At 38.9% G+C, this 143,577-nt stretch overlaps 9 protein-coding genes across 13 annotated transcripts; 5 read left to right on the plus strand and 4 right to left on the minus strand.

Annotated features, from left to right (window-relative positions):
• The first annotated feature begins 25,184 nt into the window (after positions 1–25,184).
• On the plus strand, positions 25,185–40,279 carry mapk13 (mitogen-activated protein kinase 13). Its single transcript, XM_033969527.2, has 12 exons — positions 25,185–25,397; positions 30,800–30,929; positions 31,053–31,111; positions 33,491–33,596; positions 34,114–34,143; positions 35,434–35,481; positions 36,645–36,759; positions 37,716–37,787; positions 38,118–38,197; positions 38,390–38,468; positions 38,805–38,978; positions 39,272–40,279. Exons 1-12 carry the CDS (start codon positions 25,288–25,290, stop codon positions 39,355–39,357), a joined length of 1,089 nt encoding a protein of 362 aa, XP_033825418.1. The 5' UTR covers positions 25,185–25,287; the 3' UTR covers positions 39,358–40,279.
• Positions 40,280–40,922: 643 nt separating this feature from the next.
• On the plus strand, positions 40,923–51,120 carry brpf3b (bromodomain and PHD finger containing, 3b). The gene is made up of 13 exons (XM_033970348.2): positions 40,923–41,263; positions 43,069–44,618; positions 44,855–45,011; positions 45,096–45,227; positions 45,401–45,529; positions 45,719–46,031; positions 46,296–46,568; positions 47,863–48,471; positions 48,996–49,077; positions 49,157–49,245; positions 49,668–49,762; positions 49,947–50,101; positions 50,361–51,120. Exons 2-13 carry the CDS (start codon positions 43,093–43,095, stop codon positions 50,542–50,544), a joined length of 3,744 nt encoding a protein of 1,247 aa, XP_033826239.1. The 5' UTR covers positions 40,923–41,263; positions 43,069–43,092; the 3' UTR covers positions 50,545–51,120.
• A 301-nt stretch (positions 51,121–51,421) lies between these two features.
• nr1h5 (nuclear receptor subfamily 1, group H, member 5) lies at positions 51,422–58,759 on the minus strand. Its single transcript, XM_055223209.1, has 11 exons — positions 58,698–58,759; positions 56,910–57,267; positions 54,629–55,015; positions 53,465–53,605; positions 53,262–53,386; positions 53,089–53,187; positions 52,935–53,022; positions 52,730–52,846; positions 52,447–52,530; positions 52,216–52,329; positions 51,422–52,048 (listed from the first exon to the last, which is right to left on the minus strand). Exons 2-11 carry the CDS (start codon positions 57,001–57,003, stop codon positions 51,825–51,827), a joined length of 1,473 nt encoding a protein of 490 aa, XP_055079184.1. The 5' UTR covers positions 57,004–57,267; positions 58,698–58,759; the 3' UTR covers positions 51,422–51,824.
• Positions 58,760–64,693: 5,934 nt separating this feature from the next.
• slc66a1 (solute carrier family 66 member 1) lies at positions 64,694–67,721 on the minus strand. Its single transcript, XM_033969539.2, has 7 exons — positions 67,528–67,721; positions 66,938–67,067; positions 66,776–66,863; positions 66,450–66,604; positions 65,687–65,779; positions 65,405–65,590; positions 64,694–65,295 (listed from the first exon to the last, which is right to left on the minus strand). The coding sequence occupies exons 1-7, from the start codon at positions 67,716–67,718 to the stop codon at positions 65,209–65,211; spliced, it is 930 nt and encodes a 309-aa protein (XP_033825430.1). The 5' UTR covers positions 67,719–67,721; the 3' UTR covers positions 64,694–65,208.
• Positions 67,722–69,583: 1,862 nt separating this feature from the next.
• trim33 (tripartite motif containing 33) lies at positions 69,584–90,132 on the minus strand. 5 transcript variants are annotated; one of them, XM_055223203.1, is made up of 21 exons: positions 89,499–90,127; positions 83,620–83,738; positions 82,105–82,252; positions 80,861–80,993; positions 80,113–80,229; positions 79,883–79,997; positions 79,560–79,706; positions 79,342–79,459; positions 78,987–79,252; positions 78,032–78,229; positions 76,992–77,048; positions 76,602–76,802; positions 74,480–74,606; positions 73,820–73,883; positions 73,602–73,743; positions 73,161–73,528; positions 72,697–72,808; positions 72,546–72,620; positions 72,264–72,416; positions 70,928–70,978; positions 69,584–70,229 (listed from the first exon to the last, which is right to left on the minus strand). In XM_055223203.1, the coding sequence occupies exons 1-21, from the start codon at positions 90,091–90,093 to the stop codon at positions 70,011–70,013; spliced, it is 3,525 nt and encodes a 1,174-aa protein (XP_055079178.1). In that variant the 5' UTR covers positions 90,094–90,127; the 3' UTR covers positions 69,584–70,010. The 5 variants fall into 5 exon arrangements, with proteins under 5 accessions (XP_055079178.1, XP_033826263.2, XP_033826265.2 ...); XM_033970372.2 differs by having other exon boundaries at positions 78,978–79,252; XM_033970374.2 differs by lacking the exon at positions 76,992–77,048 and having other exon boundaries at positions 78,978–79,252.
• Positions 90,133–91,822: 1,690 nt separating this feature from the next.
• bcas2 (BCAS2 pre-mRNA processing factor) lies at positions 91,823–94,226 on the plus strand. The gene is made up of 7 exons (XM_033970376.2): positions 91,823–91,994; positions 92,441–92,533; positions 92,894–92,964; positions 93,095–93,256; positions 93,616–93,666; positions 93,752–93,832; positions 93,912–94,226. Exons 1-7 carry the CDS (start codon positions 91,902–91,904, stop codon positions 94,036–94,038), a joined length of 678 nt encoding a protein of 225 aa, XP_033826267.1. The 5' UTR covers positions 91,823–91,901; the 3' UTR covers positions 94,039–94,226.
• Positions 94,227–94,501: 275 nt separating this feature from the next.
• On the minus strand, positions 94,502–99,967 carry otud3 (OTU deubiquitinase 3). The gene is made up of 8 exons (XM_033970375.2): positions 99,852–99,967; positions 98,623–98,904; positions 98,067–98,215; positions 97,269–97,381; positions 97,059–97,181; positions 96,708–96,828; positions 96,458–96,630; positions 94,502–95,793 (listed from the first exon to the last, which is right to left on the minus strand). The coding sequence occupies exons 2-8, from the start codon at positions 98,826–98,828 to the stop codon at positions 95,629–95,631; spliced, it is 1,050 nt and encodes a 349-aa protein (XP_033826266.1). The 5' UTR covers positions 98,829–98,904; positions 99,852–99,967; the 3' UTR covers positions 94,502–95,628.
• A 2,555-nt stretch (positions 99,968–102,522) lies between these two features.
• Positions 102,523–119,640, plus strand: tmem240a (transmembrane protein 240a). Its single transcript, XM_033970377.2, has 4 exons — positions 102,523–103,165; positions 103,249–103,355; positions 108,571–108,779; positions 118,600–119,640. The coding sequence occupies exons 1-4, from the start codon at positions 103,109–103,111 to the stop codon at positions 118,752–118,754; spliced, it is 528 nt and encodes a 175-aa protein (XP_033826268.1). The 5' UTR covers positions 102,523–103,108; the 3' UTR covers positions 118,755–119,640.
• Positions 119,641–130,727: 11,087 nt separating this feature from the next.
• On the plus strand, positions 130,728–133,569 carry LOC117374037 (succinate dehydrogenase [ubiquinone] iron-sulfur subunit, mitochondrial-like). The gene is made up of 8 exons (XM_033970174.2): positions 130,728–130,897; positions 131,578–131,711; positions 131,782–131,867; positions 131,953–132,089; positions 132,176–132,292; positions 132,418–132,519; positions 133,023–133,145; positions 133,227–133,569. The coding sequence occupies exons 1-8, from the start codon at positions 130,832–130,834 to the stop codon at positions 133,305–133,307; spliced, it is 846 nt and encodes a 281-aa protein (XP_033826065.1). The 5' UTR covers positions 130,728–130,831; the 3' UTR covers positions 133,308–133,569.
• The last annotated feature ends 10,008 nt before the right edge of the window (positions 133,570–143,577 follow it).

Here is a 143,577-nt window from a genome sequence, read left to right on the forward strand (position 1 = left end):
CATGTCTGTGGGGTCAGAGCGATCCTGCTATGGGGATGCAGCTCCAGAACCTCAGATCCAACATGTTGTATGTATGTTTATGACAGTTGCTCTGCTTTACAACAGCCAATCAGAACAGCCAGACTGCACCAAGCGTCCATTGCTTTATATAATATAATGAAGCATTTATAACCAAGACTTTATCCGCAAGTTATTCTTCTTTTTCCCTTTTGCAAAGGCTGTAGAGAATTGTTTAAAGCAGGACTAAGTGACTTTAACTCTCTCTAACTAACTCTTCAGCTCCCTTGTGAGAATATATTGTCAAATTTTTCCCCTTATTTGTTTTTTTTTTTTTTTTTTATTGACATAGGGCAGTATAATCACACACATAAAACATTTCCAAATAATGAAAAAAGAGCCAAGGTTTCCCAGGAGCATTCTCTCTTTGTCGGAGAGCAGAGGGAGACAACAGATGCTTCAAACACCCCATAAATACATATATAACCATCAGTGGGACTTACAAAGACATTTAATGGTAAGGTTAAGGTAAAAATGGCCTTTAGTTCTGCTTTATGGGAAAGAAGACCTACTCAAAATGCAGTCAAAACCATTCCCACCTTCATAACAATGCCCCCCACGAGCATATTTACGGATGATAAAATATTTGTGGGTTCAGATAAAAGATAAACTATAAATAGGGTTCAGGTAGATTCCATTTCAATTCATTCAGATGACTATCGCCGGTAGGTACCATTAACCTGGCCTGGCTAACAGTGCTGGGTATCAAGTGTCATAATAAAATGGCACGCCATCATCTGCAAGAATTATTCAAATGAAGCAGCCCGTCAACACTTTACGACAATGCAATTTTCAGATGACACATTATGGCTAATTGCATATTGATATAGCCTGCTTTGGTGGTCAGTGTGCAGTGTTAGCTAAGGCCACAGTGTGATTGATTCACACCATGAAAGCTCTTGACAGACTTAGCAGCAGTTGGTGCACCACAGCAGTTAGCGATAAAGCATTAGCGTGACAAGCCGTATACATCTATGCCGGAATTCTTAGCATAATGAGAGAAGCTAAAAGGCAAGGGATAGAAGTCTTATCTCAACTAACGCAGGCAAAGGGAGACTTAAATAGCATAATATATCAGTATGCACAGTGGGAGGGCCAGCAGATAAACACAGATGGAAGGAGAAGAGAAATGATTATTCACATGTTAACTCTTTTTAACCCCATGCTTTGAATGAGCCAATTACAGCAACAGGCTATGCAAAGAATCTAAAATGCATTACACTTCTTATTCAAAGTTTGCAATGTGTTTGAAAACTTGGAGCGGGTGAGCTGGGGTAGAGGGCTCACAGGGCAAACAAATAGCAAAATTAACAACTTGCTTTGGTATTAGTGCTTGGGATAAGCTAATTACTGGTAAATACTATTGTCTAGCATACTTTTGTGTCTGAATACTTTTGAATGAATGCTAAGACGATATTATGCAAAATTGATTTTCTGAGCTCCCTCATCAAAAACATGACTGAAGAGGATTTAGATGTCATCCATGCATGTTTCAGTAATTTAGCGATCTCTCCCAGGCCCTATTCGAACCTTCCTTACGGTTAGCTGTAAGATTCTGTCCAATACTCAGCCCACAAGCCTACGTCATCCATGCTCCCACACGACCATTCTTCATAAAGACACAAAAGCACAACACAAAACTGTATATAGCAACATGATAAACCTGATGCGATGTGCTGTCGTTTCATTAGCAGGATGCGTGCTGATTGTGTTGCAATAGCGCTCTGAAGGGGAAGTGACTGTGCAGGCAGCAAACGGAGGGTGAGCGTGAAGTGAAACGTATAAAACATGTCGATACATTTTTTTTGGCGAATATAGCATTTTCAAAACAATAAAAGGTAACATGATGATCTAAATATGTCATGTGTTAGCAGCTAATACCCCATAGCAGCAAACACCTCCTCTTTTCTCTTGAGACAAGACAACACATTCCCAGGCTCTATGGTGATAGAAAATACTGGAATTGCATCTAAAAGAATATCCATGGTGTTTCTTAGTGTTTGGCAGAACCAGAACAATTGCTATGATGAGAAATTTGACGCCCAGCAGGAGGGAGCCGAGCCAGAGAATTAGTGCCGAGGATCTCACCAAGCACATGATGTACTCAGTATGCTGCGACTAGAGGCAGCAGAAGTGGGCTTTACAAGATTTTATTTGTTTTGTTTCATTCAACAACTTATTTTTATATCAGATTCTCTCTGTTTTGCTGTCTAAGTTTCCAAAGTGTCCTTGTTAAGTAGCTGATTTTGTTATTATGATGGTTTACCCTTGTGGCACACGCATTTTTCTAAATTAACATATTTTTATGTCGAGATCACAGCAGTGTTTTTAAATGTAGAGGTAGTTACAGCTTGAAAATGGAATTTCTAACACTAAGTCTGCAATTATTTCAAAAGTACAACATTCTTTAAAGTGACTATACCCAATTTATAAAATGTGTCTTTCCCCAGTACAGATATAATGTATATGCAGCTCTTGAGGTCGAAATAAGTCTACTGTGTACTGTTTGCATCTAATTATGAAGTGCTTTATTGTCTGATAATCAGACTCTTTGAGAGTTGTGAAAAGCAGTTATCGACTCATTGTGGTGAATAATTGGGATGCTCAGAATGCGTAAGGCGAGGAGGAACTTTCGACCACTGCAAACCATTTAAATTGAAGTAGTATTCCATGTTGCATCACCACACTGACACGAGTATGAATATCCAATGGCTATAAATGTCCAATAGGCTTGTGGCGGTGTGGTGCAGCATAATAAACACACAATTAAACATATTCTGTTATATTTCACACAGATACCACTGACGGTTTCTGTGGTTTTGCCTGAAAAATTCCCAGCAGCAAATCCACCTTTTCATTAACAGTTCGTATATTACCCCGCACAATGTATGAAATATGTAACCTATTGAGCCTGTGGTGATTGGATTTCTGCGGAGCCTTTGAGAGCCTGCATAGGTTCAGCATAATTAATTCTTGATAAATATGTAATCGCTGAATCATATCTGGCTACTGTAAAGTCCTTGATTCCATCTGGGAGACGAGGTTTCATCTGTAACTTTTTACCAAATCCGTATCCCTGTTGAATCAAATGAATGGGTATCTTTGAAGGCCTTAATGAAAAAAGATGAAAGGCAGTGCAGCCGGTGAGTCTGTGTGCAGGGTAATATGGAGCCAGGATAACTGTATTGTCCCCTGTCATGGTGGAGGAGAATGAGAACAGAGCAAAACAGAAAAGTCATTTTTCATGTCACGCTGCTCTGTCTCTTTTTTTGCTCTGACTTTGCCTCCTCATCTTTGCATGTTCTATTCTCGACAACAACTCAAGTCTGATGTCTCAGGTTTTTGTGAATGGCTTGTCATTGATGCTGTAGAGGTTGTTCAGGGTCTAAATATTCTGCAAGGTATGTGGAAGTATATATGCATTATATATCTTTTGTTGAGGGAAGATCTCTGCTAAGAAATAGGTCATATCTACATACTTTATACAGACTTGATTTCACTGGTGGACAATGCATTTGTAACTGCAGAGGCTCAACCACTGCACTGGTGCAGGCTGACAGAAGCGGGTGGACAGGAGGGAACAAGTAAAGGAAAAATAAAACAAGTATGATGAATATTTTAACTGACTAAGATATCGCAGTTTATCCAAACACAGGGCACAGCTCGAATTTCTGAGTTAGAATTCTGAAATCACTGCATATCCCAGTGTAAATTTACAAGTCACTCATGAAATCCGACTTCTGAAGACAATTGGAATGCAACAAAAGGGCACAGAATTTAAAGCACAGACATTATTATTTACAAAATTATTCAATTAATTATTTATCATTATGAACTTCCCTGGACAAAGAGTAAAGTACAGGAAGTGGTGAAATAAAACCAAGTTCAGTTACAGTAGAATCATAGACTGTATAAAGAAGTGGACTAAGTGAGTGTGACATCACCCCTTGCATTCGGCTCAGCGAGGCTAGTGGTTACGCGGTGAATTTGGAGCCAGGCTCCATATTTGGATTTCCGACCGCTAGTATCATAGCAACAAAAGATAGCTGGCAGGTTAGCTATGTCCATTTACATATACAGTCTATGGATAGAACATAAGCTGATTACCTTTTGAATTCTGAATTTATAAATTGCTTAAGAAAATACTGAAAACTGAAATATTGTAAACAATAATATTGAAACCATAAAGCAAAATTATCCTCCAAAAGGCATCTTAAATATATAAAATTGTAAAAAAAAAAAAAAAAGAGTCATAAAAGTTCATAATTCAACCTTCTACACAGGAGCTAGGAACACAGGAGATAAAGGTATGTAAACTGGTTGGACAAAGGTAAGTATAAAAATCAGAGCCCACTGAAAAGTCTCCATCTAGTTGATTTAACGATCTGGCAGGGTCTGTCTGGAGAGCTGGGTCTTTGTAGTCAGCTTGATTGCAGACTGAGTGCAGGTGAGTGGTTGCAGCAGACGCCCACGTTCACACTCACAGGTAAGAAGGAGGGGAGTGCAAGACGGGGAAGACTGGAGTCACAGCCAGGGCCAGGACAAAAAGTACCCATGATAAATATTAACTCCCAAAAATTATTGTTCCATCTGTTACGTATTGAAGTCGATATAGTATTCATCGTGACAGGCCTATTATTTACTAGTACAAGTAAAACTGCTATACAATTTCATAACTCACGAGCATTAAGCCTTTTCTGCATTTGACCAATCCTTAATGCAACCGGGACAACTCAATATGCTATGAATACATATAACACAATGATACTGCACATTTTCCTTCAGCCCATTCTCTTGCATCTTAATCTTTGTATCTGTGCTGTTTTCTTCCTTCCCGGCGGTGTGAAATGCGTAGCTCATTAGTTTGCCTGCCGCACCGTCTCGCATCAGTCTGTCCTTCACATCTCACTGCGCCAGTAAGAAGTCATTTACGCACATACCATTCCCCAGCTCCCTATTTACCCCTTTTCTTCACTACAAACTTCGCCACCCCCAGCCTCCATATGGGTTTAGCTACATCTTAGCCGTAGCAGAAGTCTTTAGCTATACACCCACTGTGTGTTCTATCCCAACTTACATGGTTCAAGGACAGGAGCTGAAGGAGAAGACAAGCATGTGGGAAACAAAGCCATATGAGAGATTTGCCTTACACAACAGACAATAACTTTCTGCTATACTTTACCACAAGAGCTGCAAGATTAGCAAAGTATTAGACTGCAGTTGTTGTGATTTGCTAATTGTGACTTTTCAAACGTAATTATACCTGCTGTAGTTTAAAGGTCATATATTACAAAAAAATCTCTTGTGACTCTTGTGAGCTTTAAGCCATGTTATAATGATGCTGCCTCCTCAAAAACATACCTGGAGTTGTGTTTTGTTTCATTCACACATTCATTTATTCTGTCTGCATCTCCAAATGTTCTGTTCTACCCTGTGATATCATTATGTTTTCCAGTTAAAAGCAACCTTTTACCTTTTGTTCAGTAGAGATTGGCGATTCCAGGGCTGAAATGATCCAAATGATTCTATTGAAGGTGTATGGAGTTTAAAAACATAGTGGAGCACAAACAAAACACAACTTCAGGTATGTTTTTAAAAGGAAACAACATTATAACATAGATCAGAAATTCCGTCTTTATCATCTTGGCCTACGTCATTAGAGGTATAATACTCCCTACAACTGAGGCATAGCCAGATTGGACTTGACCTGAGTAGAATGAACAACAGTATCAGAATGTTTTAGGGTTTGATGGGGCTGATGGTAAATAAACTTCTGCATTAGAACTCTAGTCTCATGTCTGTTCTTCCAATTCTCGGACTACTATATGTCAATTTATCCTACAACGCTTTCCAAACTTGATGCAATATGCACTTACATAATCGCAATTACATATTTTTTACAAAACCTATGCATTAGTATAGGCATTTAATGAAACAGAAAGGCAGTACAATGTTCACCATGATGATTCTGATTGGCTTCCCCTTCTGTCCAAATGCCGTGTCTGACTACATAACAGCTTTAGGTAAATACATAAATCAATGCCATATTGAAAACCCCTGAAGGTCAGCCGACAACATGCACAGTAATGCTTGTTTGTGTATTATTTTGTTTTACTGAAATGGAATTAATCTGTTACTGTATGTGCCTTTATGCCTAGACGGCCAACTTTCATTTTCCTATTTCAATACTGTGTGATAATGGGCTTTACATAACCACATTTCTATTTAAAATATGCAGTATATACAGACTAGAAAATGTACTGATGACCTCTTTAAATAGTTGAAAATGAAAAGGTAAGTGTCACTATAGAAATAGTGAAGTAAATCTGAATAGTATAGTCTGTCTTCAGTGCTCCATGTGATGAGAGACAGCAGATGGTTACAGTGGCACCGATCACACAAATCAGTTCATTATAGAATATGCCACAACATATGGAGCAGTGACTGTGTTATTTAGTGTGCAGCCTGTGGCATTGCTTCATTCTGTATCAGTATCATATACAGTTATTCAGTGGGATTGTAGAGACATATTCATACAGCTTATTTAAACATTTAACAATAAAACTAAGCCTATTTCTGAATTCAAAACAATCACATCTCCATGGAGGCAACCTTTCCACCACTAGAAATCTTACATAGTGCACTTGTAAATCGAGGTAAGGAAAAGTTACTTCCTTCCCATCCGTCCTTCAACTAGTGATGTTGTTGGATTGCCTTTTGTGCATGTTTTAGGTTGATGGGGAAAACCAAAGTGCCTGGAGGACACCCACCCAGACAGGGGCAAAACACCCAAACTCCACACAGAAATGCCCATGGCCTTCTTGTTTTGTTAGCCACTCAGCCATCGTGCTGCCACATTCAACACAATGGTGCACTCAACAACGAATGGTGCGCTCTCTCAGCAGCCGGCATGAAATCACTTGATGAGTTACATTACACCACTTGATTTCTGCATGTTCTCTTAAACAGAACAACAGGTTAAAAGTGACTGTTTGAGTGGCAGTGAAGGGCATAGCAAAGATAAACAACTAGATTCATGCTAAATGCAAGGTGGAGCGCGCACTTTAAATGGGTTACTTGCAAATTGCCTGTTACACCAACTACAGCGGATTCTTTCTACAGACCTGCGGCTCACCCGGATTCGCACTCTGCCGAGGTCAGTGTGGCGGTGCGCCTTGATTTGAATGATTTTCTAAGTCTTGCAGGACAGGCATGAGTCCTGAACCATACCACACTTGCAGTCAGTGTACACCCAGCATAAGACGATTGGATATATTGTTGCCTGTATTTTGAAAAGTACACACAGAACATGTAGCCCTTTAAGGTGGTAAGCTCTGTAGATACTTGGCAGAGAAATGTTTGCTATTGTGCACCAGCGGAGTCTCTAGCACCAAGAATCTCAGACAGACAAAAAAGCCCCAAAATTGCAACGGGTACATTATTGTGCAGTTTCAAACCACAAACCTTCCCGTCAGTGGGTGAATGTCTCCTCAAACTGTGCAGTCGACTCAAGTTAGAACTGCCGTTTTGTAAAATGGTGGTAATTCATCTTATAGTCTTGTAAAATACAGCATAGTAATAGTTCTTTCTGAAAGTATGGCTGTCTGAACGATGAGATACGGCCATTAAAGTCACTACCTCACGCTTTGCGAAATGTCAAGGGCAAGTTGGCCTTAATGTGAGAATAAAACAGCCCGCACGGACCTACTGACATTTCCAGGGCACGAGGTTTTCACCAACACAACCTTTTATCCAAACAACCATGGCTTTGTATGCCCTCTCTTTTACATTCCGCTTATCTCAAACACATTTGTCATACATTAAGTACAAAACATAAACGCTACGACATGGAATAGCTTGTTTTCCGCCATGTACTACAGCGAAAATGAACATGTGAACTGTCCTATCCATCGCTGTCTCCGAGCAGCGCCTAGCTCCCCGCGCATTGACAGGTATAATTTAATGACAACGCAGTTTGCACAATAAAACAATAAGCCGTATAGATATCACATGATGCATTCTGCTGAAAAGCCTGTTACCTTGACTGTGATGGATGGATGCTTGTCTGATGGCCCCACGCTCAACAAAGAGAAATGCTTATGGCTTTTGGTACATGTGCGCGATCATGCATGTGGAGGTATTTGCATATGCTTTCCGAAGGAGTCAACAAAAGGCGAAGTGTGCATTAGGGAAAACAAATAGTACAGGGGTGCAGAAAGAAATGGCATTATTTTTCCTTCCTGTGTGGTGTTTGCTTAAAGGATGCAGGACTCAAAATGAAAAGTTCTGGTGTTGAAAGGCAAGGTCAAAAGGTTTTAGATATGATTTTTCTGGACCCGTATTTACCACATTGTAGGGACTAAAATCTGTAAACACTCAATTCATCAGAACAGCTTCACTTAAAGAGACAAAAATCAGGTTATCGTGATAGTTTGAAGTTCTGATATGAGTTCAAATAGGTTTAGGTTAGGGTTAAGTTAAATTGTGATTGCAGTTAAGGTTAGGATTAGTCTTCAGGAAATGATGCGATGTCCCCAAGAAGCATAGAACCCAGCATGTGGGTATGTGTGTGCGAATGAGTTTGTAGAAAAAGGTGAGATAATTGAATTGGGATTGCGCACTTAAGAGGCGGGACTTTTAGTTCTAGTTCTCAGAAGCAATTACGAAAAGCCATCCCGAAAACAGCAATTTCTTTGAATTAGAAAAACAGTAATCACAGTTTTGATTTTATGAAATTAAATCATTTAGTTTGTGTTATTTCCCAATAACAATTAAATACTAGTTTTCTCAAAGCCATAAGAAGCAGTTTGAGCTGTTTCTGGTTTTAGTCATGTGAAATACTGCATCATATTTGCTTCTCAAATAGTCTAGACCCTCCCCTGAGAAACACAACTTTGTTTAAATTGGTTCTGTGTAGCTGTGGATATGACTGAAAGGGTTTTATTCTGCACTCTTCTCTTTTAATGTTAATTTTATGATGATTATTTATGTTTTGATTTGCTGTATTGTGATTTTAATGCCTTTCTCATTGTGTAAAGTACTTTGAATGAGTTTGTGTACGAATTATACTATACAAATAAACTCGCCTTGCCTTGCCCGTACTGGTTGTTGACGAGAATAGAATGAACCGTGATATGGCAAACGTGTGCTGTGCTGCCTGTGTAAGCAGATTGCTGTATTCTATGTAAATTTTAACCTTTCGCTGTGATGCTGGCTATCAGGCTTGTAGACGGTCCCGATGACAAGACAAGTGGAACCAGAGACACAGAGACAGAAGGACAGACAGGCATGGCGAGGTTTGTCAGCTCTGACTAATTACGCAGTGGAGTGGTGTGTTTACATTGACAGAGCAGAAAGAGGCAGGGCTGGGAACCATTAATCAGATTCTTACACACATGACGCACACTTTGAAGACTACAAATAGCCATCAGTCATCTTTGTGATCTGACATGAAGGACAGGCTCTGTAATTGCCACTATCTCTGATGAATCCCGAAACACGCAGGAGCAGATGTGCTTAGGCTGGGCGGGAGGAAATACAGAGCCACTCAAAGTCAATGAGGACATGGGCGAGTTCTCCAAGCTCTATTAGCAACAAAATGTGTCCCATACAAAGGTGCAATACAGAGGGATTTTACATTAGATCAAGTTCAGTCTGTACTTTAGATTATGTGGTTTGATTGGACTGTTCCAAGTGGTTGTACTTATTGACTATTATGTATAAGATCAACAAGGAAAGAAGAAGAATTTATATTGATAACAGATTATAATTACGGCACAGTTAAGGTGGATTGCAAGCTCAGCTAATCCAAAGCTAATGATTGCAGTGATCCGCGTAGCATCAGCATTTTCAGACTGCACGCTTCTTAATACATTGACCATAATGTCTGTCCAAAATGTAGAGTCTTCATCAAACATCTATAGCAGCAATTGTCATTAGGTCCTAAATTAAGCTGAATAAGAGCATTGAAGAGGGTTTTTTCCAGTGGAGGGTCCCTCACCTGCTTGTTTCTATGGAGATCTTATGAAGCTCACCACTGACAGCCTGGTCAAGTTTCAGAAGTCAATTTTCCGTTTATTTTTCCTATAGACATTTAGAAAAATTCAAATATTAAAAGTTCAAAGGCATCGAGAAGGCTAAACAGCTATGTGGTAACTAATGTCCAAAAAGATTCTGCGAAAGATTCTGTGGTCATTAGTTACCATGTAGCTTAAGTTTTTTTCAGAAAGTTTATGAGAAAAATTAATGGTAAATTTATTTCTGGAACAGCGAGACAGGCGGTCACTGTTGAGTTCCAGGGCACGGCTGATACAACCATGCAAAGCTACAAGTCAGATCTGTGGAGAGGTGAGAAAATGCATAGTTTTTAGTCATATTTTTGAATCATAAAACACGCTTAATGGTTTACTGTGGGACATAACAAAACAAAATCATATTCATAGAAACAAGCAGATATCACCAGAAATGTTGCTCCTTCACATTTTTGGATGTCATTTGAACATTTTCATTAAAGCCAAACTCGTGCCAGTAATTCAGCTCTTTCTTTAGACGATGTGGAGATCATATAGAGTCACCCGAGCCCTATATAGAACATGAATAATGGTTATGGCTGTGCATACTGCTGTCATCAGATTACAGTGGGTCATGTAGACACGGCTGAGAGGACAATACTGTAGAGCCCTGTGGTAAAAGGTGAGCAGTGTCTTATCGTTTTAGCCCGGACCACCGCTCCTTTGTGCTCAGGTCAGGGGCCACTAACACTACGTCTTATGGGAGGAGGCAGGCGCTTAAAAAGGGGCCAATGAGCAGAGGGGAGGACCGGAGGGAAGTGAAGTGAAGAAGACAAAGACCAAAAAGAGGACAAAGTAAGAGATGGTGAGGATGTAGAAGATGAGGAAAGAAGCAAAGGAGAAGGTGGAAAAAAAGAAGACGATGTAGAAATGAAGAAGATGAAGAAGGAAGTAAAAGATGAAGAGGAAAAAGAAGACAAAAAAGAAGGAAAAGACAAAGAGGAAACAGAAGATGAAGAGGAAATAAGATGAAGGAAATCGAAGACGAAAGGTATAGAAGATGAAGAGGAAATAGAAGATGAAGAAAATATAAGATGAAGAGGAAATAAAAGAGGGAATAGAAGAAGAAATAAAGTAGAAAATGAAGAAGAAGGCAAAGTAGAAGATGAAGCGGAAGTGTACTGTAAGTAGAAAACAAAGAAACCAAACAATAAGACAAAGAAGTAGATAGAAGATGAAGAGGAAGTAGAACACAAAATAAAAAGAATGAGCATCTTCAACACTAACATGTGATTAAGTAAAAATTATTATTATTATTATTATTAGTATTAGTATCATTATTATATTTTACTATTTTATGTTTTGCTTGAACAGATTTTTTATTTCTGTCAAATCAAACTGAGCATTTGTACCTTTTGTTGTTTTTAAAAATTGTTTTCTTCTGTGCATCACTCCTGTGTTATGATTCAATACGAATTACACATCATTGTAGGTTTTTTGAAGCAGAGATTGTCGCCTCCACACCTCTGCCCTTTTGTCACTCAGCATTGTCTTCCAGGCACATGTTTAAGCCCCACCCCCTTTACCTACAACATGTGCACCATTATGGGACAGGCACATGTGACAGGTGACACGTCTTTACGCCATGAGCAGACAGACAATCCTACTTCTATCTGTCACCTCTCCGCTGGAATGACGGGCAGGCGGACGGGCCGGTCATGACAGGCGGAAGCAACATGTTTTCGCTTCATCGCTAACGTTCTGTGACATATGCTCTCCAACATACCCTGCCCAGTCTCCACTTCCAGCTCCACGCTAATTATAGCCGCCACACCACGGTTTGGGCTAAATGTCACTGATTTTGAAGATTGTTGATGTTTTTGCCTGGATCTGTTATTTGGTAATGATTCATGTAATATTTTTGTAACGCTTGGTGTGATATTGGTTTTGATTAATTAATTAATTAAGAGCAGAGAGCTGTCATGTGTTATTGTGGGTAGACTCCATCAGAGAGTGTAATGTGGAGTAATGAGGGATATTGTTGTGGAAATGCACAAAAGAGCCTTAACAGTTTGGTTATGTAGAGACAGGATCACACTGACAGCATATATCATCTGGAGTGATCAGGGCGAGCACAGTGGCAGTGCATCTGAATGGAGCGAGGATGGAACGAGAGCCGAGGAGTCAGACATGATGGGTGTCCTTCTCTGTCAAAGTTTCTTCACATTGATTTATTGAAAAGAAAGTTATATTAAAAGCAAGATCCAAGCATATAGGCTGTAAATGTTTCCCTTTACAGAGGAGAATGTAGGAGGAACTGGTTTATCAGGCAGACATACCATATTAATCCCTATGGCAAATGGATGCAAAAGGACTGTGTTTTTGCACATGTTAAATTCTTTTAATGTGAATACGATATTTTACAGAGCTTTATGTTTTTGTTTAGTACCTTTTTCTGGAAACATCTCTGTCCAAAACAAAAATTAGACCCGCAAAATTGTGTTGTCACAAGTCTACAGCTGTTTCTTTCCAATATATTCAGGATAGAGAAGTCTTGAATAGGACTCACTCTGCCCTGTCCATCTCTGATCATCCCCTGTGGATTGAGTTTGACCTTCTTCCCTCTAGGAAAATATGAAAGGAAAATATCATGGCTCCAGGGCCATCTTGATTGTTGTTGGGACTTTGGTTGCCTGGTGAGGTAGTCCCTCATTCTGTTTGAATGCAGAAGGGTCTAGGACAAGACCATGTAGTGCTTCAGGCAACAATGCCATTTTGGGACATCTCTCGAATATCCTTGTAACATTTACAAAAAAATGTGTTAATTTGAACTCAGATTCATAGTTGAGTTATTTGCTTGTTGATTCAAAAGAAATATTAACTGTTTCTCTGTCCTATGAAAACATGTGTTGTTTTGACACATGTGGACCATGTGTTTCTTGGTTAATACATCTGTCAGTCGCTCATTAGCAGTCATGGAAACAGGATGTGGTACTAGACCATACATCTTTGTAAAACAGAATAAAAACATGAAGTGTTGATTGGCCCAGGCACAGACTTTGACTTTTACCTTTCCCTTTTTCATAATAGCATAATTTCATAATTTCACATGGTAATGTGAAATACTGATACTAAGGTGCTCCCAAAGGCACATTTGTCACCTACAAAACCCACATCCTTCAGTGTCAGTCTAATAAATATTCTTATTCATCCATTCTTCTGTCTGTGTGACCTCTGACCCTGTTTAGACTGTTACTTTCACATTCACCGGTTTGCTCATTATCTCCACATTTTCCAGCCTTGAGTTAAGTTGTTTTTATTGAAAACAGGACAACTGTGACAATAGTGGTGCAAGAGAATGCAACTGAGACACAGTGTGTAAAACAAACAAACAGAGGACAAAACCCAGTACAAATAAACACCAACAGTTTAGATCACTGCAGCATTCAGGCTCATTCAGGCTCTGATATTTAAGTGGTGAGAAAGTAATATTAGTACTTGTTGACGCACTTAGACAGCTCCATAAATAAAGAAACAGGCCTAGCAAGGGAATGCAATTAGGAGATGAAAAAGAATTGATAGTTGTAATCAATGTAATATTAACAACAGTAAGGGTCAGTTGGTTAATGGTTTATTGGTTTTATTTGTGCAGCAAACACCCCTAGTCAATCATAGACAGTTGCACTAGCAGAGGCGCAGAGAGCCTATACGATATATATGTGTAATAATACATGTGCAATACGGACCATTATGCAAAGGGTCATACTCTAACATCCTGCTCCTATCTGTTATGGTCTGCTCTCTCAAAATGATGTAATATCAAGCTGCATGCATGTACAATGAGATCTGGCAGAGGCTTGCTTTTCACACAGCCAGTGGACAAATAAATTCATACATTTTTGTCCAGTGTCCACTACACATCATTAGCGCTTGGTTCCAATAAAGCCGGTATGGTACAATAACTGTCCAAAAAGAATCCAGAGGGACTTCTCGCTGTGAGTGAAGAGCTGTCAGTGTCTGGGCAGTGCACCAGTATTAACACACGAGAAACTAATAGCTGTTCACATTAGAGCCTTTTGTGCAAGCTGGCATTGGCACTGTTATGGGAAACTGTAGTGAGCAGTGTGTAGCTCTGAAACACAGACACATGGCTCTTTACAAAAATGGGCACTGCATTATCAATGAAATGCTGATCTCTGTTATATTTTGTTATAGGCCTCCCTACAATTTAAGACTTAATTCATAATGAACCCTATGACTTCTACAACCCCCTTAATGAAGCAGTGACTAAGTCGGTCATTTTTTTTTTTTTTTTTTTGAAGTGATGAATTAATTCTTTCTTCATGTTTTATTAAGGTCATTAAAATTTAGTTGTTATTATAAAGTGGTATTATGATCTCTAAGGAAGTGGTCTTTCACTTACACAACAACTGAACTGCTTTCAACTAACTCTAAAGGTCGTAGATTACGCAACGCTGACTCAAGTGAGCTTTTAGCCATGTTATAATGCTGTTACCTCCTCAAAAACATACCTGGTTTTAAGGTTAATTGTTATTTTTTTTAGCCCCAATTGAACCGTTTACTCTTCAATACTTCCTAACAACCTTAAAGAAGACCTATTGTGCTTGTGTGTGCTATATAGCCTGTGGATCATTTTGTTATAATTTGCACATTTTAAATCACAATATTCAGTTAAAATGACTTAAAAGAAACAAATCCGCCCAGTAGGAGATGACGTCAATGTAAACCTCATCACAACAAAGAGTCGACACCTCCAATGATTGATCCAATGATCCAATGAACAGATATTTTTTCATTTGCACTAAAATGAAAATGGGGATTGATCAGCTATATGGCGGCTTAAAAATAAGCAATTAAATATTGCTCAAATATGCATGAATCATTCCAAATACAACTTTGTTTTATAATATTTTCATTTTACCTTTTGTTTAGTTGAGATTGTTGATAGAAAGTCTCAAACATCTGCTGGTGCACTGAGGAGTAAAGCCGCTTCAGAGGGGCTAAAACAATAGCTGCAGCTTCAAAGTTTGGCAAATCCAGGGCTGAAATAATCAATGGAGCGTTTTCAGTTTGAGAAAAGAACTCAGCATAAATATGCAGGGTTTGTGTGTTAAATTAATCAATGTATGAATGAAACAAAACACACTCTAGGTATGTTTTTCATGAGGAAAACATGAAAATACATAGACATTTAACATAGAGCGAAAATAGTGCAATGTAGGCCCTTTAATATGATCTTGATCCCTAGGCTACAGCAACCATTTATTTCAATCTACAAATGTCAGAATTTATGTGAGCACTTTCACTGTGATTAAAATGAATGGGATAATAATCTATTTTATAAATGGGCTCAGACTACTTTTGTGTTAATGCATTAACGAGAAAGATTTTAAAAGCCTGAAAATCTGAACATGCTTTGTCAACATCCAGAGGTTTTGTTTTATTCAAAACGCATTATTCATCATTTTCTTTGTTTTTTAATTACTGCAGAAGTACTAGATGTTCCTTTGTTAAAACTTATTCATACAGTTTGTACTCGGTCTGGATTTGGTGACGCCTTCATGTGGAACACTGTGGTATCCTGAATGGATGTAGCCCTACATGCTTGGTTTGGCGTGGCCTGGTGGGAATGGGACCAATATAAAAATGTTAATGCTGTGCTCCACCAGTTCAGCTGTGGGACCAGATATGCAAATACCCTTTAGGAAAATGTGGGCAGCCATTAATATCATTATGTGGCACCACCATATAAGCACGGTGTAAAGGCTGAATAACATCACTCAAGTATATTCATGCTTCACTGACATCTGAAAAGAGAAAGTGAAGCACATTCTGCACAGTAGTAACCACTTTTATGACAGCAACATTCCCAAGACACTCCACTCTGGTCCCTGAGAGTTGGGAAGAGTGCTTATAAACTCATCACAGTGAATAATTAGGATGCTCAGAATGCGTAAGGTAAGTGAGGAATAATTTTGGACCATTTCAAATGAACTAGTTCTGTTTTTCACGTGTTTAACACAGGTACGGTGCCTTTAAAGGAACTGTAAATAGCCTGCACTCTACGGGAAAAAAGGTACTACAATCAAAACTGGGCCTGGGTTGCCAGTGCCTTAATCTCCAGATAGAGGACACATGTTTTTGTCATTCTCAGTATATGGACAGGCCTCATGTGAAAGCTCAGAATCTCCAGAATTCACTCACTGAGCTGCAGAGGCTGCACTAGCACTGATGATTGGCTGCAAGTGCTGGGGTTTAGGTGGTGAGGATTCAGATCAGAGAGAGTCTTTTAAGGTTTAAATCAACTGGATTTCAGCATTGAAACTGGCAACCCAAATGAGAGACCCATGTGAGGCTCATTCTGCTTTCTGATTGGATAATCATCTTGAGAACCAAAATAACACTTACCTCAAATCTGGGGATATAGTCCAGTCATGTTTAGTATATTTAAAGCGCAGATATTATGCATTTTTTTCTGTTTTACACCATGTTATGACATTGTTCCCTCATTAAAAACATGCCTGAAGAGGTTTTAAATGTCATCCATGCAAATTTGAGGATTTTAGGATTTTTCTCACCCAGACCCTGGTTGAACCCTCCTTATGGTCAGCTGTAAGATTCTGTGCAATGCTCAACCCACAAATCTACATCATCCATGCTCCTACATGACAATTTTCCATAAATATAGAAAAACCATGATACAAAACTGTACACAGCAACATGACAAACCTGATGCAATGTGCAGTAGTTTAATCAGTGGGATGCACACTGATTGTGTTGTGATGTCGCACAAAGAGCAAAGGGAGGAGACATGTTAATACGTTATTTTTGGCAAATATAGTGTTTTCCAAAAAGTTGAAGATGTAAGATGGTGATCTAAATATGTTATTTGTTAGCAGTTAATACCCCATGAAAGTAAAACACCCCTTCTTTAAAATCTAAATCTTACATACGGTTCCTTTATAAATACCCTCTTAATTTTATGACATGCATTTCTTTTTCTTTTCTTCTTTTTTCTACAGAAAATGTGGATAGTGTGGATGTTCTTTTGTGGCACATGTTGCGGGATACATTTATAGAGTTGGAAATGTAAGCGCTGAAGTGATCAAAAGAAGTACAAAACATTCAGTAGTACATTACAGAGGGCTGTGAGTGAGTCTAACATGGAGCTGTGAAGGGGAAAGGTTTTATCTGCTAAAGAAGAAGATGGCTGAAACATGAATCACTCAACCATGCATCAATGAAACAAAATACTTAAGGGTTAGGTTGAAAACTCAAAAAATATATTTAGTCATTTATTAGACCTTCAAAGATGCTCTTAGTAACGTTTTTGGTGGGGGATTGCTACCTGTTTCTACCTGACTTTTCTACCTTGTCAATTACACATTTTTTTAATACTTTGAAAACACGAGTGGAATCTCTTCTTCACAGATCTAACCTGTAACTCGGCCTAGTTGCATTATCTTTTGTCTCGATGGAACATAGACTGTATACAGTATATAAATGGACATAGCTAACCTGCTAGCCGCCACTTTCCAAATAGGAAGTGATCATGGGCACCGCTTCCGGCTCCATCGACTCTGGCTCCAATTCACTTTACATTAGAAAACTGTGGCCGCTCTCCCTGTAACCGCTGCTGTCAGACTCGTCATTTTGGCCTTAAAATGTTCACTCTATGTATTCTGATCCTGGTATTTTAATTTCGCTATTGTGTCCGTAACTCAAGATATGAACATTAATAAGAGACAAATCAGCTGCCTTCTTTCCCAGAGGTTGTTCCCGCTCACGTTAGCAACGGGTTTGACTGACAGCATTGCTAAGCACCCGCTCCCTACAAAACCAGCCTTAAGAGCGAGAGGGGCATTACCTTCAACAGCTTCGCTCCAGATTGGCTCTTTAGTTGCTTCATCTGACTGGAGCCGAACATTATGAATGACATCATATTCACTTAGTCCACTTCTTTACAGAGTCTATGCAATGGAGATAGATACATTTAACGCCATACTGTGGAACATTCCAGGCAAAGCAGTACCATCTCTATGTAGACAAGCAGGTGGTGTCCATCAGGAAAGTTACAAAGTGCACCTTTTAAGTATTTTGAAACTTTTCCCCTGACCTCTCACGACCTAAGTACATTGTTGGTCGACCTCATGCATTTGGATGTGTGTGTGTGTATGGGGGCTCCAAACAGCTATTCCCTGCCGGAGGTCACTTTGAAATGGAATAGATTTTTCTAGATCTCAGCCGAAGCCTTGGGGAAGGTTGCTTCATTAATCACAGCTAAATGCCAGTGTCTGCCTGTCTCCTCCTTTACCCAACCAGCAGCCACAGATAGCATCTCTGATTGATACTGATAATTAATTGTCCTTGGGTGTGGAGCAGCACGTGGTATTATCCAACCTTTAATTAGTATGTAAAGACTCATTAGGTTAATTCTATGGAGCGGCCCGATGGCGCAGGGGCCAAATGGATGTCTTCCTTCTCCCGTGGCCTTTTCGGAGACACGTTTTCGCCGCTCTGTCTTAGCCCATTCCACATTGACGTGAGCAGCTCGCGTGCTGATTCAGAGCCGGGAAATGTCAAATCATAGAACAGCTGAGGTTTTAGGCAAATGGAGGGAAGCTAAAATAAACGCTATATTTGAGAGGAAGCGTTGATATTTAAAATGCCAGTGGAAGGCTTTCTTAATAATGCTGTAGTCATTTTGGAGAATGTCAGCCAGTGTAAGTATGGCTAGTGTGATTGTTTTGAGGTTGTTTAAATATTTGGGGTCAGTCTTGTGTTACAAACTAGGGCTGTAGTCGACCAAAGAAATTCTTGGTTCTGCAGATCGATCACTCAATTAAAAAGGGGGCATGGCAAAACTATCACATGTCACTCAAACTGCACTCAGAAAACTACACCTGCACAAAAAAACAGCTATTTGTGCTGAAAAAATACTAGGAATTGAAGGCTATTTGTGTTCACATATTTATAGAGGTTAGCACTTACAGCAATTTTCCATCTTCTAGGCATTAAAGCGATTTACATCAAGGAAGCACTCACCCATTCACACACACACGTATAAATATACCAGTGTACGCAGAGCCCAAGGACTCTGGAATCACAACTTTACCAATGATGTTTATGTCAAGAGTGGGATTTGAACCAACAATTTTTGGATCAATGGGCAAACACTGTACCAACTGAGCTAATGTTGCCATGCTATTTATATATGAAACTTGCAAATCATGAGTTTAATCCTTTAACACATAAATACCAAAAAATACCAAATCTTCAGCTAACTTCTTCTTTCTGCTGTGGTCCCATATAAATCATTATAATCTAATACAAATTTTGGTCAACTAAGACAGTGGTCACACCATTTTTTATCTTGCAAAGTGTTGTGTCACACTCTTGAGTACAGCCTTTATCATGTCAATTATAACTATTAGATCTTCTTATTTTAACAGTAATTATGTCTAAAGTACTTTACATAAACATTATTAAAGATATGCATTGTATTACCAAGACCTTTTTAGATTAAAATACTGTTCATTTCACCAAAACTACAGTCCTCTCAATTCTCAATTACAGAGACTTGGTCTATAGATCAGCATCAAAGACAGTACTGCACAAACTCCATGTGATGTATCATGCAGTTTTCCTCTTTGTCACAGCTGCCCCATTTACCACCCATCACTGCACTTTTTACTCCACACCCGCAAACAAATGCACTAGTTATTGTTCATTTACAAGTCTTTAACTAGTAAAACCCCATCCTACCTCAGCTCACTACTAAACATTCACAGCCCCAGCCTCATACTCTACTCCAATATGTACATTAACCTGGTCTTTGCTAAAACCAGCACAGCTTTTGGCCGCTCCTCATTTCAGTTCTCTGCATCAAGTGACTGAAACAACCTACAGCAGACTCAAACTCAGTCAACTCAAGTATTACACAGACTCAGTGCACATGCTTTTAACACTTTTATACCTTTAATCTGCAAATGTTTCAGTGGCTCATGTTACGATTCACTGTTTCACATTATGACTCATGTGTGAGTGTTTGTGAGTGTATTCTGTGTTGTGTTACGGTGCTTCTTGGCCAGGTTGCCATTGCAAATGAAAAGGTGCTCTCAGTTGTCTTACATGGTAAATTATTGAATAAATATGTTTATTTATTTATTCAGTAGCTCAGTTGGAGTGTTTTTTCACTGATGCAAAGGTTGGCGGTTCAATTTCCTCTCTTGACATAAACATCATTGGTAGAGGAGTGAGATTTGCTTACTCATAAATTGGCGGTGCAATTCCAGCTCCCACAGATGAATGCTATTGTTGTGTCTTTGGGAAAGGCGCTTAACTCTCCTTGCTTCTAGTGTCTGCGTACACAGGTGTATGGATATGTGTGAGAATGGGTGAGTGGTTCCTAGATGTAAAGCATTTTGAGTGCCTTGAAGGTGGAAAAGTGTACAAATATATAAAAATGTAACCCTTTAGCATTTACCAAATTCCATCTTTCTTTTCAATCTGAAACCATTTTAAATACTCCCAGCAAGTACTTGAGTACCCCCTGGTTGGGACACACTGGGGAGACACCATCAACTGATTAATCACCTACTTTTTTTTGAATCTGCGAAATAGGAACATACATGCTATAGGCAATTGTAATGCTCCTTTAGCTTATGTCATAATGTAAACGATGAAAATCCCTCATTAATATCCTGATATCCTCTGACATGTACAGATACATAATGTTATCTGCTATCACACACAGCCTCTGCTCTTAATGCCAGTTTTAAAGAGCCGGAATGATTCAGACTATTAAAGATTTTTCCGTCTCGCCGGATGTTTCTGAGGAATAGGGGAGGTCATGCATTTTACATCTGTTAAGAACAAACCAGAGAACAGCAGTCAGGGGAATGCTGAGAAAATGTCTACTCATTCCTTTAGCACAAGGCTGTTCAAATGGAGAACTTGGGAGACATGAATGTGAGGATACTTCATTAAGAACATATGACTTTACAGGATGCTGTAATATTGATAGTATTGATTTAAGCAGTGCAGACAGCATCTTGTCTCAAATATGAATAAACCATTACACCGATGCTGAGGAAGGACACATTTCTGTGTGAGGCACTTGCTCCATCTAGTGGCTACTTTGAGAACAAAAACATAAAAACAACATAAAAACATGGTCACTTGAATATAAAAATAATCAACATGACACAGTGCAGGTACCTTTCCCGCAGTGTCCCCACCTCCATGGAGATGTTATTGCTTTATCTTGAATGTCTGGTTTTAATCATTTAACACCTGTACTGAATAATTAATAATAAAATCCTACTTCATTCTCCCTCCATCATGTCCTCCCCATATCACTACAACAGTAGAGCTGTCACCCCCCTCAACCTCTCCATCTCCCTCTCCCTCTCAATCTAGACTTTCTCAAAGCAAAAACTCTTCCGTTTATCATAGTCTTCCCTCTGTTAACATACTATATGAATTCATTAGTAAAAAAGACTTTGTAATCTGATTTATGTTTCTTATAATGGCATAACATTTGTCTTGAACATTCAGAGCTGCGTGCTGTCCCCGGCTGGCAGTACTTGAAGAATGTTGTGTCTGAGTGATTGCTTGTGGGTCTTGGATATTGCCTTCAGCAAAATGACAGTGGCCTTACTGAGGAACTGACAAATGAATAGAACTTGATTTATGAAGAGTATGATGCTGTCACATTACATTTACTATTGTAAAAATATTAATGTACGTTTGCATCTATTTATTTACTGAAGAGCACAAGTCTGTGTGTAGTCTGTGTGCTCTTACAAGGATATTGCAGGTTTGAGTTTCACACTAGACCTTGAGACTATTGGTCCAGGTATACACCATTTGGACACAATAAAAGATGTTTTCAGAATAAAAAAGTTTAGTTTTGGAATAGAAAATTTTGCTGTCAGTATGTTGTGCATGGAATGTTTCCTTTTCACCCAGGTATATATTAAAATGAAGGCAAATGACAAAATATTTTGCTCATGTGTATTCATAGGGTTGCAGCTAATAGTAGCCCACTGTGTTTTGGACAGGGCAAATTGCAAATGCATTTGTGCCACTACAAATTATAAACACACCATCAATTATGCAAATGTTCCTTTTGCATATCGCTATCATATTTTAATATATTTTTCTTCATTTATGACAACAGTACCTGTGGCCATTACGCACCTGCTGTGGACTCTGTAGCAGATGGTCTACAGAGGCTGGTTTTATGCTGAATCACCTTTTGGTCAATGTCATGGACAAGATGAAGGAAAATTCATCTTATCTACTTCATTTTAGAATAGTCACTTCAATTAGGCCTGTGTCAGCCTCTAAATGGCTCTTGGAAGATGGCTGGCTCCCTGCATTGGCTTATTTTAATGTGAGAAATTGGAGTGGTCCTACATATAGGACTGAAACTGCTATAATGTGTTTTATGGACTGCAGTGGGTTTAAGCATTATTGATTTAGTCTATAAGTGCAGATGGTGTTGTGCAGAAGTAGTAATGGAGGTCTAATAGTTAAAACTGCAGTGTGACATTTACCCACAGGTGTCATTGAAGTTATAATGTGTCCCCCTCAAATTATAATTTGAATGCCACTTGTGGGTAAATGTGAAAGTGTTGAATTGTTTGTCAAAGTGAAAATGAGAATATGACAAAAGACACATTAGCATCCTCTGACATGTGCATATACATAATGTTATCTGCTATCACACACAGTCTCTGTTCTTAATGCCAATTTTAAAGAGCCAGAATGATTCAGACTATTAAAGATTCTCCAGTCTCGCCGGATGTTTCTGAGGAATAGAGGAGGTCATGCATTTTACATCTGTTAAGAACAAACTGGCAGACAGGGGAATGCTGAGAAAATGTCTACTCATTCCTTAAGCACAAGGCTGTTCAAGTGGAGAACTTGAGAGACATGAATTTAAGGACATTTTATTCAAACGTGCAGAATGCTGTAATATTGCCCAGATGAAATAGGAATCTCACAGCAAACGCCACTTCCTCCAGCTCCTGCCAATCCTTTATATGTGGGAGCTTGTGACACATTTAAGGTTAGTCATGTGTTATTATCACTCCTTGTGTAAAAATATGTACAAATACATTACAAATACAGTGAGAATAAAGACTGAGAAATATAGATTGAGGTATTTTGCCATCGGATTATCTAACCTTGGATCAGCCATAAACACTGACAGTTTTTTGTGCAAATTCAAATACACATGCACTCTGATATTGCTATTATACGTATGTTAGAATACCTACGTTTAGACTTCAGCTGTATTGTATCAGAAATAGGATGATGCTATAGAGTCCTGTAAATGATTGTGTAGCTTTGGATATTGCTGCTGTTTCCAGGGTTACATCTTGCATTGGAAAAAGAGGAAAACTACCAACTCACAGCATCTGTAATAAAGTTTCAGAAGTTTAAATAGATGCCTTGTACCCAGCACACAATACGGTATTTGGACAGGTCTGGTCCAATCCCAAAAACTGCACGAAAACACCTCAAAATAGCCCCAAAGCTCCCCACGGTCTCAAAATGGTTGAATCACATAATCCTCCCACATCATCCTGTTTTATTTGCCACACTTCACTGAAAACAAAAATAGCACAGCATTGAACATTTTCACCACCAACAAAAAAATCATTACACAATATGTTTTTTTTTTTTTTCTCTAAGAATAAAAACTGCTTTTACACTCCCAGAAAAAACAGAGGTGTGCAACCTCCAAATGAGCATTCACCAAAGCACTCCAGGATTCAGGACCTCCTCAGACTACACTATGTGTCTGTCTATCTAGTTCAGTGCAGCTGAAGTGATGTTTCATTTTCCAGGACCCTTGGAGTGCAGCTGGAGAGATGGAGAAATAGCAGCTGACTCACTCTCTCTTGGCTTATTGATCTGTTGGCCCTTAGCCCTCCCTCAGTCCTGCACAGACACTGAATGCCAATATTGTGCTGCTCATGTGCGCAAACTGCTGTCAAATTATATTACAGTCTTATGAATTTAGTAAGACAGTTGTCCAGTATATTTCTTAAAACAGTTGACCAAAACAAACTCATTTTCTTTTCTATTTATTTCTATTTTCTGCTGGCAGTGAATGAGACAAACCTGCTGTGATGCACAAACTGAAGCTATTGATTAGATTCATATCAGCCGACAGGGGTGGACAATGTCTGTGTCTCACCAAAATTCAGCTCTGTCTCTCTCTCAGTCTCTATCCCTCTTTCAAAAATCTCTTTCTTTTAGACCTGCGTTAGGCTACTAAAACTGACTATTTATCCAAGATCAGTTGTCAAAAATGCACAATGTAACTTTTCTGATTCAGGCTTCATATAGGCAAAATCTAAATCTATACATCTTGTAATTATTCTTTTACAAAAATATTATTCCTATTGCAATAATAATAATAATAATAATAATAATAATAATAATAATAATAATAATAATAATAGATAAATTAATTAATTATTTTGAGCAGGCTTGCCTCTCCACAGATCTGATCTGCAACTTGGCCCGGTGGTGTCGTTTGCTTGGTAGGCCTACTGCATGAAAGTCTAATGCCGCACTGTGAAACATTCTATGTAAAGCAAAGGTATCTCCATGGAGACAAGTAGACAGCGCACCCTCCACTAAAACATTTACGCAGTGCATTTACGCAGTGCGTCTTTACGCATCCAACCACATCAAATTAGGCCAAACAAAGCGCTTTAATTCACTTTAGCCTCGACAGTAATGAGCCTACTGAAGTCTTGGATGATTTTCAAGAGGCCTTGTCCTATTCAGAGAAAATCTATTAAAGAAATATAACCGTGAAGTTCACCAGAGTCCAACGGGAAACGCAGCGGACGTTGGTTAATGTTTTCACAATAAAACGATGTCGGTAACGCGTAACAATTACCGATTACACACACCGACGCCACACTTCGATACAAGCAAACACCAGTGATTCAGTATTTACCAGCCTTTCTAATAGAATTTTTTAAAGCTCGTTTACAAGGTAGATTCTGAAAACACAAAGCGGATGTGTAGGACGCGCGGTGGGTGTGCGCGGAGTCGCTTTCTGTTTTTGGTCTACCTTGTTAACGTGACACAGACGCACTGAGAAGAAGCTGGTTGGAGCAAGTTTGTCTACCCTACCTTGGCTCCTCACTTCACCCTTCTCTTTGCCATGGAGGCTCGGACTTTCTACCGCGAAGAGATCAACAACACGACGTGGGAAGTGGTCGAGAAGTACAGTCGCCTCAAGCAGATCGGCACCGGGGCGTACGGTTCGGTCTGGTAAGTGTTGGAGAGGGGCAATGTGTGAGTCTACACGGGGAGTCCGGACAACTGTAGTGGATTGAACACGATTAGATTATTTAAAGAGCGCGTAATTACATAATATAGTCATAACACAGCCATAAACACGTTGTCACCACTTTTACTAAGATATCTCGCTCCGCGTTAAGTTGCACCTGACACCATTACATCATAGGTTTGGTACAGTCAAGATCGGAAATCAAACCGTGCCTTTCTTATATCCGCTGGTACTTGTTTATGGAACATGGCCACTGTGCGCTCTCTGATTATAAGCACTCTGTACGCACACTTGCACAGGGAAACCCCCAGGACTTGCGTTGTGCATGTGACCTGACAAACAGAAAGGATAATTACTTTGTCTTCAAGGAAAAAAAAAATTAAGAATAGATGTCTGGTTGTATCCAAAAACACACACTGGCAAGGAAAGGGGCCATTATTGCGAAATACAGCCCAGCAAAGATTTGGAAAGAGGAGTATGGCACAATAGGCTTTTATGTATGTATGTATGTAGGTGTGTGTGTGTGTGTGTGTGGGGGGGTGTGTGTGTGTATGTAGGGGTGCATGTGTGTGTGTATGTATGTGTGTATTTATGTATGTATGTGTGTGTATGTATGTATGTCTATGAATGTATGTACGTGTGTATGTATGTATGTATGTATGTGTGTATGTATGTATGTGCGTGTGTGTATGTATGTATGTGTGTATTTTTGTATGTATGTCCATGTATGTATGTATGTGTGTATGTATGTATGTGCGTGTGTGTATGTGTGTATTTTTGTATGTATGTATGTCTATGAATGTATGTCTACGAATGTATGTATGTATGTATGTATGTCTATGAATGTATGTATGTATGTGTATGTATGTGTGTATGTATGTGTGCGTATGTATGCGTGTGTGTATGTATGTGTGTATTTATGTGTGTATTTTTGTATGTATGTATGTATGCATGTATGTGTGTGTATGTATGTATTTATGTATATATATATATATATATATATATATATATATATATGCAGATATGTATATGTCATGTATGTATGTATGTATGTATGTGTGTGTGTGTATGTATGTGCGTGTATGTATGTATATATGTATGTATGTATATGTATTTTACTGTCTAGTTAACCTTCATTCAGTGTTTTTTTCAGTTGACAGTTGCTGAGCAATGTAATTATTGTTTTCTGCTTGTCTGCTGATGTAAAAATAACGTACTTGACACGTGACCAGTCTGTATAAAGACAATGTAAAATGGTAACCTTAGTCTATCATTGTAACACATATGTAAGTGTTACCTTCAGCTAGATAAAAAGCTGATGTCCATACTGTGATATTGAAGTAGTAAGCCTGACTCCTTGCAATCCACTATAAATTAATGTTCAAGAGCTGATTGTCAAATGCCTTAAGATCTTTTTCAATCTTTTTTTTTTTTGAGTCCGACCCTATCTGAGGTTATCCACACCTCCGCATGTCCAACAGAACTGTCAGTTAATCATAGGGCAAGAAGTAACATGTGGGAAAAGGCAACAGATGGATTTCAAATTTGGAAATGAAAACTAGATTACTAAATGAGTGAGTCCTACCTAGTGTTGTACTTATGAGCAAAATGTAGGCCTGTCACGATATATAATACTATATCAACTCATTGTTCAATATATGTGAGATGGTCGATCATTTTTGAGGGACATTATTTATCGTGGGTACTTTTTCTTAGTACTAGTTGGGAATGTTTTGTTATTTTTACTGTTCTACAATTAGATTTGAGCTGTGAGGGATTAAATAAATATCTTCTATGGCTCATTATAGATGTAAACTAACTATCAAAGTGTTTCATTCTGATATCTTTTAATTTTTTTTAACCATATTGCACACATAGTTTTTGGGGGATAATTCTACTTTAGGGTAATTGTGTCAGTGGCATAAATTTGTTTCAATATTGTTTATCATTTAGATTTTCTTTGGCAATATATCGAACTTCAAAATTTGTTATTGTGACAGGCCTAGCAAAATGTCATATGAAGTTTCTAATCATCATTTAGACAGTTATACATTTTGAGCTGTTTGGCATTGGCCCGGGTTACTGCCTTTATCATTACAGTCATCTTATATAAATATTATGGCAGGGAAGCATTGTTTCTCTTTTACTTCACTCAGTAGGACCATTCTAAACCAGTTCTATATTTAGCACCACTGAAGCACTGTTAGAAACAAAAAGATACACTTTAAATGCTCGTTATAAAATATATTGTTAACATTGCCCTTCTACTTGTTTAGGTTTGAGTCGTATTGTGCAGAATAATGACCTATAGAGGTGGAAATGTGCGTTAAGGACTTCAGCCTGTTGCCTCAATCATGCAACTGTAGCTGTCATTTATTCATGATTTTCTATTTGTTTATTTTGTCTTATTACAAACAAATATAAATACTGTTCAATATGAATTTCCAGAACAGAAACAAAATAGACTTAGTAATTGGCATAAAAAACTAAAAAGTAAAATTTCTTCCTCCAAAGTTAAACCATGCACTTTTACTTACAGAGGATTGGTTGTAGACCTCTTGATTAAAAAGAGACAAGTTTAATGTTGGCAGTTGGAGGTGACTGAATTGGGGCTGAAAATCTTTGATAAAAATATGTAAAAAGTTTCTAACAAGCATGTTTAATAATAGGTTCACATTTTAAAGGAAAATGAATTGACAGAAAGGTTGAAATATGAAGCTCATACAAGAATCACATCCATTTCAGAACATATTTATCGAGGTCTAAACAGGGTTAGCAGTTTTTATACAGCTTAAGATAGGGTCTTTTGTTTGATGGTACTTGATAAATATCAGCTTTTGTGATTTGCTAAATGTGCTCATTCAAATTGCAATTTCGATTCTGTTGCTTTTAATCTCGCAGCCTTACACTGAATCTAGATTTTGATTCAAATTGTATTAATTGCACAGCTCCAAGCCAAACAAACCCAAACATGGGCCAAACAAACCTTCTGTATTGCTTGGGAGTTCAATGCTGAGAAAATCGTCAGTAGTAATTTGGTAATCACTGCAAGAGGATTAAAGGGCCGAATATTCAGAGCTGCAGGGCAACACCGCTGCTCATAGCACTGCTGCGCTCAAGTGTTGATGTAGGTGTTTGTGGATGTGGCTCCAAATAGCAGGCCTTTCCTCCCACAGTGAAGCCCAAGACAGCAGTGGTGCATAGGGCAACTTAGCAGAGACCGATAACAGCCTTCAAAGATTGCATAAAACAATAATTTATTCATATTTTAAAGCAACATATAATACACTTTGATCATTTAATGTGTGAATCGGTACAAGTCAGACCTAATTACTTTATCAGCGATACGGCTGATTAGGTTCGGAACAGCAGAAACGTTGATTTTTCTTGCATCATTTCAGGGGTCTAGTGAATAGGTTATGACTCATCTCCATTTTAAAGCTCATTGACTTTGTTAAAGCCAGGACCTGTACCAACTGGATAAGAAAGTATTCCGGGAAATAGCTCTGAAATTTAAACTTCCGCATGCAGAAACATCGAAAACTTTGTTAAGATTTGAATTAGAGCCTGACGTATGTCAGCGTAATCCCTCAATCGTCAGGTATGAGTCATAGCAAAAGAAAAATTTTATTCTGTCAACTTTCACTCTAAAACTTTTGTCCAGTTGACAGATTTGAATTGACCTTTTGCTTTGGACAATATGACAAAAAATGGCAATAATTTTTCCTCATATAGATCAATGTTAATTTTTGTATTTTCAAAAACACAATCAAAATTACTTTCATTATTGATTTATTGAGCATAAAAAGTCAGACTTTTTTACTCAGTTTAACTCAAAATAGCCATTTTCCCTGAACTTTGCTCCAAAGCACATGCTTTTACTGACAGAGGATTAGCTGTAGAGCTCTTTATGAAAGAGTCCCAAGATGATCATTGACCATTAGACATGGCTGAATCTTGAACTCCATTAAAATGTGAGCGCTACTTTAAATGTACTTGGTAAAATATCTATTCAAGGATACAATAATTAAGAATTATCATGTCTATTTTTATTAGACTCTAGACAACAAGGCCAATAGTGCCATGAAGTACCACAAACAACCATAACATGTTGAACAAGGTCAAGAAAAGTAAATATCCTGAACACAAATAGGCCACTGCTCAGGTACTATATGCACATCTTTATATGGTTTGGGCTTTAGTTGTGATTTAGAAGTTTTTCTTATTAAAATAGTTTTTTATTATTTGAAGAAGATAACTCTTTTCCCAGTGGCCAAGCAGAACTCACGGGGCCGGTTGCATTTGTAAACAGCATAACTTGTGCGCCTCAGTAACAATTAAATAACATTAGAAAATATATTCTACTGCCATTAGCAACTAGGTCACAAATCTGAATCGAAACTGCTTTTGTTTTGTTTGTGTAAATGGGCACAGAGCAGAATGGATGGTCGACTGTGAGATACCACTCCGTGACTGTTCAACATAATACTTTTACAAAGGAACAGAGACACACTTTGCAGACTCAGTGGTTTCTTGTTCTGTCTAACTGTGGTAAACAAACAGCAGCACGCATTCTTATAATTGATCTGTTGACACTCCCTGCAAATTAATTTACCTTTGATGTAATAATAAAGTTGAAAGTTAAAGTGGATTGACTCTATAGGGACACAAGACATTTCTGCTTTGTTAAAATTACTTTTGTAGCTAAGGTCATTTTCACACATGTTAGAGTGCTCTGTAGATCCACCCTAATATGCACTAGCTTTAGTTCTGTTTACCTTGTCCACATACACGGCACATCACACATCCCAAACACAACCATGAGCCATGTGAGAGTCCATCAGCTGATCGTTAAATGAACTTATTTCCATGACACTGGATTTAAAGCAGACAGGGCCCCGTGAATATGCACACACGCAAATTTTTGCCAAATCCAAACACTTTTACTGTCAACGTGGACTGCGCAGGTTGGTCCGAGGTTGGCCGTGTTCACACTGCACTTGCCCCACACCAGAATGCAAGTGGAGACCACCTGTTTAATGCGGCCTTTTAATGCAGGGTTCACACCTGCCCAAGCGCGGCTCTTACGTCGACCTAATATGTCCTATCCAACACTTTTTTGTCCCATGGCTTCATTGGACAGGACTTAAGTGTGAAATGGGAGAGAAGAGAAGAGATTAAGTAAACTACTGTGACCAATAGGGCTGTGCGTTTAATCAAATTTTGATTGACTTAATCATGTCTAATTGTCAATGATATATTAGATCTTGTTAATCAAAGCCATTCCTTTGTTAGTAAAGACTGTGGTTTTGAGCAGAACACATTTATTTTGTGTTAAATGGCAAGGAACCAAAAGTGTCTTCTTCCCTATTCCTGTTCACAGCTCAGCTATTAACGAGAAGACAAACGAGAAAGTGGCCATCAAGAAGCTGCACCGGCCATTCCAGTCAGAGATCTTTGCAAAGAGGGCCTACCGCGAGCTGCGACTGCTCAAACACATGAAGCACGAGAATGTGAGTCATACTGACACTAGAACAGGAGGTCTTCCACCATATACCACACAAGCACTGTACATTCACCCACACAAGTCTGCAGCATGCATAGTAGTCACTCTACTCTCTCTTCATTCTTACCAGGTGATAGGACTTCTAGATGTGTTCACATCTGCCACAAGCCTTGACGACTTCCAGGACTTGTAAGTAGTTATCACAGTTACAAAGACAGGGAGGAGTAAAGTGTATTAATTGTGTGTAGTACTTTGGGGCATAGGTAACAGTGCTGTTGTGTAAAGCCATAGTAAAAGTCTATACTAGTGTGAACTCTGTCACACAATTGCTTTATGTGATGTTAAGGCAATGGACAATGGTTGTAACTGGGTTGAATAAAATTGTAGTATTGCTAATATTACCAATGTGTGTAGTATTCTCAATAATAGGAGATGCACCGGAACAGTTTTTCCCGTCCTGATACAGAAACAACATTGACTGTTGCAGTCCTTCTATAAGATACTTAACATCTACTATAAAAGCACTATGTTTCATTTAAGTTATGACATAGCCTTTTAAAATAGGTTGTAGGTTGCCTTGTTACATCTGGCCTGGGGACAACCGATGAAAATTAGCTCTAGTCAGCTAACTCGGGCACATTTACATTTTTTTGTAATGTTGATTAATGTGCATTGTCCCTTTTTTAAATAAATAAATAAATAAAATAAAATAAATAAAATATTATTGACTCCTCTGAAGCAGTTTGAGGAAGCTGCTGTGACCACAAACTGATAATGAAGCACCTGCTCTCTGATAAAGGAAGTTCTGCAGTTTTACCCAAATGCCAGGTTTCTGTAATCAAATGTTCAGTATCATTATACTGCATTACTGATTAGGATGATAGGATAATTTTAGTTTATTTTTCTTTTCTTTTTTTTCTTTTTTTTTACATTTGTCCTCTGAATCGTGATTTCATTTTAACATGTCCTTTTTTTCTACTTTTAAAGATTTTCTGGTCAGGGCCCCTTTGCATAAGCTGCTATTATTAATTGACATGGCAAATGTACTGTCATAAATTGTTCTTGTTCTTGTTCATTTTGTTCCTCTTGTTGTTGTTCTTATTGGTTGAATTGGCTCCTTGTGATCTTTAAACCATGTTATAATGTTATTACTTCATCAGAAACATAGCCGGAGTTGTGTTTTGTTTCATGCACACACGTTTGAGTAAAGCTGGTTTATTAGTCTGACACATCTCCAAAGCTCAAAATGCTCTGTTCCTCCTTGTGATGACCTGTAGTTTTAGTTTTCAAGTTAACAGCTACCTTTTATCTTTATTTCAGTAGCAATGTGCAGGGCAATTCCACGGCTGAAATGATCCATTCTAGTGAAGGTGTATGGAGTTTAAATACATCATGAAGCATCTTCTGCATTACCACATGACATCACGAGGTGGAATAGGGTGTTTTCAGTTTGAGAGAACTCAGCTTAAATATTGAACTCCATGTATAGTTCTGATGAGGAAACAACATTATAACATAGATCATAAAATAGCATAATAAAAGGCCTTTAATCATGAAGTATAGAACAAATGCTATTGCTGAATATGTATTTTCATGTCCTCTTAGGTTGAACCATAATGCTCCCAATTTAAATAAATATGTCCTATCCCATTTTCTCCTTCAAGATAAAAATTCTGTGGCCCATCAGCTATAAAATCTACTTTGCAGATATGTTGTACGTTTTACTACTAACACCTCTTTAAGTCGTAGTTAAACCATTTCCTGAAAATTGCAGGCTGGTGCTTGTGCTCTGCCTCCGGAGGAACAGCAGATAGGACCTCTCAGCAGATCAGTGTCTCCCATAGGAAATAAATGGAGGGCATGCTTCTATGTTTTGTGCATATTCCCATTCTTCAACTAATCCTCTTATTCTATGGCATGTGGGTATATCTGATGACTGTTCTATATTTTTAGTTAAACTTTCAACTTTTTTCAAACTTTCAAATTTTGCAGCTCAATATTTATCGTGTGTATATTTTTGTTGCGCTAGTGGAGAGGTGTCTGTTATTTTTACTGTAATATGATAAGATTGAAGTTATAGAGACATGAAAAAGTAACCCCCAGGACTCATTATTGGTAAATTCTGTTATTTTTTTCAGCTCAGACCTTTTAAAATTGTTTACAGTACTTGGATAATGCTACATTACTTTTATTGTATCATTGGCATAAAGTTGTTTCAATATTATCCTTTATTGTAGTTTATCTCTGTAGTGATGTATCGTGTTTTAAACAATGTTATCATGACAAACCTATAGTGGAATATAAAGGAAGAGATTATTGATAGATGTAAGGTCAGGGCAACAGAAGAAGCACCGATCAGATTTCACTGTTGTCAGATAAGGTGAAAGTATAACAAGGCTGGGAAAAGCTTCAACTGGGAAGAGTAAAGAGAGAATAATACTATAAAAACAGCGGCTTTGTGATATGTTGTTTGAACACAAGGTTTACGTCAGGCTTTAAGGCTACAAAATCAAAGTAAATACCAAACAGTTGCTGTATTGTTGTTTAGTTAATCATCTGTTTTTGCAGCTACCTGGTGATGCCTTACATGTTCACAGACCTATCAAAAGTACGAGGCCATCTTTCTGAAGACAAGGTCCAGTTTCTGGTTTACCAGATGCTCTGTGGACTAAGGGTAATCTGTGTTATACATACTTCATACACCAATTAATAAGTAATAATAATGAATAATCTGCTCATTGTGGTCTAACATGAATTCATCAAAATGATAATGGGTTTACTATTTAATATTATAAGGCTCTGCCACATTTAAGATACCTGACTGGTTAAATGTTAATATGGATTTCAGTTTGTTGATGAATGATGTAGTCTGGTGTTGTTAAATGTTTTTACAGGTTGGGGTTATGAGATTAGGGTTTTGGGTTATTCTTATTAAACTTTACAGTAGACCAGTATTTTTCCAGTTCCATGCACAGCTCACCCAGAGTTATTATGCGTTTACACTGTAGCAGAGCCAACAGACACACTGATTCAATTGATTTGTTCTCACATCAATTCACTATTTATAGTGACTCATTCACAGACTGATTTTTGTTTTCTTCAATTAATTCCATGTTCATGTTTGGAATGAATGGCTTTTATTGGGAAATTTTACTGATGATTTGTTATTCTATCTTTGCTTTTATTTTCAGTATATTCACAAGGCTGGGATTATCCACAGGGTGAGTATAATTCTATCTCGCAAAGTTGTACAATGCTAAGTTAGTGTAGCTTTCACAATTTGTACAAGAGGTAAAAGAATCTTGACCCAATTTGTCCTGATTTCTGAGCCAAAGAGGCCCTGCCCTGACAGGTAGGATGAGTTCACTTTCTCTGAATTGGGAATGCGTGTTGAGAAATGTTAGGCCACACCTCAAATCCAGCACATTTATAAGCAAATAGCCTTCTCTGTTACACTGCACATAGATAAGCTATACTGATTCTTTACAGAGTTTTATTGTTCACTGTCTACAACTGTTGTGTTCATTCTTAGCTTGTCTATTCCAAGCTATATGCAGGCAAATAAAAAGAGCTGAAAGAGAATGACACCAGAGGCCAAGTATAGCCCAGGCCCTGACCACAGCAGGGTCAGCTGAACTTGGCTGTAATTCATTTCTCAAGTCACACAAAGAAGATTCTACCATGAATAAAACTAAAACATAAACTACTTTACATGGTAAAAGAAGAAAAAAATAAAAGAAATGGCTGAGTAATTTTCAGCAATGAACTGCTGTATTTTCCAACCTTTCATACAACTCTTGGTTTAGGCTGGGGTCATTAAACCAATTAATTAGAAATTGGTCAATGAAAATGCTGGCTAATTAGACTAAAAAGACTAATTAGACTAAAAGGCCATATAACATGTTTATTCAAAAAATAATAATAATAAATTTAAAAAATAAATAAATAAATATATAAATATAAATATATATATATATAACATTTAGAAATTACTCATTTGAAATAACTACATCTCCCTCCTAATTGGCAATTTACTCGTAGAGGTCCTTATACCCCTAGTTGAGAAACTCTTTCATAGAGTACAGAAGTATTGGATGCTGTTGTGGTAAACTACAGTTTTAGTCTTTATAATATGCTGTTGATAAAAATATAAACATTTGCATGGTCCCTTGTCTATATAGTATTCCATAACTGCTCTTTTCCAAGCATCCCACTGGCCTCGTACCGGTTGCTTCTTGTTCTTTTTTGTTGTGTGCAGCCTGGAGAGAACATGTATCTGCCACTATGAGTCAACCTTCTGCTTAAGTGTTACTTTATTGCACTACACTAGTCATTTGTGAGCCTTATTATCACTCTCTCACCAGGCACACACTATGTCATACTTTTTATGAATGGCTCTGAAAAACAAACTTGCTTCTAATTAATACCATGAAAGTGTTTTTATGACTTTACTACATGTAATCTAATGAACTTATCTCACGACTAACTATAATATATATACTCTCTTGAAGGATTTGAAACCTGGTAACCTGGCAGTAAATCAAGACTGTGAACTCAAGGTTTGTACCTGACCATGTGATTGACAATATGTAAATGTAAAAGTGGTGAAGCAGGAAACATGATTACATTGGATTGCTTTGTAAATTATAAATGATGTATGTAATGGACTTGTGGGGGTTGTGAGTGGTTTGGCTCCAAGTCTCTATAGTGTGTTTTCTGCTATTGTGGCCCCTTGCTTCAATGTGCAATGTAAAAGTCTAAAATACATCAACCATTTTACAAGCCCTACAAGACACAGCCCACAAAAAACATACACTGCAGCATCACAAACCTGATGCAATGCTCTGTGTTTTCATTAGTGAAATGCATGCTGATTGTGTTGTGTGATAGCACTCTGAAGGGAGGGTGAGGGTGGAGTTAGAGCATCAAAAACAAAACTGAAACAAATTAATCATTTAAGGTGTTTTTTTAAAAATATAAGATTAATATAGCATTTTCAAAGATATAAAAGGTAACACAGTGATATAAATACGCTATGTGTTAACAAGTAATATCCCACAGAAGTGTAATGCCCCCTCTTTAAATATTATATATTTGATTACAGTGATTACAGTGACAGTTATATGCCATTACTATCAAATGAATTGAAGGGCAGAATTTAGAGTAATCTTCTAATATGCACATATCAGGGATTCTAATTATACTAAAGCTTAGTAACATTTAAGCCAGGTTCCCCAGACTTTTGTCACTTCTGTTATCTTCCCATAGCCCTTACCTCTTTATCCTGTACCTGTTCTTGTATCCCTGTGTTGTTGTTGTCCTATATGTTGTTATTATAGATTTCTAGAAAATGTTTGATTCTCAAATTCCCAAATTCTCTGCTTATCTAAAAAAGCTAAAATTACAAAAAAAACCCAAAACCTTCAAAACTGTTTCTGTGAACTTTTATATATATATATATACACACACACACACACACACACACACACACACCCCCACACACACACACACACACACACACACACACACACACACACACACGCACACTATATGTGCCTACAAACGGGATTAGTCACTAGATATGGCAAACTATGTTACTATAGTGTGTTGACTATACATTGAAATTAGGTGTAACAATAAGCATAATTTTGAATGAACAAAAAATACAGAATAGAAAAGATCTAATAATGTAGTTTTAAGTGTGTTTGTGCTTTTTGTTCAGATCCTGGACTTTGGCCTGGCTCGCAGCGCTGATGCTGAGATGACTGGTTATGTGGTGACCCGGTGGTACCGAGCACCTGAGGTCATTCTGAACTGGATGCACTACACGCAGACTGGCAAGACAATCACAACTACATGTTCCTACCTTTGCCTCACTGTCATGTCTGCTTTTCAGAAACAGGGTTTTCATAGTTTTGGAATGGGAATTTTGTTACTTTGCTTTTAAATATTTTGCTCTGTGCTGGCTTAAATCAGATTTTGATAGTAGAAAATTGTACTGATATTATTTAAGTCATCATTATCTACTGGAATCTGTATTAAAACTGCTCTATTTGAGTAGCAATTATTTTCATTTCAGAATTATGATTATAGTTTGAAATAGATTCCAAAGCAACTTATTTAAGCAACAGTTGCTTTGTTGATAATTCTTTAAAAGTTTGTTCTAAAACATCCAAGAAAATTCCAGTGTATAGCATCCTCTGTGTCTTGTTGTGCACTTCGCTGTTGGGTGGGTTGTAGAATGACTGTGTCACTGTGTTAAATGCCTTCAGTTTGGTGGCTGTCACTTTGACAATGAATGTATTTCCCTTTATCTGTGAGCAGCTGTCAGGCTTGGAAGCTGACTGAGCCCTGACAATCAGAGCTGGAGCTGTCATTGAACACACACCATTATGTGTTTGTTCGAAGCCCTCTTTCCTTTATTGTGGAAAACAGGCAGCACAAAGTTTACAGCAGTACAAAAACTAGGCCAATGGAAACATTCTATCAAATCTGGAAGCTATTAACCCACATGTAGTATTTGTTTGTTTTTCATCTAAATGTGTGTCTCATTTGTTACCTCTGTGCCACCATATGACTTATTTCACTTTGTATTTGCAAAATGGTCTTTAGGCAATACATTACGCCAAATTATTACTTTTTTCTCTTTTTTCACCTCAAGTGCAGTTTTAATTAGATCAGAAAAAAACTTTTCACTCAGAATATGTGGTGGCTTGGTCCGTCCTCATTTGTAAAACACTGTGATATTTCCTCTAGGTTCCACTCATGTTCTCTCTCTCTCTGTTTATTCTAGTGGACATCTGGTCAGTGGGCTGCATCATGGCTGAGATGATCAACGGGAAAACACTATTTAAAGGCAAAGATTGTATCCTTCTCGCAAACATTACAGTTATTTACAAAGAAATTAATATCATTGTCCAATGTTGCCATGTTCCATTTCTTTCTTTTTGTTTGATCTAAATGTATCCCACTTCACTATTATTTGTAATTGTATTGAATTAACCCATTGTTTTCTTGCTGCAGTTAACACTAATAACATGCCTTTAGCTGTCTTGTTTGTTGCTATGGTTTCACATGAGCAGTTCCCTACAGTAGTGTCACTATGGCAAATGTAATGAAAAGATTGTTGAACCACTTTATTGTATTGTAATATCAACGTTGTTTTTGAAGTCCTTAATAATAAACCAATAATTAGACATGGACCAGCTGACCCAAATCATGAAAGTAACTGGAGTCCCAGGACCAGAATTTATACAGAAGCTGGACACTCCCGAGGTAACCACAGTAGGCTGTATGTGTTTCATGCATGAAAAATGCACTGCATTGCTATTAATAATTCATACAAATACCTTTAAATTGTGAAAAAAGCAAAGCCATTATTGTGCACACAGTACAGTTAAAATATATGTATTTTTTTAGTCTATAAAGTTGAATTATTCTGTTTTGATGTTTGTTTTCTGATTACAGGCCAGGAGTTATATGAAAAACCTTACACCTTATCCTCGTAAAGACTTCTCTGTTTTATTCCCCAGAGTCAGTGATAAGTGTAAGTTACATTTAGGTCACATTTATTTGCAGGTTACTGTTAACCGTGATTGTTTCTGAATTTCCAGTGGAACCAAAAATAATGTAGTAAACTAATCTAATTGTTTATTGTACTGATGGATGTGCTGGCTTGGATTTTGCCTTTGGCCAGAGGGCATGTCATCTGTTGATATGTATCCATACTGATTTGAATAAACATTTGCCATAACCTCACACATGGTAACAGTGTCTGCCATTGTGGAGCAATAACAGGTCTTGGTCTATAATAATTTTATAATTATAACTTTAACATTTTCAAACTCAGAAAGACAAATTGATTTTGTATACCCATGTGCAGGCGTAGACCTCCTTGAGAAGATGCTGGTCCTTGATGGAGATGAACGGCCCACAGCAGAACTGGCTTTGGAGCACCCATACTTTGACAGCCTACGGGACCCAGACGACCTCCCTGAGCCTAAGCCATATGATGACACCCACGACAACGCTACGATGTCCCTCGAGGAGTGGAAGAGTAAGTGTTAAGGCATTTTCCTTTAGTCACTATAATGAGAAAGTGTTTGCAGTAGTTACCTTATCATAATACTTTCCATTAACCCAACTAACCAATATCAGTGTGACGTAGGAATTAGCGAATAGTCGCTTTAAACCAAAATTTTGAGGGTAGGATGTTATGTCAATCTTTTGGAATAATTTGTCCATAAAAGAGAAGCATTCTGTCTTAAAAGTATGCTTAAAATGGCTTTAATGGGTTCCTTTTGTTGAAATTATGAAACATTATCATATTCATTGTCATTCTGTCCACAGGGTTATGTTTTAAAGAGATGAAGAGCTTTGTGCCTTTCCCACGGAGAGACTCCAAAAGGAAAAACACTCTCACTATGTCTCCATAACCTCTTGATGTCAGATTACTACTGATGCCCAACCGATACAGACAACAGCCAATAGTGCCCTTGGAGTTCTTAACAAACACATTAGTCTTGAGTTTTTATTTTTTGTGCTGAAACATGTCGTCCATGTTTTAACTACTACCCACTTCCATTATTTATTTCTCTCTCAGAGTTGTCTCAGGATCCATTATTAACATAGTTTTAAAAGCTATGGGCTACCTGTCCACCATGCACTGTATGGTAATAGACAAAACAGTTATTGGGAGTATTTTGAAGATGTTTTTTTCTGCCTGGTCATATAAATATTTACTTCTAACTAAATTTTGCTTTTACTGGTTCTTCTGAGTGACATCTGACAAGCCTCAATGCAGTAGTAAATTTGAGCTGAACACATTTCATTTGTAAATACTTGAAATACTGTAGAAATACACTGTGACTCTATTACATGAATGTTGCAGTTATGTGCCGTTTTACTACCATCACCACTATCACTATTCTGACACAAACTGTAATATAGGCTATTGAGAAATAATCTATTATTTTATGCGTTAAGCGCTAATGTATTTCTGTGGGCACTATGGGCCTATTGCCTGTGGCCAGGGGAGTCGACAGGATGGGACAAAGCTGTCTGTTGTCCCGGGCCCTAAACTTGGACCTTCTTCCTCTTCATTTATATTAGAGGGGGGCCCATGTGAGGCTTCTTGCCCCGGGCCTCCGAATTTCTGTTGACGGGCTTGCTAGTGGCTAAACGTGAACATGAATTTTATCATGTGTTATTAGTGATATTGGTATTTTTAAGGTTGTTGTATCCCTGTCTTTTATTTTGTTTACCTGTGCAATTTGTTTACTATAATGATCTGTACCAAATATTTTATGTGTGGATCAGCCTGATAAATCCCATCGGATATTTTTATTGTTGAAACTTATTTAGTAAGGTTTTTTGTTTTGTTAGGCTACAATTTTTATTTTGCAAGTGTCTGTTCATTGACTGCATGTGAGAGAGAGCCATAATAAATAAAAAAGGCAAAATAGTGCAGTGCCCTTTTTTTGTTTGTTTTTTAGTGCAGTGGCCTGCGCGCGAAAATCGTGAGCTCGTGACGTCAAGGAGGCGGGTATCACTTTAGTTTGGCCTGTGGTTTGTTCACACCGTAAAGTCAACGCACAGCAACACGCCCCAGAGCGGAGACGCCATAAAATAAAGTCAACAATGCAACAAGGAATAAGCGTCGGTCGAACACATGCTGTATTCAGAAAATATTTACACATGCAAGCATTTGTGTGATTATAAAACAAAACACATCCTAGGCTCTTTGTCGACAGAGATTTCGTGCTTGTCTACCATCTCCAGACTAGTAAAAACGGGGATGGGGCTTGTCAGAATCAGAATGCCTCAATCATTTTATTTTATATTATTATCATCATTTCGAAATTACGATTCTATTTAATGTTATTTTTCCCTCAATACTTCAGAGAAATATATTAGATCATATAAAATCAGACGAATGTATAATACATAATTTTATTTTGAAAGAACTGTACGGAAATCTTTTGTTTTTAGCGGTGCATGACGAATTAGCACCACCGCTAGCCAGCTAGCCTAAGGAGGCTAACATTTCTCCTACTTGCAAAATTTAACCGACAACAAGCGATTTTATCTCCCGATTCTACTGCACCATTTTTGCTTTTATTTTTTTTTTTCAAACGCACCATTATCAGACAAAATGTTCCGAAGGGGAGACAGGGGTTCGTAAAAAAAATGCGATATTTACCGGCTATTCCAACAAACTGTGGTCGCTAACGGTGGCTGATAGCTCTGGCAGTGTAGCAAGTGTGAGGCGACTGGCTAAAGGAACTGTTACTGTTAAGGCTGCTTCTCTGGTGATCGACAAGTCTGCATCAGCTTTAACAGGTAAGACTGGCCTTATAAGCATGTAACACATTAGGCATAAAGTTTTTCTTCTGTAGTGATTCGGTTTATTTGCCTGTCAACGCTTCTAAACAACCACTGAAATGACAGAACCTCCCGTTTCCCTAACTTAGCTGAGTGGCTAAGTAGCTCGATTCACCAGCAGCATAGTTCAGTAAATAACGGCTATGATTGTCCACCGTTCCTTTTCTGGTCGTATTTGGTAAGTGATAGGTCTGGTTGTGGGTTGTTATGGTTGTTTTGTACATGAAAAAGTGGCTTTGGACCATGTTTAAAAACTGTAAATATGGCTGACATTTTACTCTCGAAATAAGGACACGGATCTGTAAGGCTTTGCTATTCTTGAAGCTCATTGGTTGGAGCTTCACTCAGTCAACATTTGGCGATTACTGATTGGATGCGGCTTGTATGTTGTGGCCAGCCCTTGTTATAGTTGCCAACTGAATGAGATAAAGTCGAGAGTTATCTACAGAATGCTTTTCTTTTGAGGTTTAATGTTTTTAAATAGGAAAGTTTCAGTCCAATATTGATTTCTGACCAAATTCCTGTATCATAATAATTTGTGTTGGTTCTGTGCAGAGTGAGTGTGACTACAATCAAGTGTGAAGGAATGTTTACACCACAGCACGAGCTCTATAATCATAGGCTTGCCAGTTCCACTGTTGGAAACTTTGAACGAATTACTGAAAGATTTACCTGACACTAGTAAAATTACTCCCAAAATGAACAGTGGTATTCTTTATTAATTTATATAATAATGGTGGTTATTTTACTAATAAGGGTTAGATTTTGTCTTAAAATTGAAATATAGCTTTAATCATGTCCTTTGTATTTCCAGGCCAATCGTATTGGTTGTTCTCACACAAAAAAAAAAAGATAATAATAATAATAAGTTTAGAAAACAGGTTTGGAGTAGAGTTAGACCACTCACAGTTTGTTCATTTTGAGTGTAGCTCAAAAAGCCATGATCAGTGGATCCCAGAAAAGAGAATTCACTGTGGCAACGGTAAACCAGAGGAGGCCTCCATCTTAGAGGGACAGTAAGTCATGTGAGTGCAGACAGGTTAAATTCAAGTTTGATATTAAAAGAGGATGTTAAGTAATACTTTAATAAATGATTAGTATGATGCATTAAAACACTTTTTTTTGTTTGTTAAACTTGCACTGTAGCTCTATTTTTAAACTTTAAATAATTTTGCATACTGTCACTTGGCACATGTTACATGTTTAAACGGTACTTTTATATGTGACATTAAATACATGTATTAAGTTAAGGCAATTAACTAAATTAATTTATCCATTTGCTTGATATCAAGCTGATAAACGTGACCAAACTAATTTAAGAAGATATCATAAGCAGTGAGTTTTGCTATATTATACGTTTACAAATTGAACCAAAATACATGAAATTGGAAATCCTCATCATTAAACCTTGTTTTAAATATTCCTACTACTTCTGTGAATGAAGAAGTGAACTGTCCAATCTCCTTCAGGAGCATTCTCTGGTTAAACTCAACGTTAGTGGAATAAAACCTGCTCTGGACCAGGTTAGGTTCACGGAGTGAGTTACCATGGTGAGTGACTCAAGGTTTAGATGAAACCGAAAACTCTGGGTTGACCGCTTTTCATTCTTAAAGTGAGTTGAGTGGGACTAGACCTGTTTCTGGAAGCAGGACCAGTGCCTTCAACTGAAAACTTTAAAAACATACCAAAGGTTCTGTAAAGTAGCGTTATTATAATAACCATTTTTTTTTTAAATCATAATTACTTTGTTTTCTAACCAACAGAGAGCCATTTCTGACTGGGGTCCTATGAGGAAGCCACGCCGTAAAGGCCAAGCGGCCAGAGGGGGAGGCCATCCACATGGCAGGACATCTAGTGGAGGGGCTGGCGGACGTGGGGGAGCTGGCGGGCGTGGGGGTGCTCGCCACCGATCCCCGTCCCCTTACAGCCTCAAAGCCTCCCCAAACCGAGAGACTCTCACCTACGCACAAGCACAAAAAGTGGTGGAGGTGGAACTGGAGGGAAGACTTCACCGCATCTCTATTTTAGAGCCATTAGAGGTCATCACCGAGGACGAGATGATGGCCCAGGACATAAGTGAGTGCAACAGCAACAAAGAGAACAATGAACAGCCAGTGACCCAAGCAAGTGCAGCTCAAAATGCTCGCAAATCTTTAACGAGGAAGAGAAAGGACTCTAAAAGCACCCCTGTTAAATCCCAGCCATCAAAGAACCACTGTCCACAGACACCTGAAAAACCTCACCATCATCACATGGCCCTCCCTGAGCCTAGATTTCGTGTCCGGCACACTTTCACTCCTGCAGCAGCGCCGCCTCTTCCCACTGGGTACTACCGTTATATTGAGCGTTCAGCTGAGGAGCGAGAAACTGAAGCAGAGTATGACATGGACGAGGAAGATGCGGCCTGGCTGGAAATGGTCAATTCAGATCGGACTTCAGAAGGCTACTCGTCTGTATCTCCGGACTCCTTTGAGCTGCTGATAGATAGACTTGAGGAAGAGGCGTACAGGGAAGCCCGTACCAGAGCCCCCTCTCAGAGTGCAATAGACGATGATGCCTTTTGCTGTGTGTGCCTGGATGACGAATGCCTAAATAGTAACGTCATCCTGTTCTGTGATTCATGTAACTTAGCTGTGCATCAGGAATGTTATGGAGTGCCCTATATCCCTGAGGGGCAGTGGCTGTGCCGGTGCTGCCTCCAGTCACCTCAAAAACCAGTAGACTGTGTGCTTTGTCCAAACAGGGGCGGAGCGTTCAAACAAACTAGTGATGGGAGATGGGCACATGTAGTCTGTGCCATTTGGATTCCTGAAGTCTGTTTTGCTAATACGGTGTTTTTGGAGCCAGTAGAAGGTGTAGCTAACATTCCCCCTGCACGGTGGAAACTCACCTGCTACTTGTGCAAGCAAAAAGGCAGGGGGGCATCCATTCAGTGCAATAAAGCCAACTGCTACACTGCGTTTCATGTCACATGTGCACAGAGGGCAGGGCTCTTCATGAAGATCGACCCTGTGAGTGTGACCAATGTGAACGGGACAACATACTCTGTGAAGAAGACTGCCTTCTGCGAAGTTCACTCTCCTCAGGGTGATGTCACCTCCGATGATGAGACTGAAGGGAGAGTGGTGGGCAGTAGGGGCAGGGCCAGTAGGGGGCGCAGTGCATACAAAGAGATGCCAGTGACGCCAAAAAAAGGCCGCAAGTCAGAAGTCATAGGCAAGAGTAACAAGAAGAAAGGGAAGAAGAGGACAGAGTCAAAGGCACAGCAGCCATCATCACCTGAAGTGACTGTTCCACACATACCCACACAGAGGTAAGTTCAGGCCAGGAAATGTGATGTCTTATCCATGTATGAATCTAATTGAAACAAACCTTACTGTGCCACAGAGACAATTCATTCAATTCATTCATCAACTGTAGCTAAATAAGTGTCAAGACTTGAGCACAAAACATAAAGATTTTATATAGAATGGTGCAGCTTTTTATGCGTTTGAAAAGCACGTCTAATGATTTTTACATCCTGTGCATTTGATTCCATTTACACAACAGACTTAATGGCCTTTGTAAAGGAGTGATCTTCCAGAGGAAAAGTCAATTCATGCAAAGCCTCCACAGTTACTGGTTATTGAAGCGACAGTCGAGGAACGGCGTGCCATTGGTCCGGCGTGTGCACTCAAGTCAGCAGTCCCAGAAGAACACTGAACAGGTCTGTCACAAACACTGCCTATAACAAACTTTAAGAAGTCTAGAAAGCCCTTCTCTCAAACTTCCGCTGTGTGTTATGTTGTAGCCTGAGGTGGATGAGAAGGTGTCAGCTGCCAGAGAAGCTCTGAGGTACTGGCAGAAGCTCCGACACGACCTGGAAAAGGCCCGTCTGCTGGTGGAGCTCATCCGCAAGAGGGAGAAACTCAAGAGAGAACAGGTAGAACACTACTTTTTTTTTAAAGCCAAACCGGTAATGGCTGATTTTTGAATGACAAATTTACAGTGCATTTTTGGGTGTTGCCAAAATACATAAAAAAATACATTTTCTAAATGTTATTGTGAACTGTTGATTTTTGTGATTAATTAACAAAATTGTAATTTTTCCTGCAGGTCAAGGTTCATCAGGCAACTTTGGAAATGCAGCTGACGCCAATGCTAATGCTGCTTCGCTCCACACTGGACCAACTTCAGGAAAAGGACACTGCACAGATCTTTGCTCAGCCCGTCAATATTAAAGAGGTAACAAATTATATTGCTGGCACACATTTGTGGACATGCTACATGTTTGCAAATTGGAATTAGAAGTGGTTGTGTGACAAATGTGCAAAAATATACAAAATCGCATGTGTGCAATCTTTTTCACATAGCCATAAAATTATGGATCCTCTGATGTAGTCAAGTATAATAAATGCATCCTATTGTCTGCAGGTGCCTGATTACCTGGAGTTCATCAGCCAGCCCATGGACTTCTCCACAATGCACTCAAAGTTACATAACCACTTGTACTGTTCTGTGTCGGACCTGGAGGCGGACTTTAACCTAATGGTGTCCAACTGCCTTTTGTACAACTCCAAGGATACTGTGTTCCACCGGGCAGCGCTGCGCCTCAGGGATCTGGGCGGAGCCATTCTTCGGCACGCCCAGAGACAGGCAGCCAGCACCGGTCTGGACCTAGACACGGGCATGCACCTCCCCGAGTCTCCGCAGAAACGAGACTTCTACAACTGCTCATGGGATGATGGTGAGTCAGTATGAACTTAGGAGATACCCAGATGTCTAAATGTTTACTTCATGTTACTGATGTAAAGTAGTAGCTCTCAGAGAATTAATGATTCAATGCAACATATATTTGAATGGTCAAAAGTACTCAAGCTTGTAGGAAACTATACCAAGTGAATTGTGGGAAGAGTAATAATGCCACAACACTAAAAAAGAAATTGCAAACTATCTAGTTGTAAACATTTCACAAATTCCATATGTTACTTTTCGTTACTTGTGTCTGCAGTTGACAGTCTTTTGGACCCAGAGAACAGGCTTCACATGAGTGTGGAGGAACAACTAAAGGAGCTGCTGGACAAGCTGGACTTTGTCACCTCCATGCGCGGCAGCGGCGCACGGACTCGCCGCATCCGATTACTGCGAAGAGAGATCAATCTCATCCGTCATCGTCAGGGCCAACACCGCAACAGCCTCCACAACGGACACCTCAAAGATGAGTCTGACGACGAGGAAGAGGACGGGGAATCTCAGGGCGAGAACGGCCTCTCCTCAGACAAAGGTGGGTCATAAGAATGAATATGCAGGCACTTTTCTAAAAGCCAGTGTTTTGAATGAGACTAGCTGTGAATATAAGCTAACAGAACATTGTTCTCAGGTAAATGAGCCAGGGTCTCCCTCACGCACCAACCCCACCACCCCACTGTCTACAGTCTAGTAAGTAGGGGCCCACAGAGTCTGGTTAGCCATGGCTGCCTCACAACTCTTTCCAAGTGCACTCTGTGTCCACACCTTCTGTACATCACCTCATGGACTCACCGCCACCCATCCAACACGTGCTCATGTCATACCATCAGACATCTGACAGCAGAGCAGAGCCAATCAGTCCCACCCCACAAATGACAAATGTAAACACTTTCCACACAAGCATATCAGAACTGAGAGGCATGCCATCGTACTGTAGTCTATCAGCTTTGATCACATACATGTTTCTACAATAAAGACACAAAATGAACCAGCAACACAAGCCAGCCATGAGCTGGCTTGTGTGTAGAAAAAAAGAAAGAAACCTAATCTTTACAGTGGCGTCTAGACGGACATTTGATTACGTGACATGGAGCACCAAAAAGCCACTATATTATATAGCAGTTTTTTTTCTCAGGAAGGGCTACTCTTTTTGCTTATGCAACTTTGAAGGAGCTGAGTGGTTCTGTGAGCTATTGCTAACTTGTTATATGGAATAAATAATATGTATGTTTTTTGCTTTGCATAAATAAATGAAGTAAGTACAGAGGTAAGAGTGAAGTCATGCAAGTGCAGTAAAGGGCCAAAGGTGTGTGGTTTGTGTTTGCCATGAGTTGTTGGATAACATCATGTTAGCATTAGCATTGTTAGCATGTTCCACTTGCTAGAGCAATTTCAGAATCCACTCGTCTTCAGGTGTTTCATATGTACAGGGATAACCACAAATGTGTGGGCTGTGGATAAGACTCTGGCTGCATGTATACATTTTGTGAGAAAAGCTCAGGAAAGTTGCCCAAAGGAAAATACTACGTTGAAGTGCACAGTAATCAAGTATTCTGTAAAGCTGTACCCAGCACACGACCCAGGACCTTTCCCCATTCTGCCCAGCTGTACTCTGCTGAATCCAAGTTCCTTATTTTCCATCCTCAGAAGAACATACTTTACTATTAAGTGTATTCTTGTTTTTCAGAGTGTGTACATGCAACCAGGGCCTAAATGGTCAACTCATTCACCAGTTTGAAAATAACACCACATCACACATACTCTTTCATATCAAGGACAGTGAGCACTAGACTGAATTTCAATTGAATGCATCTTCCCTGTTTTTTCAGAAGACCTTAAATTCACATCCCCTCCGACACTCGAACCTACAGGACCGGCCCCTCCTCCGCGGCTGGGTGACGACTCTCTGGAGCCTCCCACCCTGAAGCCAATTACACGAGAGCCCCCGCAGTCCCCGAGCTGGGCCTGTAAGCGCCTCAGGATGGACAGTGACCCTCCAAGTGACCCTATGAACTCCTCACAGGACAATGTTTGCACTAAAGCACAAGAGCGCCCCCAAACCCCTCCCCCCACGTTACATAATGAGACAGTGACCAACGGGCTGCCACCCCTCACCACCTCTCCTCGGCCCACCACAGGGGGAGTGGGCAGGCGCACCTCTGTTTTGTTCAAAAAGGCCAAGAATGGAGCCAAGCTGTTCAGAGAGAGAGACAATCCTTTGCTGAACGGTAAAGGGCCTCAGGAAGAGAACTCCACGCCCAGTTCAGCAGCCAGCACTCCGTCTGCCACGCCCCTGACCACGCCCCTAACCACTCCCCTGTCCACGCCTCAGAAGAGCCCAGGACCCCCCAGCCTCAACACTCCTGACCTGAAGAGCCATAATGACCAGAGCAGTAACAAGGAGCAAGAGAAGACCCTCAACCACACTCAAGACACTGGTAATTATCAAGGTGTTATACAACTAGACTTAAAAGAGATGAAGGGAAAACACAGTATTTTTTTGCATCCTTCCCCATGAGACAATATGTAGGTTCATCTAGAATGTGAAATTCTTTCAATGGTAATTTGAATAGCTATTTTGAGCCCCCAACAGTGAGGTTAAATAATTTCTTTTTTATGTATAGGTGAATCAGCATTTGCGTCTGATATGAAAGTGGTGTGCTCCAGTCTCTGAAATCTGTCTGTGACCTCTCTTTTGAGCATTACTGTTGTTCTAATTTGTCAATAGAGTCATTTCTTCCTCTCCACAGAGCTTACGCAGTAGCGGCTACACCATTTTTGCATTAGGCAAATGTAGATTTTCCATGAGTTGATAGTTCAGGTAGTGTGACCATTGTTTTTGTTCAAATATTGGAAACCAGTAAGATTTTACATTGATTGGAGGTTGCATTGGCATTTCTTTACTTTTTAACATTACACTATACAATATTATTAAGTTCTGACATGTTTGTCTTTTTTCAAGACCTGACCAATGGCTTCAGCAAACTAAAAGAAGACAAGTCTGACTCTGAAGACTGCCCTTGTCCTATCCTTCAAAAAGAAACGTAAGTGCCTCTGCCTGTAATGGTTAATATGGGCCGCTTATTGGATGGTTTGTTATACATGTTTGTTTCTGACATGCAGTGCGTCTCCACCAAAGCGGAGTCTGGGAAAACCTGCTCTCTCCAAAGTCCCCTTACTGGAGATTGTCAATGGAGATTCAGACTACACCGGTGGGTGTTTTTATTCTCACAGATTTCATCATGTATTATTTTGCTCTCTTTTGGTTTTCAAACATGCTTCTGGTCACCTTGGCACTGAATAAAGTTAATATATTTCATGTGCTAAGAACTTAAAAGGATGCAGATATGTTTAAAAAACACTGAAAGTAAGGTCCCATTTCCAATTGAAAAGACTTGCACTAGAGCTCCATATGGTGACAGTAATAAGCATGAACCATTTTAAAAAGCCGTTTAGCCCCTGTTTATCAACAGGCTTTCATTTGTAGTGAGTGAAAGCAATTTGAGTGCAGAGTATGGTGATGCTTTATGTGCAGGGCATTTCCTGATCTATTTACTATATAATAATCAAAAGTTTAAAGTTAATTTGATATGTCTTCTTTAAATATACACTGAATCATTATTTTCTCTCTCAGGTAATGGCAGTCAGATGTCGGACGATGAGACCGAGCTGGAGCCCTTGGACCTGGTGTGGGCCAAGTCTCGAGGATACCCCTCCTACCCCGCTCTGGTAATAAGGACTCTAAAGGCGCTGCTAATTTAGCTCTGTATTTAGGACAGTTTTGGCAAATGGACTGATTGATATACCATCCTCACTAGATATAATATCTTCAACCTCAAATTCACTATTTAGCAGTAGTGTGTACAGACATGTTAAACGGTATCCCTCCTCTGATTAGTTGTGCCTGTTGCAGATCATTGACCCAGAGATTCCAGAGGAGGGCCTGCTGCACAACGGGGTGCCCATCCCTGTTCCACCCAAAGAGGTGCTGAAGCTGGGCGAGCAGAGGCAGGAGGAGACCGACCAACGACTTTACCTGGTGCTTTTCTTTGACAATAAAAGGACATGGTTAGTGTCAACACCAACTCTATTATGTCATCTGTCATTGGGTTGGGTACTATACTTGTAGTACCTCATGCTCTGGTGTTAAGCCACATCTAGACTGATGTGACTGCCCGTTTGTGCCTATGTGGTGTAGTTGTTGCTATAGGCTCATATATATATCACTAACAACACGGTAACAACACAGTGCATTTATGCTTATGCTCAATACATGTGTTACAATAATATGGACTGCCTGACATTTCTTATTCCTGTGTATCCCCAGGCAGTGGCTCCCTCGGGACAAGGTGACACCTTTGGGCATAGATGACACCGCCGACAAGCTGCGCATGATGGAGGCGCGGAAATCCAGTATTCGCAAGTCTGTTCAAGTGGCCTATGACCGGGCCATGATCCACCAGAGCAGAGTCAGCCACAGCCAGGGCTTTGTGGCCCCCAGCTACCTGTAGGGGGCGCCACTCTCACACTATGCATTTCCACTGAACTCCTCGGGGTGGACTGGCTTGTTTTTTTTTTTGTTTTTTTTTAAACAAACCACTAGTGTCTGGCACAGGACTGACGCAGCCTTCACACTCAGAAGGACAAGCTCTCAATGAAATCAAGTTCCCTTTATTTCCTGCAGTCAATAAAAGTAATGAGTTTAATTTTATACAAAGCGACTGCTATGAAATTAAGTGTCACAAAAGAGATTTATATGAGACTATTGAATGGATCACTGCCATCTTTTATACAATAGCTTTTTACTTTTTAAACTTTTACAGAAACCCTTGTATATTCTAGCTGCGTGTACATATGTAAGTGTATTGTCATAGCAAATTTTAAATTAATGTTGTTTTTAAAATTGCGTATTTCAATCAAGCCACCAGGCAAAGGAGATGTGTATATTTGTGGAGGTAAAATAATTCCTGACTTGCTGCATTGATGTATTTTAGCTGGTATTTCATGTACTAACATTGTGCTGAGTGTAAAATATAGCACACAATGTTCTTTATATTTGAATTCTCTTTTGATACAGAGAGAAATAATTTATTTATGGAGAGACAGAATTATAGAAATAAAGCTATATTGGTTTAAATGGAGAATGAAATCTTATTTAAGAAGCAAAAGCCAACACACAAGTCTTCTTGTGTCTTCACTGTCAATGCCCAAAGAGTTTATTTATTGTCCTAACTGCAGAAGACTGTTTTATCTGATGGACGCATTCATAAGCTTGTACCTGCGTATTCTACGTTCTCACCAAATGCCCAATTTCAACAAATATTTCCTCATTTCAGGAAATCAATAAACTCAATGCAATTATAACAATATTTAGCATTGTTTCATTTCTTTTTTTTTTTTTTTATCATGCCCAGTAACCTGGCCAGAATGATAACTGTATTTTTTATATAGAGGAAAGTGTGTATTCTGGATCCCAGGCAAATACTAATTGCTCTAGCCCAGGAGTCACCTTCAGGGTGCCTGCAGGCGTGTGGTAGTCTTGGGAGACCTAATGGCAAAGCACATGGGTCAACATGTTGAAAACTTGTCATTTATTGTATTGCATATAAATATTGATATCTTGTGGCTAGTGTTGAGGTAGCAGATGTTTCCCATGTCTTTTGTGAATACTATATTGGGAAATGGTGTAGATTAGCATCTGTAATGTTAAAGGCTCTAACACAGGATTTCCACATCATACAAAAATACATTAGGATAAAATATAACAAAAAGTTCATGAACATTGTAAATGCTATAAGTGACAATGTGGTGTGTCGGCCAGTCCACACTGTTGTCTCAAAATGAGGTAGTTGTGTTGAAGTGTCCGCAGCTCCGTCAGTCTGCCCAACAACCGCCCAAAACGCTGTGGTCCTCCTCGTGCAGCTCCGCCATGGGACCCACACACTGTGGACAGCAGATCTAGCACAAGCTCCTGCATGCTCTCTACACAGTCTGCAGCTTGTGGGGATGCCCGGTCTGTAACATCACGACACAGTCAACAGCATGAACTCATGTTTTAATGGGACCTACTTTCTTTATGGTCTGTATCTATTCATTCAGAAGGTTTATATGGCTACCTCTACTTCTCCCACACAGCGTGACAGTGTAGGAGTATGCTAAAATGTAAGATCATGTTAAAAGACCTGAGCAGAGTAGTGCTGTAGCAGTAAGTAGGGCATATTCAGAATCTGAGAGCTGCAACGCCACCATGCTGTGAAAGAATGTCAATACAGGCTCCAGCAGCTCATCACAGGCTTCTGAAATACATAGAGACACCAATAATATATTCTAATAGTGAATCATTATATTCTAAAAATGAATAACAAAGCTCAGTATATCAGAATATCAGGTTAGATGGGGGCAGGGAGTCTTACCTGAGCTGGTGAATGTCCTGTTATGAAGGCTCTGCTTTGAATTTCTGTACCACTTGTGGGACCACATGTTGAACAAGTGCAGACCTGAAGACAACACAGAAGGATTGTGTTTTTTCATCTTTAAACTTAATTCAAAATATTGCAGTTTAAACATTTTAATATAAATGATGTGTGGTAATGAATTTGAGTGTACTGTTGTACTGTTGTATAGTGTTTTGCATGTTGTGCAGTTATATAAGCTCTATGTATTCATAACAGATGTTTTTGACTATAGAACATTTACCTGAGGGGGAGATGTTGGGGCAGTGGGAGAATTGTTGTGCTGAAAGCAGGAACAACACTTCTACAGAGGAGGCTGACAACAAGGAAGTCTGCTCTGAGGGGTCCAGAAGGTCAAAGCCTGGAGCACACAGGGACAGTGAGAAGAGCTGGTAGAACATTACATTAACCTCCTTATGGGATCCACATCAGGGTGGATCTGACGGTACCTGGTATTGTCCTGGCGTACTGTAACAGTCTGTGAAGATGAGGCGCGTCAGACACACCTTCCTCCTCTGTGTATGACCACTCGTACATCTGAACACAAATATATTACTGAACTGTTTTAAAGATTATTGATACAAAGAGTTGAGAGTAGAGTACTCTGTCAAAGCTGCAGTCTTGCGTTCTGAACAGTCTGTGGGCCTCCTCCATCCTGTCCACTATGTACTTTTGCTCTACAGTTAGACCAGGAGACAATGCCTGAAAATCAATACCAGTTTTAATGGAGTCCTATATAAAACATATAGTTCTGAGTTTGCTTATCTGCTCCATACATTTAGATGCTGTCTGCTGGTGGAGCTGACCCTCTGTTTACCATCAGGACTGTCCTCCTCCTGGGACCTGCCTCGGCCGCCTTTCCTCAGGCGTTTGGACTGGCACTGCACCTCTGTCAGCAGACCTAGAACACGCACCTCACAGTGAGCTCACCTGATCTCATGTCCTGGTGTTGGTGTTAGCATAAACAGTGTGTGCTTACATTCGGCGAGCATGCCCACAGCCCTGCACTTGCGTAGCCGACAGTCCTGGCACTTCCTCCTCATGTACATGTCCATCTCACAGCTGCCCCCGCTCTTGCACTGGTACACCGCCTTCTTAGTCACACTGCGGCGGAAGAAACCTGGACAAAAATCCAATAAAAATAAAATTATTAATATATATTAAAGTCAGGTTGTGATTTGTTATGTGTTGTGATCATTTATCTGATAAGCTGGTTTTAACCTGGATAGTCAAATCTGAAATCCCGCCCTCCACTGCACCTTTTGATTGGGGACATCAGTGTCATGTTTATGTGATGCCTGATAGTGGAGTTGTAGATGCAACACATATGCCAGGCTTTATGCAGGCCTCGGTAATGTAAGATCATTTACAGGTGTGTGACCAGTGCAAATAGAAGTTCTTGGAAATGGTGGACAAGGAGGAATGCACAGATAAAAACTGCAATATCATTGATTGACCATTGACTTTAGTTTTCATTAATTGCAACACACAGAAAGATTGGAATAGTAAAAGCTGATAACATATTTCAGTGAACTCCAGAACACTTAAAATGTCTTGACTTCTTACAATAATATAAAGCCTTTAAGGCTTTAAGCACTTTACAGGCTCTCGAAGTGCTACACGGTGCTCATTCATTTACTCCAGACTTGACGGTGGTAAGCTACTTTTCTAGCCACAGCTGCCCTGAGGCAGACTGACGGAAGCAAGGCTGCCAATTTATGGCATCAGTGCCCCCTGAGCACCAGTCACTTACACAACCACCTCATTCATACGAGACAAAGTAGCTGAAGTGTCTTGCCTAAGCAAAATACGACAGAACTTAGTCCTAGCAGGAATCAATCATCCGACCTTTGGGTTGCGACTGCCCTAATAATAAAAAACGTCTGACATTTCTCTAAATTGTGAGTGAGACAAGGAACAAGGGCCCAAATGGCTGTGCAGGACAACAAAATATGTCACTATAAATCACATAGTTTCAAAGTATTAATTTATAAGCACTGATGAGTGCAGGTTTGTGCAGCCTTTTAATTTCCCCAGCTTTGTTTTATATCCTGGCAAAAGCCATATGTGTTGTCTTTGTGTTTAACTGCACTAGAAGCGTTCAAAGTGATACAGTCCCAGCACAGGGGATTATAGTTTGTACCTTTGCATCCTTCACAGGTGAGAGCGTTGTAGTGATAGCCCGACGCCTTGTCTCCACACACCACACACAGCTCGTCTTGATCCCTCCTCCTCCCTCCAGTACCCATCCTCATCCTGCGTCCATGAAGAAGCCCCGGGGCCCCCAACTCCTGTGTGGCCCCCCTGCAGTGAAGCCCTGGGCTGGGGTCATAGGTCGCCTCTGCATAGGGGGGGCTGTAGTGGTGCAGAGGAGGGCAGAGCAGAGAGGAGGGTGATGTGGGGGAGGGAGAAGAGGAGGAGGGAGGGGAGTACACGCAGTAGCCAGAACTGTACTGCTGCTGCGGGCTGTATGGGAGCAGCTGGACGTCAAGGTCCTGGAGAGGGTGGTACACAGGGTCAGCCAGCATGTCTGAAACAAAGAGTCAAAAGACAAAAGCTGTGAAATGAAAGCATAAATTATAGAGGGGTTGAGACAAAATGTTTCTTTGCTTCTACTCCACTCAAAATGCACTTGTGTTGCATACACCTCAGGAAATGCAGTAGTAGAGAACCACTGGGAACCGACTGTGGTTTGTATTTTAGGGCAAGCAGCCATCATCTTGTATGAGGTAGGCCAATAGTCAAAAAAACATGTTTGGAAATAAGTCAAGTGGATAAATATAAAAATGTTTCTTCATTTCTTTGTTCGTACGCACTTTTATTTGGACAATCAGTACTTAAAATGTGAATAAACATTTGTAGAGTGTGGAATGTGATATTACGTGACTTGTATGACACAACACGGCTCCGTGGGGACAAGTTTTATTTGGAAGATTTTATGTTTTTAGATACAGAAGACAGGATGCAGCTGACACAAAACACTCATGGTAAACGTTTTTTGATTTTTTTTAAAGCATGTTCAAATGTATTAAAAATTTGTAAAAATGGTTGTATTTTAGTTGATTATTAAAGTGAATCAATAACAGCCATGATTGTACCACAGTGGCACAGTCCAAAAACACCATTATGTAGTTGATTTCATTACTACTATCAATAGAATGTGTGTATTTAGGACTCCTTGTTTGTAAATCTCTACAACACAGTCTAAATATTCTGCAGAGCATCCTACGCACATGCCCCGACCCCCAGTGGCTGTCCCCATGAGCCTGTCCCCTGGCTGAGCTCTGAGGGACCAAGGGGACGTGACCATGTACATGTCATATATAGCTGTTGATAGACACTAGTGTTTTTGTGTCACCATGGAAACCAGAGGTACTCACTGATACATCGTGATTGGTTATGTGTGTTTGAAAGATTATGTAGTAAAATATGTAAATATGTTCTAACAAAAATGGTTTTACTCGTCATTACTCAACAACGCACTCTGAAAGGCAGTGTTTTACAGAAATAGAGCAATAGATTTTGCTCGTCATCAAAGTGGAAGTGGGTGTGCAGGATGAGAGGGGGCAACCGGTAAACATAAAATAAAGCCTGCAGGCCGTCCAACCTTGACTACTCGGTATTTTGTGTATTTCAAGCAATGTGTGAATAGAACCAAGAAGTGCCTATAGCTTCAAAAAGTAAGTCAAAATGCATTTTTACTATAACAAATAAATACAAAAACAAGATGTGAAAATGTATGTAACGTTCCACTCTACTTCAGGACTGAATGTGGATACAAAGGTACTGGTACAATAAAGGCAGTGGTGGAAGAAGTAATACATTTTGTTACGTAAAAGTACAGATACTTGAGTGAAAAAAATACCACATGAAAAAGTTGACTTGAGTAAAAGTATTAAATAATTAAATAAAAGTTTAAAAATGTACTTAAAGAGTAAAAAGTAAAAGTATTTTGCACAGATTTAGAAATGAAGCTTCAGATATAGTAATTTGTTCAATAGAAACAACTGAATAGGTACTTGTTAGCTCAAATTATGAACTTGATAAAAAAAAAAAAACAACATTCGGCCTTTTGAACAGATTTGAAATATACCTGTTCTCAAATGTAGTGAAGTAAAAGTGAAAAGTATCAACTGTGCAAGTAAAACTATAGGCCTATAAAACTGTATTACGATTTATGCAATATAAAGCAACAAAATATTGCCAAAACTACAGGAGGCAGTAACTACAAAGACCATGATCCACTGCTGTAAATCACTTTTATTTTAAAATGTGACAATATATATTTTTTAAAAGAGACAAATTATAGGTTACCACTATAATAATAATAACAACCCAACTGTCACACTCAGGCTTTGCTATTTGCTACATCCCATAGGAGTGGCAGTTATGGCTGAAGTTGGATCAAACATGTCAGTACTCACCGTAGTAGTGCAGTGGTTCAGTGGAGTATCCATCGGGACAGGACACAAACCCCCCAGCAGAAAAACTCATGTCCACTTCAGCCCACTCTCGCATCGGGACACTGATTCTACTGCTCCTGTCCTGTTACACACAAACAGTTATTCTGCACAACACTGTTTAAATCACCAGCAGGAGAGAGGAGGGCCCAAAGCAGGCGAGGGGGGACTGGTCCAAGCAGGAGGACATGGACAATCAGTGTAAGTTTAGAATAATATTAAAGTTGAAATAAGTTTTAAAGTGAGCCAAAATATAAAAACACACACCTGTTCAAACGCCCAAGTCTCCATTATTATAGAACGTGCATGTACATTTTGGCATCTAAAACGCATTTACAAAAAAAATAATTATTCCTTTGGGTTATTTACGGCTAACACTAGTAGTAAAATACATAATGAGCTGGTAAGTAAGCATTCTTTTAATTTATAACGTACCGTATTTTCCGGACTATAAGTCGCTCTGGAATATAAGTCGCACCAGCCAAAAAATGTATAATAATGAAGAAAAAAACATATGTAAGTCTTTTTTTGGGGGGGAATTTAATTTACAAACTCCGACACCAAGAACAGACATTTTATCTTTAAAGGTAAGTTACAATAATAACAATAGTATAGAGAACAACAGGCTAAATAGCAGTACAGCACGCTAATGTAACACATTTATGTTTATTCAGCTACATGAAGCATAGACAGAATAACATAGATAACTAAAGCATAAAAAACAAGCTAACAACTTTACTCTCGATCTAACTTCAAATCTCTAAACCCATTGAATTCTTTGTTCCACGATGTCGCTTCTGAAAAACTCCATCAACTCTGGAGATAGATGAAGCGCCGCGTCCTCTTCTGTGTGGCTGTCATGTTTAGTCTTTCTCAGATGTCTTTTAAATTACCTTAATGTTGAAATTTTAAATTTTCATATTTTAATAATTTCACATATAAGTCGCATCTGAGTATAAGTCCCACCCCCGGCCAAACCATGATAAAAACATATACTTTTTTCATGGTCATAGTCCAGAAAATACGATTCTTATAATGTTTATTCTGAATTGCCACATTGTACAAATGTTTATGTTAGAGAAAGTCAGTCCCTGTTATCTTGACCTATGTCATCAGAGGTATAATATTCCCTACAACAGAAGCATAGCCAAACTGGACCATACAAGACTGGAATGGACAACACAATAGACCCACAATGTCTTGACGGTTCATGTTTCTGGGTGCTGGGTCCCATAATGATATTAAATAAACTTCTCCTGCGTTAGAACTCCAGCCTCTTCTCTTCAACTCATGGGCTACTACAATTTATCCTGTAACAGCTTAGCCATCAACACATTTACGATACCATAAGAGAGCCTAAGAGAGTCTTTAGTTGTCCCACAAGGGGGAAATTCCAGTTACGATGCTATGTTCAAGAACTGTAGGTAAGTAGAACTTTGCAGTCAAAAATGAAGATACATAACTAATGAATAAACTTAAAAATCTAACAAATTTGGACAATCAAAAATACTTAGATAATTTAAAGGTAATAGATATGGTTTATAAATACTAACTGGATAAATTACTTACCAGGATAGCAAAAGGGATTAATGTATAGTCCCCAATCGAAAGTGTAAGGAACATTTAAAATACAATGGAATATAGCTTTATTTACACATGAGCAGTTAAATCAAATCTATATTCTCAGAGTACAAGGGTCAAATAAGGTCTTATATGACATGAGTAATTATGTTTTCTCTATTGTTTTCTTACTTTGACAGTGGCTTGATCCAGATGGTGCTTGTCGCTGTGTGTCCCTTTGGATGTTTGTGTAATCCTGAGTGCGCAGGGAGGCACTTCACTTTTGCCCTCTGTTTACTACGTGCTTATTTGTATTTCAGTTAATAATAGACTAATTGTGGACCCAGATTCCCCCCCAAAACAGACTACTCAGGAGCAGGCTAAAGGCAAGGCAGGACCTCTTTGCCCATGATTTTTTAAGTCTTTTTGAATTTAAATATGCTCCACACTTAGAGTGACCAGATTTTCAAAACCCAAAACTGTGACACATCCAGATTGGGATGGTTGGTATAAATAAAATTGTGAAAAGAGCGTGTAATACTGTCCATTGTTGGCAGGTATCAAATTGGTAAAAAAAATAGGGACACCTGGGAGAAATCTTGAATAAAACTGGGGTAAATGAATGTTTTTGGATAAATCTGCTGGGACAGGGGACACAGGGCTCAAAACTGGGACTGTCCTGGGTAAATAGGGATGTCTAGTCACCCTATCCATGCTACTTTTCAGTTGAGGGTTCTAGGACTTGCTTGACTCCGTGTAGATGTTATTGCTTTGTCTTGAATGCTCCACAATATGGCATTAAACTCATTGCTATCATGCATTTATTCAGTTATAGCCTAAGTGTTAAAACGTACCTTGAAAAACATGCATTCTTACTGCGAATGGGCTTGCCTCTCCACAGATCTGACCTGGCCACCTCATTACCTGGCCCATGAATTTAGTAAGTTAAATGCCGTACTGTGGAACATTCCAGGCGAAGCAATAACATCTCCATGAAGACAAGCGGGTGTGGGGACTATGGGGGCCACTGTAACTCCTCAGATGTGTTCATGGGATTCAGCCTCCTGTTCCAGATGATAATTTAAGGACTTTTCACCATCCAAAAATCTAATATTGTTTTAAATTATCAATTACTATGACAATGACCCATATTTTCATCATGCTGAAACCAATAGACAACAATAACGGCCATGAATCTGCAAACATCCAACCTTTTACTCCATGTAGCCTATATTCTGTTTACGCACCGACAGCACCCATGTATCTCAAATCTTTCAAAGTCATACTACGGAACATTCCAGGCGAAGCAATAACATCTCCAGGTGTGGGGACCTTCGACAGAAAAGTTACACAATGCACAGGAGGTTAGCAACACTGATAATATGAATAATACATTGGAATTTCTTTAGCTAGTTTTGAGATATAAGGAGAAAATTAGACCATTGGGGCCATCATAGTGTCTCTATATGAAAACTTCCAGGTAAAATCAGCATTTGCCTGAGTGGAGCAGTATTGAATCAAATAGCTGTGTTAAGATGTGAAGGTGAAGGTTATGGGTGACCAGTTGGATGTTGGATGCGTCCAGGCTGGAGGTGGAATGAAGCCACACATCTATCTGTTTGTGTTTGACCCGTAGATAAGTGCAGGGCAGAGACTGACGCTAAAGAATGGGACATGAGTGAGAGTGGACAATGTGTCTTAAGGGGGTGTCACAGAACTGGATACAGGCCCAACATCCCGCGCTCGTCCCCCCGGGAGCTGAGTGTCAGGAAAAGTGGGAGTAAACGCTGTAATTTTTGTGTTTTTACTGTGAGTGGTGTTAAGACAGTATGAAAAGCTACCTATTGGTTCTGAGTGTATTTGTGGGTTTCAGCGTCTTGTTACTGGCAATAATCTAAGGAGTTTTCACTATTTGTAATTTGTTGTTTTAAAGTGTTAACAGCACCCAGTATTTTTCATCATTATGAAACCCATGGTGCTTGGCCAACTCTTCTGTATGTGGGTTTGGCTATTAGAGTTCATTTTATCCACTTTTAGCCCTAGATTAGACCTGGAATAGTCATGTTTTGTACTTTTTAGAACTAGATTTAATTCTGGTACTTGGAAAACTTCCCTTTGGTGGTACTTGTTGTGAAAGCATATGTGATGATTTAATATTAAAAGATGGTGCAAGAGCCAGTTTTCCCTACTGATTACACTGTGCTTTGCCATAAAATATTTAAAATGTAACTTCTACTCATTCAATTCTATTACTGATTACAAGAACTGGCTATATTACAACAAAAATCTGCATTTTAATAACAACGTTCATAACTGGCCCAGCATCTGTATTAAATATTATTGGTGTATAGCAGGGGTGTCCAAACCTTTCTCATTAAAGGCCACATATAAAAACACAGACAAAGCTGAGAGTCAATTGAGGGCCATAGACTGGTCACCAATACAGTGAATACTTTAAATCTGCGTTATTATTGCAAGTTAAACTGAACCAGTAGACCTTTATTCATGCTCACATCCTCAGTGGGACACATATAATTTTTGATATGGCCTTGTTAAAGTAGATTTTCAGAAATGTACAGGAAAAAGTACTGTTTAAGGTAATATGGGCCAATTCACCTGGAAGCATAAGGGCCGAGGGCTGCATTTGGCCCCTGGGACACAGTTTGGGCACACCTGGCCTATAGAATGTGGTGATGTCATTTGAAACCCTTTAGTTTATTGAGGGGACATGAAATTACAGACTGGGTTTCAGATGACAGTATAACATTCTATAGGTCAATAATAATTAATACAGATGGGCAGCTAAAGTGAATATTGTTTTAATCAAGTTTTTAGTTGTTAAATAGTGAGTTCTTGGGTCTAATCACTTATAGAAACCATCAGGTTCAAAACGTGTGAATTTATCTTTTGGATATTTCATGGCAAAGTGCAATGTACCAATAGGAAAACTGTCTCTTTCCCCGCCATGTGAGAGTATGACATCATCAATTAATAATGGTCATAGAGTTTATAGACCATTTAGCTACTGAAGTAAGCGACTGCAGAACATTAGCTACTGGTTGTCATGTTTATTCTGGACTGTTAGGATATAGAGTCATTAGCGCAGACTCACTCATATTCATGTGAGCTGCAGATAAGGTTAGCACTTCATAAATCTATATGGGACGAGGTTTATCGGCAGACCCCTGACTCTGCTCCTGCTCGCTGGTAATTGGCTGTATGCTTCACTGATTCTCAGAAAAAACAAATAGTGGGTTTTGAGTAAAGCCCAATCCTTGATATAAATGAGTGAAGAAGTGTTTAGACTTTAATGGAATGAATCTTTATCTCATCAAATTCCAGCCATGCTAAAACAACACATGAACGTTGTTTCTGTGCTCTTCCATAATTCATGTTAAAGGCTATCATTTATAAACATAATAAGCCAAACCAGGGTTATTCATGCGCTACGACTTTAAACACAAACTGGGGTCTCACAAAATATCCCCCAACATTAGATCTGTTTCGATAAAAATAAAATAACAACTGCTATTTGATTTTTGTGAAAAATACTATACAAAAAGCTTTACTAACATCGTTAAACCAGTATTAAACTTGAACTAGACTATTACTAACTGGGTCTAAACCAGGACAAACCCAGAATTAAGCTAGGACTAAAGCAAAATTGAACAAAATTATTTATAAACCCTGCATATTTAGGCTGAGTTCTTCTCTCAGACAGAAACCACTCAGTTCCACCTTGTGCTCCATTATGTTTTTAAACTCCTCACACCTTCACTAGAATCATTTGGATAATTTCAGCCCTGGAATTGCCAAACTCTTCTAAATAAAAGGTGAAATACAGCTGTTACCTGGAAAACTACAAGTTCATGACATCACAAGGTGGAACAAAGCATTTTGAGCTTTGGAGATGTAGACAGACTAATAATAAAGGTTTACTCAAATGTGTGTGAATGAAACAAAACACAAGTCCAGGTATGTTTTTTGGGAGGTAACAACATTCTAAAATGGCTTAAAGCTCCCAAGAGTCATTTTTTGCGTAACATAAGACCTTTAAAGTAAACAAATGATAGTGTGTAAGAACAGTTTATTTTGAAGTTGGTTAAACTTGAATTGTGGCATACAAGAAAACACCACTTTCAGTTCTTTTACATTTGGTTTAATGCATCTGTTTCATACACACACACACTGGATGAGATTCATCTTGTTAAGGAGCATTTTGTATTTTCTAATCTTAAAATCTGTACCTTTTTAGTGTAAATTTCTAGATAATCACAGTTCCATCTTATTAGTATTCCCTCTGAATATTTAGACATTCATAAAACAGGTTCAAGGCCCATAATGTTTGACGATAAAATTTCATTGGACAGCTGTAAAAAAAAATCTTTATCAACTCTTTACAGGGACCTTCATTTCATGCATACTATTAAAAATGACTTGTCCTCTAAGCTGTAGCTGTCATTTTAATACACCACGTAAATCTATAGTTTCTTTATATTGTATCGGCTTTTATTACAGTTTTGGAATAAATAAAAATAAATTTAAAATGGTATTATATCGTCTAGTTTTATAAATTGTGATGTTTAGTGTAGGCCATCTGAGAATTTGAATTAGTCCTGAAACATTTTACCTGGTTAAATAAAGACAACCTAATGGGTCCTCTTGTTTGCTATTAAGTATATAATTCAAATATTAACTATGAACAAAAATTATGTATTCTCAGTTTTCACAATTCCCCTGAAATAGCAGGGAATTGTTGAGATGAAATGAGAGATTTCCCTGAGTATTGTTGAAGTTCTTTGGTGGTGTCTCATTGCTGTCTCTCATTAGTACATTCCCGTATGGAGTGTTTATAAACAGTGTGTAAGTGATGGTCAGTGATGGATGTGTGCCTCCTATCACCAGCTCTTCCTCTCAACTCCCCAGTCTCCAACAGTTTCACAACCACACGCATGTCCTCGTCTCTGTGGGTGGGCCCGCAGTGTCCGGAGCGTGCACTATTATGAGAAAGTGTGTCCGGTAGTCATTATTTACATTTGGGAGGACATTTGGTAACATGTTAAAGAGAAGCTAAGTCATTTTTAGCATCAGTGTTTAAAAATAGTAGCCTGCTTAATTAAGATGCATTTCATTCTAATGTGAGTACATTTAAGATAATAATAAAATAAGCGCTACTGATTAAAACATGACACAACAAACACAACTGAACCTGTGATGCAATATTAGCTGTCATAAGGACAGACCACATCATGGAGAGCTCTTTTGAGGTTTTTGAAAACTATTTACTGAACAACATGAGCTCAAAAGGACCCAGCTGAGTGTAAAATGTCTATATCTTCACAATGATTTTTGTTAGCCTGTCTAGACCATTAGGTTTTACTTTGAGCCCGGACTATTCTTTTCCATTTATGAAATATGTTATATATAAGCGTTAATGATATATTGTTAATTAATTAATCAGTTAACATACAAGTCTATGGGCTATGCTTGTCTCAGACATTTACAGCTCATCACAGCTATGATTGTGCATTCAATACATTGTTTAGGTTATTTGCCTATTAGTGTAACTACAGAGAAATGACAGAAACCAAAAATAGAACAAAATCATCCTTTAAAAGTTTCATTAGTAATTTGGGCTCTTTTGGACCTATATTGTGAATTAGAGGAGAGATCAATGTGTGGATCAACTAGTTTATTATCTAACCATTATTACAATCCTCTCATCAGTGTTTTGCTTTCCAGATTTTGTCTAAATAGCAGGAAAAGCAGAAAACTAATGGGTAGTGTTAAAAACATGCACACTGGTATGATATAATAAACATTGTATTAAAAAGGTACCACCAAATTTTACATCCTATTTAGCCAATATGAATACCTATTTTTCAAGCACTCACTTTGTATACTTTTTGCATGCACAGGGAGGGAGTGGGTAAGTCAGGAGCATGGATCTGCTAATGAAGAAAAACTAAAGAGCTGCCATGGCCTCCAGGAGCAGTAGGTCAAAGCGTGTCTCTGGGGGGCGGGGTCAGAGGAGGCCAAAGTTCAAGGGTCAGAGTTAAGGCCAAGAGCAGGATGAGGGAGTGAACAGTAGTTTTTCACTGTAGACATTATTATTGCAATAAATGACACCATTTGAAAGAGCAGGTCATACAATACGGCAGCGAAAGAGAGAGAAAGACTATATAATTTCAATCATTTAATTTCAACAATTCCACTGACCATAAAAAGTACAATTATCTTTTTTTGTATAAAAGCACCACTTATTTCAAAATGTGATTAAAAAAAAACAAAAAACTTGGCCATCATAGCCAACACAGGAAATGCATTATGCTTAACGATACATGCAGATAAACAGTGTAGCATTTCTCTATAGAACATGTCCTATTTTAAAGTAAGATATTGCACACTGTAACCATTGCCATAACCAAGCCTGGCAAATGGATTAGAGGAATAGTATAGCAACAAAAGCACTGCCAACTCATCTGCACAAGATGAAATCTGGGAATGCAACATTTACAGTGTGTGTTGAGAGTGCTACTGATTCAATCATCCCTTCTTTAACTGTGCGTCAATAAGCAATGGGGCAATGGCACATTTCTATAACTGTAGAATTTAGGAGGTAGAACAATATCCATTTTACACATTACAAAAAATAAATAAAATACATGGTAAATCCTAAAATAAAGTGACACTGAACTTAGCCTTAGCTTCTCAATAATGGTGACGTCTCTTCCAAGTTGTTCAACTGCTGCGGTGAATTTTTTCGGTAAATAAAGAACTGGATGGAGATCTGAAAGTAAGGGTTAAGGATGTAGTCTGGCAAACAGTCACCCAAATATAAAACTTTTTAAATAGACATGCAGAGAGAAATGGCATTTTTGTGCAGTTAAAAAGGATACAATGATGTCCAAAGAGAGAGTGCCGAGACTGCCGATGAGCCAGGGCAGATGGTGGATCATGTAGCTGCTCTCGCCCTGACCTCCATCCGGGTTTTTCAGCAGGACACTCAGCCCATACATAGTGTTCCCGAGGATGACCAGTGCAAACAGGAAGTAAGAAACTCCCTCGGTTGACTTTCTCTTAAACTAAAAGAACATATGTTTGGAGAAAAGGGAATGAGAATAATGACAAAATTGCATTGTAATTGCATTAAAAATATGTTAATGCATTTTAATACTTACATTAGTGTACATTTGGGGAAGTCTGGAGCATAGGTAAAGCACTGATGACACAGACCCAATAGTGAAACCAATTATTTCTTTGGTTGTAAAAGCCTTAAAAACAGGAAGACATAACATAAAAAAATAAGCTGATGTGTTAAAATGGACAAGGAAATTACGAATTAAGAAGGTTTTGCATATGAACGGAATGGCATGTGACAATGAGCATAGCCGAATATCAAACAGATAAAGACAGTGTAATTTGTGCATAAAAAATAATGCACACTTCACAACACAGTTACAGTAGTGAGTGTTTGAGTTGGGGCACTGGTGAGTAATGAATCTGCTCCTGCAAGCAAATTTTAAATGCAAAACAGCTGCTAGTCTAATAAGAAATATAAACTACTACAAATCTGCATAATATTTAGCTGGCGGAAAAACTAGAAAAGCATCTTATGATAGTAGAAAACAGACTACCCTTTTAAATGATCAGTTTTTAAGTCGCTGAAATGACAGAAAGTGCACTTTAAAAACTTAAATGGAAAAATGGAAACTAAAATAAATTTGTGCAAGGTGAGAGTCAACAAAAGTTGTGTTTACAATGGGTCCACACAGAAAAAGGAGGATGTTTGGGATCATGTTATGATTGAAAATGCTGTGAAAGCAAAACTTCTATAGGTTTATGAAGCACATAAAGTCTTCCTGGCGGCAGAGGACACTGGGTACAGAGATATGTGAGCCTTGTCAGCTGACCCTTCTTTGGGGTTTGTGTCAAATCACTCACCCGCACAAGACCACTTTCAGAGACTGTGAGCAAAGTACGGCTTCTGACCACAGACACGTCCACTCCCTGTTTGGTGTCCAGAGATGGGACATGAAAGAAATTGCCAGACAAGCCTATGACACAGGCCACACCCACAACATGGACAATGGTCCGATCTGCAAAAATAAATAAAGTATTCAACACCGAGACAGCCCATTACACATAGCTGTATATTCCGTACTGAGGGACTGGTCTCTAATCACACAGAGATAAAGGGAGATCATCATGGCGGATGAAAGATATGAAAGGTTAAACAAACTGGACAATGATAAGTATGTAATACTTACGGTCATGTGTTTTATTCCTTAACTTATAGTAGGTGTACATGCCCAACATGATCAGGTCTGCTGTAACGTAATAAACTGCAGTATACGTCTGCAAGACAGAAATACATTAATATTTGAGTTTTCATAGAATATCTATACAATAAGTGTAAAAACTGAACTAACCTGAAGAGGCAGTTGATCTGCTAAGTAGGAGCCGACCAAGTTACAGGTGTCCCCTCCCAGCCACAAAAGCAGGAACCAGATGGAGAGCGCACTGTCCATATTCCCAGTTTTACAGGATTGGTAGTATTGTCTGAAATATTAGAGATGTAGACAGTGACTATATGAAAATATTGAATATTACATAGCAAGCAGTCTGTATATGTATATATTGTATGTAAGGTGACCTTGAGTGCCCAGAAAGGCGCCCTATAAATAAAATGTATTATTATTATTAAAATATTCAACAGTTTGTGGAATGCGTATTTCATCTTCCATGCTTGAATTAGGGGTAGGCAAAAATCAATATACAGTGATAGTTTATTAAAACAATAATTAAGTATTTATTAGTTTAGAGTCATATATTATAGAATGCCATGTTTTCACCATATTGTGATATTATCGTGGTATTATTGCATTGTGAGCCATGTATTGTATCAAAAGGTGAGGGAACCTGTGATTCCCAGCCCTAGTTTGAATGCATCACTCTAAGACTTTCATCAACTTTCTAAATCTTATTAGAGTATGCTGAAAGCATTAAACAAGCTACTTACGGGAAAGATGACACCATGAAGCACAGAATAGACAGCAGGCCAAGGTAGATGCTGGCCATGTCCCTTTCATCGTCAGCACACTCCCCAATGATATCCCAAACCCATTTTGTCCCATTAGGACATAATGTGGTGAAATTCCCTGAACTGGTCCAAGCAGGGGCTACATGTGTTAGGACGGTTTCTGTAGACATTGCCTGCAATAGAGGAGAGTTTCGGTCAATGCAGTAATTACAATATCCATAATACAGTACTACCCTTATTCTGGTCCAAAATTCACAATGGGCTGTTTCACTTAATATTGCTGAGTTAAACAATATGTGGAGTAACATAAAAGTTATTTAAAAAAAATCTAAACGTCCAAGTGTAAGATCACCCCTGCACAGCTTTTAACCCTTTCCATGACTAAACAACATACAATAGTTTGGACTTAAAATCAAATCCAAATGGCCACTAGATTACTTAACTAGAAAAAGGGATAGAGACAGACCATTAGATTTTGCTGTAACGTTACAAGAATAGGAAAAGTAGGAAACAAAAGCGAGCTCACAGAATATAGCAAAGCAGCTGTACGAGAACACAAACGGTACACAACATACAATAAGGTCCGCTCAAGTCTTAAATCACGGAACAGTTTCTAATGAAATCTAGAGAATATAACAACGGCATATAATACGTTTCTTGCCTGTATCGACGCTGGCGCACTAATAAAATCCTCGTGAGTGCAGAACAATGCACTCAGCTGAATTGATGAAAAACACGGAAGACACCAATAAACAACAACCGAAACGTGAGTAGTTTCTGATCTCTGATTGGCTGTTGGCAAGAGTGCGTGCTTTCGTCATGCAAGCACGTGAGCTAATGCGAAGCTCGCTCCGTTGTCTCGAGCTACACGTCGACAGTTTCACCTTAATGAAAAAAAAGTATTCCTATCTTCAAACGTGACATAATACAACTATATAGAATGCACACAAGTCATTATAGTCTATTGCAATGCATTCTTTCATATTAGTGTTACTTTTCCCTTGAATTCTCCCGGATGTCCTAGACTTTTACATTTCACATCACCTCAGCACATATGAACAAACCCTGCTAAAGGCGATTAGTTTACGCCTTGTAGTAATTACTCATTAGTCCAGAGATGCCATTAGTTCTGAGGCCCCGTATCCCTGCACATTTTAGAAAGCAGTTGTGAAAAGGATGCATTATAGCAGTGGCTTCAGGTTCATAGGCACAAAGATAATCAAGGAATGACTATCGTGAGTAGTTTCAGTGTTTCTCACTTTTAATCAGCCTTGTTTTACTCTTAATTAGGCAACCTGTTTGAATCATTGTAAACGCCTTGATTATTTGAATGGCCTATAGTTAAGCCACTGATAGGCTACATCTACATTATCATGAGACACATTTAAAAATCATATACAGGCAGAGGCTAAAGCCTAAAACTAGTAAGTAATCCTGCCCTTTAATGGGAAGGTACAATTTTGAAAACCCCTTTAAATAAATCTCCAAAATAGTAATCATCTTACCTGTAAAGAAGGGATTAGCTTTGAAAAAAGAAAGGATGCACCAGATAGTGATGATGTAGATGTTGTCAGCTGACTTTGAGTCATGACAGAACTGCTACTCAGCAGTACGCCTACAGTATAGCTGAGTCTATAGAATAACTTCCCAATTACACCAAACTTGTTACGGGAAATGGCTACCATAGTTGGGTGAAAAAATAATTGTGCATTGCATCTTTAAAACGGCAGTCTACCACACATCTTGTTCATCCAGTCAGAAAACCTAGTATAAATATAGAACTGTAACTTTACTCAACTTCTTTGCTTTTTATTATATGGTAATGTGTGCACTACAGTGTAATTTTCCCAATTTGTCAAAAATGAAATTTTTTGAATGTGATACAGGTGAATGAAACATTTTAAAGATCTATCTCCATGGAAATTTGCAAGTGACATAACTCTATAGAAATATTATTGGGTGCCATTTTAATAAAAAAAATAAAGTATAGTAAATAATATTTTTGACAACACTACCAATCCAATATGCCAATACCTGTATTTCAACAAGTTTTATTGTTGCATTCAAACATCTATTGAGATACCTTCAGGATCTAGATTCTCTTATTTACATAATGCTTCCACATAGTCATACAAATACTTCTGGTAATTTGTGGTACACATATGATTCTGGAAACAAAGCATTTAAGATCTTTTTGATAAGGCAAATGTCACAAGTAATATACAAATGAAAATGAATAGAAAATAATACAGAATTCTTTTATAACTTAATGTTTCAAAGAGTAGTCCTTTCAGATCTTCTGTACAGTGACTTGAAGAATGACTGTAGCTCTTGTTTGCATGTCCTCAAAAGTTCACGTTAAAGCAGAGTTGACGTTTGGAGGAAATATGGACTGAAACTGTAGAACACACTGTATTTGTTAATCTCCAACATGGGGAGGAAGACAGTCATTGGTGTACTCCTCACTTTATGTGGAGCACCTTCTCATCCGTTTTTAATCGTTTCCTTCTGGGTTGTACAAAGTCGTCGTCAGAGTCCTCCGAATCTTCTTGGTTTTGTGATTCCTCCAGAGTTTCCGGTTCAGGATTATCAGGGAAAGTCTGACCTGGGAATAACTCCAGTAACTTCTCCTCAAAATACAGGCTCACTGCTTTGCCGGAGATGGCCATCTCTGATCCCACCTGAGGGAGAGAGGTAGTATAAGAGCAGATGGAGGGGGCAGGAAGAGGAGGTGGGGATGAAAGAAGAGGAGAATGAGGAGACAAATTAGAGCCGGTTAAGAGAAATCTGAAGCAGGAAATCCTCCGTCTAACCTTTACTCCTGTACAGAGAAATCTGCTGCCCATCCCACTGAGGCTTCATGAAGAAACTCTAACCACTTCACATGTAGTGTAAAGGCTCTTACTAAGGTCACAACAGATGACTTTCATTGTTTAAAATCAAAAGTATTTGTGTGCTAAATGTTTCATGCAAATCAAATAAAAGCAAGGCTAAAAAACAATGGTGAAACAATTATGTGAATTATTTGCCATCTTTTCTTCGATATGAACCAAGAAAAATGTCTCTGGAATAAATAATTCAACATGTCATTTATATAATTGAAAACACTCAAATCTAACACCCAGTTAGCCAACATTGTTTGATGCAAGGAGTCCGTATTGATGAAGTTGGACTGTAACAGGGCACAAATCAATGTCTATATCTATAAGATAAGATTAGTAGGACCTAAACAATGTGAGCCGCCTATTACTATCTCACACGATGAATACTTAACACAAAAAGCCCAACTCATTAGCTTACATTATCATTGAACTATGACTTCATAGAACCTTGGTGGGAGTGGACAGGGCACCTGTGCTCCAGACGCTGAAGCTCTTACCTGGTTATTAATCTGTTTCTTCTCATCATAAACCTGGATTATTCGAGACATCTGAAGAGGGGCAATAACATTACAAGTGAAGCAGAGGGGGCAAGAGAAAATGTCAATACAGGTCACATAAGAACAAAGGAGGAATCTGCTGACAGCTGGAGAGCAGTGCTGAGTGGTTACTTCTGAAACCAACAGCAAGACTGCCGGGCTGCTTAACATATATTGTATTTGGTGCCACAACTACGCTCTACACATTGTTAGCCATAAAAAATATTCCAAATATATATTATAAAATCTACTGTCTAAAGTGCCACCCTTATCGTTTCTGAAAATAAAAATTGTGATGTGAATTGTGAACTGGGAAAAGTGAAAACACAATAGAAGACAAAGAAAACAGAATAGAATATATGCATGGTTAAGTAATATGAAACTACACTGGTAAACACAACACAGGTCACATCCTAAGGCAAACTGATCATAAATATTGGCAGCTTTACACATATTGACTGGTTCTTCTGTAATCCTCATCTACACACCAAAGACTTTCTAAAGCATAGTGATAACCATGCCATTTTTTTTCCTTCAGGGACTATGACAGTCATAACTACTGAATTAGTGGTCACTGATAGTGTTATAGTGTTAAACAGCCACACCTTGCTGTTAATTGCATCATTTCACCTGAGGGTGATGATGACATGTGATCAAGACCCACAAACTCTTTTCACCAACTTTGTACATGTGACGTCTCACACACACTCACACACTCACACACAAAATACTGCCCCAAACACAGTTCTGAGATGCTGTGATAAAATGGTTAAAGAAAGTAGCTAACCATGAAAACTATACTGAGATGTGAAATGTGAAAAGGGTTCACACAGAGTGCAAGCAGTGTCTACAGGAGACAGACCAAAGACTGAGAAGCTGGTGTTAGTAAAAAGCAACTCCCTTGAGCAGAGCAGGTCAAATCAATATGACACCTTTTACAGACATCAGACTCTACCCATGCATTCTACTGTATACTGCATATTTGTCAAGAGTGACAGTCCTAATGTCATTTGGAATATATCAGTCTCTAAAAATAGTTGAAAAAACAAAACAGATTACATTTAGAACTTGTTTTTGACACTGAGGAAGCTGTACTACTATGTAAATGTTCCATAGGATACTGATAATGTGACGTTCCATGATTACACTTCGGTTTAGGTAAAATGTATTTGGGAAAATAGCATTTTACAATCATCGATTGTAGTTCATTAGAACAGGATGCAGTATGGACCCTACTGGCATGCACACACACAATGGTGCCATTCCCCAGAGCCAGTGGCGAAGTCATGCTGCTCACCTCATTGTACTGTGCGCAGTTCTTAAAGATGAGCCTCATGTCTGACACAAAGTCCTGTGTGGTCTGGTAAAACTGGGAGCTCCGCCCCTGCAGCCTCTTCTTCACCTTCTTCAGGTCCATGGGCTGTTTTATGATCTTGTAGTAATTGGGTACCTGCAACAAGCATTCAAACATTTTCTATAAAACACTATACAAATAGCATAGTTTTCGTGACAACCCCCAACATTACAAACGTACACATATGCAGGCAGCCCTAGACGGTGAAAGCCCTTTGATACTTACTGAAGAAGAGACTGGCTCCCTGAAGCCTACACTGAGCTCATGACAGAAGATGTAGAGCAGAAGGCGTTCACATCTCTGCAGAAAGGAGAGAGAGTTAGTGGTCTATAGTGTATAGTGTATAGTCTATAAAGTTGAAGCTGGAGACACTGACCCTTTGGTCCTCAGGACTGAGAGCTGGCTCCCCCTTCTGTTTGCGATTCTCATCACAGTACTGGATCTCTGGGTTTGATAGACTCCGGCAGAACGTACACAGGAAGTCCCCTCTAAAAGAGAAAAATGTTTTAAGCCCAGCCTATCAAATGATCAGTTAAATAATACAAGGCAAAAGGAATTTCTCTCTCCATCATTTTGTAATATTAAAATGAATATATGGAGTACTGATTTCAACCACAAAACATATTTCTCCATCTATATTTGACCACTCAACAGTCTTCAATAAATATCCAAGTTCCAAGGATTATTAACAACTAGTAGTTTTGGATTATGGTATAAAAGCAAATGCACATTTACTTATTTTTAAAATGTAATTTAATGTATAAAATATTAAGCGCCTAAAACTGTAAGGAACACATCATTTGCCTTTTAAGAATTAGTCACAATTTAAGCCTGTCTTACTTGGGGAAGATTTTAATGGTGGGTACATGGCATCTCATATGGAATACTTTGGGACAGCGGTCGCAGCAGATTAGGTCTCCTCCGTTGATGCACACGGCACACCAGTCTTCATTGGGGTCATCCTCCTTTGAATTGGTAGCTGAAGCCCCGCCCTCTGGCTTTTTGTCAGTGCTGCCATTGGTGAGGGGTGTGCTGCTGGACGATGAGGTAGTGGTCATAGTGGAGGAGAGAGAGGTGGAACCATTAAGGCCAGCACACATTTGAGACTGTGACTCTTGCTTTATCAACTCATCCAGAGTCCTGAGAGCATCCTGGCCCGCGGACACTGATGATAACACAGGGTGAGAGCTGTCTTCAGTGCTGCTCATCTGAAAAAAAAAAAAAAATACATTGTGTGTAACAATATTCACAGAATAGTCCACAATGAAGAAAGGGTCATACCATGCACGCACTCCTCCCATCTTTGCCCCTTTCTGTCTTAAGAGAAGTTGTACACGAGTAGCCTTCTTCAGTGCCAGGCTCCTGTTTTACACGGACCTGTTCCACCACTGTGCCGCCTGCCGCTCTCCCAGATGAGCTACAGCTAATCATACCATCAAATTATTCAACAGATTCTGCTATCAATTGGCCAAAGTCACTTTACTTTTTCAATAACAAACCTGCCCCTGCTGCCCGTGCTGGATGTGCTGGAAGGCCGTGCTGGTGTGTGGGCATTGGAAACCCCTGATAACATATAAAAAAAAACAACAAGGGTTACAAAGCATTTCTTAAAAAAAAAAAGTGCAATTGGAATTCCAGAAAATATTACACATTAAAGAGGGTCCTACGTCATTCATGCTACCACACGACAATTCTCCATAAATATACAAAAGTTTGATACAAAACTGTACAGAACAACTTGACAAATGTGGTTTGATGTGCAGTACTTTTATTAGCGAGATGTACATTGACTGAGTCGACAACATACGTGAAATGCATAAAACATGTTAATACGTTTTTAACACGGTGATCTAAATATGTTATGTGTTAGCAGTTAATACCCCATAGAAGTAAACTATTCCCTCTTTAAAGGGAATTAATTCAAGCACTACTAATTCAAGCACTACTTGCATTGGTAGGATTACATTATGGAGCCCTTTTAGAATTTGGTTTATTATTCATTCACTCCTCAGGCACATACTTCTCTAGCCACTGATGAACTGGGACAAACTGGCCCCACCAGACAACCACCAAACCTAGTAAAGTGGGTCAAGTGTCTTGCCCTAGGTGACAATAAGTGTTCAGGCAAGGTTTGCCAAATGTAAATTGTAAAATTTTACCTGATGATCCCGGGGAATGTGTGGATAACCCTGGTGATGTGTTCATGTCCAATGGGCCTTGGTGAGTGCTGATTTGGATATACCGAGAGAGGAGGTGCCCCAGGCTACTGGAGCCTGCATCCTCAAGCTGAACAGAAAACACAGTGAATGTAAGAAGTACCGTAAATTTCGGACTATAGAGCGCACCTCAATATAAGCCGCATCAGCTAAATTTGAAAAGAAAATCAATTTTGTACATATATAAACCGCACCTGAATATAAGCCGCAGGTTTTCATATTGTAACATGAGATATTTACACAGAAAGACGGTGCACCGACACGCTTTTTTTAAAACTGTGCCTGAAAATTGGCACCAACACGACATCAACACGGGATGAACACATCTGCAGGTTTAGAAAATAAAGCTGCACCAACACGGAAAATCTGCTTTTATTTCCTCTGAAAACTTTTATTGTCTTTTTACATTGACCAAGTTGGATTCATTGATGCCGAGCTTACGTGCAGTGGCTCTATTTCAGGGGTCGGCAACCCGCGGCACCAGAGCCGCATGCGCCTCTTTCAGCCTTATACTGCGGCTCTGCGTGGCTTGGGAAAATAAATTTAAAGTATTTAATTGAAGTGTATTTTATTTGTGTTAGCTCTTTTTTGTTGTAGTTTAAATTGGAAGATTATTATGATCTTAAAATAAAATTATACTTTCTTATTTTTCGTTGCTCAAAATAAGCGTCACACTCGCGGAACAATGCTCAAAACAAACACTGTTCACGTCTCACAGACACAGACACAGCTCATAGTCCTGCGTAAAGAGCCCTGATTTTCAGACGCTGTGCGCACAGGGGTCAGGAGCAACTTTCGCCCGTCCCTAATGACACACTAATAAGCTCGTCCGTAGATGCCACAGAAATCTATTAGATGTAGTAGCAAGTATATTATCTGCTCTTGTCTCCGCGATGACGTATCACGTATAACACATCAGACATGTCGCCCAAAAGTAGAGCCACAAGCGAGTGAAAATGAGCCAAAACAAACGTCTTTGGAGAGCTTTTGACAAAGGGGAAAAGGACAACTGAGGAGCCAGAAGAGGAGACTACGACCTCCAAGAAAAAGAAAGATCAATTTAACAGACAATGCCTACTTCAAATCTGGGTTTGTCGCTGCAGGTGACTCACGCGCAGAGTCCGCTCTGCGTAATATGCGGGAAAAGCAAATGAGGCAATGAAACCTTCAAAACTGCTTTGGCACATGGAGAATTTTTTTATGCACTTAAGTTATTTTGGCCATATTTATCTGCCACGTGTAGAAGGCTTGTCCGTGAAAATAAAACCTACATTATTCCGTTACATTATTATTATTATTATTATACACAGTGTTATCTTCATTTTAGATGTCAAAAAAAGTATTTGCGGCTCCCAGTGTTTTATTTTACGTGGAAAGTGGGTCCAAATGGCTCTTTGCGTGTTAAAGGTTGCCGACCCCTGCTCTATTTCCTTCTTTATCTTAAAAACTGCATCATATCCATTTCATGATGCACAAAATGATCGTTCAAAATCAAAACTAGTGAATTCTTCAGAGCAAAATCTTTCCCCACGTCTTTGACTTTTACGTTTACAGCTAGAGAGCGCCCCCCAGGGGCCGTTATCCAGTAAAATTCTATAAATAAGCCGCACTGCTGTATAGGCCGCAGGGTTCAAAGCGTGGGGAAAAAGTCGCGGCTTATAGTCCGAAATTTACGGTAGTGCTTAGACAATCAATATGATCATTAACAATGCACTGGGCTTTACTTCATCATACAAATGTGTAGATAGTCATGATTTTGTACATCCTGCTCAACTAATGGAGCTGTTCTGATCTTATTATATGCAATGTGTTGCATGCAATTATAAACTAGTGGTCAAAAAGAGCATACAAATATAAAATACTGCATGTGTGGGAACATGCCATCATTGTACCAAATATAGAGGACTAGAATAAAATAGAACAGAAAACTAAGTAGTGGACTAAAGAAACCTTTGCTACAGACTTTTAAAACCTTTGCACATTACTTTAAATAGACTGTTTATTCTTTATCTGTAGGTGCATAGCTCATGCCAAATGATTCATGTAGACTTGCACAAAGTCTGACCTGGATGGGTGGGATCTCAGGCAGACAGGGCAGGTTCTCTGGGTTGGTAACAGAAGGGATGAGCTCGATGGGTCCCAGGATGGGGCTGGTCGGGCCACGGTGAGAGTGTGCTCCAGCCATACTGGCGCTGGTTGGACTGGTGGGGTTAGCGTTATGGAGGGAGGCTACAGGGAAGGGGCCCGCGTGGCCTGGGTTTGAGTGCTGTGCAGAGAGACAAAAGACTAGATGAGGATACAGGCTTAGGAAGTGAAACGGTCAAACAAAGAGCACGAGCTGTGTGTGTGAGGGTAGATGAAGCATTTTTAAGTTCAAGTGGTACAGTCATGCATGTCAGTAACACTACACATGCTACACAAGACACAGATGATAAAATATGAAAAAGTGCCAAACCCCTGATTGTAGTAAGAAACGAAACCTTTGGTGGCTCAGCTCAGATTCTAAAGACATCTGGACACAAAGAAAGAGGGGCTACATGTAGTGGGGCTTCTCTCAGCCTAGCTTTTACAAACATCAACTCAACAATAACAGTGGCTAGAGCTTCGTTAGGACTTGCTATCTAGAAAAAAGTATAAATCAAAAAATATTTAGGGGTAAGTGAAATTGGATAAAGCAGGAATTTATCTAAAAGCAGAATGATAAGATGCCAATCAAAATATTTTATACAAAAGGCATAATGCAACAACAACATTTATTCAAGGAGATTCAAATGTACAGTGAATTCAATGACACTAAATGTTACAAATAAAAAGGTAAGTGACATTTTTGATACTGACGTTATAGTGATGCTGCAAAATAATAGGAAAACTACAGCTAAATGCAGGACCCAAGTGCTTTTAGATTCAATTTTTATAATTTGATGAATGGGCACATTATTCAAGTACCCACCAATTAGTCAGTAATGACGTCATTGAACTTTTGGCTTTGAAATCCCCAAAACCGTCATGCTGTATATTCATGCAGAAGGTACGATAAAAAGGGACTTTGGGAGATCTTCCAAGAAATTCTGTACAAAACATGTATTATTTCCTCCTATTTTACAGGTTTCAAATTAGGTTTTTGATTCAGTCAGCGGGTCTTGCTTGTATCAAAAACAGGAGCACAATTTATGACGTATTAAGTTAAACTCCTTTGAAATCTAAGTGTTTGGCAGAGATGACAGAAGAAATTGTGTTTACGATTATTATTTTACCAGACAATCCCAAAAAATCAACACTAAAGCAGCATTAGCAGAGAATTATATCCCCTCATTACAAACCCAAAGAATTTTTGGGCAACTTCTGCTCTTAAATTTCATGACTTTTAAAAAAAGCTTGCTAGAGTTGTGACATGCAGTAAAGCTATATCCGCAGCATGAAGTTAAAAGTGCCTGCACTGCAATACATGTTGAGAAATTCTGTTGTATTATTGAAAAGGACTGGAACCAAACCCACCTGTCTCTGGAGCTGAGCCTGCATCATCTGAGGATAAGGCTGTCCGTTGTGTCTGGGCTGTGCTGCAGGCATGCGGCCCTGGGAGGGCCCTGGCAGGCGCATGTGGTGAGCGGAGGAGGGGAACATGGGGGGCCCCGCGGCACCGTTCATACCCCCGGGCCCTCGAGGAAGCTGCTGCATACTGATGAGCCGTGGAGGCTGCACACAAAATAAGATGCGAGGAAATATTGTTACTACTGCAAAATAGACTACATTGTATTCAATACATAGAACAGGAAAAATATATCATGTCATTCTGTGCCCACTGTCACAATATGTGTGTGTATGAAGGGCATATTACAATGTAACCTAATATTCTACTGACAGCAGATAATTGTGTGAAAAAGTTCATTAATACATATTTACAGAGAGGGGAAAAAACTGAAAGCTCAGTTTGACCTAAAACTTATTTAATACTGATTACTGGGACAGTCATGGCATGTTGGTTTACATTAGCAACTTAATATGGTGGCAAAAACAGATTGCAGAAAGAGCTGCGTGCCACACAATTTAATGGTTTGGGACTAGACAGTGCGTAGGTGGTCCAGATCTACTTCGTTTCATTGTTAGAAAAAAGGTTATCTTCCAAAGACTCCTGCATGAGCATTACTGATGTGCCAAAGGGTTTGTGAGAGCTAGGAACAAGTTAGCTTTAGATACATCCTCCTTTCACCGTTTGAAAATCAGGGACTATGGGTTTAAGTCAGACAGTATGAAATAATAATGAACTTTTCCAAATAAACTGATTACATTACATTCTGGTTTTAAAATATATACATTTAATTTGATCTTAATATTTTTATTCAAAAATTTTTTAATAATTGACTATATATATATTTCATCACCATTTACGATGAATGCGGCACAAGGAGAAATGAGGAGACATTGTTAGAGTGTTAAGTGCTACCTGTTGTACCATAGCGGGCCCTCCTGGCCGGGGGTGCTGCTGAGACATCTGTGAGGCCAGTCTCATCTGCTGCATCTGCTGCTGTTGCTGCTGTTGCTGGTGTTGCTGTTTCTGGGCAAAGGCAGCCTGCTGCATGTGCTGCAGTCTCAGCTGGGCCAGGTTGATCTGTCCTGGGTGTTTCCCCGGGTGCACCTGCCCCGGAGGAAGAGGAGGGCCACCCACCATAACATTCTGAGGCTGTGTCACTGGGGGTGGCTTCTCAATGACCAGATTGCCTATAGTCAGAAAAGGAGCAATTGCAATGAATGGATATATGATGGCCTGGAAAAGGAATCTATTGTTTCATTAAAACAGGTTCACTCACCTAGATTCACAACATTTTTGGCCCAGAACGTAGGGTCACAGAAGAAGCGTACCACTCCATTGGACTGAGGTGGGGGCTCTACCCTGGCCTTAAAGAGCTGGCGAAGCTGAAACAGAATCTATTCATACAGAATTAAATCAGCTTTAGTGCCCTAGTAAACTGGAAGAAATAAAACTTAACCACAAGATAACAGAACCAAGTGGAAGAGGGCCTCATACCAGTCTCTTGCTGTAGAGTAGAGCGGTGCTGCTGCCAGTGGTGATGGCCCAGTGACAGAAGTTTAGCACATGGTGGATCTGATGGGCCAGCTGAGTGGTGTCTTTGTGCATGGCTGCTAGACGTAAACTGCGTTCTTTGGTCAAACCCTGAAAGACACAGTTTACATCAGAAAACATTGGCCTTAGGTTCCACACAAAATGAAAGTGAAATGTATTTCAGAATCTAAAATAACTACACCTAAAGAAAAAAATACACAGCGATTAGAACACATAATAGTAGCTCTAATGAGCAGAGCTGTGGCTAAATAAGATTAATATCTTACCTCTAACTGCTGCAGCAGGGACTTCCCCTTCTTATTGATTTCATTTATCAGAGTAAACACTGCAATTTTAATCTCGTGCTCCACCTTCTTGTGCGTCTCATTAAGCTCTTTCAGCCTAGATGAATTGGACAATAAACCTCAACTTAAAGGCAGGCACCATAGAAATAAAACTCTGAAACTAACCACTTTAGTATTAATAGCATGATGTGCAATTGAACAGAAACTCATACCTGCTTTGCACCTGAGACACGGTGAAATGGACAAAGTTCTTTTTTTCTTGAAGCTTGGCCATTGTGGCTTCAATCATGCCCTTCTGATTCATGAAGGCCTCCTCCAGAAACTGGTACCTTAAGTTGGAATAAAGAGGGGTTAATGGAACAGAACAGACATCTTAGAAAGAACATTAAATTTAGGGGTGCAACGATACTAGTATCGGGTATCGGCTTGATTCCACCCTTGTACTCATCAATGTGATGCCGATATCAAGAACCTGTCATTTGATTTGTATGTAATCAGATGTGTGTGTTGCTGAATTTGTGGGTGTGTAACTGGATTTGTGCATGCATAACCTTCGCCTTTAACTGCAGATGGAGTTCGTTGTCTATGCTTCATGTAGCTGAATAAATAAATATGTTACGTTAACGTGTACTGCTATTCAGCCTGTTGTTCTCTATTTTATTGTTATTATTATAACCTGCCTTTAAAGATAAAATGTCTGTTCTTGGTGCCGGATTTTGTAAAATAAAGTTCCCCCAAAAATGCAACTGGATATAGCATTGGTGCATCCCTAATTAAAACATATAATTATACTTTCTAGTGATTTTTTGTGTGGTTAGGTGAAATATTTGATAAACAATGCATAAACACGTAGGTGAACATGTGAACCACTGAATGCTTGAGCACATGTGTTGAACAAAACAAAATATCCTAATAAAGATGTACTAGTTATGGTTTTGTCTCTGCAGTGAGGGGCTGTACCTGTGCTCCTTGTGCTCCAGCAGCTGACAATCTCTACACGTGAGTGTGTCACATGTCTCACAGAACAGCTTCAGATGCTCCTGTTTGTGAATGGGACAGAACACTGGTCTCTGTCCTGACGTCCCCACAGTCTCTGTACACACAGAGGAAGAAGAAACATGTTCAAACTGTACATTTTAAACAAATAAAGACAACAAAGACAAATACTAAACAAAAATACTGAAATGCAATGGAATCTATACTGTCTATCAAGGAAGAAATTCATCCTTGGCTCACCACCATGTATAAAACATCACAAGCGAGTGGGAGGGGTCTGACAGTACAGACCTAGCTTTATTCAGTGGACTCAAAGCTCTCCTCTCCATGTTTGTATGGAGAAATTATCTAATGCAGAATAACTATGGATTACTTGTATACATAAATTAAATCAGGAACCAATCATTATTAATGGAAGAAAAAGTTCTAAAGTTCCTCCTATACCATGGCAACACATCTACACCCCCTGAGTACACCAATTTGATCCAAAATACACAGAACAAACCACAAATGTGATCTAAGCCTGTCACAATAACACATTTTGAAGCACCATATATTGCTATAGAGAAATATTGAGATAATAATTAGCCATTTATTCTACAGCTCAGGTCTTACATTACTAGAGTTAAAAAAAAAATATTATTATTATTATTATTAATAATAATAATAATAATAATAATAATAATAATGTATTATTATCATTATTATTAAGTTACTTTTGCCTTCTCTATGTTTACAAAGCTATAATTTAAAAGAAAGTAGAATGTAATTACCTTGTCAACATGTTTTGGCTGCTAACTGAGCCACCTTCAGAAATGTCCACAATGGGAACAAGGTAATTACATCTCCTACATTGTCTTTAGAAAGAATAGTTTTGTAAACACTGATTATCTGAATAAAGACAGAGTATAACAATTAAGTGTTTTACTAATTACTTAATAACTAACTACCTACTAATATATACTAAGAGTTTGACTTCGTCCACAATGGGTCCTCCATAGTCTTATGCCACATGGGCTACCACATATCACAGATCAAGCAGCAAATAATTGTATGAGAATAATGGAGATCCTAGCTGCACTGCTGTTACCATGGCAACAGACTATAAGCACAAGTCTGTCTGGTTATTACCATTATTCAGCAGGTACTCTGCAGTTATAATACTTAAACAACATAACTGAACTTCAGCCTTTCAACAACAGACATACCTGTGTTGGCGTCCTCTTTGGTGCGGATAGTGTGGTCTTTAGTGATCTTCACCCTCTGGTGAGCCTCTACACATGTCTTACACAGCCACTCACCACACTCTACACAGAAGCCTATTGTTCCTGCATTGTCCTCACAACTCGTGCACACCTGAAAACAAAATGAAACTAGATGAAATGATTGGAAAATGTACAAATAGTGCCAATTCAACCAGCTGATATTGGAATAATATCGATCTTATATTTTTTAAAACCTATTAAACTCACTTATTGAATCCCATTGGACACTTTGAGCGAATATTTGGGTGGGTCCTATATTCAAGTCAAATTTGTGTGGACTCCAGATATTGTTTTGAGGGCTCAGACTCGTAACTTCCAATTGGAACATGCCTTAAAGAGGTGATATTATGCAAAATCTACTTTTTGGAGCTGAATAGCGGAATGCACATTGACTGTAATGTCTGTGTAATCCCTCAGTCATCCAGGTCTGATCCATAGCTAAAGATGAAGTTTAAATTTCTCAACTGGACAAATTGTTGTAAGAGTGAAGTCGTCACAACTTCACTCCTACAATGATTTATCGAGCTGACAAATTTAAACTTGGTCTTTTGCCATAGATTGTAATGTGATAATGCACTGGAGTTAAAGCATGAAAAATGAAACTTTCTTGTATATTTTAGGGGGGTGCTCTGCCAGGGAAATAAAGCTACTTAATATAAGCTGGATAAATACATACAGAAACAAATAATGCAATAATTAAAACAGAGATTACATTGAAATATGTTCCTCTTAAACTTCCTAATCTAACCCCCCCACATTTGATGTTTTTTAAATTAAATAAACATCAAATGAATAAATTTAAATTAAATAAAATCAAAGTAATACATTCAAATTAAATAAATATCAACTTAAAACAAGCAATTTATGATGCTAACAGTGCTTGTTGGTTTAAGAGACATTCGCAAAGTGGGATGATTGTTGGCAATATTTGGCACGTTTACACTGAAAAAACTGTAGCGTCTTATCAGCGTGACTGAGGTGTAATGAGGTGGCGCCTTAACTTATTTGGCTTCATACTGTCCGCTGCTGCAGCAGACACCGGTCTGTCCTCGTGTCCCACCGGAGTCACGGTGAAGCCAAGTGCTCCATACGCTTCATCAGACTTCCTCGTCTTACTTTTCGGGTGACTTTCGTATGTCTCATTACCTCGTCTATCTCCGCCTTTCTTTTCATCCCTGTTAAAATGTTTTTCATAGTGTCTCTTTAGCAAAAGTGTCTCTTGTTCACTGTCCTGTGTCACGATCTGTTTGCTCTCTCCCGTTCTTTGCTGCGTGCACGCTGAGTACGCGCTGTCTACAGTATCTACAGTGTCATACGCGGAGTCATACGCGCCCCCCTGGCATCTCACCGCGGTCCCACTATTTGAGAACCACTGAACTAAGTTAAGGTAAGCCATTGAAATAGCCACAGGTATATTATTAACATATAGTATGTCAAACATGTTGTCATGTGGCAAACCTGGGCAGACTTTTCATCAGATGAGCTGGTGGCGTCAGACGTGTCTTTGACAAAATAGTTGTCGATGATGTCCAGTTGTTTGTAATCCTGGAAGCACACCGAACAGCGCATGACATTGACTGGAAAGAGAAAAGGAAACATACTGGGTTAATAAACAACAACAAGAACAACATGAAATGTACATCCAAAGACTGGTTAATCAAATAACCTTTTAATGAACTATTCACTAGACAGTGGCATAATGATCAGTTTTTGCCAACTAGCATCCACACATTACGGCAGGGCAAGACTGTTCAACACTACTGGCTACCATACACATGGAGAGTTTCAGAAACTAATCACAAATGCAAATCATCATTCATTAGCATTTTATGAATAACTTGCTACAGTGAACATAAATTTCCGTAGTGAAAAGATGTAAAAATCTCAGCACCAAAGCTGACAGTAAGGCTAGAGATAGTTCTACTGTAGTTCTACTGTATGATTTGATTTATTCAATTCTTGTTTGGGGTTAAAAAACTGAATTAAAAGCATAATTTACAACTTTAAAATCTACAAAAGACAATAAATACATTTAACATTTCAAATTCATATTATACAGTCTGACTGCTGTTGGGAGAGCAGACTGTGTCACACAGACTCAAGCAAAGTCATAAAAGTTGTCCTTTTTTCTCAGTTGCCTCTGGGATCTCTGTGCTCTGGTCTTAGGGAGTAGCTAATGCAGTGGGTGTGCACTATGACCCATCTGTGTGACCAACTTTGACGGGTAAGCCGTTTGGTGGAATATTTCTAAATGATGGACAAAAGACTATTTGCAAAGCAATATCATATTTTTAGTCATCCTCAATAAAGGGTATAAGAACAAATATATTTTAAGTGTGTGTTTGTTTGGGCCTCAGGACTTATGAACACACAAGGCACATGCCTTTCCCATTTCTGCACAATAATTCAAGCTCCACTGGAGCAGACATGGGTGGTAAAGCAGGTGAGGTTTTGTCCAGGGAGGACACACACGACACACACAGTATGCGCTGGGGAAGCAGGGAATGTCCACTGTTATTTTTGAAATAATTTGGCTACTCCGTTTTCTTGTCAGGAATCTCCAGTTTTACCCCAACCCACAAACTGGGAAATCCAGGTCACAGCTTGGGGAAACACTGGGAAACAATGAAACCTCAACCATGCTCTCCTTCTGAGCAGGAGCCTATTAATGAGACCTTTAGCAGAGTTTTGGCTCATTTCCATAATATTCGTGAGGGAATTGTAGAAAGCCCTCGCACCATGGGGGCTGTTGGGGCTTTTTGAGTTGCCTAAAGAAGATTCAATTAAATCCTCTCATTTTCTATGAGAATAAAATAATGTGGAGCTAAATGGCCAACGGCCTTTCAGTTCATTGCTTTAGTAAAGCTTGTTAGAGGAATTTGCGTTTTTTTGAGAATTTTAAAAATAATTCACTTGAGGAATTTAATTGGGCACATTAAAAAATAATAATAATAATGCCCCCCTCTCAACATAATCCAGTAAGTCCTTTTTTTCAGTCCAGCCAGCTGAGGTTTAAACTTGATTGAGCTGGTTTGAACCGGTTTGGACTGACTCAAACTGCACACAGCCGGTTTACAGCCGGCTCCAGCTGTGGGGGTGGTGGTGAGAGCAGCTGTACGAGCAGTGGGCTGAAGAAGCCACATGACCACACAAACTCACTGGCCTACATAAAAACTATATCTGAAGGATTAGGCCAAAGCATTTAAGCATTACTAAACCAAACAGTACAGAAAAATAATAACTTTGGTCATTATTGTAGGCGGGTACTAGCAATTTCTTAAATTCTGGCTGCAATAACTGCTAATAACATTATAATACAAGTTCTTAAGTTTAATGTTATTGTAACGTACACTAAAGGTACCTTAATGACATTTTTCAAATTTCCCAGTGTTTTGTCAACTGTTAAAGGTTTTTAGACATTTTCTGATTTTGTCTGTACTAAAAGAAAGAAATGATTTCCAGGTTGGAAAATTGTGGTGCTCAATAAAGTATTAGGAGCCGATTCATTACAACCAAGGTGCAGCATGCTATTGGCCCCTCCCATGGATAGCCAGAGATCATGCTAGCATGGAGCAGATTTTTTTCTCCCATTTGTGCCTAAATGGCTATGCAGCCCTGCTGAATCCTACATAAAACCAATTAATAAAATAAAAATGGAGAATGAAGTAAGTATTCATGAATTACTTATTATCCATTATTTTATACCTCTCCCTACATTTTTGTCATTTCTGTTACCATCTTTTAAATCCACCAATAAAATAATGGTACATTCTAGTGAAATCATCATGTCAATCCTGTTACCATTTTTTATGTATCCATCAATATATTTTGCTGGTCAAATTAATTTCATTAATATCAACAAATAATTTACTTTCAAGGTGTACAGCATGTGACTAGCAACTGTCAAAATTGTTCGAAAATAATGTACCAAACAGATGTTTTTTAGGACAATGCCATAATAGCCAAAATAATATTGGTTTGGATCATTTAAAATGTGCTTATTTCAAATATACAAAGAAAAATCTAATTTCTATCCCCAGTCTAAAAATCAAAGACTTTTTAAACAGCATGTTAGGCCCCATTTACACCAGCTCCGTCATGCCAGACACACCCTTTTTACACATTTACAGTCAGGGATACATTCAGAAATAATAGTTTTTAATTCATAATCAGGCAAATGCACCTTCATAAAATAGCATAATTAATTTCTATTTAACTCTCCAAGGTGTTATCATTTAACTAAATGATAACACCTTGGTGAATAGTTGTGTAAAAAGATTATGGATCTATCTGTACATCTGTAAACATGCAGCAGTCTTGATATACCTTCGCTTCCAGCTCTACTTCGCTCCTCTGCCTTTTCCATACAAACCACTGCTTTTTCTCTCTTTATTGTACATCCATAGTTGCATAAAAAACTGAAGTAAAGCCATGCGCTAGCAGAGGCGTTGGCTTTTGGATACTTTCTACACTTTTAGTTTACTTTAGAATATGTCCAAGAAGAACGCAAGCTTAGCTCAAATCCAGCAGGCAAATAAAGTTTAGCTCATGAATCTGACCTATGTTTGGTCTGCCAGAAACAAGGACATTATAGCTTTTGTCTTTTACAGTGTGATTAAAAAATGAACAGTTTATCTTTTGTCTGGCGAGCTAGACCAACTTCACTCATGTTTTTGGCATCTCTCAAAATAGAAAAATAAAGATTTGACCTTTCATTGGTCTGGATATCTATATCAGAACCATTGTAACACCACAAGGTAAAGAAAGCATGATTAGTTTGTGTTGAAACCCACATTGACTAGTCTAAAAAAAGACTTATAGCAGAAATAAGCATCAAGCCAACTCATAAATATCAAAACTGAGTTTGGAATTTTAGTATTGTGACAACATTAAACGAGGTTGGAGTAAAATCAGCCTTTAGCCCTGCCAAACAAGTCAACATGCTTTATAGTTCAAAGTCGGGTACAAGGTCAGTACTTTAAAAAAAAAAAACTGCAAATGTGCCAAGCCCCTGGAATATCAGTTTAAGTTTTAGTTTTGAAATACTAGCAGTAAGTTATAGCTAACAGGAGGGACAGAGAGTGAGAGAGAAACAGGGATGCTCTATGACAGAATACAATTATATCCATATTTTGATCTTGCACAAACTTGTATTGCTATATTGTATGTATTTTTTTGTACCGGCCAGCCATAGGGCAGAAGACGTACTTTGGCGGAATACATTTTTGTTTAATGGCATTGTTTAAAAGTCAGCCTTGTTTATGTTCAGGAAATTAAATGTCAAAGCCATTTCAATTTTTTTAAAGACTTTAAATATGTCAAAAAACACCATTATTTTCTCAAACTAGTAATAGTATCTAATTAATTGTTTTGAGACTACTTTTGTACTATGAAAAAGACCACCAGGAATAAGAAAAATATCAGTCTTATCAAATAACTCTCTACAAACATAGGGGCTCCATCATATAACACCCTATCTTATCTCAGAGGAGGAGTTAGGTGACCTTGCCCAATCTGGCTAACGGTTTTGGATAGTTCTGATTGACTGTACATTTGTTTCAGACTAGCAAATACTCACCATGTGGCAACTAACAATAGTACTAGTATCTACTACAGCTTAATAAGTAGTGTCAATGGTCATTCTGCAGTGCTCCACAAATACCAAATACTGTACTGATCAGAGAAAAGATTACCATCTGTCCTGTGACGCCTTGAATTAGGCAGAACTACAGAAAAACTGAAGAACGTACACTGGGTGTCTGTCCCATCGCTCTGATTTTTTATTCCTTAATTTACACTGAATCATATTACCAAGTCGGTTACATATGAGACTAAGTACAGTAAAATATTAAAGAAATATAGATTATACACTTAAGGTTAGTATCAGGAGTCAGAATGCATTCATACTTTTTCCTCCAAGATGTAAATGATGTGAAAGCATTAATGAAGCCTTTTGCACGTTTGGCAAATTGGTTGCGTTCAAAAAGCAAAACATGTGGCCAGCTTTAAATGTGACATAGTTCACATATTGGCTACAACCATGTGGTGGTACTAACTAGACCAATACTACTGCTGTGGGACTGTATGCACAATTATTCTTTATAGTTACTACTATTGATTGTATTGTAAAGATGCAGTTTCTGTTCTGGGTTCATTGGGTTACACTTAGTCTGGAACAAAATATTTGCTTCTTTTTGACTTCCTTTGGACTCCATCTGCAGTTAAAGGCGAAGGTGTTAAGGCTCATTTATGCTCTACGGCTCCGTGCTAGACGCATAGAGGTCTCTGCCCGTCCTCTGCCATCTTCTGTCCGTTAACAGGTCGGTCTCCTCAAAACATGTCGAATCCTAGCAACGGAGCTGTACATGTGCTAACCGCTAGGGACAGTAGTGAACTCAGCTCAATAGTGGAAGCTAAACTTTTTCAAAAGGGACTAGAACTAGCTGTAAAACAAATAAATGCTTCTCTCGCCTCATTTTCCATGACTGTTTTCCAACAGATGGGATCTAAAAATGCCGTTGACGCCTCCATGTTTGTTTATTCCTTGTTCTATTGCGTCAGATTTGGTCAATTTTCTAATTGACTTTGTGCGCCCTCTGGTGGTTGCAGCCTTGACATTAGAAATGTTAGAAATGTAAATGCAGTGACGGTTATTATGCTTAGAATGTGCAGATCTGTTTACGTTCGAAAATGGAGCATAAATGAGACTTTAATAGTAACAATACATATTCAAAGATCTACTAAAGAGAACTTCGAATGATTTTGAATGGTGAACCAATTCACGATTGGAAAAATCACACATAAAAGTCTAATACACATAAAAGTCTAATACACATAATTTACAGTCCCCTAAATTACCAAACAGTTATGTCCAATTGATGTTCGAAGCCTGAATAAAGATCTGGTTTCTGACTCAGTGTAACCTATGCTAATTTGAATTATTCACTGTGTTGACCACACGTCTAGGGCCTTCAATCAGACCCCACGCAGTCTGTTTCAGTATAGTTTAAACCATGACATAAAAGCACGTGAGTTTGTTATGCCGAAAGTGATTACTTGCTCATGTAAAAAGATGTACACAATACAACCAAAGGCATTAATAAGTGCGGGTCCCACACCTGGTAAAGAACCAGTACTCAACAGTTTCACCAAAGTGTTCTTTCTATGATGAGAACCCAGTTATAAGCCAGCTGTAATTTTTGTATTTTATTTTATCCCAACGTTTATTCGATGATGAAACGTTGTCTAGTATCTAAGGTGGGAAAACTGCGTAGAAAAGAGCAGCCAACTGAATGTGAGAAACAAGTGAGACGAAATGAGAGTTGTAAACAACTTACCAATATGAGTGTCCGTGTGTCCGTGTGGTCCAGGCACCTGCACACTGACCTGTCTGTCCGGCTGCGGGATACACTTTAGACAGAACGAGTGCAAACACGGGAGTAGTTTAGGCTCACAGTCTCGGTTCTGCAGACTTTGTTTACACACAGCGCACGTATCCAGTAAATTTATCGGAGCGGGAACCGGTGTGGCCGCTGGAGCAGTAGGAGGTGGAGACATTTCAGTGCTAAGTCCGCCAGCAGGAGCGTCCTCGGCGGCGGGGATAGGTTCTGTTTCGACAGGGTCTGCATTGGTGCTGGCAGCGGTGTCAGCCGGGCTAGCGGTGCCGCTAGTGCTCCTAGTGCTCTCGTTCCCCTCGGTGCCTGCTCCCGCAGTAACAGCAGCTCCGCTGCTAGCGTCTCCTCCGTCACTGGCGGGGGTAGGCGTTTGCTCTGTGGTTTCACTGGACTCCGTACAAATATCGTCCTTCTCATTCGAGGTGGGTTCTGCTTCTGCCTCTGTTTTGATTTCCGACAGTTCATTTTTCTGTATTGTAGGCCCTGGGTCCGAATTAGCGGACGGGTCCATCTCCTCCTCGCCTTTGTTGTCCGCCATCTTCCTTCCTCTTTGAACCGACACACGTACAGCGTAACTCAAGCCACGTGCTGGCGTCATGACGTCAAAATATCAGATCGGTTCAGGCTAAAAAAAATGAAATAAAAAATAAATAAAACTGTACTGTTTAACTTTTGTAGTGGGTGCTTGTCTCCGTGGAGATTATTCATGCTGTGACTGAAATGGTCCACTGTATGCCATTAAAACATGAGGCTGGGAGCGGGGTCTGCTCTCCGCAGATAATCTGATTTAGACTGGTGGTGTCACCTGCTTGGCTCCATGAAGATAGGTAAATTTAATTGGTAATATGCCGGTGATGTTCTAGGCACCTTCGCTGTTCCAAACAAATGTCTTCTATGGGAGCCTAACTAACTGACTAACTTAATGCCTGTGGAACAGTCCAGAATCTAGACAAAGCAATAACATAATAACAAGCTTTTATATTGTCTGTGTGGAAAAACATTCAGTTTATTTACTGAAAGGAACCCAGCTTCCAGTGAGTCGATACATTGGAGTTGGCGACCCCAAAATCTTTAAATAGCCTTTAAATTATTTAAAGCTATTATCTGAAGTTTATTAGATTTTTTTCACTAGGATATGTGAAACCTGTCCTCACTTGGTCTTTGTTCGGGCACACCTGGGCTCTGTGGTCTTCTTCTGTCGGGCCATTGTCAGACTCCAGTACCGTAGATAGCATATGGTGATATGTGAGAATACAACAGGGCTGAGTCAGCCAATCTAATTACAGATGGCAGCTTTAAGATAATACATATGTTATAGAACAGGAATGAGACTTCATCATGATTTCATCAATTAACACAATTCACCAGGAATTCACATGGATTTACGATGATTTATAGTATCATGATCACGATTATGCTCAGTTCCAAAGTTTACAAGAACTTGTCAGTAACTAATTACTTACTTTACTCTATCATGATCATAATGAGGTTTTTTTTTCTTTCTTGTTTTTAATTCTGATCACTTCATTACTTAGCTGAATTTTGAGTTAACCCTATCCTGAGTCAGAGAATGAATCTTTAAAAAAACAACAAAAAAACAACCCAAAAACAAAACAAAACAAAAAAACAAAAACAAAGTAGTGTTGTGGAAATTATCTGAACAATAATACCCAAACATACACAACTGTTTTCTGGTTTATTATGCCTACAACAAATGGTCCCACTTCTTACAGACAGAGTTTCTGCTATAGTGTGGGCCCATAGCAATAGGGTAACAACACTAATGCTGCCTCTGAGTTCCAAGCCCAAGTACAATTTGTCTTTCTCGCCATTTGGCCTGTTTAGCTCAGAAAGGCCCAGCAACATTAGCATTTGAATAAGAATGATCAAACAGTAGACCTGTGAAATCAAACAGCAGACATGCACATGAAAACACAAAGCCTTCCTGTGTTACTAACTAAATAAGACACCGGTTCAGAACCACTATCCCAGAGTGTTCCACACTATGGCTTTAATCATAACTACTACAATATTGGGCCATCACATGTTTTAAAATAAAACGTCTATTGACACATCTGGTGAAAATGTGTTTATTATTGTACTTGTTCTTAAGCCCATATAATAAGATATACCATTTTCTGTCTGTTTACTTTAGACAGGCACTTTATTTCATGTTTTTGTAATATCCTAAATGTTCACTAGGTGGTTCCGAAAGACTAGTTTGAACCGGATGTGTTTCTTCTATAGTTTATCCTTCCCCCTCGGTACATTGGCCAAGCGCGAAGAGGTAGAAGTGACAGCGTGAGGGAAATCCACTCTTTAAAGAAGTGATATAAGTACACAGAAATGGCCGGGACGGCGTCGGTGGCTGGGGAGGTGTTTGTGGATGCTTTGCCGTATTTTGACCAGGGTTACGACGCCGCGGGAGTCAGAGAAGCGGTGAGTTATTCAGAGGAACAACAGCGTTAGCCGCCACATGCTAGCTAGCATACAGTCTCATTCATAACAAGACAACGGACGCATGATTAGCTGAAATGGACGTAATATTGAAGCATGTTTAAATTTTACAAAACCAGAGTGGCAAATAAGATAATAATGATTGAACTACAAAGTAAGTTCCTGCTCAAAGCGACCAAAATGGCATATTGCATGAGCTTGTAATAGGATTGTTTATGTTAATGAGAAACACACTATCTGTTTACTCTGCATGATCACCACTGCTGTCCAACTCAACGATTTGGAGAAGTTCTGATACTTGTCATCAATACAATTTTGCTTGCATATTTTACCTTATCTATGACTATGAGGATTTAATGTCCGTATCTTTTGTTATTTACATCATGGAGTCGTCTGGATCGAGTAATTCTGAGTTAATTTATGATTAGGCTGCAGCACTTGTGGAAGAAGAAACCAGGAGATACAGACCCACCAAGAACTACCTGAGCTACCTACCAACACCTGACTTCTCTGCATTTGAGGTAAAATAAGTCATTATAATTGAGATTAAGATAGAAGTTGGTGTTTTTTAGATACTAAAAAGTGATGATTTCATACTTCCAGATGGGGGGCAAGAGACAATTTTCCCTATTAACTTATTTCTTGAAATATCCAACAGGTAAATTCACATATGTTGAACCTGATCATTTTTGTTAGTGACTAGAACCAGTACCATACCACCATATAACAAACAAAACTCAGCATTTAAACAATATTCATTTTAGCTGCCCCCCATCTATATAAAACATTGTTAGCCAATAAAGTGTTGTGATGCCATCTGAAACTCCTCAGTATGATCTGGACATACACACTATATATGACTAATATGTTGAATTATTTAGACAGAAATTATGAAGAATGAATTTGAGAGACTGGCAGCTCGACAACCCATGGAGCTCCTGAGCATGAAACGGTATAGTTAAACGGCGTAGCCTCTGTTGGGCAGGGTGTTGCACTGCATAGAGCAACTTTACACTTAAAATGTTTCAAATATATTTTAATCTTCATCCTCATAATAACACTACTTTAAAATTACTTTGAAGGTATGAGTTGCCAGCGCCCTCTTCAGGTCAGAAGAATGACATTACAGCATGGCAGGAGTGTGTGAACAATTCCATGGCTCAGCTGGAACATCAGGCTGTTCGCATTGAGAACCTGGAGATTATGTCACAGTATGGGACAAATGCCTGGAAAGTCTACAATGAGTAAGTAGCTACAACTGCCTGCCAATTTTTAGCACATACTGGAAACTGAGTTAGCAATGACTTATGTTTAAGAAGCCAAATCTTGCTTTACATAATGTTTTGGTAAAGACGCACCCAGTGATATTTTATTATATTATTTTGACACAGCAGGTTCAAGTACATTGTAATTTGCATCTAATGGGTGTTGGAAGGTCTATTGCCAAAACATTGCAGTTACAATATCAGTAGTTGTTTAAAGTTGCCTTTTATTTATTTTGCAAGTCAAGTAGTCCAAGGATACAGTAAGAACACTAAAGACAGATTGGAGCTTTTATAATATAACTACAGGTTTAATTAATTAATTACTTTATTTCTGACAGTAACCTGGCCTTTATGATTGAGATTGCACAAAAGGAACTACAGAAATTCAGGTAATAAGTTTCGTTCTAGTAAAAAAGTATACATAGGATATAATATATCCTATTTATAGATATTTATTAAAAACTTTATTCATAGGAAGCAAATTCAAGATCTCAATTGGCAGAGGAAGAATGACCAGTTGACCGGAGGAGCTAAACTACGAGAACTTGAATCAAAGTATGTTCAAACAACTACAATTCTCTTTGCCTTTACTGTGGGTTGTTTGACATTTGTATGTATTGTTGTCTTTCTGTAGCTGGGTGTCTCTGGTCAGTAAAAACTATGAGATTGAGCGCGCCATTGTCCACCTGGAGAATGAAGTGGCTCAGCTCAAACAGCAGCAGGGAGAGGAGAACAAGGAGAACATTCAACAGGACTTTTGACAATGAACAGTTCTACAGACTGGAGAACACACCGCATGGAGGCGATTCAAGTGGGACGAATGCCATTCTGAGGCTGAAAAAATGAGCGAATATTGGCTTAATAGTTTGTGCTGGAAGTTACTGTAAATATTTTTATATCAAAGTTGTCCTTTTTATACAACTTCAATAAAGTTGACTTTGTGTTTCATACGTCTGTGTGAAGGAAGTGGTATGTAAATAGTTTTGAGTTAAGTGGTTTGAGCAATTATATTTGGGCCATTGTATTTACACTACCCTTAATACAATAACAACTGTTACTTGACTCCTCTTAACTCTAACCACCATGTACCAGTAATTACATGTTTTTTTAGTAGCATGTACTGTAAAATAAAGTGACCAAATGTTTTAATGCAGAAACATACAGCTGTGGTATATCTTGAACAGGTGTGCAGAGTAGATTAGAAAAAAAAGCCAAACAATGTAATATCTTGTAATGGTCTTTATTACAGAAATACAATATGAGCCACAGGTGTGACTGCAGCGCTGGGCACTAGTGGAGCATATTTCTCTTCCAAAGCTCCGCATTTGGGGGAAAAAACGGCCGAATCTAGTTCCTTCAAAGGAATTATGTGGGTGGCAGTGGCTATTGTTACATGGACAAAAAAATCTATTTGATTGCTGGACCTTTAATGCAAACTGAAAAATCTGATGTGATCTGACAAAATCAGATTTCTTGCATCAGATTTTGCCATTCTCATGTAATTTTAATAATCTCATAACTCAAAATATGATCAGATTCTGAATGTACATGTAACCACAGCCACTGAGGATAACTTATACTTTCAGAGGAACTTGCACTTCATATAACTGAAAATACAAATAAAATTTAATTACAATATTGACAGGGGTAGAGAACCTTTCAGCAAAGATTCAATCACTTTTCAAAATATTGTAATTTGTAATAACTTAACACTTCTATTTGGATAGATCTGTGATGAGCAGCTTTTAGCCAATACAAACAGAATAAACATTGCATATTCACGCATACAGACCGCAAATTGCAGATTATTGATAGAATTGATTTCTGAGCATGTAATACCTAGATAAATGCTTGCAATTTAACATTAAGTGCTGTTGGCTACTTTTGAATTTGGACAGACAAATACAAACAGAAATATTCAAGGACAAAATGAAACAATACAAACTTAATGTTGACAGTTAACCATATAACCAAAAGTAATTGTTACTCCTATAAATTATTGCCATTTAGGGGAAAACAGCACAGCATTTTTCCCTTTCCTCTTTGCTTATACATTTGAATAACAAAAAACACAAAACATAATACCATGGCGGTAAACAGACAATATGGCTGCCCATGATTATCTGCACGGTAAAGCAAGGACCCCAGCTTGAAAAGGCATTGAGGATCTCACCAGCATACGCAACAAAATCACCCCCTCATACATTCATCCATTTACTCAAGTTTGCAGGCACCTCGATACTGTTTGCAGAGAAACTACATGGTTCTCTGAAGGAAAAGTCATTAAACGTGACTTAGGATGTGCAAAATGTATTGAGAATTATTTGTAGCAGCAGTAGGGGCATGATGGTTTATAGACTCAGGGTGTTCAGAGCTGGTACTAAAGTCACAGCGTCAGGCAGGTTCTGGTTCTGGTCTTGTAGCCCTTTTCCCTGGAGAACCTTTTGACGGTGGCGCTCCTCCTGCCGCTTCTTCTTCTCCAATCGATGCTGCTCTTTCCGCTGTTTGTTAGATGCCTACAAAAAAGTAGAACTGTATCCAGAAATGCATCTACAAACATTCCTTATCAGTAGAAACTATATGCCCATATGCAAGCGTAATAATTATAATGCAGACTGCAGAACATTGTACTGTTTTGTACTGAAGAAGTGTCAAAGATATGACAGCAAGCACAACAAAACTTCGGCTGGTGCATCTTTAATTACCATATGTTTCCTTGATACCTCCTTCTGCAGGATATGAGACAGGATTGTTAAAACAAGCTTACAAGAGACTGAACTCCTAGAAGGCCTGCAAACCTGATGGAGCACATGGTGATGGACAATGCTGAAGGTCCAGTTTCTATTAGAACTTGTACAAGTTCAAATGTTAACTTATATATAACTTTTATTTTCACTTTTAAATCTCACAGTGGTTTTCTAAATGTAATTATTATGTTGTTAGGATATATTACTAGAGTTTAACATGTAAATTGTGGTAAAATTCTGTTTAACTAGGGGCATAGATTGAGTAACATGTAATTACTTTTCACCAGAGAAAAAAACAAAACAAAAATTCCATCAACACAAGACACAAGGGAGAGAGGAACTGAGAGAACTGAGAAGCTGCAATGTCCTCAAGGAATCTCAAACTTGGGTTTTGGAGGTTTCTTTAAGGTGGTACTAAATTATTGTGCCTTGCCTTGGGTTTCTGTGCATTGTTGCCCTCTGCTGGTTGTCCAGGCTCACTTTCTTCAGAAGGCGTGTTATTGCAATTTGAACAGGATCCGGAAGAACATTGGCAGGCCTGAGCACCCAGCAGCCACTCAGCATTGATGGTAGCAGCACTCAGCTGGAGCAGGTTTTCCTCATCCCCTGCAAATACAAATACGTCAACAGTGGATGCAAAATCCAGATTACAGTGATACACAGTCTGAAGGAATAAAACTCACCTGATATTCCTCTGTTCCTGATGGAGCTGAAGATGAGGTTTTCTTCATCTGAAGGGGAAATATTCTTCTGTCTGTCTCTCTGACCATCACCAAATTCACGCTTTTGACCCTTTTGTAGATTCTGGAAACAACAGACACTGAGGTGAGAAGGAGATTCTGGCAGGTTTCTGGCTTTATACAAGCATATGGGAAATCATGATGTAAAATAACAAAAAAAAAGACTCAATATCTGAGCTCAACTAGTCACAATGCTTAGCTTTAGCATAGAAATTAACCATGTAAATCAAGTAAAAGTATCGTTGCATACTTAAAAGAAAAAACCCCAAAACAAAACGTTATCTGATAATGTACCTCTATCCGTAGCTGGGCAGGACTCTCTGTGTTGTCCCCAATCTTTCTCACACTGTCATAATGGTCTCCATATCGGTAGGCAATGTGCAGCTCTCTACACAGCTGATTCTCTGAACCATTAATCTGTGTGACAAAATTTTAATTCTTATTGACTGTTTAGAAATACAGCTAAGTCAGTAAAATGAGAAAAACACAGGTGTCTGTAATTACCTCCCAGAGTGGTGTGTTGAGTTGGTGGATCACTACTTTAACTTCTTGGCTACGAGCAAAGGCTACAATGGCATCATTTCCTGCAAACGTTCCAGGCTGGGACAGGTTGGATACTACAGGAAAAAAAATGCAAAATATTAAGAGATTATAAATTCATGTTGGGATATGCATCTCCATTGTGTTTTGTTTGTTGTGCAATGTGCCCAATCATGGCACAGTTGTTCACAAATGTTTAGCACACATTAGTTGGCTCATAAAGCCATTACAAATTAGTTTACTATTTTATTATCCTATCCAGGATCACTTCTTTAAGGTTATGTATATAAATGACAATGTTCTCCACCTCTATGAAGTGATGTATAGTGTTAATACATTCTGATTCTTTGTAGTAGTAAAAAAAACAAAAAAAACAAACAAATAAGCTTCTACGATAAAGCACACAGCAAATGTTTTATATTTAGCGATCTCTAGGTGCAGCAGCAAAACCACTAGAACCTGCTGAATAGACTTTATTTATAGCTTTTAATTAACTCAGCCACCCACAACTTCAAACAGGATAGGAGTGTTATGTGTTAGTTTAACTGGTGTGTTAATGTGCCAATTTTCCTTTTAGTATCTGTGTGTGACAGCTATTGGCACCCTGTTGAATTCAAATAGGAAAAAATAAGTGTGCTCCATTGACTTATAAGGTTTTCTTTTTTACTGTGTAAGAGTGTATGCAATAGTAGATAATGTCCACAATTTTCTGTGCATGAATTTCCTTGGCCTGTGCTGTCAGTCAGTAGGCGGTGTTCTTACAGTGCTGTTCAAAGGGGACATCATCCTCCACAAAAGGCTCAAAGTCTTGTCGGTGTGAGTTCATGTAGTCCACCGTCTCCTGCCTGAGTCTGAGGTGAGCGCGCGAGTGACCTTCCAGCTGGTCACCCAGAGCTCGGAACAGACAGTTCCTGTAGAAACATGCACAGATACACCCTGCCTTTTAGCATCTTTCAGACTGTTTATTAGACAGGATCAAAATACAAGTGAAATTAATTTGTTGAAGCCAGATATAATCCTGGTCTTCAAAATGGCAATATGCAGAAGTCAGAAATTAATGTCTGTAAACCAGTGTACATGCAAGTCTTTTTCCCTATGGCTACTACTAGTGTTACATACTAGTTTAAGTATCGATAAGTATCTGGGTTTCAATACTTTAAACAACTCTAGCTCCCATACAACTGGTCATGATTAAGGTAATAAATACAAGTTAATAATATATAAAATATGATAAATTATGGCAAGTGATACCCTGTAATTCCCTGCTGTAATAGCTTGGTAATATTTTGTCTTTTTGGAACTTGTGTGTAGATCTTACCCATCTCCAGGGACCTCTCTGAGTTTTAGCCCCAGGGCTTGAAGCTGGTTGGAGAAGCTCAGAAACTCTGCTCCATCATCTCCGTCCTGCCCTTTGTTTTTGCGATCTTTAGCGATAGCGCGACGTGCAGCCCTCTCATCTCTCTTGCGCTCCAGTTCGCTTTTCTTGTTACTCCTGACTGGTTTTGGTGTCTGCTTCCTCGACATGGCTGCAGTGGTACCTGGCAGCCCTGACAATGAACGAAATCTTCTGACAGAAACGTGATGGCAGTTAGATGAAGACCTAAACAGTGAAGACACAAGAACATTGAAGCGGTAGTATTTAACGTTATAATCTTTAAAATGCCACAAGAAGTCTCATCCCTGAGGAGAACCAAATATTTATCAATTAATTTATTACACACCATCTTATATTATCTTATTTCTGTCTCTATCCACCATCAAAGAGTAAATTTATTAACAACAGGGGACGTTTAAGCTGTACATTGATAGATCATAAATGCAAACCAAAAAGGAAAATGCTGTCTGACTAGCCTAAAGAGCTAGCTGGATGAGCAAAGGAAATAAGAATTTCTAAAGGTTCAGCAATATTTCATGACCCAATCAGGTGCCATGATCATGCCAGAATCTGGCTCAAATTGTAAAAGGTTAAGATATTCTGGGGTAGATCTGACTCACCCATCACCAATACAAGATGTTGCTGATATATAATAATTATAATTAAATAAATGATTTGGCATTATACAAGCAATGTTAGCAGTGTGCCGTAATCAGAGCTAAAAATGATCAAAAGTCAAAAACAGAATACATGACCCTGCTGCTTCAGTTTTCTAAACACGTAGATGACGCAAATAACTTCTGATACAACTAAGACCATTACACAGTAGCATCAAATTCAAAGTTAAAATTCGTAGTCCGTTTATAGATTATGATTAAAAACAGCAAATTGGCTGCTTTGAAGAAAAAATCCGGAGCAAAAAAAAAAAAAAAAAAAAAAAAAAAAATAGTTCAAGGACAGCGCACCACACAAACGTAACTAAAGAAGATATTGCGCGTTAACTCAAAACTAATACGACCGCTTTAGGTTAGCCATCGCGCTAGCTTGTTAGCATCCAAGATAATGCTGACTATTACATAATAAACCCTCATATTTCTCAATAACCTATAACCGTGCATAATTTAGGGGCAAATCCGGCGGTTACACGACATACTAAATCTATAACTACTTACCTTTAAAAGCATTTAGAGTAGATTGATATGCAATTTTTTTCGGTTTAAAAATTAGCAGACGATTTGCACTTTTTGTTTACAGTCTCACTTCCGTATACGCAATTCCGCCAAAGAACGACGGGAAAGGGAAAGGACAATTTAAATCACAAAAGCGCAAAACAAAATCATACCTAAACACAAAAATAGTTGCTTATGCTATTTTGAATGTCAATATTCACATAGCACTATGTTAATGTTGTACTTGTAAATAAAATAAAATAGTAGTATTATAGTATATTAGTATATAATAATAATAATAATAATAATAATAATAATAATAATAATAATAATAATAATGATGATGATGACGATGATGATGATGATGATGATGATAATAATAATAATAATAATAATAATAATAATAATAATAATAATAATAATAATAATAACCCAACAACATAAGTGTTTTGATTATACAAGTATAGTCCTCTATTTAAAAAAACAACCCAAAACATTATTAGTCCGGCTTACATTATTTACAAACAATCTGCTTCATTCCAAAGTCCAAAATAGTGTGGAAGTCTGGCTTCTCATTGCCTGGAGTATACGTCACCAATGTACACAAGTCAGAAAGAATGTATCATTCTTATTAGACAAAGAAACATTTCAAACTTTAGACACAAGCAGGGACATCAGAAAAGACAGAGGGAAAGAACTGCAAATTGTTGTGACTTATCTACACATTATATGCACCAGACTCTTGCTAGTAGATCTGCTGATGTAAGGAGCAGGTCCTGGGTATCAGTATCCCTTGTTTCAAATTAATGATTTTCCCATAATGTTCAGGTAAAATGAATTGTGTTGAACTGAAGCACATTTAAAAGTCTATTGAAAATAATGCACAAGTATTTTAGAAGTGTTAAAGTGCTGAGGAAGGCACGCAGCAGAAGGTCATTAGTAAACAGTACATTTAACCGAGGAGCAGTTTGCGCATACTCACATCTGTTCGACTTTAGACTCTCTCTATTTACTTCAGCCTGTGAATACCCCCCGGAGTTTTTAATTAGACCGAAGTCCAGCCTAGTTGTCCTCCTGCACTGAGGCAGGGCCAAGTAAAGGGACAGTCTGTAGATCACAGACTCTGCTCAAGGCAATATTTAAACACTGAACACGTATGTTTTTATGGTGATGATGAGTGGAGCTTTAAGTCATGCATGAATTGGTAAATGGTAGATCCTTAAAATAAGGAAAGTAGAAGTTAGTGGTTTAGAAGAATATATTTTTGTCGTTGTGTCAGCTCCCTTATGGATGCCACAATAACCAATCACACAGTGGTTTGGCTGTACCCCAATTCTGACTTCAGGGAGCAGTGTTTTGCCTGAAGGCACAATGGACAATAACAGCATACGCTGAATGAAGTAGGAAGAAAGCTGCTAAACCAACAACTAAAGGTACGGGGTTGGACTCCTGAGCATTGAGGAATTGGTACCCAATGAATGGGTAGATTTTCTGGATTCTGCCTCTCATGCCAAGCTATATGCACAATAATATATTTTTTATACCTAACCAAGATTCTGACATTAGCCTTGGAAAATATGAAGAATTAATATCAATTCAACTTTCTCCACAGAAGAAGAATCAAACCAACCAAAGTTGCTAGTAGCTGTCCATGGTGCTGAAATCAACACAATTTGAAATTAAGCCCTGTAAAAGTCTTCATTAATATTGAATTATCTCTTTCTCAAACCTTATTTTTTATGTTGTTGAAACTATAATGGAGTAACTTATTATTGCTGTTGAGCTTCATAGCCTTCAAATACTGTCCAGATGCTCCATTCTTGTATAGTGCTGATGAAAGCATGGCTGCAGCTGAAGGCTACAGCCCATTTCACTGTGTAGCAGTTTGTAGCTCAGTTTATAATGACTGCTACTTTATAGGATAATTCATTTATTGGTTACCCTTAATGTTGTGATGTTTAATGTTAGTTTAGCGTCTGATCTAACATTAGTCTATGTGCTAACGGAATATGAAAACTTTGTTTTGGAAAATCAAAGATGTATTATTATTCTTACAAAACAGAGATCTAGACATTGAACAGTTGAAGTAATTGCAGTTTAAGTTCTCAAGTAAACAAGCAAAGCACGTCACTAATCAGGAGCCGTTGGCAAACCCAATCGCGGCCATCCTCTTTTTTACAATATTGTGTTTGGTGTAGCCTATTTTTCGAAGTGTGCTTTGGGGCCTGCTTTTTACCTTGCACCTTGTGGTCTGTAGATCCGGCACTGATTAACTATCTCACTCCCAAATTCCGTATGGCTACCCATCTACACTAGGCTATTTCTGCTTCTTCCTCCAGTCAACTCTAACAGGTTTGTTTTGTCCCATTTGTGCCTGTGTCCACTGCGCCCGTTAAAGACACATGGCATCTATCGCCACACACTCAACATTAAGGACATAAACGAGGCATTGCGCAGAATCCGACACAGCGCTGCAATGTCTGAAAAAGACAGTGCGGCGTGCGTGCGTGAGTCTGCGTGTGTGTGTGCGTGAGCGGGTGGGGGTGTCCAGGAGCGCCTCAGCTGCTGGGTATAACAGGGGGTTAAGGCTCGCTGCTGCTGCAGGTATCTGGCTGTAAATACACGAGCCAGGGCCCGCGCTTCGCACACCACTAGCCTATATCTACCTACTTACCTAAGGCACGAGCACGCGCACACGCACCGCTGGTGGGAGTGGATGGTTGAACGCCTGAACTGCTGGATGCTGGATTCACGATGGGATAATCACGCGTGAGAGGCGAGTTCCCGGGCGTTGGTGAAGCTGTGGTGGGATTCGGTTTGGACTATTTTGGAACGAACGAAGAATGTGGGTCTAAATCGAGTTCGACCGGAACCTACAGAAGAGAGAGGTGGGAGCCGGTTGAGGTGCTGCAGCGAGCGACAGCGGAGAAGGTTTGGCGATTTAAGGCACTGGATTCCGAGGAGGTCTTGGTAGGAATCCCCCCGCTGCTCGAGGCTTCTGTCCCGGATGGATACAACACTCTGCATCGCTAATTAGGATCGCTCTTGAGGGAACATAACCACCAGTAACCCATCGTAGACTGCAACAGACGACTACTTAAGGCTGATCTTTTTTGCATGGAGAGGGCGCAGTGAGGGCCGTACGAAAGGAGGAGGAGGGCGGCGGGCGGCTCCATGAGCGGCTTGGGCTCCGCATGCACCGCCGCGCTCAAGCTGAAGCCCCCGGGCCACGGTACGCGCCCGCTCGCTTCTGAGAGTTGATGCATATGATCACAACCACCATGATTTTTATGATTCTGGGCGCTTCAGTTGTTATGGTAAGACCAGAGCTAATGTTATTAACGCCATAACGTTAAATTAGGAAGTATATCAGTATTGCCCATATGCTGTGCTTCTTCAGGCGATCGCCTGTTTAATGGACATGAACGCGCTACTAGACCGCTTTCACAACTACATCCTGCCGCATCTGCGAGGCGAGGACCGCGTCTGTCACTGCAACTGTGGAAGGTAAGCTCTCACGAAGCGCTTTTTTATTTATTATTATTATTTTTTTTTTTCATTTTCTTTTTGAGAACAGGCCCACGTCTGTCTCCCACTCTCCCTCCATTCATTCCTTCCAGTCCGCACGGCGCACCAGGCGAAAGCGCGACGCGTCGAAGCTGCGTGCTGCATGGACGTGGTACTGTCTCGGAAGCGTATAGATCTAATGTGAGCTCTAAGAGCCTGTCCAAAACAATAGTAAACATCAAGTGGTTTCGCTCGTTCACTCAGTGGCACGGGTGCTCTTTAGGACGCACTGTTTTACTGTTTTTACGCACTCTCCAACCTGCTGCTCCTGGTGATGTGGCCAGAATGAAACGCACAAAATGCCTTCAGTGTTATTGGGGGGAGGCTGCAGCTGACTCCTCTGGTCCTCAGATGCTCCATTCTGATTGGCTCATCCTCACCTCGCGCTCAGAGCCATTTGACCAGATTGTTACCGTTGGTGTGACAGAAACACCTGCACACAATGATGAGGTGCAAACAGAGCAAAGTCATGAAGCAGGATGAGTCAGTGTTGATTCAAGAATGGGGGACCAAGTTACTAAGGCTTCCAGCAATGAAGAATATTGTGTAACTTAGTTAACATAATCAGTTTGCTAAAAATATTAACTCATTTTCCAAAGTTTGGATATTTTGGTTAAGTTTATAATTTCACTTTGTGATTGGACGCAGCCAGCAGGTGTGATATACATAAATGTTACCCAGCAACCACAAAGTAAACAAAGCTTGTCTAATGTACACATTAGTTATTATTGGACAAATTAAAACAAATAACATATTTTTATGAATGTTTACCGCTAGACAAATGGTTATGCAAAGGCAACAGCCTTTGCATAACCTATCCCTGAATTTTGGATGGATTTTTGTTTATTGATGACAGAGATTTTTAGAACTACGTTTTCTTCACAATCTGCCACTTGACTGACATAAAACAGTCATAAATAAATATTTACCACAGGTATTATCCCACCAAATGAAGCAATAATTAGAAAAACAATAAAACGTGTCAAATGTACTACTACAATAATGTCTTGCCACAACTTCCTTTTCCTGCTGTGTTCTGTCCCAAAGAGTACAGCCTGAATATCCAACCACTTTCCTCATAGACCATCACCATTTCAGCAGATGACAGCTGACAGACAACATGTGGGAGTTGTTAGTGTAGGTAGAGAACATTGCAACAACTATTTTGGTCCTGCATGGGCTTCCTCCACCCCCTTAGACATGTGAGTGAATATAACCCATGTTTGTCTGTGCGTCTTGACGTCAACCCCGCTAGCTTGATCGGAGCACTCTGCCCAAGGCCCAAAGTTACATAAGCTCCAGTAACTTGCACATCTCAATGTGTAAGAGCTGAGGGGGTGAACGGATTGCATTGACTTGACTTTTCCTTTTTGTTAGTGCTCTGCTAAAGGCGTGTGTTGTTTATTTAGCACTTGGATAGCTACATTAAATAGGCAAGTAAAGTAGGCGATAAGTCCCAATTTTCTATTCAATGTTGTTCTGGCTATTAGCACAAAACCAGAGCAGTTTCTTCCACTCAAGTCTAAACTCTGTACCAAAACACATGCTTTCTCTACTTAGCTGTAGCCTTTTCGATTAAAAAAAAACAAAACAGCGATTAGAAGTGAATTTCACAGCCCTGAAGTATAGGCTACAAGTTTGCAGGGTTATGTAAACTTTAAGAAGCAAACTTGTGCTGTCATACTCTTGTTACCATGGTAATAATACCATGGTAACCATAAAATAAGATTTGTGGTTCATATTATGTTATTTTGTCAGAGGCACTTAACAACATGACATTTTAAAGAGCTCGAACATAAAAAAAAACAAAAAACAAAAAAAAACAAAACAAAAACATGTGCAAAACAGACCTGTCCCTCTTAGACCTTCATTAGCAAAAATATTATAAAAAATTAAACAATAGTGCAGCTGTGGAGCAATCCAATAAACTGCTTGGTCACTACTGGTAACAAAAAATCCGATTGCTGCCACATAAAATCACAATATTAGTGAATGTCTATAATTTAGAAATTAAGTGCGCAGGTCTCAATTCTGTGTTGGAATTTGTCTTTGAACTGTCAGACTGAAGATTTCTTGACTTGTTTTATAGTTAATATATAATATAATATATATATATATATATATATATATATAGACTTATCTTTCTATTTATTGCTCCACATGAAACAAAAATTCATCTTCAAAAGTTCAGCATTTTCCCTGTCAGCAGAAGTACGCAGAAGTCTGAATCATTCTTATTAAAGCATCAGCAAAACTTTTACTTAGCTTCGTTAGTCTGATTTCAAACCTATACATGAGGAATTGTGGTACTATTCTGCCATAAAAGATCGTGCCATGTGAGTGATCAAAGATATAGGCCTATGCACATCGTCCTAGAGTTTACAGTAGATGCACATTTAGGCCTGCACACTGGGGCCTGTGTCTGAAGTGACCTGGAAACAACATTGGCGGCCATCTTTCCTCCCATCTTCTAGTGAGGAAGTGAGGGAGTGATAGAGGTGTGTTGACCCCCGTCGGTGACACGATCGTACCAAAAGCTCACAAAGGGGAAGTGATATTTATCGACACTGAGTTAAGCTTGAATTTGTGTCAGTGTCTTGTTGGGAGCAGGTTTTATAGGCCAATGCTGAAGCAAAGGGTGATGGGAGGAGCTGGGTGATGATCCAGATTTTCGTTGGGAAGTGCGGTGAATTATTTATTCATTTTCAAATTATTTTTATATCACTGAAAAGCACTTTCTCCTTCTGGCTTTAAATAGAAGCGTGGAAGTGGAAGAAGGGAGGGCATAGTTTTCAAGAGTTACTGGCCCACTGGCTTACAATTGGTCTAGTTTTCAAATGTTTAAAGAATATGTGTTTTCAGGTATTTAGTATTGAACTGTAACAAGAGTAGATCATCATTTTATATTTCATTCATTGTAAACCCGCATTGATCTAAAACAGCTTAATTATAGAAACATGAGCATTGACTTTCTGTTCAAAACTGCAGAACTGATAAACATTGTGATTTCACTATAACAAGCAGCATATTGTCATTTACGTGGTTTTATTTTTGAAAAGTGGCTTTGTGGCGTGTCACTCTGAGTTTTCAAATACTTGCAACGGGTAAAGGAATTAGGGCGGTGATCTACATCTAGTAGGTGAAAACAGAAATTTTCTGAGCACTCCAACCTTGAATAAAGAACAACACAGCATAACTCAAACAGGCATGAATATTTAAAAATACAACTTTGATGAGGGGGTGACAAAGTTAAAAGTTCATTAAAGTTGAGTTTTTGCAATGTGTAGGCCTGTCACGATAACAAATTTTGAAGTATGATGTATTGCTGAAGAAAATATAGACAGTAAATAGTAACACCGAAACAAATTTTTGCCGCTGACACAATAATCATAAAGTAGAATTATCCGCAAAAACTATTCTAAGTGTAGGATATGATTAAAAAACGCAAACGTCAATAAATAAATACCAGAATGAAACACTTAATTAGTTTTATCTATAATGAGTCATAGAAGTTATTTATTCAACTCTCCACAGCTCAAATCTAATTGTAGAACAGGAGAATTAAACAAAAAGTTCCTGACTAGTACTAAGAAAAAGTACCTCATAATAAATATTGACCCCAAAAATGATTGTTCCATCTAACATATATTGAACAATAAGTCAATATAGTGTTTAAAGTAACAGGCCTACAATGTGTCTCCATTAAGTACTTCTATCCCTCCAAAACGTCTTAACTACTGTCATTATAATACACATCTAGTCAAACACAAAAGTTCAGACATTATAATATGTGAAAGCTGATGTGTTGTTGTGGGTCAGTGTGGTGAACTAGAGGGTTGACATATCACACAGAGGGGCTGTGTGTGCGGTCGGCCCCAAATTGATTTACATTTAATTGAAGTCACTTAATGGTCTGAAGTGAAGGCTAATCCCCCATGTGGGTCTCCACTTCCTCCCAACACAGAGCTACAACCACAGTGCGCAGAATTATATGACTTTACATGACTGAGGAAGACGTTAAGGGGCGTTTTTTGTAAAGATGATGATCACAATGATGGAAATACCACAATGATAGTAATAAATAACTCTAGACAAAAGAGTGTAATTATCAACATAAAATAATAGGTCTTATACTAGTTCTGTTATATATTAAGATCATCTTAAAACTATTTAGGAAAGCTCCAGTTTTGTTGTATTTAAATAATTTGTTTCAGTATTGATACTTGTTTAAATCTGTTTGATGAGATTATTGATTAGTGTCTGGGTATTCATACTTTTGACAACCTTGTATCATGGGCAAAATCATAAACACTACTATCATTTGAAAGGCTACTCTCATTTTTAGCTACTTCAAAAATGTCTTAAAAGATATTTAGGGTAATTTTGCATATCTTCAACACTTCTGAAATGACCAATATTTATATATATATATGTAAATATGTCTCAACTCAATCACTGTATCAACAACTGATTTGTTGTTATTGCCTGTAATGTTTAGTTTGGCACTACCTGCTAACAGTGGAGGTATGAGCCAAACCAGCTAACAGTGGCTATAGCTCCACTGTTAGCTGTTAGATCTTCACACCTGGTATATACCTAAATCAGCAGATTCTAGGTTATTATATTAGTAAAGATTGAAGGCCTTTAAAATTGTGTGTCCTCCAGAACTAGAGTTTGCTATGAGAGGTGCAGTGAAGTCCCAATCAGAGAGAGCCCCCCGTCGCCTGCTCCTGGAAGACTTGTGTATTCTGTCATCGCTTCCTTGTTAGCAGCTCTGTGGAGTGACAGAGTGAGGTTTGAGCTCCTGCTGGCCAGCTCCTACAGCTGTTCTGAGACTGAGAGAAGAAGCCAATATTACCTGTTAAATGTACATAAGACTTAAATGGGATTATAACACTTTAATTAAGGGGAAGTCCTGTGGTCAAATTAGGGAAAATGTAGATGTTGTGCAATCTGTACACAACATTTTAAGTAGTAAAATAGTCAATATTTTCAATTTCATCAGTTAGAGGAGGAAATTGAGATGGCGCTATCTAGTATGTGAGGTAAACAGACATATCAAACTGAACAGAACACATTACAATATTGATTCCTTGATACAAATAATATGGAGTATGGAATATTGCCTTAACATGTTGTTGTTCTTTCTTGACAGACATCATGTCCACTATGTGATCCCATACGACGGGGACCACTCGCTGGTGGACTCCTCAGAGAACTACTTTGTCAGTGACAGTGTGACCAAACAGGAGATGGACCTGATGCTGGGTCTTCTGCTGGGCTTCTGCATCAGCTGGCTGCTGCTGTGGTTGGACGGGGTGCTACACTGTGCCGTCCGCGCCTGGAGGTCTAGTCGCTACTATGGTAAGACCCATGCAACATCATAGAACGTCACGAGTTTTATAAAGCACTGAGATCTGTGAGGAAGCCCAGTGCAGCATGCCTACTGATTGAGAACATTTAAAGTTGGACTTACGCTGTGAGATTTTTGGGACAAATTTTGGCTCCTCTGTACGCCAATGTCGTGCAGTGTCCAGGAGTTTGAGAGCTGTTTTTTCCTCCTCACAATGAGCTCAAGACAGCTGATCGTGTGGTCACAGGGATATCAGCCATGTTTTATATTTGTCGTGACTGATAGTGTCCGAGCACTGCTGAAGCTGGGTGAGAGCAGTGTGTGTAGGTAAAATACAGCTATAAACACAGTTCCGGTGGGCTGGAGTGAGGAGGAGGTGAGCTGGGGCAATAAAGCGCCTCTTACACGTACTCTGATCAAATCACAGCCACACACGAGAACCTGAAAAGTTTGGTGACAAACGCCTCGGACTTGAAACAAAGCAGCGCTAAAGTTAACTGTGCCAGCGGTTTGCTAACATACTACTATGTTGTTTTGGAAGTTTAAGTTTGGAAGTGTGTGTATAAAATGATATACATGTATGTATAAAATGGGTCCCAAACATGTTCACAGGCCTGCACAGAGCCCTCCTCTAGCACCCTTGTACAGTGTGAGCAGATCAGAATATTGACCATCACTCCATACAGATGCACACTCTCATCGTGAGCTTTGTATGTGTCGCACAGTGTGCGTTTGAGGATCATGGATCATTTGGAACATCTTAAACGCGTCCAAAATCACACAGTGTAAGCCCAGCTTAAGAGGAAACCATATCTGGTAGTTTCACTTGATACTGAGATGAAAGACGTTACATAGTTAAAACGATTTTGCTTGCATACTTTATTTTAGAAGATTACAGAATCTCTCCCCATTGTTAAACACAGCATAGAAAGCAAGAAAAGGAAGTATTCAGGGTTCAAGGAAATCACAAAAATATTCAGTTCTGGTTTAAGGCATTATTCAATAGATTATGGCAGCAACTGAATGTATCAGAATGTCCTAAACAACAGGGTGGATAATTGAGTTTTGGAGATACGCGATATTGCTGGTGCAACTTCTTAAAATCAGTTATATGACCGCTACGTGGACTATGGCACTGTGATAGGCTTGTTAGTTTCTCAGGTTTTCTGTACAGAGGAATGTTGTCTGGAGGTGTAGCATAGGTGGTTAATCCTAAATCAAATACTGATTTTACCTCCATAATTCTTTCAGTGGACACAGCTCCACATAGTTATTTGTGTTTCAATGGTTTTAGAGAGTTGCACCATGCACCACTATTTACTCTTTAATTCTGGGATAATTTACTTACTACCTACCATTACTTACTACTTACCATTTAAACCCCCAAATCAACAAGTTACTGTTTAAAGCAGCAAAGGATAACATTTTGGCACATCACATTGTTTGTTGAAGGGAAAAGAAAGAAAACCCTTCTCTTAAAATAGTTGCGTTAACATGCTTTCATCTTATAAAATCCGAGCATTTACAAGAGATGCTAAACATGGATAAATACAGGATGTATGTTACATGTAGCTCTCATGCACTAATGGTCAGTAGGAAGGAGGCTGTAAGAGGAGATAAGGGAGGAAGTGTGCCAGTGAAGGAGAGAAGGTCACACAGAGGGACAGAGCAGCCACCTGCTGGGCTCACCTCCACACGCGCACACACACATGCACACACACATGCTCACACACTCGTATGTTCAGAATGCACAAACATGATGAGGAAAGGAGAGGAGAGCTGGAGAGGGATGTGAATCCCATCCAGTCATTTACATCTTGAATTTATCATATAAACTCAGCCACTCGCTCACCGCAACAGTGGCTCAGCTGTTGTGAAGTTTATTTACCTAGTCGACGGTCATGGTGTACTTGGACAAGACACTTTACACACCTTAACAATGTGTATGCTGTGTGTGTGTGTGTGTAGTTGGGTGTGGTCTGAAGGGCATATGGCATAGAGTGGCGCTGCCTTCTGTGTGTCTACCCGAGGGCAGCCATGGCTATAGTAGAAGCTTGTTAGTACCAGAATGAATTATGCAAAGTGTAAAGTGGCATTGAGTGTCCTAAAAGTGATTTATAAATGCACCGTATAGTAGTAGTATACCCTGAAGATGTGTAGGACCCATGTGTCTTCACGAGCAGAGCTACAGTCCAACAGTTTCAGCAAAAGAATAAGCAAAGGCTAAAGAATATTTAGCCTTTGCATGTTTGTGTCAAGTCTAATCTAAAACCTGAGAGCATTTTCCACCTGTATGTAGCATGTTAATATTGGCTTCTCGTTTTAAAAAGTGAGTTCTGTATTGTTTTTACTTACATTAAGTCATCTTGTATTCTTTGCTGCTGGTTTGCCTTAAAATGCTACTCCACAAACAGCTGCATCTACTACCAAACCCTGGCAACTGAAGCACCAATCATTCAACAAAATGTCTACACCCATTCATTTATGTACAGAATCCATTGCTTTTGTTTGTAATGTTTGATAATGTAAACAGCTTTTTAACTTGTATAATGTACAGTCCTGCCCTAGAGGCCCATCTCACCATATCGAGGGTATGTACTTCTAGGCTATAATTTGCGAAAAAAGTAGCATTATGATTATTAAGTTGCAAATAGCATTTTTTTTTTTAGCATTTGTGTATTTATTTCCAATCACTCCATGCACCATTGGCTCTCTGATGACAGGGCATTTGGGATCCTCATGAAACCTCCTTACTACTGTCAGCAGTATTCAGGCTCATTAGCATTAGCGTTAGCCTAGCCCATATAAAACTGGTAAATTGACCTAAAATTGCATAGATCGATGGAAGGATTGACAGGCAGAGGGGATGGTGGTAATTTGGCGCTGTTCCTTTGAGAATTGTAATTAGTTTAGGAAGCCTACTCTCATTACTGTCAGCTCTGTGCACCTCCTCCTGCCAGCACGAGGGACTATGTAGGCCTACGTCAAGCAATCAGAGAAATGCTGAAGGAAAGACATGTGATATGGGTTCCTGTTATATGCAACATTTAAGGACTTTTCACATTCATTCAAATGATATAATATTGTGTTTTATATTGTTAATTGCTATGGAAATCTTCCTAATTTTTCACCATTCTAAAACCTAGAATGTCTATAAAATTAAGCTGGCAGATGGGTCAGAATTCTATGCTAAAACTTACTGTCACAATACAAATTTTGACTTACTTTATGGTTAATGTCTGTGTAATTTTTAGGCCTATCCACATGAAACAAAAACTGGCACAAAGTTCAGTGTCTTCTCTGTCAGTATAAACAAAAGTGGTGCCATTTTAGCTTAGAAGACATGTATGTTTACCTGTGGAGCTGATAATATCAAAATATATTACTAGAGAAGTAGTAATATTCACAGTAAATGCAGAAGAAGAAACAAGGAATAATTATAAATAAGAAATGAAGCAGCAGCAGGAATAGCTACAGAAAGTAGTTAGCCTACAGGTTGGAGTAGTCGTAGCTGTACTAACTGTTGTTGGAGCCGAAGTATTCAGCCAAATACTACTTCAAATCGACCGTTGACTCTATGTATAACAGCTTTATTGAGGCCATATCAATGCATGGAGTCATTTTTGTCTCCCTGGGGTCTGAATGAAGCATATGTGCATTCGTTTTGCTTTATTTCACTAACAACATTACTGCTGCGCTACTTGAGAAAAACGTGTTCTCTTGTATCGTCACGTCACAATGGTGCAGAGGAAGAAACAGGGTGTGCGATGAACGTGTTATGTTGCTAAAAGTAGCTGAAAAGTGTAAAGAAAGGTAAACAAACAACCATTCCGAGGATAAGAAAGCATTTGGACAACTGTGTAAACACTAATTTTCACTAGTTTTCAATTCTGTTTTATTTAGTCTTTTCAAAAACAAAATTAAAACAGCTCTTTGATTTCATGAGCATAAAAAGGACAGGGATTTAATATGTGCCATGTAACACAACTTCCTCCAAACTCTGAACCCTGCTCCAAACATGTTTTACTGACAGGATTGGCTGTGCACCTCTCAATTTTTCCATTGTTCGATTCACTGGCCAGTCCTAATTTACTCTTTGGACAAGAAACAAAACTGACTCCATGACCAGGGCTGGGGTCTTGCCCAGTGAAACCAGTATGTTTAGAATAACCTATACCTTTGACATAACAAGACTTGATAGAGCCCATTCTCACATGTCAGCTCTTTGTCATTAATTGCTTGTCATCATAGTGACATCAGAAATAAGTACTTTTGATGGAGCGTCCTTAGATGGCTTTTGTCTTGAAATATTTTCATCTGTAGAAGTTTATGGCATATATAGGTAGACCTACTTTAAAATATTAAAATCTTGTCAAAGGTTATTTTTAGATCATTATGTTACAAATACGCATAAAACACATTTCATCTTACCACTGCACATTAAAGTATACCTAAGTCACAGTAAAGTATTCTGAGTGATCAGCTGTGGTAAGACCAGGCCATTGCAGTGGAGCTGTCCTGGATGGTGCTCTGATTTAGAAGAAAAGTAGGTGAAGTGTGACCTGGAAACTCGCTCTGCTGCTGAAAACTCCTCTGGCAACTACAGACAATTATATTCAGGGCATGCATTGTAATTATATGTAGCTCATTCTGATCACTCATATGGACATTCACTAACAAGCTTCTTCCTGAAGTATAACAGGCATATTAACCTTATTCTTCCCCGCCTGCTTTTGCTGTAAATGCGGTTAAATGCCACTTTCTTTGGGATGGGAATCATTTCAGTTGAGAATTTGGGAAAGTTTCACTGCTAAAATATGATATAAAGTACATCGATTTGTGTCAAAGTCAACACTGCATCGATTCTATGGGAAGCTTTAAATCGGCTTTGTAGTCATTGTAGAACTTACAGCAACTTCCGGAATAAGGTGGAGAGGACCTGGACAAGACACACCTCCTCTGTCCTAAACACGCCTCCTCTGTCCTGAAGCACGCCCCTCTGTCCTAAAGCACGCCCCTCTGTCCTAAAGCACGCCCCTCTGTCCTAAAGCACGCCCCTCTGTCCTAAAGCATGCCCTCTGTCCTAAAGCATGCCCCCTCTATCCTGAAACACGCTCCATCTGTCCTGAAACACGCTCCTTCTGTCCTGAAATATGCCCCGCTGTTCTGAAACACGCCCCCTCTGCCCTGAAGCACGCCCCCTCTGTTCTGTCCCTGGTATTGCAGCATTGGTCCATAGATTGTAATGTATTTTTTTGTCAAACTGCTTCTATTTGACTGATGGTGCACCTACAGCTTTCACAAAAGTCTGCATTTGTAGGAATTATTAACAGCCATAATACCTAGCTTTTCCCTAGTTCCGAGCTAAACAAGCTCTAGCGTGTTCCGATTTGTCAGAAGTGATCATGTGGTCACATTTCTGTTGCTGGCCAGGAGATAAAGATAACTAAAAGAGCTGTTGGTTTAAGGCCATTGAAACCAATAACACAATCTTTAATTCATCTTCAAGTTATTATTGTACTTCCATGATAACAGGCTCAAAGCATAATAGCATACTCTAGGCTTTTTTCATAAGATATTCTGTCCTTTAGGGTCAGGGACAGGTCAGTTGAAAATTTAAAGTGGGTGAAGAGCAGGGAGAAACATACAGCATGAACAATATACAGAATCAAAGGCTCTCCATCCACTTTACAAGTTTACCTGGTCAGAAGTATCAGCTTAGTGGAGTGCATTGCATGGATCAGGTGTTTTACATAAAGCCATCTATCTTCACACATGCCGTAGGTGGAAGGTTGAGCAGCAGCATGTGTCTCCAGTGTATTATGACTTCACTGTAACACCATAAACCTGCCCATAGGAGGCACATCCATATTCATCAGCCCAGTAATACCACTATCTCAGCGATTCTCTCCTCCTCCTCTACTGGTTTTGTGAGGGAATGCCCTCTCTTTTGTGTATCTGTCTATGACGTTGACGCTAGGGCGCAGCCGTTAGTCCTGCCGCGATGAGGAGTGAAGGTGAGGGCTGACGAGGCAGGGAATCGGTGCCGTCACATGACCAAACCCCCATTCCCCTCCCCTCTCCCTCCCTCAACCATATCTTCACCAGAGCTAAAAATAGAAACCGGCTAGGGAGCATCTGGAATGGCAAGCAAGAAAGCCACTCTGACACAAGGATGTTCGTGATTCCGTCTGTAGCCCCGCCCCCATTCCCCCTCGCAACCACCTCCCTCCCATCATGCACTTCTTCATTTATCAACTGCTGGCCATTTGAGCTGTGACAGTTTTTTTTCATGCCACTGTGCGTCACTGTATCTCTTTGTGATGCTGCCGAGGGACAAAAACCATAAAAGAGACCAGGAAATTGAAAAAATGAATGATGTCTTCTCCATTAACCCTTTAGTTGCTGTTGTGATCGTAGTGGGTAGATAAGATAGGTCCCATTACTTGATGACACAGTGCAAGCCCTATAGAATGGGTTATCTATAGTATTCACTGGATTTTGTATGATATCCAGCCAATTCTGACATTTTAAAGATATTCACATCAATCCATGGGCAAGGCACTTCACCCTCATTGCCTACTTAAGTACTTTATTTTACAACCTACATGCTAAAAAAAAAAAAATCAACATTTCGATTTTCTTGTTGCCAGATCACAGTTTTATCATGATTAATGAACACTTTGCATCTTTATATTGTCTTTAAGAAGTAAATCAAGTCCTTTTCCTCTTCTGAAGGGTCACACTTTGGTGTAATTGGGAGAATATTTCTGTCACTCACTCAGAGAATGATGGAGGCTGACCAATAGGAGGAGTGGGTGAGGGGCAGGGTCTTAGTTTGATCATAGAGCTGCATTAAACAGAAAAATAATGAAAAGCGATTAGACGATATCACCAAAAATGTATATCGTCACAGAGATCAGATCAGATCCTTTAATAATATGATTAGTTCGCAAAAACGCAGTGAGGTCAATAATCATATGTGAATCTAAAAAAACAAAATATAAACTATAACCTATAACCTGTAATATTTTTGGGATAAAGTTTGTATGAATTGTGTTGGGTCAGGAATATCGTTCACAGCAAGACATGGGACAGTACCATAATAATATATTCTTCCTTTATTTACAATGGGAAGTGTCACATATAAGTGAATGGCATGTTACCATCCCTAAATACTAATAACTAGGATTGCATAATGATATCCACTGAAAACGGAAGAAAGAGGGAGATCCCAATATTGATTTTTTCCTGTAAAAAAAATAAAATGTATGTGTTACTCCAATTTTTGATATAATCCCCCCATAAACCCCCTGCCATTGTCCTTTTCTCCATCTGCTTTATTCAAATGTGTCTGGCCTTTTTTTCGTTGGATACCCTTCAGAGCGCTCTGTGGACAGCATGCCCATTCACGGCTATAAATAACCCTACCTCAGCTGCTCCGCCCCTCCATTCTAGGGGGAAGGTGGGGAGGGGGGCTCTGCTTTTTACCCTGCTCTGTCTGGGGCTGTCCCGCTCCTCTTCCTCACTGCCTCTGCCTCAGCTCCACTTTGGGATGTGACCATTTCCCCATAATGGTAACTAACTTCACACGTGATCCGCTGCAGGTCAATGCTTACATGAGGCAGTAGTGTGGATTGACAGGTGGATAGGTAAAGAGAGAGAAGGGTCCAGACAAATGAGGGGCAATTTTCTGTAGGATTTAACCAGGGCTTGGAAAATTGTTGAATTGAATAAATATTTGGCTTACTTTTGAATTGTATGCCTTTCAATTATAATGTTCATTTTATGTAAACTTGGAACGTATTTTTTATTTGAGCAACAGCTGTCATACGTGTGTACATCCAACATCTTTTTAAATCTTTCTTACAAACAATAACATCCTTATTAGTGCTTTTAATTTGTACAGTAAACAGACTTAACTCAGACTTAATAATTAGTCAATACAATATGTCAGTGCTCAGGTCCAGGTTCAACACTGTCGTCATTGCAGTGGAACAAGATGTAGCACAAATCAACACTACATACACTTTTATTGTTATTTTAACATAAGCATAGGCTATGAGTGATTCAGGTTTAAGCTCAGAGCCTATTTAAGCCAAAGAGCCACAACAGCCCATCTTTTGAGAAGAAACTACAGCACATAAAAGATGTAAACCACAAGTGGCCAAAGTGCATTCTGTGTGGTCCTCTGAAAACTTGGGACAGAAATAACTGCCCCCATATCCGTGTATCACCATCATTTGTAACTTGTGCTTCCCAGCTTTGCATGGATACTGAAGAATAATTAAATTTTCTGTGGTAGTTATTGCAGCTTTACCATGAACAAGAACAACCATTTGTTATTTACAAAGCAATAGTACAACAGCATTTTGTTTCACTGGACTTATTGCATAGGCTTGTAGTAGACATTGGTCGTCTGTTCGTCTTCTGATCTGATGGTACTTCTTTGGCTGACAACATAAACATTGATGGTACCACAGGTCAGAAGATCTCACAAGATCTGGTGGTTTGATGCCAGATGAACACTGTCACCGTGTCTTTGGGCAAGTGTCTGTGTTCACTGAATGTGTGTGTGAGTGGTTTTCTTGATGTAAAGTGCTTTGAGTGCTTAGAATGAAAAGCGCAATATAAAAATTAAAATGTGACCATGTACCATTTAAAATGATATTAGCATCAGGATCAACTAATGGTGCTAGTTGTAGCGGCAGTGGTCATTCCAGCTTAAGCTGTTATAGCAGTAGATGTTGAACTATCATAAACTATGTCGTTGTGGTAGAGGAGAGAGTTGTAAAATAGTCATAGTAATGGTAACTTTTATGTTTTCAGGAGTAGTGTACCGTAGTAATACACTGTAATAGACCAACAGAATCATCTCTTATTAACTGTTGCAGAGGCAGAAGAAATAGTATCTGTTTTGCGTTGAAAGGTTTAGTTGTTAAGTGTAATGTCGCTGCTCTCCAAAAGCCCTGGATATGATGTTAGGTGTAATCTAAGTCTTTCCTCTCCCACTGCTCCAGACCATGTGCTGTCAGGGCTGAGGCAGAACGCCAAGGTTCCTCCGTGCTCTCGCCTCCCTTTGGCTTGCTCTGTCAGGAAGCGTGCTCATCACCTCTCTACCTCCTGCAGCACTACTGAATATACACTGACTGGCTGTAGTGTGAAGTGAACCATATTGCTGCTATCTAAGACCATTTCAAACAAATTTAACATAATTTAACATAGATTTCTGTACATATTTTTAGCAAGTGGTTTGGTCAGTGTTTCTATATTTGGTACATTTTAGTCAACTGTATTGTATCATGTTTTTGCTATTATTGGCTTGAAATCATTGTAGAAGCTGGTGATTTATCATTTTTCATCATATAAACTCCATACCATAGAACCCTCTGTCCTAACTTGGGACGGTCCAGCCACAGCTACTAATTTGTAGCATGTGAGTTTCTAATGCAGAAGACATTTCCTCTTGAAAATTCATATATTATTCTTCAGAAATCCAGGCTGTTTCTCAGTCCTCTGTATTGTTTTTTCCCTTTTTTATGTGTAACCCACTATACTTGTTTTGACACAAACGGACAATGTTCCTCTCTGATTGGTTAATCTGCCTTTCAAACGTGTCCTCTGAAATTGGGTAGACAGCTGACGCACTCATCTTTAAAGTTTTGTTAAAGTGCATGGTTCTGGCTAGCCAGGTGAAATTGCAGAGGGCTTTAAACCATACCGTCATCTTAACCATGGTAATGTCTAGGTAAAGAGTTTAGGGTTGAGTAAAAATCCACATATGCTTATTTATTTGATGTCTGAGTTTGAACTGTGATTTCCTCTTTACAGACACTCCCTCCTGGTCGTGGCTTCCTCAATTCTGTAACCTGCGGGACCTGCGTAGACGGGCCCAGCTCCGGCAGTTGGACGACTCCAGCGGAAACATGGTACACATCAAACAGAAGCTCTACCACAACGGTCACCCCAGCCCTCGTCACCTCTGACTGACCAAACACTAACCTTTGACCTCCACCTTAAAACTTCCAAAATGGCTGCCTTTAGAGACCTTGGGAAACTGCCCTCAAAGTTCCCTACAAGAGGACTTCATCGGTACAGCCAATGAAAACCCCCCAAATCCACTGGAATCCTGTCTTGTCCAAAGTGGGAGGAGCCAAACGGACATTTTTAAAGTGTTTTCTTTATCTGTATAGAGACTTTTTCTGTGTTCATTGTAACTTGGCATGCTCTTTTAGAAGAGGGTAACACGTGGGTAGAGCTTGATGCGACTGGGAACTTGGATGATTCGTATTGTTTATTTATTTATTTATTTTTTGGTTGAAATGGGAGGGTCTTGATGAAATGGGCGGGGTTTTGACAAGGTTGCTGCTTGTGTAAATAGTTATACATAGGGGCACGTTGGGTTTTAGGGGCTGGGGTTATTTATTGTGTGTCGTTGATAGAAAAATCTAACAGCAGATTGTCGTAGGAATGGAACCAAAAGATGTCTGAAAACTGGATGTGAAAACGTGTGATTTCTGCTCAAAAACACAGATGAAATTTAGCTTTGTTACTTAGTGAATTAACTGAATGTACTACTTTTCCCTGTAAATATGTGGAGGGTTAAGGTGGGGACGGGTTACTAGTTGGGTTCCCTGTGCTGCATCTTTTAGATGCCAACAAATGAGTCAACAGGATACATCATCTGCCACACACTTGCCACATGGTTTTGTTTCTTAACCAATTGCCTTTCATGTACCAGGAGCCACCAGCCTATCAGTATTGAGCTCCCGGCCCTGGTCCCGCCCCCACCTTTGCCCTCTCTGTCCAGACATTGCTGTTGTGAGGATGAAATGTCTGTTTTATTAAAAGTGCTGTTGAAGCACAACAGTGACCTCTGGTGTTTGATTGAGTTTTTTGGGAAAGGTGCAGAGAATTTTCCAAATTAATGTCACAGTTGAAAACAGATTCTCAGTAAAATGGTAAAGACTATCTTCATTTACATAGAAAAGATGAGCAATAAATTCACTCTTTGAGGCATGCTTGGAGAAAAGAACACCATTCCATCCTGGGGTGGACAGTCACTGTGGTGGCTGCCAGAATACAAATGTCTTTACTTTGTTGAGAGCAGTGAATTAATGTTCAGATATGAGTTCATGACAGTCATTTGAGCATAGAGAGAATACTGAACAGTACCCAGCATATGTTGCTAATTCAACATGAGAATACTACCTTGATAATTTTTACACAAAGGAACTACAACTCACTGACCATCACACAGTATTACATCTGTATATGTGTAACACTTACACGCATGTAAGACTTAAGTTGGATAACATGTTGACTATTAGTACATTTTACCAGCAGGTCTCATGAGAGACAAAAACTTGTCATGGATGAGAAGGCGGTGTCCGCAAGACCCATACGCAAATGCAGATATTTAATGTATTGTAACGTTACACACAATATATGAACATCCTCAAGTGAAAACTTCACCAGATGACACTTCAGTGTTTATAAAGGTATTTTTGTCTTAATGTTAATGCTAATTTTGAGGCATGATAAACATTAAAATAATGCTACAAACAGAAAAAATCTACACATAATGAAACAATTGATCAGTCTTTACTACATTTGAATTGGCTGTTTTGTTTTGTATTTTAAGTTTTAATCCAATTTAGTATTAACTTTGAGATACAGTGAGCTAGCCACTGCACACTGTGCAGAGCCTATTCTGACCTAAAACCAGCGATTGTGACAGCGTTATTGTTCAACAGTGAGTACTGTACGTACTTCACTGATGCATTCATTCATCTGAACCAAAACAAATATTCCTGTCCTGTCCTTCTAGCCTTGTGGCTCAACACTAGTACACTGTCTGTAATGTTAACTACTACTCAACTAAGAGTAACTTAAAGAGTAACTGTCAAGGCGTAATACCTGATTTATAATGTGAAGTTGTAATTGGAAAGACAAAACATAAAAACTTTTTGTATAGAACCTTTTAAGATTTTATCTGCCATCTCCGAGGCCCCTTTTTAGAGGGAATGGTTCTATAATAGAACGGTTAGGATAAATAACTATGCTTATATATTCTGCATAGTACAGTTCATTATTGTACCAGTGCTCATGTGAAGACGAGGAATAGATTGCAGCTGTATGACAAAAATATATGTTCAGGACATGTATTCTATGTAGATATTCTATATCCATATAACTAATCAAATAACTAAGAAGGGCAATGACTTACTGATAGGCATGTGCTGAGTCATGGCACTTCACCCTGGTCAAACCAGCAAAATACGCTTCAGTAATCGAAGCAGGCCTGGCTGGTCTGTGAAGAGGCACTAGGTCTAAACCATGCTGGTCTCCCATTATAGTAAGCTTATAACACTCATTGTAAAGGCGTAAACATTCAGTCTCTGCCAGGGAATGTCAGTTGCACAGACCCCTTGTACAAGTATTGCTCTTTACTGGTTGATTAAGTAAATTCGTCTTTGAACTTCAAAATTTTGTTATCCCAGCATGATTTCTGCTGGCCCATTGGCATCGGACCACAGTGTGACCCGGGGCTAGGCTTTGCCAACAGAGCCCCCAGTTCTCTCAGAGGTATACTTAGTGTGTTTGGTACACACTGTCTGTGGTATGCTAAAGTGGCATGTAGTTCACCTGCGTAGGAGGCATAAAAAGTGTCTTTTACCGGGCAGAATTTATTTTAAAAATGACTCCAGTTGAAATGCAACATAACTCAAGAACAAACCATAAACTGTTCACAAAACTAAACAGAAACCAAGCAACTACAAGTAAATCTGCATAAAAACCACATGCCCGCAACTACAGTAAAGTCTCCTGATGGACTAAACCTGACTCTCCCCAGCAGGAACGACCTCCCCCAGGTAAGTACGAATCATTCCACAGTTGCCGATTAGGTTTTAACTTTATCAATCATATCATATCAATCTAAAGGCTTAAGTTAGAAGGGTCTAAGTCTGTTTAACAAAAGTGTTTAAAATAAGACTCTAAACACTGAAACCAAAACACAAAGACACTGAAACAAAAAGGAACATAAACCAGTGGACAGTGGACAGGACTGACAACAAAGGACAACCTATTAACCTTTCATAATCCTCTTCACCATCTGGGTTATTGTAGAATAACCTCATGAAGCCAGTGAACTGGTCCTAAGCTGGTGAGCATGGGTAGCTTAGCAAACTCCGAAAGCCCTTTCTGCTGCCCCCTACAGCTTCTTAACTACATACTGCACTTATTCAGCGCATCTCTGACAACAGCCCCAAACACAAAAGGATGCTCTCACAAACAGAAGAAACCCCTAAAATGTCTCCAAAAACTCAGACGTTCCTCCCTGTCCTCCTCAATAGACAGCACCCTCCCCACCACTCTAGCTGGCTCACTCTCCTACACGCTAGACTGTTCCCGATCCTCCTCACTAGATAGCACCCTCTAGTCCACTCTAGATGGATCAGTCTCCTTCACACTAGACTGTTCCCTTCCCTCCACTCTAGATCAACCTTAGATCAACCTTAAACTATCTCAAAAGATACTAACTCAAAAGTTTGTGATGGATTCCGTCCGTCTGCTTCGAGTGACCTGAAAAAATTATTTGTGGTCCTAGTACCGTATTTTCCAGACTATAAGTCACACTTTTTTCATAGTTTGTTGGGGGTACGACTGATTTGTGAAATTATTAAAATATATAATTTTGCAACTTCGCTATTGTCACACTGACAGCCGTACGAGGGCACTTTAGGCTTGTGTACCAGTATGACAGAGGAAGTGGCCCTTCATCTGCTTATGGAGTTGACAGTGTTTAGAAGCAACACCGAGGATGAAGAATTCAGTGGATTTAGTGATTTGGAGTGAGATCGAGAGTAAACTTGTTAGCTTATTTTTTATGCTTTAGTTATCTGATTAACTGTTAATATCTTACGTTAACATAGCAAACACACATTCAATTCCCTGTCTATGCTTCATGTAGCTGAATATATATGTGTTATGTAACGGTTGATTATACACGTTACAGTTCACTTGTTTGACCAATAGATGGCGCTGGTGTGTTTGTAATACCTGTAATAAAATTTACTTGACTGATTTCTTTTATACATTTTATATTTAATTTCCCCATATTTATTTCACCTTCATTTATAAGACCATAAAGGTGATAATTTTTCATTTGGTTCAATATAGTAAATGTTTAGTTTATCATAAATCTAGTTTAAGGTCGCAAAAACTACTTTCTGTCTTCCGGTTTAGCCTTTTTTTTACGCTAATGCAAAGTCTTACTCAACAGAGCACTATTTAAGAAACAATTGAAAAGGAAAATATAAAGTTCTCGGTTCACCGGCTTGTTCACTAGCAAGTCAAAGTGGTATGTATATTTTCCATGCATTCATTTGCACTTTTGTGTGTATATGCAATATTAGCCAGAGCTGATGTTATATTTTATGTGTTTGCTAGTTCCACGGTGTGAACTGTGATGAAGAAGTAAGACCACAGTAAGCATCAGTGAAAAGAATTCTCATGTCCCTCTTGTTTGTGGACAAGCCGGCATATGTTACGTTAGCGTAGTTATTGTTAACATACCAGACATGTATTCGTTGTTGATGTGCTTCGTTAGCGTACTGTACTACTATTCAGCCTGTTGTTCTCTGTTTAATTATAACTAAAGATAAAATGTTTGTTATTAGTCTCGGATTTTGTAAAATCAATTTCCCCAAAAAATGTGACTTATACTCCAGTGTGACTTGTATATGTTTTTTTCTTCATTATTATGCGTTTTTTCATTGGTGCGACTTATACTCTGGAGCAACATACAGTCCAGAAAATATGATACACAGATCCTCTTTGACTTTCTAAACTTTGAACTTCTGAGCTCTTCATCACCTGATTAATATTTTGCTGCTGGGGCAGTAGGCCCGTGCAGCTGCTGGCGGCCTATTGATTGTCACCTGAAAAGGATGGTCACTCACCTGTGCTGCCTCTGATATCACCTATCTAGAAGCTATGCAAGAAGCATGAGGACTGCAGCCTTGCCAAAAATCACTCTAAAATCACCACTTGCCTCTGTGCACAGCGCCAAGTAGCTAGCTCACTGTGAGCGTCCAATTATGTATCTCTGTGGATCTGTGGCAGGGCTAGGGTGGCCAGATTTTCAAACATTTTTCTGTATTTTGGCTAAACAAATGACAATATAGCCTATTCCCTCTTTACTGTTGGCGGGAATCACATTGGTCACAAATAGAGACAACTGGGACATTTCTTGAATAAAGTTGGGACAAATCAATGGTTTTGGATAAATCTGCTGTTACAGGGGACACAGGGCTCAAAACTGGTAAATAGGGACATCTGGTCAAGCTAGGCACAGTGCATCTGGAAGAATTGAATGTGGCAACTCGAAACAAATGTGGATTACACTCTTTGGAGAGCTTTGTTTGGTATGTGTCACCCTCTATTGATAAAGCATCGTGTTGGCAGAGCACAAATACCTTAAAGACTGCTAGCCTATTGGAAACATGGTGTGATTTATTATAGTTTAAGCCTCCACTTAAGCTACATTTATTCTAGTTTATGATGCACCATTATACACACGTGCAGCCCTTAAAAGATTAATGTTGTGATATATCTTTGGCATACATGCATGTCATAGTTTTTTTGCAAGTACAGTACAAATTGCTACTGTAGCTAATCCATAGCATTACTTCAAACGTAGCACTTACCTTGCAAATCATCAGGTTTTAATTAAATAAGTAGTGTTCTTGAGTGAGCTTATTTACAGTGATCCAAGTCCAAACGTCTAAACAGAGAAGTGCGGAGCAGGCAGGAAGCCAGGCTAAAACTTCCCAGGCCTTCTTGTCAAAGAAACTCTGCTACGAGATTCTGACATTCGAGAGTTAACGCTAATCTCCCTTCACAATGCATTTCCATCAGAGCTCCCGGAGAGGCCAGGATCATGTGCACGGCCGGGCTGGAAGAGTGTCCCAGCTCTGTCACTGTGAGAGGGACGTCTTCACTGGGCCAGTCTGTGTGCTCTATATCAGGGTGGGTATGCAGGGATTATAGTAGAGATGCAACAATACAGTTGTATGTATGTATGTATGTATGTATGTATGTATGTATGTATGTATGTATGTGTGTATGTATGTATGTATGTATGTATGTATGTATGTATGTATGTATGTATGTATTTATTTATTTATTTATTTGATCGGGACAATGCATGTTAATGAACAGACATGATTCAACATGACAATTAAAATACCGGATTATAGCCAAAGGCTAATTTCCATCCGTTGTCCCAAGGTGTAGTGTGCAATTTTTATTTTGAGAGTTTTGTAACCCCAGCGGTTACAAAACTCTCAAAATAAAAATTGCACACTACACCCATTACACAGTTCCCATAATTGCATATTCCACTCATTGCACATACATGGGTATATCTTGATTTCAATATGTTTTCTCTATTATTCTCTTGTAATAATCAATAAAGATAACATTTTATTTCTTTATTTCTCTATTTAAAATATAGTCTTTATGAAGCTGTTTTCACTTATTTATTGTAGCCTGTCTGTGTCGTACTGTGAGGGTCGTTTTGAACTATTATCGTGACTATTGATGCATAGTGGTATGTACGCCTACTGCCATTGCTCTTTTAAGTAAAAAATATTGCATTACTTGTAACATGCCAGGTTCTTTCTAAATCTTAATATCCAAATGCAATATGGAAGATGGACACACCATTCGAATCATTTGTGTCCTAAACACATTAAGTTTAGTGTTATGTAACCGCAGACAGCAGAGTGACCCTTGGGCATGATATAATGTGACGGAAGCTGCAGTGCTGGTTACTTAAGACACACTTCCAGCAGAGTGTTATGAGTCCGGTCGATACAGTGTGGCTGTAAATGGAATGTCATTGTCAGTGGAGATGTGAAAGTCCCATTTGAGCCTCTCATACTATTTTGGTCACCTTTCGACTGTATCTATAATAGTGCAGTGCAGCTCCAAGAAGGTTAAACAGACTGCAATGCTGATTGGACAATACATTTGCTAAGTGGCAGAATCATTTTTAACAACTCAAAGATGGCCAACATCCATTTTTTTAGTATGTAGACTGTGGTACATTTACACTGATAGATATGTAGAATAATCTACAATAATTAAATCAGACTTTTGTTCTGAGTTACATTCTCAAAAGAAATCTGATCATCAAAAACACCCGGTGACATGTGTCATTTATGGAGTTGTAGAGTAACTGTTGTATTTGGAAGACAAACTATAAAGAATATAAAATAACACTTTCACATTCACATTCGTTTTCCCTTTTTTGCCTAATATTCGTTGTCAAAACCTGCAAGTCTGAACAATCAGAGAGAAATCAGATTACTCACATCAGATGTAATTGTTTACATGACATTTCAATAATCTTTTAACTCCTCAAATGAGATAATGATCAGATCCAAAATTTTATCAAACATTGACATGCCAGTGTAATCTGTAACATTAATTAATTCACCACTGATATCGGTGAAGGAGGAGGGAATAAGGTAAATGAGGCTTAAAACAGTAGCTATAGTTTCAGTTGAAGTGCAGCATAATGCAAGTAAGTGAGCAGGAAAATGATCAGATTGACTTGGGTGACGATGTATGAGCTTTAAAAACACAGTGGCATTCTTCATGAATTAGTACCTAAGGATGTCACTTGGTGGTGGAGATTTGAGCTCTAATAAAGAAGATGGCCTGAATATTAAATAATAAACCTAAATAATAACTTAAACTAAACACAACTCTTTCTTTCGTTCTTTCTTTATTCTTTGTCAGGGACCATGTACATATTCATCAATCTTACAAAAGAAAAGATGATTTGTACCAGATTTCGCTACTGCTACTTTCCATCTGCAGTCCTTGGGCAGGTGAACACACATTAAACATTTCATTACAATGACCTAATAAGACTATCAGTTCATTGTTAACATTAGCAGGAAAATACATTAAAATGTCCCCATGTCCAATACATGATGTTTCCTACAGTCCATACCAATGTAAAAAATCATTGTGTGCAGATTTTTACAGTGAATACAGAACATTACAAATTAGCCATTTGATTATCGAAAATTTACTTTTTCAAATTTCTAGTTAAATTATTCAATTCTACAGACAATTTCAGACTGTCTGGAAGCAGATTCGAGTGTCTGATGGTTTGGAAAGAAAAGGCCGACTGAGCAAAGGCCGAGGATCTTTTTGGAACTATGCAATTTCAGTTCAGAGAGGACCGGGTTGATCGGGTGTATTTTGTTTTGTTTTTTGATGTAATAAAATTAAAGTTACATAATATTGGATCTTTGAAGTATGATAAATGCATACCTACACTGTACTAATTTCCATAAAAACACACCTTTACCTTTACCTTTACTAACACATACAGTATAAAATGTGTATTCTTTGCGTATATATGACCTATATTTCTCCCCACTCATATGCAAGACAGTGAGGTATTTGAGCACCCGCAGCAGTTACCTCTGCAAGGCCATCATGCTGTGAATAATGCACAAGCAAACCAGTTGATCCATAGAGATGCACTATGCGGGTGGCTCACAGATTTTCTCCCGTAATGCAAAAATCATGACTGCTGAATATGTAATTAGGCCCAGAGCGTCACTGTCTTGCACAGCTCTGTGGATGAACCTGCAGGAAAACAGCTTAATCTGCAAACAACAAAGAGGAAATTTGAGGGCAGTCAGCAAAATCTTATTGTCTTATACATTCACTTAACTATCGGTAAGAAATGTGGAAAAGCAGATATCACTAATATTTAGACTAACTACATTTTATGAGATATTTGACATGCCATTACTATTATATGATTTTAAGGCGAGATTAAGTTATGATGTATTTTGTGTAGATTTACTATCTAATACTACTGAGGGTACACTTGGACTTCTTTCCTCATAGATAACATGGGAAGATTCAAAGCACTGAATTATGCATAGGTTGTACATGACGTTGTGTACTGGTTTCTACTCATTGTAATCATTTAGATACACACAACATACAAATTAAAACTCAAAATTGTAAATAATAATAGTATTAATAATAACTTACATTTACATGGACGTATTCTTTAAGGAAAAATAAATGAAATAGACTTTTAGGAGATTTTAATTACACGGGTATCCCCTCCTCATTATCTAACCCAGTGTTGTATTTTGATTCATTTATGCATGTATTGAGTGTCCAGAAAACTGCCATTGTCACCTGCTCCCTATCTCCACCCACTGCTCTGTACTTATTTGCAATTATTTAAATTAATTCAGACCTTTAGAGTTCATAAATGTCATGTAGCCAGTTTTGAACAATAAAAACAACTGATAAAAAGACTGACACATGTTTTATTTTAATTAATGTCAGAAAAAACACACTGTCAGTGATAATACAGGATAGGTCTGCAAAAACTAAATTTAATAACTATCAAGGCTACTATGCCCAACAGACCACCACCCCCATAAGCCTCCCTCAGGTGCAGCTGTGTGTCCTGTTTTACACTGCAGATCTCTATGGAGCTGCCTTTAATGGCTTCAGACAGCTGAGAGACACACCACCACACACCATCCTCTCACTCGGAGGATTAGGAGGCCCTGAAGTCACTTGACCATCACCTCTCAGATTCAAGGGCAGTTTGTCAGCAGCTTTTATCGGCACATCTGCACTCCGATCAGGTCTGCGCCGCTCCACCAGGCATGCTCCTCCAGGCAGTTATGTCTAATTGGACAATATAATCATTTTAGCTGGTAAGTACGTGTAATCCAATCAAAGCATGTTGTGTGTTAGTCATTTGTACAGACGACATCTTCCTTAATAATTTAATGTTATTTGTAGCTATGGGCTGTGGTAGAAAGTAGCTCCAAATGTGCATTTTTCTCTGTTACCATGACAACAGATGGCTCTGATAACAACTACAGCAATGCAGCTTAAAACTTAATTTGTTGTAATTTTGGGACCAATTATAACTTACATTTATGCACATATTTAAACTGTGTATTCAGCTTATTTATTTCAACCAATAGGTTTCATTTAATGAACAAAGAGATAAGGACATAGGCTGCTGAAATTTAGGGCTCTGCAATACATTTATTATCGACCCCATATAAAGTTTTGGGACCTATAATTCTCATGTTTAAGATTGCAGTACCCTAATATTTGTCATAACCTCTGCTGTCCTGCACATTGCCACATTCAGAGCTGATTCAGCGTGTTCCATGGACATAAATGAACTCGGCCTGCTCCCATGTGACCACACTAGAATACACTAAAAAGCCTGGTGGACTTGATGTATGGCCTGGTTGACATTTGACCTGGGAATGCCTTGCTTCAATGACTATAGGAACATGGGAGCTATATGCTGCTGTGTTTTGACCCTGACAGTCAGCTCAACCCCCATGTCATGAACTGCTGATGGAGGACACACAGTATGGCATCTCAAGGTTATGGTGAACATACAGGGCACCCTGACCTTTGGCACTGTGTAAATCAACAAGGCCTGAGGTTTGAGTGGAGTTTGCGTCATCATGTTGATCTAGTATCACGGTTTACTCTGTGTGCTTCAGATTCAAGAGCCCCAAGTTACAGACTGCACTTTGGCTATTGCGCAAATGTTGTCCCAGAAAAATGGAAAAAGTTGTCAACTTTCCCAATCTGGGGCATGAACGTAGCATAAAGTAACAGACTGAAACCCTCTAATCTATTCTGTAAAACAAATCAGCACAGCCAAATAAACACATAAATCCTGTAATAAAGTATATCTTCTTTAACTTATTTTGCTGTGTGTAGACTCAATTCAAAACGTGTCCAATTCCCAGTAAGATTTAGTCTAACTTGGAGCATGATTCTTCTTTTTTAAACAGGCCCAGCATTGGTAATCCACATTTCAAGCAGCTCAGTTGACAAAATTGTACTTTGAGTCACATTCATCTCACACTCACTGGTGGAATAAAAATATCTTATCATAAGAAGCATAGATTTACTGTGGTCTATAGGCAAAGGAAAAGAAGAATTTTCATGGGTTTGACAAGGCTGCCCTCTACTGTAGCCAACTTATATAGCATATAGCTTCACTAATGATTTAATAATAACAATAACAACACAACACTTATATAACGTTAAGAATAACTACAGTATGAACAGTCTGCAGGAGCTAAAAGAAAGCCCAAACTAAACTACATTTAATTACACTACAATTTTACTCTTCTAACAATTTCTTGCTCTGTAAAGCACTTTGACTAAGGCCCTTTGTGTTTTGCTCTACAAACACCCTTGCCTATCAAGTTAAACCCCAAGTTTCTATTGTATTCTATTTTTTTTGTCAACATCAGAACGCACAGGCCCACGTGAATCACTGTCTGTGTGTTCAACAGAGTTATTTGTTCAGTAACGTGGGGTTTATTTTTTGAAGAATTTGTTGAACTCTTCTGAGATCCTCCTGGCACGTGTATTTCCAGAGGACACACACGCTGTGTCTCAGCAGAGTAACACTGCTGCTCTGCTGTTGTTCGTCTGTCTCTGGGACTTAAAGGCAGTGGGTCATATAGTGTCTCTGCTTAGCTTTCCTATGTGTATTCTCCCTTGTTTCCAAACGCCGTCATCTGCGTGTGTGCGTGTGTGTGCGTGTGTGCGCAGCGTGCGATCCTATTGGCTCAAACTGCGAATCTGATGCGGCGCAAAGGATATTGGTATATGTAGTCATCTTAGTTTTTTTTTCCACTGACACAAACGCAAAACTATTATTTTACACACAAATACATGCCATTTAATACCGAAAAAAGACCACGGCGATATCGAGTCAACTGTGTATGGCGATATCGCCAGTACCATTACGTCGCTAGTTTTACGTAGACACCGCAAATACATCATGACGCACCTGACGCTTCAGAGTCACGTGTCTGCAAAGGGCGTACTTTCATATTTCAATCAGAGGAGCTGAGGAGACACTGAGGAGTGGGACTGTGGAGAGGAAGATACACAACACAGCTAAACGGCTCTTTACTATTTAAACCAGCTTTTACCAAACAACATCATGTCTGCGGCTTGTTTCGCTTTGAGCAAGAATGTCTTGGCTTTACGGAACTCTAGTGCCATTATGGTGAGTTTAAAGTCATATTTGCGTAATGACATTAGTGACACTGGCACGAATTTTAGATTTGAAAGTTTTGGACTTAAATGCTTCAGAGAGAATGCTGTTATCGGAATAACTTCCCCAGCCTTCTGTCTGATTTTTCTTCCACCAATACTGCCTGAAGCTCAAATAAGTCAACTTCTTTGTTGTAATCGACCTGATCTCACATTTATCAGATAGCTAATAATTTATTTACTTGCTCTGTAGGCTGGATATCCAAGTACTTACGTCATTTAACTGAGGCAGTTTTGTCATTTTAAGTCAGTAAAAGTCAGTTAGGTAACTCACACTGCAAAGTGATGTAACGCGTTCCGTTGTAATACCAACGCTCACCCACTAGGTGGAGGTAGATCACTTGCTTCTGAGTTTATCAACTCTCAGCTCTAAAAATATTATGGAAATATGAAACCTAACAACATAGATGTTGTGTAATATACACTCAGGGATAACACGAATACAAGAGGAACCACTGATTGAAAGCATCTATCTGTTTGGGTCAAGCTTTAATATTTCTTAATTTGATAAATATTCTTTATCAAATGTGTACATAATTTCTTAAATCATATCAGAAAGACAATACACCATCATTATAAAATATAAGTTTCAAAATTATTTTAATGTAAGTGTTTTTATTTGCCTTGTTCCAGCTGGTGCGATACGCTCAGACAGCAGCAGCTCCAGCTGCTGAACCGCGGATAAAGAAGTTCCAGATTTACCGCTGGGATCCCGACACTCCCGGAGATAAACCTCGGATGCAGACATATGAGATTAATCTGGACACGTAAGATCATCCGTATCTGTAATTATTCAGACTTTTATATAATGTAACGTTACCTATTTTTTGTATGTAGTTGTGGACCAATGGTTTTAGACGCCCTTATTAAAATCAAGAATGAGATGGACCCAACTCTCACATTTAGACGCTCCTGCAGGGAAGGTATTGTCCTCAAAGTTAAAGCTGATCATAAATACTGCTCCTACTATCTTTATACTTTGTTGTGAGACTTTTTAAATCCTTATAGGAATCTGTGGTTCCTGCGCAATGAACATTAATGGAGGAAACACACTGGCTTGTCTCAACAAAATAGACACTAACACAAGCAAACCCACTAAGATCTACCCACTGCCACACATGTACGTGGTGAAGGACCTGGTACCAGTAAGTACAAATTAATGTAACTTTTTAGGTATTTACATGTCACAGATTATATATATTTTTAATTCCCCCATGTATATTTCCAACAGGACATGAGCAACTTTTATGCACAATACAAATCCATAGAACCGTACCTGAAAAAAAGGGATGAGAGTGAAGAGGGAAAGAATCAGTATTACCAGTCAATGGAAGACAGACAGAAACTGGTACAGTGGATACATTTTTATTATAACTTATTGTTCTAACTAAATATATGTTCAGTGATTTATAAAGACAACCAAATCCATTTGTTAAATAATTAAAAAAAATGTTTCTTTGTTGTGAATGACAGGACGGTCTGTATGAGTGTATCCTGTGTGCCTGCTGCAGCACCAGTTGTCCCAGTTACTGGTGGAATGGAGACAAGTACCTGGGTCCCGCTGTCCTTATGCAGGTATAGACACTGTTCCTCTTCAAGGAAGTTGTGCTCTGCTATTTATTTTTCAAGTAGCTATTTCTGACCAGATGAGACTAAACAATTAGTTTCAATACTAATTAAATGTTAAAAATATTGTGGATTTTTTTTTTTTTATAAATGCTTTCCTGCCTAATAGTTTAGATCTGTGGTTGTCAAAGTGTGGTATTTGTACTACTGCTGGTAGACGAGCTTGCTCTGGTGGTACACAAACCGCTATTCAGGTCTAGCTTCAGCTTAATTTAGCATTTGATCCAGATACTCCCCCCAATATTTAGATTGTCAATTGCAATGGTTTAGTCCTATTAGACCTGGCTTAGCCCTAGTTTAGACCCATTTTGGATCTGGTAGTACTCAATAGACTAAATATTTTTCTTAAGTGATACTTGGTTAGAAACGTTGGAGAACCACTGGTGCAGATTGTCATTGTCACCAATAAAATCGTCAAAAAAATGTTTATGATCAGTGCATGACTTCCATAGGCTTACCGTTGGATGATTGACTCTCGTGATGAATTCACTGAGGAGCGGCTGGCTAAACTGCAGGACCCCTTCTCTCTTTACCGCTGCCACACTATTATGAACTGCACAAAAACATGCCCAAAGGTACATGCACACTTTTTATTATCTCCACTGAAACAGCAAATGTCAGTCTACATTACATTATTAACTGTTTCTGCTTCACAGGGACTAAACCCAGGAAAGGCCATTGCAGAAATCAAAAAGATGATGGCCACTTATAAGGAGAAGAAGGAGGCAGCTTTATAAATATAAACCAGTTTTGTGTGAAGATGTACTAAAGACACTTGAATATATGGAGCAGGGATCTCTGTCAAGTACAAGACTTATTCACAAAGACTTTAAAATCCCCTTTCAGAGTTTGGGTACATTGTGAATACTGGTTTGACAAATGGTATCATATACTCTTGATGTAAATATAAAAAAAAGCGCATGTGCAATTATTGTGTGGATAAATCTGAGGTGCTGTTAATATTTTCCTCATGTAAATAAACTCAGTTGTAAAAGGTTCAGCACTGTCCCTAGGGCACTTCTACTCTACTTGCTTTGAAGGTTTGCATGAAGGATGAATTAGGAAGAAATTGTTAATATTCCGCTCAACATTCCCACCTACCTTCACAGTTCCACGGTGAATTTTCTGTTTCTGTTTCCCAAAGAATTCCTCAAATATTTTGAGTGAAATCTTGTAGGGGGCCAGCCACTAGATAGCGCCAAAGACACATCTAAAATACAAGCCATTTGAAAATGTGAAACACAAGATTTGATGTTTATCAAACCAAGATTATTATTTACAGGTTCTTTTGGGATCTGAGGGTATATGCGATTTATTATATCAAGTTGTTCTGCTGCCAACATAGAACATAGCAGGCATATCTAAAATTTTCTGACATGAATGCATTAGAACACAAACGTAGATGAGTTTGAAAACTTAGGACAAATGTAAATAGAAGCAGTAAGAGCATTCCTAAACAGTTTTTTATTTTGAATCATGTGCTGAACATGTGGCGGTACCATTTGGAAGTCAAATCAGTTCAACAACAGTTTACTTGAATGAGAAGGAAAACACACAGGAAGAAAGATCCAGTATAATTTATCTGGCAGAAATATTTCTTCAGAGCATTTTGATCCATGTTGAAGACAAACCTGACAATGAAGAAGAAAGAGGGTTCAGCTAAATATACGTCTGATTCACTGAAAATTTAAATTTTGTAATAACTTTTTCAATAAGTTGTCTAATAGATTTTTCATACAATAAGAGCCAAGATGGTGGATTATAAGTGAAGGATGACCCTACAGTTGAATCTTAACTTTAACTTCCCCAGACAGTCCCGGCACTGATCAAAACCTTTTTGCTGTGAGATGAGAGAGAATATGGACTTATTACAGGGTCTGTATTCACACATGTTTAACACACAAATCCTGCATGTTTAGACAGTTCTTTTCTCAAACTGAAAACACTCCTTGTGATGTCATGAAGTGGTAATACAGGAAATGCCCCACTGTATTTTTAAACTCCATACATCCACATCAGAATCAGTTTAATCATTTCGGTCCTGGATTTGCCTAACTTTAAAGCTGCAGCTACCGTTTTAGCATCAGCAGATATTAAACACTTTCTACTGACAATTTCATCTGAATAAAAGGTAAAATAAAAAGATTCAAAAATAAAAACAACAACTGACAACCTGATAATACAGGATTACTCAAATGTGTGAATGAAACAAAACCCAACTCCAGGTATGTTTTTTTTTTTTTGCATAATATAGGACGTTTAAACAAAAAAAACAGACCAAAACAGATCTGTAAAGGTGAGGTGAAAATACTGATGAAGAGGTGAGGAGTGATGGAAGAAGGTGACTACACTTATATGACTTTTCTGTGCCAAAACTCAACTGCTGTTTGCCACTGCAGAGGTCAAAGGTCAGCATGGTGCCTTTAGGGAACCGATCGTGCTGCGTAAACTCATGAATCACACTGGCAGGACATAGCGGATGGAGGGTAAAGAGAAGTCCCACAGGTGGCCATTGCTCATGTGCTTCTGACTGTAGTGACTGTATGTGTGTGTCAGCTTCATCGTGACAAATGAAACACACTTTCCCTGAGTTCAAAGGTGAAAATCTTCCACTGCGCAAATTTAGAGACGGCAGACACCTGGGAAAGCTGCTGCATATGCAAAACTGTTTAGCCCGGGAGCTCTAAGTATATGCACCATTTACATTATTACAAGAAGTCATTTGTCCTTGAAGTGTTTTAAAGTGAACCACTTTATAATAACTACTGGAGGTAAAGTATTAATGAAGTTGTTACTAAGGCTAACAACGCATTAACAGTTACACAAACAACTAAATGTGCCAACTCTGAACTAAACACTAAATATCAGATCAATACAATACTTAGACTATGGAACAGCCTCCCTCTTTCAGATCATTGCAGCCTTTTATCCAGTTCCCCCCTCTTCTCCCTGGTATTTAATTCTAGCTAGGCAGGTTATTTTGTAGTTTTTGTTTTGTAATTTAAAGTGTTACAGAGCTATAGTTTCATCTTTAGACCTTGTGAGATCCAGATTTGGGGCATAGTATATACTTGTCGATCGGCTCTAGTACAAACTGTCATTGTGTCCTAAGGCAAGACACTTCACCTGCATTGCCTAGTATGAATGTGGTGTGCATAATGTTAATACTCTTTGTTGTGTGCAGTAGCTAATAATAGAAACACACACATTAAAGGTCCTATATTACACCAAATTGACTCTTTTAAGCATATTATGATGTTGCTACCCTGATGTTGCTACCTCTTCATTCACACATGTTTGAGTAACGATTTATTATTAGTCTGTCAACATCTCCATAGCTCAAAATACATGTTCCACCTTGTGATGTCATGAAGTGGTAGATTTCAAGTGACCATTTCAGTAAAGATTGGCTAGTGAAGGTGTATGGTGCTTAAAAACACAGTGGAGCACTTCCTGTATTACCATATAGCCTAAATATGCAGGGTTTGTGCGAATAAAACAAAACACAACTCCAGGTATGATTGTAATGAAGAAACAACATAATATAGATCAGAAAATAGCGTAATATGGGACCTTTAACAACAAAACAGACAGAGTTATTGAGTCGGGTGGTCTGTCCTCTTTGGTTGTAGCCTTGAGCCGTTCTTACCCCAAACATGAACTCCAGAGGGTCAACAGAGTGAAGTGTATCTGATTTATTTAGTCCGACAGATCGAGGCTGGTTTAACTGTTCAAAAGGGGAGCGTAAGGATTTGTGATTTAGTAAGCCACACTAAAGCTAGTGCACTTCAGGTATGCTAAATATTTAAACTCTGACACGGCCTTAGACAAGAACAGCGGAGCTTTCAGCAAAGTCATCTGCCCACATACACACACACACAGAACCACGAAACTCCTGGTGGGGTTAGATGTTTCTCAGGGATACAATAGAAAAATAAGTGAACATTTCGATAACAATACCAACTAATATTAAATTGGATTGTGACTGGGGTTTATAGATCAGCAGCTATTGTTTAAACTTTGAAAAAAAAAGGCACGTACATTTTAATTCAACTCAGTCTAGTCACAAATGCTTTTAAATATCTCTATATGTTTCCCTTTTGCGTTGCTCTGTTGCTCCAAACCAGACTGGACCAACCTCCCCTCCAGGTCTAGGGGCCTAAGTGCATTGAGTTGATGAGGTCAGCCCTCTTTAGTACTTCTATTCAGACAGAGGCAGATCATAACAGAGATGCCTGCAGACAACGCAAATAACAGCCTGCCCATGCTTCCCACAGTTATGATAATGAACATGACATAAGTTCAGCTCTGAGCATTTTCCATGTTACATTAAAAAACACATTATGGTTTTTTGGGGTATTTAGTGTTCAATTATAACATCGATCATTATTTACATTTTCTTTGTCAATGGTAAATGGTAAGTGGTCGCATTTTTATATAGCGCTTTTCTATCTTCAAGAAACTCAAAACGCTTCACATCGCTCAACCAACTATGTTTACGTCAAAAGCGGGATTCGAACTACCAACCTTTGGATCAGTGGACAAACACTCAACCAACTGAGTGAAACAGGTTGGGTTAAAAAAAATAGCAATATTGATCTAGACTGGCTTGATAATAGAATCCGGGTCCATTCACCTCCTGTTCAAAACATTAGAACTGAGAATCTCTGCCTCTTTATATTGGCATTTCGTTTTAACAAGCAGTAGATTTTATGTGTTCATATATTGTTGAAAAAGCATGGCATTTTTAACCCAACGTGTTTCACTTGGAGTCTGAATCTTTTGACTGAATTGCAAATAAGAACATAGCAGTGTGCAGAGATGGGGGTAGGTGAAAACAGGATTTTTTTCTCAAATGCAGTACAATACAGGATTACTCACACATGCATGAATCAATAAAAATACAAAAAAAAGTAGAAATATGCCAGTATGTTCAATATGCAAAATAAAAATGACATTTTCTTCAAAAATAGGTTCAGGAGCACTACCCCAAGTATGCCACAGTCTTGTCTGTTACGTTGTATGTTTTGTAGACAGAGGTTATCGCGGCGCTAACATGTGTCTGTGAGCTCCTCCTCTGGTCCTGTGTGAAGATGTACGACTGCTGCTCTCTTCTGAGTGAGGACAGGACACAGAGCAGATACAGGGAGACGTGGGAGTGTTGAAAGAGATACAACCAGAGAAGTCAACACGACAATGATATGGCTGTGTTGTATATGTGAGTAAACAGAGCCAAAAGTATGGTTTAGGTATAAAAAATAAATAGTAGCTTATAATGATCAATGAACTTGGCATGCAAGCTTTCTAAATTATACGCCTTTATGATAATTATTTCAAATGATACCAAAGACAGGTATTGCACGTCAGCATTGTGTCATTGCACCATTTATACAAGGACACCCCAATGAGAGCACTCAGACTCTTCATTTTTATGGGCACCCTGTTTGAAATAAAGAAAAATACAAGCAAAAACAAACAAAACAAATAACACTGATCCATTTAAAACATTAAAAAAGGTGCAGGAGTGAGTATAAATGTTTAACACCAGATTATTAAAATGAGATCAGACTTTGTTTATTGTTGATATCTGACAGAATATAGTTCAGACATAGATAAGCACAGAAGCTACAAGTGTCATTGCAATGTCAGAGTGGGCAAACACCACAAACTAACATCTAAACGTTGTATTGAAACTGGAAACATGAGGCAGTGTGGTGCCGTAAAGGCGATTATAATTGTGCGCGATGATCGCAATTATTAAAAAATGCCACAAACGATTAATTGCGGACCTTATTTATCGCGATTAACGATATTATCGTATATCGTCCCATCCCTAGGCACCAGTGTATCCAGTTTTGCATGTTCTTAAAATATATTCCATTTCTGGGAAGCAAAATAACGAAAGCTTCTTTTTTTTTTTCATTTCAGTTTCGGTGTGGCCAGTTTTTAGACTTATACAATCATGAAATCTTTTATTAAAAGTTCCCGTAACAACGTTCACCAAGCAAGTGAAATATAGCGTCAGTATAGTTTTGAAATGTATTTTAAGATAAAACAAGATTCAACATTTTGTGATGAATAGTATAATGTAATTTTCCATATATCCTGCTCACAACAGAGTCAAAGAATGAGACACAATCTGAAGATAAGGTTTGCTATAGGTGAATGTTGTCATATGTGTCCTGGCCCTGTTCATATAACGTTGTATAAATATGTCTCGTGTTAAGTGTGTCATGTCCCTGTGGTCGGATATGAGCTCATCATTTACATGAAGCTTACATTATATAAAGTGTGACAATCATCACCCCATCACACACTAGCAGAGTTTACACTGGACTATCACAGTCTTTCCACACGGACCCCTTGGAACTAAAGCCTGGGTTGCTTATTTTAAATCCTTACACACAACAATACCAAAGACACATGTTATTAATTACAGCTGATTTTCTAGCCCTGAAAATAAAGTTGGAAATTCAAATCAAACTTTTTTTAAATCAAATTGCAATAGTGTTTTGTTGACCTGTATAATTAGTATGTGTAAAGTGTATCTGTTGAATACATTTTCTCATGTAATGGAAAAGCACACCTATGGCCTTCACTGGGAGGAGATGGAGGTGTTGATAAGAGCGGCTGTCGAGTGCAGCCTCAGGGATAATGTGAATTATTTCCAGATTATGTAAATGTTTCCAGATTAACACAGCGTTTGTTAACAGCTGTAATAGACACCGGGTGCTGACAGTCATTATTTGTAAAATGCATTTAGTCGTATTTGATTAGAGTGGTAAAAAAAAAGTAAGTATGCACATTACTGTAATCACCTATGAGGCAACACAGTGAAAAGAATGAGTTCATGTATGTTTAGTCTCATTTTTGTCAAGATTAGCTTTTGTGCATGTTTCAGTAAGTCACCATATTAAACCGTATCCCTCTACATCTTGGAACCAGGATGTTCCTTTGTGTTTTTAAAATACATGAGGTACTTCACGTGGCTTTTTCTGATCATGTTAGTGCTCAAATTTTCTTTTACTGTGCAGTTTAACATTGTTTTAAGTTTGATATTTCCCTTCTGGAGATGCTGTCATTTCCTTGCTCCCCCTGCTGGCATTTTGGTATTGAGAATTTTGATGCTCACAAAGTTTTGAAACATTGTCAAGATACATACATTATTTTATACATTATGCAAAGGGTTAGATATGCAAAGGAAAAGCCCCTCTAATTCATAAAATTTGCCTGAGATCTGGAATACACGCTTCTTCAATATTTAGCAACGATGTGAGTCTGAGCATCGTTGAATTAGATGAATTAGTGATTTAGGGACACACATGGTCCGTCATCAAACAAATATGGCTGTTTACGAGGGAAAACAGAAAAAAAACACCTGAGCAAAGCAATAAACTATTTATCTGAAGTGCGAGTAATTTTCTTTTATTCAAAAATGATGGGTGACTAGTGAGCTCATTTGTTTCACATGCGTCACTGATATAAACAAATCTGATTGGATGATTGCGTTTGGAGATGAGCAGACCTTGAAAAAATAGGGAAAGGCGTATGCATCTTTCCATTTGGCACAATCATTTTACACTAAAAAGGTGCATGGTTGTACGGGTGGATTTGACCTGTCTCTCTGCAGATCTTTGACCTAAGATGTTGGGGTTCACACGTGTATAAACATCATTCATCTCCTCAGTCCCCTCTGTCCTCACTGTTCTTCCTCACCACCCCTCTTCTCTAGGTGATCAGTCGTGCCATGGCCATTTTTCTTCCACTGTATGTTTCCACTGTCAACAGATAAAGAGTAAATAAACTTAGGTTTGAATCATTGGATATGTTTAGACGCAAATTTTGACAGTGGAAAAAATATGCAAAAAAGAGTAAACTAATGAGAGATAAACAAAAAAACTGCAAATTTCCGTGTACTTTGCAGCTAGACTCTCCCACCATTCAGGGATTACACAGACAACTCTGTAGTAACATATTAAGGAAGGATATCAGTGCTGCTACTGAAAAATTGGCGGGATTTGCGGGTTGTATTAATATCCTGGTTGGACATATAAATTGATGTAATTGTAATGTACAGCTCTGTAGTTACTTGAGGAATAATTTACATCTTAATAACACATTTGGATCAGTTTGGTCTTATTTGTGTTTAAAAGAAATAAATGGTTGTGTGAGTTTGTAAGTGTGTAACATTGTATTGTATACTTCACTAATTAATCCCGCTGCTTTTTATTGAAACTTGAACAGTTTTAAAAGCCCTTCTGGGGACTGGTGTTACGACGTAGCCGAGACTATAAACACTGTGATATCCGTATCAGAATACTGAACTGTTAATCTATGTTTGTTTTTAAAATGCTGTTATCAGTCTCTGCGCTGGTATCAGTTGATATCAGGTATTGGCAGATAATTAAAGCTGTAGTATCAAAAATGCTATGGGAACTGAAAAAGCGGGATTGGCTCATTCCTAATATTATCAACAATATTCCTCAAATGTTATTATTTTCCGTTAGTTCTGGTCGCCGCCTCAGGTCTATTGAAAGGAAAGACTGATGATGGGGCAGTAAATCAAAGGAGCTGGAGCATTTGACCCACTTTTTTGGGTCAGTGCCTCTGGACAGACCAAACCAGACCCCTCCTCTGTGTGTCCATGTTAGGTTTATTTCTCTATCCTCTCTGTCCTGTCTCCCTTTGGCTGATGAGAGACTTTCATGTGATGGGTTGTGCAGAGGTTATGAAGACAAGAGTTGTAGGTTTTGGAAAAGATTTGTGACAAAGAAAGAAAAAGTTTAGGATTATGTCAGTAACAATTTGAGCTTTATTCACTTGCCAGGAGAAGTGTTTTTACCACATTTATTATGATCTCCTCAGACAAGTCAAAGGTGCACTTTGCAATTTTCCTGGTGGAGGATCGGCCATCGTCCATGCAGATGGTATTGTTATGCCTGGAATGTTCCAGAGTATGGCACTGGACTCATCCATCTTGCATTTATACAATACAGGTGTTTTTATTGCTAAAGAAATACCATGTATGAGTTCTCACAGTGTGGGCTCGCCTCTGCACAGATCTGTCCTGTAACTTGGCCTGGTGACATCACACTCATCTTTATGGTGATAGATAAGTTTAGTGCCATAGGCAAAGTAATAACATCTCCATGAGAAAAGCATGTGGTGCACCCCCCACCAGTAAAGTTACATAGTGTACCTTTACTTAATTGTGGCTGGTTCCATGTACTGTTGTTGTTGTTTTGTTTTTTTTACTACGTTTTTACTTTGGAGCTGGAGAGACACAAAAGCATTGTCAGGAGCAGCTTTAACATGAGTGGGTGTGCTCATGATACATGTGCACGTTACCATTCACTCTCTGAAGACTCTACAGCCACATTTCACAGGGCCTTTTGGTTTGGGACATTCTACCTCACCCATAGCAAAGGCCTATGGCAGCCTTTTCCCCTGTGGGGCAGGACAGGCATTCTGAGGTGGATTTTTCCTTTAAAGTCGGGCCATGAGAACCTTGCTGGGACAACAGTGGTCCTGCTGAGCGGACCGAATCGCACGGCTTCTCTTCATCTACAAACTGTTTGTGCTCAAGGCAAAGAGACATGTAAGGACTGCATTCATTCCTATCGCTCATCAACTTATAAGGCTTGGATCATTGTAACATACATGAGCAGGAAAGATATTTCTAATACAATCTGAAACTTTATAAATACAATCAACAAGAAATCACAGCTATATAAACATTCATAACTGACAGACCTCCACCAAGGTACTGGCTGGTTCCTGCAATTGTGGCAGATAAAGTGCCCAAGCTTGTTTAGGGATCACTGCACTTTTAAATAAAGCATTTGAGGAATTTGATGAACATTAACCTCTCAAATTTGTTAAACAGCACTCGATTATAATCCAAAAGCATACATACCCGTAAGTACATGTCTGTACTTGAAAAGGTAAACATGTTCAGATCATTGGAGTCTACTGTGATAGTTAATCTTCACAACATGCAGGTTTTGATTTTGACAGATGGCCCTTCAGTGAGCAGATTTGTCACTCGGCGGGGCGTCCCGTAAGTAAAACACGAGGAACAAAGTCTGGTTCAGTTCTGGAGGTGACGACAGGGTAACAGGACTGAGCAGCGTCAGTTAGAGCCAATGGAGGGTGAAGGCAGGTCTCTGAGGGATTCTGTAAAAGCTTTAAACCCACTTTTTGGGACACTTTTGAGTGATCAAGCTGTGATCCACTTCTAAAACATGAATTTTTGAAATTGTTATACCATGCAATAGCAATATACAACCAGTTACATTGGGCATCTCAACTCTTATCTCATAAAAGCAATAGAAGAGTAAAAAAAAAAAAAAAAAAAAAAAAAACGGTACAGAAAAACTGGTTCCTTGTTTCCATGATTTAGGACCACAGTCAAAGCAAAAAGAATAAGAGAAGAGCTGCATGGGTGCATGTACCTGAAATTGAAAAGAATGCTCTCTCCAAAAAGACAGAGCATCTGGCCACAACTATGATAAAGGTACACTGTGTAACTTGCCTGGTGGACAGATCGACTCCTTGGAGATGTTACTGCTTTGCCTGGCATGTTTCAGTATAGTATGGTATTATAGCCTTGTTCATAATTCACATGTATACAAAAATACGATTATAATCTGATTTCTGGATTTTTAAGATTACTTAAATGACATGTAAACTACAAAATCTGTGGTGAATAATCAGAGAGACCATGATCAGAAAGAAATTAGATGATTTTGCTTTTCTTATAACTAAAAAAAAAGATAATTTTTTTTTATCTGATTTTGAGTGGGCATGTAGCTATAGCCATTGATTCATGATCACTTGTCACCGCTGCTGCTGCAAAAAAAAGTTCAGATAATTACATTAATTAATGAATGTTTGATGAATGATTATTCAGATATATTCACAATATCTGGACAAACTATAGCGATGCAATAATAATCATGAGAATGATTACTGCTTATACTGTGCTTTTTATTTGGCTGTTTATTT

This window comes from Periophthalmus magnuspinnatus, chromosome 7, assembly GCF_009829125.3.
Source record: "Periophthalmus magnuspinnatus isolate fPerMag1 chromosome 7, fPerMag1.2.pri, whole genome shotgun sequence".
NCBI lineage: Eukaryota > Metazoa > Chordata > Actinopteri > Gobiiformes > Gobiidae > Periophthalmus > Periophthalmus magnuspinnatus.

What these genes read in the sequence shown, in the direction of transcription:
- brpf3b (XM_033970348.2), top strand. Translation starts at nt 43,093, where the DNA reads ATGAGGAAGCCACGCCGTAAAGGCCAAGCGGCCAGAGGGGGAGGCCAT. An exon ending in AGCCCGTCAATATTAAAGAG is followed by an intron (nt 45,530 to 45,718) that starts GTAACAAATTAT and finishes TATTGTCTGCAG; the next exon opens with GTGCCTGATTACCTGGAGTT. An exon ending in CAACTGCTCATGGGATGATG is followed by an intron (nt 46,032 to 46,295) that starts GTGAGTCAGTAT and finishes TTGTGTCTGCAG; the next exon opens with TTGACAGTCTTTTGGACCCA.
- mapk13 (XM_033969527.2), top strand. Translation starts at nt 25,288, where the DNA reads ATGGAGGCTCGGACTTTCTACCGCGAAGAGATCAACAACACGACGTGG. An exon ending in CCCCAGAGTCAGTGATAAGT is followed by an intron (nt 38,469 to 38,804) that starts GTAAGTTACATT and finishes ACCCATGTGCAG; the next exon opens with GCGTAGACCTCCTTGAGAAG. An exon ending in GTCCCTCGAGGAGTGGAAGA is followed by an intron (nt 38,979 to 39,271) that starts GTAAGTGTTAAG and finishes TTCTGTCCACAG; the next exon opens with GGTTATGTTTTAAAGAGATG.
- LOC117374037 (XM_033970174.2), top strand. Translation starts at nt 130,832, where the DNA reads ATGTCTGCGGCTTGTTTCGCTTTGAGCAAGAATGTCTTGGCTTTACGG. An exon ending in TGGTGAAGGACCTGGTACCA is followed by an intron (nt 132,090 to 132,175) that starts GTAAGTACAAAT and finishes TATTTCCAACAG; the next exon opens with GACATGAGCAACTTTTATGC. An exon ending in TGGAAGACAGACAGAAACTG is followed by an intron (nt 132,293 to 132,417) that starts GTACAGTGGATA and finishes TGTGAATGACAG; the next exon opens with GACGGTCTGTATGAGTGTAT.
- tmem240a (XM_033970377.2), top strand. Translation starts at nt 103,109, where the DNA reads ATGCATATGATCACAACCACCATGATTTTTATGATTCTGGGCGCTTCA. An exon ending in TGTCACTGCAACTGTGGAAG is followed by an intron (nt 103,356 to 108,570) that starts GTAAGCTCTCAC and finishes CTTTCTTGACAG; the next exon opens with ACATCATGTCCACTATGTGA. An exon ending in GAGGTCTAGTCGCTACTATG is followed by an intron (nt 108,780 to 118,599) that starts GTAAGACCCATG and finishes TCCTCTTTACAG; the next exon opens with ACACTCCCTCCTGGTCGTGG.
- nr1h5 (XM_055223209.1), bottom strand. Translation starts at nt 57,003, where the DNA reads ATGCGAGAGTGGGCTGAAGTGGACATGAGTTTTTCTGCTGGGGGGTTT. An exon ending in TGAACCACTGCACTACTACG is followed by an intron (nt 55,016 to 56,909) that starts GTGAGTACTGAC and finishes TCTTTGTTTCAG; the next exon opens with ACATGCTGGCTGACCCTGTG. An exon ending in AAGACTGCAGCTTTGACAGA is followed by an intron (nt 53,023 to 53,088) that starts GTACTCTACTCT and finishes ATTTGTGTTCAG; the next exon opens with ATGTACGAGTGGTCATACAC.
- bcas2 (XM_033970376.2), top strand. Translation starts at nt 91,902, where the DNA reads ATGGCCGGGACGGCGTCGGTGGCTGGGGAGGTGTTTGTGGATGCTTTG. An exon ending in CTGACTTCTCTGCATTTGAG is followed by an intron (nt 92,534 to 92,893) that starts GTAAAATAAGTC and finishes TGAATTATTTAG; the next exon opens with ACAGAAATTATGAAGAATGA. An exon ending in GAGCTCCTGAGCATGAAACG is followed by an intron (nt 92,965 to 93,094) that starts GTATAGTTAAAC and finishes ATTACTTTGAAG; the next exon opens with GTATGAGTTGCCAGCGCCCT.
- slc66a1 (XM_033969539.2), bottom strand. Translation starts at nt 67,718, where the DNA reads ATGTCTACAGAAACCGTCCTAACACATGTAGCCCCTGCTTGGACCAGT. An exon ending in CAGATCAACTGCCTCTTCAG is followed by an intron (nt 66,864 to 66,937) that starts GTTAGTTCAGTT and finishes TCTGTCTTGCAG; the next exon opens with ACGTATACTGCAGTTTATTA. An exon ending in TTCCCCAAATGTACACTAAT is followed by an intron (nt 65,591 to 65,686) that starts GTAAGTATTAAA and finishes ATGTTCTTTTAG; the next exon opens with TTTAAGAGAAAGTCAACCGA.
- otud3 (XM_033970375.2), bottom strand. Translation starts at nt 98,828, where the DNA reads ATGTCGAGGAAGCAGACACCAAAACCAGTCAGGAGTAACAAGAAAAGC. An exon ending in CTGCCCAGCTACGGATAGAG is followed by an intron (nt 96,829 to 97,058) that starts GTACATTATCAG and finishes TGTTGTTTCCAG; the next exon opens with AATCTACAAAAGGGTCAAAA. An exon ending in ACAATGCACAGAAACCCAAG is followed by an intron (nt 95,794 to 96,457) that starts GCAAGGCACAAT and finishes ACTTTTTTGTAG; the next exon opens with GCATCTAACAAACAGCGGAA.
- trim33 (XM_033970372.2), bottom strand. Translation starts at nt 90,093, where the DNA reads ATGGCGGACAACAAAGGCGAGGAGGAGATGGACCCGTCCGCTAATTCG. An exon ending in ACACACGGACACTCATATTG is followed by an intron (nt 83,739 to 89,498) that starts GTAAGTTGTTTA and finishes TTCTCTTTCCAG; the next exon opens with TCAATGTCATGCGCTGTTCG. An exon ending in TACTCTACAGCAAGAGACTG is followed by an intron (nt 79,460 to 79,559) that starts GTATGAGGCCCT and finishes CTGTATGAATAG; the next exon opens with ATTCTGTTTCAGCTTCGCCA.